The following is a 144,179-nucleotide window of genomic DNA, read 5'->3' as shown; positions in this document are numbered from 1 at the left end:
AAAAAGTAATTCAAAATAAGTATGACTCATTAGATTTACTAGAGGCTAAGGAAGTAATGGAGACAATAGAAAAATTCAAAAAAAAACATCTAGATATCATTTTGGTATAAAAGGGAAGAAAACTTCGATGTTGGAAATCAAGTTTTGATAGTTAGAAGATTTTTTGGATTTTTGGGTCTTGTCACCAAGATGCACTTTTCCAAGGTGCACTTTTTGAAGGTGAACTTTTCCAAGGATCACTTTTTGAAGGTGCACTTTTTTAGAGGTGCACCAACAATTTTGAATAAGAAGCAATGCGCCGATAGTTAACTATCAATTGTTATTTTAGATCATTCTATGCATCGAAAACACATTTTGATGGTGTTCAACTCCTACAAACACCTAGAGAAGGTTAAGCTTCCATTTTCAGAGCTCTCCGTGACTCCTAGATCATCTCATGGCTTCTATCTTCTTATATCCTTCTTATTTTATTCTTTTAAGTCATGTAGAAGCTCATACACCCATTAATTGATAAAAACAAGGGTGGAGACCTTCTTAACACCATTTAGAGAGTTAGTTTGTATGTAAATAGACTTATTTTATTAGTTCTTTTAATATGAGTCATATTAGAAGAGCTCTCACTCCTAAAAAAAAAGGAGGAGAGGATCTATTTTAAATACATTGATGTAATATGTACTCTAAGCTATTATTTTGATGCAATAATATATGTTATTGTTGCTATCATTTTGAGTCTAGTAACTCTTGTCAGAGTGTGTTATTTTTGTGAATGAATGTTCATGAATAATAGGGGAGCTAGTGGTTTGTTTATGTTTTTATGATAATGTGGTCTTTTAGTTCTAATAATTTTCTTATGTTAGCAAATTTTGTTGTTGTGACAAATTGGAGAAAGGATCAATATTGTTCTTGGATAGCATTTTATCTCATGTGAACACACTTTTTGTGGCCTCACAATTTGATGAAATGTGAAACATTTTTTGGCTATTATTGAAGTTCCTATCGACAATTGCATTAGTGGAGTTGAGGATGTGTTACTCCTAATTTTAATGGTTTCCTACCAGATCCTTTCGATAATAATTTGTAGACATGTTGTTAGTCTAGCTTATATCCATTAGGAATTTCCCTTTCAATAATTTTATTTAGTTTCTTATTACTTTATCTTCATTATTTTATTTTTAGAACATTCGGTTAAAATAGGAATTTGTATATTTGTATTGTTTAGAAATTTCATTCATAATAAAACATAAAATACAAAAATATACCTCTTTTGTGGTTTCAACAAAGTTGTGCAAATTGGTGGGCACAAGCAAAGGCCTCCTTGTGAACATTCACATTTATCTTCAATTGAGTTACCTAGAAAGTTGTAAAATAGCCATCTGGAACCTTAGAGTTGGTCATTAACCAAATTTTCAAGAGAGAGATCTAAAAGGATCTATGTCATTAAGCATTGTGCAAAATAATTTCTCAACAAAGTATTCCATGCAAATTTTTAGTTCCTACAAAGGGAAAAATAGGAATATTTTCATATATTAGAGTCATGCCCAAAATAATAGGGAAAAGATACACAATTTTTTTTTTTTAAATGTTAATAAGTCCACTATGTTGATACATGTTTGACTAAGGCTCACATGACAATTGGGGTTTGACATGATTCTAAATATTCATTTTACAAGTTAAATTATAGGTATGTTGAAATGTAGACATAGGCTTCCCTAAAAATACCTTAATACATTACCTAAGGATTTATTACTCAAGGATGCATTAATGTTTCATTAAATCAAATAAAGGAGCAAATACAATTTTCCAATCATACTATGAATTTCATCTTATTGTTAAGTTCATGATACAATTATAAAGTGAGATACATTATTTATCCCTAATATAACATTCCCACTAACTATCTTCACTAACTAACTCATTTTACTTTTGAATCAAAATAGTCAATTATTTAAAATAAAGCAACCATATACAATTTAATTAGCATTAATACTTTTAATTCATAAACTAATTAAAAAGACTATTGTAACTATTATCCACTTACTAATTTCTAAAATAACATTACTTTCTACTTCTAACCCTTTTTAAATCTTCATTAAATATATATCAAATTAAATAAAAATAGACTAAAATAATACTTTATAAATACTAATTCTAATTACAAAAGAAAGTTAAATAAAACCAAACTTAAATATTAATATATTATTATTAATTAAAACTAATTATAAATCTAAACACTTAACAATAAAAGTTTATCTAAGACTAAATAATACTAACTAACCAAAAATTAATATTAAAACATTTAAATAAAACTTACTACAACTATCTACAACTAACACCTAACTACAAACATATTAACCACTCTACTAACCATATCCTAACATATCCTAAAACCTTAACCCCTTAACTCCATTATATTTTCCACAACCCCCTTTCCATGCTACCCTAGGCTCATGTGGACACCCCATACATGGGTCATGTTGCCCAAGGAAGATTGCAGGTGGGTGGGACTTGGAGTGTGTGGAGGGAAAGTCAAGGGTGGCAGATGTACATCTCCTCCCCTCTACCAACTTTAAATATGACCTCATTTTCAGCCAAACTCCCTCCACATGTCATTAGTAGATTTTTTAGAAGGTTTCACATGGACCTAGGCATGTACTGGTAGCCCCCAAGTGCAGACCCTAACCTTAGTATGCAAGGCTTCATAAAGACTTGCTTTGAAGTCTAAAATGTGATTGGAGGGTGGAGTATAATAAGATAGTTCATTTTATTACATAATTCTCTTTTAAAATGTGTCCAAATATACTAAATGAGATCTTAGAAAGAATATTGATGCAGGAGCATCCTGGGTTGCCTTGTTATCCTATAAATTTTTTTTCATTCTACATGTTGATGTCAAGTTACTGTAGGTCTAGTGGATGTAGAGTTATTGTAGCTTTAATGGATGCTGAGTTATTCTGGCTCTAATAGATGCCAAGCTATTGTACCTTTAGTGGATGTCAAGTTATTATAGCAATCTAATGTCAATTGAGTGTTCCTTGATGTGCCGAGTTACCCCTAACTCAAGTAGTTTAAAGTAACAAGGTAGCTGCCCTGCATCAATAGTAAAAAATCATTGGAGTATCAAAAGAATGATGGAGAGGATGATACAAGGAGCAGAAACTCCAAATCAGTCACAAGCATGGTGACAGAGGGAGAAGACATCAAGAAGCCAAAGCTTATATTTTGCATGATAAAGATGCTACATCTTTAGCATTTATGTCAAAGAGGGAGAAATATGTAGAAAAATGATCAATACAAAGCAAGAGGGAGATATATATGAAAGAGGGAGCTATAAGAGATTAGTAGTAAGGATGCAGCAGCCAAGAAAAGTAGCAAACAATGTATACAATCTTGGTGGTAACTAAGTTGATCAATTGATCAGTTTGGTTTGCCATCAATGCCAAAGAGGGAGATTGTTGGAAATGATTGAAAATATCATGAGGGAGATTGATGTCAAACAATGGAATTGGTAAAGAATGTTCTCAATCATTGTTTTGTCATTGATATCAAATTTGCTACTTGTAGGAATGACAATTGCTTTAGTGATCCAAATACTATCAATTTGTTGGTTGATAAGGAGGAGGCAATCAATAAAGATGTAACTAGAACACCTATAGAAAGGTTGAAGTTATGATGTTACAATGAAGTACAAGGATCAACTAAGTCATTGATAAAAAAGTGTATTGATGACATATTCTAAGACAAAGAAAATGGGCACACTAAAACATATCAAAGATGTAAGGTTTTAGCTAAGACATTTGTAAAGCCTAACTAAGTAAAAAGGAACCTGAGCAAGCTATTAAGTGCCCAACAGATTCCTAGTTGAAGCCGAGCAAGTTCAACTTCAAGTGCCAAGTGAACTTCAGATGCCGAGCAGATACAAGTGCCGAGTAAAATCAAGTGTCAAGCAAATACAAGTGCCGAGTAAAATCAAGTGCCAAGAAGAATCAAGTGCTGAGAAAATAAAAGTGCTGAGTAACACAGAGGTTCTGAGCATCAGTAAACCAATAGTGTCGAGTTGCTACATTATTTCAAAAATTGAAGGTTTTCCAGAACTAAGCCAACAAGATTGTTATCTAGAATTCTGTGAATCAAATAGATGATAAGAATGATGAGCTGGTGGCATTTGGACCTTGGATAACTAATTCACCCCCCCCCCCCCCCCCCCCCCATCTCAGTTATTCTAAAGAATTCTAACAATTCAATCGTGACATTTATGTTATGATCTTTTGTTGGGATGTATCCAGACCATTGTTCGGTCGACCTTTCTCTTATGTAATTTTTTAGAATAATCTATATGGAATTTTTACAAGTACATATAGAGTGTTTAGACTTAGAGTTAGGGTAGTTTTTGAGGGATTTTGGAGTAGAATGTGAAATTTTGGAAAGTTTGTTGCATATTTATCTGGAGCTACAAACTTGATGTTGGATCTTTGATTTGGAATATATTTTTTATCTATCCATAACCTAGAAGGCCTTATATTTGGGCATGTATTCTGATTATTTGATGAATGAAAAAGTGTTTTCTTTTCTTCCTTCTTTGGTTGTTGTTCAGTGTATTGTGTTTCTGCTGTGTTAACTCATGAAAGGTGGTTTAGATAGCTAGATGTGCCTTTGGCCTTAGTTATTCATCGCTCCTTGTGTTAGGTGGTATCAAATCTTGAGGTTCATCCTTGTGGTGACTGGATCATGTAGAACCTTGAGTGAATTGGGTTGTAGGGTTGCAGATCTATGAATTTTACCTATAACTTGTAGAGGGTTATGATCTTGTAGGAACCTAATTTGTAAAGATTGTTTGAGGTAGAGGAAATGTTAAAAATGTAATATTAAATACATTGAGACAAATTGCAGTCATATTAGATGCTATGAAGACATCCTAAAAAATTGGGGCACATCTAGATGATGTAAGTGATGATGAATTAGTAGCACCAAACTCTAATCTAGAACCTAAAGAAGACCAAGATGAAGCAAGGTTGTTGAGAATGTTGTTTAGGGAAAATTCAAAGCTTGTTGTAGAAGTTGTTGATTTTGATTGAAAATTGGATACCAATGTTGTGTTGGATTGGATCTCAAATATGGAGAAGTTTTTTGAGTATGAAAACACTCTTAATAATAAGATGGTGAATATTGAAATTACTAGGTTTAAAGGTCATGCTTCACTATGGTGGGAGCATTTGCAAACTCATAGACAAAGGAGAGGAAAGGAGAAGATCAGAACTTGGCCAAAGATAGTGAATAAGGTAAAGAAAAAATTTCTTCCTATTGATTACCAAGTTAGCTTGCTAAGAACGATGCCAAATTTGAGACAAAGAGACATGAGTGTGAAGGAGTATACTGAGGAATTCAATAGATTGGAGAGGTAATTCTTGTTCTAGAGGTGGTTTTCATGGTGATTGTTTTAGATGTGGTAAAGAGAGACATAGATCTTTTAAATGTAGATCCTTTGAAAGTGGACAAGGTAACATAAATGTTATGATTCAAGGAGATGATGAGGGTTCACCAAGTGGACCTAAGGCTGGAGAAAATCTAATGGTAAGAAGAACCTTATGTAATAAGGGAAGTGGTGAGGAACTTGTTTTAAGGAGAATTCTTTTCAAGACAAGATGTAAGATGGATTGAAAATGCTACAAAGTGATCATTGACAGTGGAAGTTCTACAAATTTGGCATCATAAGAGTTGGTTACAAAGTTCCAATTGTAGAGGCTGAAGCATCCTAAACCCTATCATGTTTCATGGATCAAAGACGAGCACAAGATATTGGCAAGTGAGCAATGCCTTGTGAAGTTCAAGATTGAACATTACTTTGATGAAGTTTTGTGTGATATCATGCCTATGGATTTTTGTCATATTTTGTTGGGTAGAACTTGGCAATACAATAGATATGCTATGCATGATGGAAGATTGAATCAATATACTCTTTTGGTGAATAGGAAGAAACAAATATATTTGCCTTTAATTAGAAGTCCAACTGAGCTTAATTATACTACTGTAAAAATTTGTATGGTTAATGGGAAACAATTTGACAATGAAATGAAAAAGAGTCAAGTTTTTTTTGCTATAATTACAAAGAAACTAAGTTATGTCAACACTAACCAAGTGCTAAAAAATAGTGTTAACCGAGTGCCAATCAGTGATGACCAAGGGATAGCTAGTAGTATTGATTGAGTACCAGAAGAAATTATAGAATTGTTGAATGAGTTTAAAGAGATTATTCTAGAGAATATACCTAATGGTTTACCTCTAATGAGAAGTATAAGTCACTTTATGGATTTGATTCCTGGAGCTAGTTTTTCAAACAAAGCACCATATAAATTTACACCTACAAAGAATGAAGAACTTAATAGATAAGTGCATGAGTTATTGTCGAAAGGTTTGATCATAGAAAGCTTGAGTCCTTATGTTGTACCTATTGTATTAGCACCTAAAAAGAATGGAGAATGGAGAATGTGTACTAATTCTAGAGCTATTAACAAAACCATAGTAAAATATAGGTTTCCTATGCCAAGGATGGATGACATAATTGATTGTTTGAGTGGAGCAAAGTATTTTACAAAGATTTATTTGAAGAGTGGCTATTATTAGATTAGAATTAGAGAAGGTGATGAATGGAATACTACTTTCAAGACAAAAGATGGTTTGTATGAATAGTTGGTTATGCCTTTTGGTTTGACTAATGCACCTAATACTTTCATGAGGTTGATGAATTAAGTTCTAAAAAGATTCTTGGGTAAGTTTGTGATTTTTTATTTGAATGATATTTTGATATTCAATGAGACTAAGGCAGAACATCTTAAGCATATTAGACAAGTATTACAGAGGTTGAAAGAGGAAAAGTTTCTGAACAATCTAAAAAAGTGTTCTTTTATGCATGAGGAGATTATGTATTTGGGATTTGTGATTTCAGCTGATGGATTGAGGATGGATCCTTAGAATGTTAAAGTAATTTTTGAATGGCCTACAACTAATAATGTGGGTGAGGTAAGATCATTTCATGGTTTGGCTAGATTTTACAGAATGTTTATAAATAATTTTAGTGTTTTTTGTAATGCTATGACTGAGACAATGAGGGGAGATAAAAAGGAATTCAAGCGGACACATGGAGCTGATAGGAGTTTTGAGACTTTGAAATAAAAGGTTGTTGAATTACTTGTATTGACTTTGCCTAATTTCAACAAAGTATTTTAAGCTGAATGTGATGCAAGTGGTAATGCAATAGGAGCTGTATTAAGTCAAGAAGGTGAACCTTTTTTTTTCTTTAGTGAAAAGTTGAATGATGCTGAAAGGAAGTATTCTATGTATGATCAAGAAATTTATGCTATTATTAAACCATTAAAGAAGTGGAGACATTATTTGATTCCTAAGGAGTTTGTGTTGTATATTGATCATAAAGCTTTATAATACTTGGGAAATCAACATAAATTGAATCAAAGACATATGAAGTGGGTTGAGTACTTGCAAAGTTTCACATTTTTCATTAAGAATAAGACTAGAGTTACTAACAGAGTTGCTGATGTATTAAGTAGAAGACGTTCTTTGTTGACTAAAATGAAGGGTGAATTTATTGGTTTTGATGAAATGAAAGAGTTGTATGATGCTGATCCTAATTTTTCTGAGGTGTGGAGAGAGTGCAAAGCACCAAATCTGACATATCACATAAGTAAGTATGATGAGTATTTCATTCAAGAAGATATGTTGTTCAAAGGAATTCATTGGTGTATTCCTAGAAGTTCTATGAGGTCAAATCTAATTAAAGAAAAGCATAGTGGTGGATTGGCTAGACATTTTTGAATTGATAAGACATTGAAATTTCTAAAGGATAAGTATTATTGGCCAAAAATGTATAAGGATGTTTAGAAATTTGTAAAGAGTTGTGGAGATTGTCAAGTTGCAAAGGAGTAAGTCAAAATATTGGTTTGTAGACACCTATTACTATTCCTGAGAAACCTTGGAGTGATGTCAGTATGGAATTTGTTCTTGGATTACCTAAGATAGTGAAGGGGTATGATTCTATATTTGTTGTGGTGGATAGATTTTTTAAGATGGCTCATTTTATACAATGTAAGAAGATATTAGATGCTAAGCATGTTGTTAAACTTTTTTTAAAAAGATTGTGAGCTTGCATAGTGTCATGCCCAAACTACAAGGGCAAAAAAACAATTTTTTTTTTTTTTTAAAATTATAATAATTAATTAAGTGCTCTCTAAGTTGAAATGATTGTGATAACCATTTAAATACAACTTCTCTACATTACGTCTTAAGATAATAAACATGAGGATGATTACATCGTTAAGATTTTAAAACTTTTGTTATAAGACTGATATCGATAAACTTATGTTCTTACCTTTCTTATACCACACTATAGTTAAAATTATTTAAATTAAAAAGTGTAGATGAATCTAAGTTAGTTGGGTCAAAATATCTAAACAAATAGAATCTACTTTAAACTTGTTTTAATTAGCCAATAACCTTTAAATTAAACTCATTAATACTCAAAAATAAAACTAGCTAACTATCTTTAAAATTTAACCAACTTATCTACACCAATAACAAAACTAATTAAATTTAAAGAAAACTTTATTCCATAAGAAAAGCTTCTAATCTAGAAATACTTTAATACAAATAAAACAACACTAAAAAAAATTGTATTAAACACTTAAAATTCTAAACTTTCTAAAAACATACTTAGTTAAAACTAAATACTATTTAACATTTCAACTATCTTAATAAAGCAACCAAAATTGCTAACATTAATTAAAATCTAATATTTTAAAAATATATAAATCAACAATACTACTCCCACTTATTAATTATATTAAAACCTAAAACTTATTATTATTCTCTTTTAAAACTTACTAATACTATTTACTTAACAATTAAAAAAAAGTAAGTTAATCAAACTAAATTACCCAACATCTAGCTTGACCCACTCCACAACTAACATATAATAACAACTTGAGATGATGTAACTCAATAATTTAAAACATTAATTGCATGATCTTAAACTAATAATTCTTTAAGACTTCCCTCCCATTCTTAACAAATTTTTAAAAAACTACTAACAAACTGACTATTGCTAACTCATAACATTAACAACTAACATTATTTGATAAATAAATAACAAATGTTAATACTAATCTAACTCAATTAACCAACCACAACATTTAACATACCTAACTCTAACCTATACTAATCCATCCCAAACCATAACACTAACTCATAATCAAAACCATCTAATCCTACCTTATTTCCTTGATACCTATACTAGGTCTGCACTATCCACTCTCCCTTCCCTCATGGTGGTGCCCAACTACCACGTAGATAACCATCATGACCAAGTTTCACCGCTTCCCAAGTGTTTTCCAGGTTGAACACTCTACTTGAGGTGATATGGTACATTGACAAAGGTGGAGTGCAAGGATAATTTAAGAAAAATACTATGCAAGACTTGGCCAAAAACTTACTTCCCCCTGTGCTTTTCCCAAACACACTGACAAGATGAGGCACTCTGCCCAAGAGTTCCCAGCACTGACCCAAATCTAACAAGAGAAAAGGCGACCAAAGATGGAAAAAGGTGGGAGAAAGTTTTGAACAAATTCTCTCTGACAAAGCATAAACAAAAAGTCACTTCTTAAGATTGATAATTCCAGTAGGTGGATATTTGATAATTTGTCTTCTCTCTCTCTCTCTCTCTCTCTCTCTCTCTCTCTCTCTCTCTCTCTCTCTCTCTCTCTCTCTCTCTCTCCCTCTCTCTCTTTTAAAAATCATTGTATATTTCTTGGCAACTATATTTCAACAATAGGTGTATGCATTCTCTTACGAATTCCTGATTAATAATTTCCATGAACCTCAAATGCCATGCATTTCAATGAAACCCAAATTACCACGTATATTCATCTACATATTCATTTATCTATCTATTATAACCGATGGAGCTCATAATTGAATAACATAGTAACTAAACTTATCTTAGGGAAATTGAGAAAATAAGAAGATCAGAATGATAATGTTCTATTCGTTTAGAAGGAAGTATCAAACACACACAGTTCTTTCCTCTATCATGTTTCAAATTTAAGTTTGGATATCTTGACATAATTCTTTCCTACATGTTCTTGCACATTTACTTTCAACACAACCAATCATGAACTAAATCATTTCAAATTCAATGGAGATACCATACATTTACATGGATTTGAAATATCTCTCTCTATGGCCCATATGAATGGAGACAACACCACACTTTAAAAATTGAATCTTGCATAATTGTACATCATCATTTTACCTTATCCTTGATATAAATTCATATATCAGAAGAAGAAAAAATAAATATCAAAACCTCAAGAGAAGCAAAATTACTCAATCACTTATTTTATTTACAACCTGATTCAAAGGCTCAGCCAAGAAAGAACTAGGAAGAAAACTCAGCTTCGTTGCCATTACAACAAACTTATTAAATACAATTTTCCATAAGATTTTAATCTTGAATTTTCAACAATCAAATAGTTTCCTTCATTTCCCTTATCAAGCGATCTATATCATATTCTGCAACACATTTCTAAGATCATGGAGAGAACAGAATCTAATCAGGTGTCAACAAGCATGACTAAAAGACAAATCAAACATGCATATTCACACTAGGTTTTCGCAATAGGATTCACAATGAATCAAAAACTAGGGAAAGGTGGATTCTTCCAACTAGGAGAAGTCAAGCACAACACCAAACAGATGCCCAATCGGGGTTATATACCAAGAACTTCCGTTCTTTCATTTCAACATACCATAATCATACAAGGTTTGTGCTGATAGGTAGGGGCCCATAACACCCTACCCTTTCTCCCTCTTCTCATCCTAAGAAGAGACTCTACACTGGTTGGAGTCCGACTAAACAGACCTTTCCCAAAATTGGTCACTTCTGCCCTCTCCAAGGGTGAGTAATACCAAAACACCCATGCAAGAAAAATCTCAAATTTTCAAACATAAACATGAAAGGAAATCATCCAAAATAACATGGTTTTCAAATCTTCCCAACATACCCACAAAAATACAAACATTCAAACAACAACAAGGTAGAATAAGCATGAGACAAGAATGAAATCTGAACAAAGGATATAAGAATTCCAACCTTCACAAAGAGGTAATGGAAATGAACAAGTTTGAGTAGAGTTTCCTTCTCCTTGCTTCAATCTTCAAGAACTCCTCTCTAAATCTAGAGATTGGGTAACACCCTCCACTAGTCCAAGAAAGGCCTCTAAATAAGCCTCCAACTCAACCACCCAAAAGGAGTAATAACTACTTCCACCCACTAGCAATTCTAGAAACTCCTAACTCAACCCACACTAGGGTTAAACACTAAGTGGAGGTGACGTGAGGTAACTCAAGATAACTACTTGCAATTTTCGCACAAAGGTAAAATGAGACTTTTTGAGTGATCTCAAAAGTCAAAAAAAGGGGCTTAGGGGTTGGAAAATACCCCTAACCCATACCCATACCCCTTGGGTATAAAAATTTCATGTTTTAAGGCCTTATGAATAGGTTTAGAGCCAAACAAAAGTTAGGAATAATTAGGATCAACTAAAAACTCAAGAAATGTAGATTAAGCACTAATCTAGATTAGGGTGACAAAACTTGATTAACAACCAAATCAGCAAAATATACTAACTTAATCCGACTTAGGTCCAAGGGTTACATAGCTAACCCTAACTAGCATGCTAAAGAGCACAAACAATTCACGAGTGTCAAGTGACACTAAAAGAACATAGCTACAAACATTAACATTCACTAAACACAAAAATAAAATACATACATCTCACAGTTAAAATACTTGAATTACGAATAACAAGGTTTTCAAAATTAACACATAGAGATCAATTCTATTCTTTCGTCAGTTTCCTCAAGTAAAATATCTATACACTCATTGCACACATTAGTAGTCCCAAAAATCACATGTACATATGTATATATATGTATCAGAAATTCACATAAATTGCAACATACATCAATCAGGGTTTCTTTCATCCTACTTATATCCTTAATCATAAAGATTCCAAAAATCAATGTGTTAATCCTACATTTTACTTAATTCATCGACATACATATACATCAAGCATTAAATGACGGACATCAAATTTATGAAAATAACATCACACAACATGAAATAATATGATATGTTCAAGTATCTGATAATGTCTCAACATCTCGAGTTGTGAGTATCAAAATGATAAAATAACAACTAAGGCTATGAAGGGTCAGGGCGAGGCCTCACATCCTCCCCCACTAGGCATGAACTTCCTCCTGGAGTTCATCAAAAGACAAGGGTATTGAGATCGCATACATGCTGCATCCTCCCAAGAAATCGTGATCTCTTCATAACATTCCCACTAGACCTTGACTTGGTCCAGCTCTCGACCTCGAGGAGCTAGGGTCTGTCGAGCAATAATAAGGAGAGGCTCTAGAGCTAACTAGCAAACCAACTCCATCTGTAGCCCCAATATCTGTAGCCTAATGCTCAGCCTGGCGGTTGTCAACCGCGGCAAAAAATCTGTGGAACCTGCCCATGTCTCCAACTGTCGACTCTGAAAAAGCCCCTATCTGACCACTGGATGACTGTCCCTACAGACACTCTTTAGCTATATGACCCATGCCACCACTAGTATAGCATGGCTCTCAGGTATAAGATCGTGTATCCTGTGATCCAAACTGCTGTGGGCCCCCTGACCTACTAGACCCATTGTATCCACCCCTAGAAGATTGTTGAGTCTGTACTGACTGTGACTGTGGGGTATGTACTTCCTAATCCTGCTGTAACTACCACTGCTTGGATTCAAAGCCCTGGTAACCCTGCAAGATTTCTTGTTGCTACTGCTGAGACTATTGGCCCTTAAAGGACCTTGGTGTATAATTCTGATTCCCTTTCCAAGGGGGTTTCTGACAGGTAGAGTTTAAATTCTGAGACTGATCCCATGATTCTTGTCTATCTCGAGTATCCTCTACCACTAGTGCTATCTCCACTACCTATCTGAAGGTATTAGGGAAGGCCATTTGGACTGGTCCTTGAAGTGAGAAATTCAACCCCATGATAAAATGATGTACCCGTAGTTTCTTGTCCTTCATGTATTCCACATAAGGAAGGAGCTCGAGAAACTTGCTCTCATACTGTGCCACTGTAAGACCTCTCTGATAGAGAGAATGGAACTCCTCTATCTATTTTTGTCGAAAATGCTCTGACAAGTACCTCTCTCAAAATCTTTCTAGGAATGATTCCCATGTGAGGGTATCCATCCTCACTCCACCTATGATCTCCTCCTGATGCCACCAATTGGAGGCATCCCCTCTCAACTGATGAACTGCTAGGTGTGCCTTTAGATTACTCCCATAGGGTCATAATCCAAAGCACCGCTGTAGGCTCTGCAACCATGCCTCTGCTATTGTCCCCTTAGTGGAACCCGTAAATAAATGTGGCCCAAGTCGAATCAATTCCCTGATATCATCTCCTATATGTCTAGGAGCTCTATCAAGTGGGGGTCTTCTATGTTGTATTGACTCACCTTCATGCTCATCCTGCCCCTCTAACTATCTTGGTGGGGGACTCCTATTCCTCTCTCTGCCTTTGGGCCCACCTCCTCTGGGCCCCTCTACTTCCACTATTGGAATCTGCTGAACTGGCTGAACTATAGGTACTACTCTCTACTGAACTACACCGATCAAAGCCTGAAGTGCATCTATAATGTCCTGGTTTGGGTTCAGTGGTGGAGGTGGAGGTGGTCCATCCTCCTGTCTTGCTCTACCACCTCTCGCCTTACGACCTCCGCCTCATTGGTTGCTTCGAGTAACAGGAGGCATCCTACACAATTTAATGTTTAGATAAAGTTTCAGAAGCATAAGGGTTTAAGGTTCCTAGTGTTGAAACACAAGCTCTGATACCAAAATAACATGCCCAAACTACAAGGGCAAAAACACAAATCTTTTTTTTTTTTTTTAATTATAATAATTAATTAAGTGCTCTAAGTTGAAATGATTGTGATAACCATTTAAATACAAGTTCTCTACATTATGTCTTAAGATAATAAACATGAGGACGATTACATCGTTAAGATTTTGAAACTTTTGTTATAAGATTGATATTGATAAACTTATGTTCTTACCTTTCTTATACCACACTATAGTTAAAATTATTTAAATTAAAAAGTGTAGATGACTCCGAGTTAGTTGGGTCAAAATATCTAAGCAAATAGAATCTACTTTAAACTTGTTTTAATTAGCCAATAACCTTTAAATCAAACTAATTAATACTCAAAAATAAAACTAGCTAACTTTCTTTAAAATTTAACCAACTTATCTACACCAATAACAAAACTAACTAAATTTAAAGAAAACTTTATTCCATAAGTAAAGCTTCTAATCTAGAAAGCCTTTAATACAAATAAAACAACACTAAACAAAATTGTATTAAACACTTAAAATTCTAAACTATCTAAAAACATACTTAGTTAAAACTAAATACTATTTAACATTTCAACTATCTTAATAAAGCAACTAAAATTGCTAACATTAATTAAAATCTAATATTTTAAAAATATATAAATCAACAATACTACTCCCACTTATTAATTATATTAAAACCTAAAACTTATTATTATTCTCTTTTAAAACTTACTAATACTATTTACTTAACAATAAAAAAAAAGTAAGTTAATCAAACTAAATTACCCAACATCTAGCTTGACCCACTCCACAACTAACATATAATAACAACTTGAGATGATGTAACTCCATAATTTAAAACATTAATTGCATGATCTTAAAATAATAATTCTTTAAGACTTCCCTTCCATTCTTAACAAATTTTGAAAAAACTACTAACAAACTGACTATTGCTAACTTATAACATTAACAACTAACATTATTTGATAAATAAATAACACATGTTAATACTAATCTAACTCAATTAACTAACCACAACATTTAACATACCTAACTCTAACCTATACTAACCCATCCCAAACCATAACACTAACTCATAATCACAACCATCTAATCCTACCTTATTTCCTTGATACCTATACTAGGTCTGCGCTATCCACTCTCCCTTCCCTCATGGTGGCACCCAACTACCACGTAGATAACCATCATGACCAAGTTTGCAGAGCTTCCAAAGTGTTTTCCAAGTTGAACACTCTACTCGACGTGATATGGTGCGTTGACCAAGGTGGAGTGAAAGGATAATTTAAAAAAAATACTATGCAAGACTTGGCCAAAAACTTACTTCCCCCTACGCTTTTCCCAAATGCACTGACCAGATGAGGCACTCTACCCAAGAGTTCCTAGCACTGACCTGAATCTAACAAGAGAAGAGGTGACCAAAGATTGAAAAAGGTGGGAGAAAGTTTTGAACAAATTCTCTCTGACAAAGCATAAACAAAAAGTCACTTCTTAGTATTGCAAGGGCTATGAATTCTTATGGGGAAGCCAGGGTGATGTCACCCTGACATGCTAAAATCTACTAGCAAAAAAACCAAATCATATCCTTCCTAAAGAGCTCGTGCCAAGAAGGCAGTGGTAAATGGAAAAAAAATTATTTGGTGGATGATAGATATTTAAGATATTTAAGCTATAAAGGTTTTATAACTTAGGCATTTTACTAGATATCATTTACTTTTAATTTCTAAATTTAAACACAAAAAGATTTTCAAAATATTCTCTGTTTCAAATCAAGAATTATTACATTCTCTCATACAAACTCCAGCATCCTGTAGGTGGATATTTGATAATTTGTCTTCTCGCTCTCTCTCTCTCTCTCTCTCTCTCTCTCTCTCTCTCTCTCTCTCTCTCTCTCTCTCTCTCTCAAATCATTGTATATTTCTTAGCAACTATATTTCAACAATAGGTGTATGCATTCTCTTATGAATTCCTGATTAATAATTTCCATGAACCTCAAATGCCATGCATTTCAATGAAACCCAAAGTACCTCGTATATTCATCTACATATTCATTTATTTGTCTATTATAACTGATGGAGCTCATAATTGAATAACATAGTAACTAAACTTATCTTAGGGAAATTGAGAAAATAAGAAGATCAGAATGATAATGTTCTATTCATTTAGAAGGGAGTATCAAACACACAAAGTTCTTTCCTCTATCATGTTTCAAACTTAAGTTTGGATATCTTGACATAATTCTTTCCTACATGTTATTGCACATTTACTTTCAACACAACCAATCATGAACTAAATCATTTCAAATTCAATGGAGATACCATACATTTACATGGATTTGAAATATCTCTCTCTATGGCCCATATGAATGGAGACAACACCACACTTTACAAATTGAATCTTGCATAATTGAACATCATCATTTTACCTTATCCTTGATATACATTCAAATATCAGAAGAAGAAAAAAAATATATGAAAACCTCAAGAGAAGAAAAATTACTCAATCACTTATTTTATTTACAACCTAATTCAAAGGCTCAGCCAGGAAAGAACCAGGAAGGAAACTCGTCTTCGTTGCCATTACAAAAAACTTATTAAATAAAATTTTCCATAGGATTTTAATCCCAAATTTTCAACAATCAAATAATTTCCTTCATGCCCCTTATCTAGGGATCTATATCATATTCTGCATCACATTGCTAAGATCATGGAGAGAATAGAATCTAATCAGGTGTGAACAAGCATGACCAAAAGACAAATCAAAAATGCATATTCATACTAGGTTTTTGCAATAGGATTCACAATGAATAAAACACTAGGGAAAGGTGGATTCTTCCAACTAGGAGAAGTCAAGCACAACACCAAATAGATGCCCAATCGGGGCTATATACAAAGAACTTCCGTTCTTCCATTTCAACATACCATAATCATACAAGGTTTGTGCTGACAGGTAGGGGCCCATAACACCCTACCCTTTCTCCCTCTTCTCATCCTAAGAAGAGACTCTACACTGGTTGTAGTCTGACTAAATAGACCTTTCCCAAAATTGGTCACTTCTGCCCTCTCCAAGGGTGAGTAATACCAAAACACCCATGCAAAAAAAATCTCAAAATTTCAAACATAAACATGAAAGGAAATCATCCAAAATAACATGGTTTTCAAATCTTCCCAACATACCCACAAACATACAAACATTCAAACAACAACAAGGTAGCATAAGCATGAAACAAGAATGAAATCTGAAGAAAGGATATGAGAATTCCAACCTTCACAAAGAGGTAATGGCAATGAAAAAGTTTGAGTAGAGTTTCATTCTCCTTGCTTCAAGCTTCAAGAACTCCTCTCTAAATCTAGAGATTGGGTAACACCCTCCACTAGTCCAAAAAAGGCCTCTAAATAAGCCTCCAACTCAACCACCCAAAAGGAGCAATAACTACTTCCACCCACTAGCAATTCTAGAAACTCCTAACTCAACCCACACTAGGGTTAAACACTAAGTGGAGGTGAGGTGAGGTGACTCAAGATAACTACTTGCAATTTTCGCACAAAGGTAAAATGAGACTTTTTGAGTGATCTCAAAAGTCAAAAAAAGGGGCTTAGGGGTTGGAAAAGATCCCTAACCCATACCCATACCCCTTGGGTATAAAAATTTCATGTTTTAAGGCCTTAGGAATAGGTTTAGAGCCAAACAAAAGTTAGGAATAATTAGAACCAACTAACAACTCAAGAAATGCAGATTAAGCACTAATCTAGATTAGGGTGACAAAACTTGATTAAGAACCAAATTATCAAATGATACTAACTTAATCTGACTTAGGTCCAAGGGTTACACAGCTAACCCTAACTAGCACACTAAGAAGCACAAACAATTCATGAGTGTCAAGTGACACTAAAAGAACATAGTTACAAACATTAACATTCACTGAACACAGAAAGAAAATACATACATCTCATAGTTAAAATACTTGAATTACGAATATCAAGGTTTTCAAAATTAACACATAGAGATCAGTTCTGTTCCTCCATTGATTTCCTCAGCTAAAATATCTGCACACTCATTGCACACATCAGTAGTCCCAAAAATCACATGTACATATGTATATATATGTATCAAAAATTCACATAAATTGCAACATACATCAATCAGGGTTTGTTTCATCCTACTTATATCCTTAATCATAAAGATTCCAAAAATCAATGTGTTAATCCTACATTTTACTTAATTCATCAATATACATATACATAAAGCATTAAATGATGGACATCAAATTTTTAAAAATAACATCACACAACACGAAATAATATGATATGTTCAAGTATCTAATAATGTCTCGACATCTCGAGTCGTGAGTATCAAAATGATAAAATAACAACTAAAGCTACGAACGGTCAAGGCGAGGCCTCACATCCTCCCCCACTAGGCATGAACTTCCTCCTAGAAATTGTGACCTCTTTGTACATTCCCACTAGACCCTAACTTAGTCCAGCTCTCGACCTCGAGGAGCTAGGGTCTGTCGGGCAATAATAAGGATAGGCTCTACAGCTAACTAGCCAACCAACTCCATCTGTAGCCCCAATATCTATAGCCTAATGCTCAACCTGGTGGTTTTCAACCACTACGAAAACTCTGTGGAACCTGCCCATGTCTCCAACTATCGGCTCTGAAAAAGCCCCTCTCTGACCACTGGATGACTATCCCTACAGACACTCTCTAGCTATATGACCCATGCCACCACAAGTATAGCATGGCCCACAAGGATACATCACTAGATGATTAAGACTTAGTTTTGAAACTTGACTTAGTCATTTTCCTAATTTAACATTTCTTACACATCACTTTATCAATTTTTGATAAGCTTAACAATCCTCTTACTCTTTTCTTTCTACAAACCTTGTTTATGTTGTCAAAATTAACATGACATAGCCTTTTGTGACATAGATAAACAAATTCAATTCTTGTAATCAAACATGTATTCTCAATAGAACCCAAGAAAAATAAGCTACCTCTTGAATATTCACTAGTACCCATTAGATTTCTAGCATCATCATATATCTTCACTTTTTGGTTTTGAAATTCTAGTTAGTGACATGTGTTGTTCAGCTGAGCCATACTCAACATATTATTCTTTATTCCTTGTATCCAATATGCATTATCACATTTGATCTTCTCATTCAAAATAATATAACCTTTTTCCTTTCATAGGGAATGGATCATCAATTCCAAGTTTAACATATTCACCATCATAGTGTTCTAGACTCTCTGATTTACCAATATCACTAGTCATATGGTGAGTGCAACCACTATCAATAATCCATAAATCATTTTTACTTACTTGAAAAATGAGAGTCTTCCTCCATTGAAATATACAAAACTTCCTCACCATCCTCTTGATTAGAAGTTTATTATTCAATGTATTCATCTTCAACTATGTAACAAGCCTTCTTTCCTTTATCTTTGTAGTCTCTCTTTTGTCATTCCTTTCATCTTTTTTCTAGACATATATGTACATGCAATGTGACCAACCTTGTTAAATTTAAATTAAATAAAAGATAGTCTACCTTTATACTTTCCTTCACCTCTTAGTAGCCTCTTAGACAATAGTACTTCAAGTCCTTCTTGGTCATTATCATCTGACTCATAATCACTGTCATTCTTAGTATGATGAGAACTCTTATCTTTCCTTGAACTTCCAATAGTTAGAGATGTCTTAAATGCATATACAATCTTAGGAACTAAAAAATCATCAAATTTATTCATCTCAAAATTAGCTAGTTTACCAACCAAAGCATCAAGAGTAATATTATTTCCAAGTATAGATCTCAACTCTTGAATAGAAGAAACTCAAATAGCATAGATAGGTAAAAGTGTTCTAAGAACTTTTCTTACCGCAACTTCATCACTTATGACTCCACCAACTGCTTTGATAACATTAAAAACTTCCTTGATTTAGTTTTTTTTTTAAATAATGTTCTCACCTTCTTTCATTCTCATGTTGTCAAACTTACCTCTAAATTTTTTAAGCCTTTTCTCTTAGCACATTCTGATCTCCTCCATGGAAAAGTATTGATTTACCCCACATATCCTTAGTAGTATCACAATATTTGATGTCTCCAAAATCAAGATCATTCAAGGAAGAAGCAATCTCTATCATTAGAGAATTGTGCTCTTTTTTTTCTCTCATCTACATAATAGTCATAGAACACGGGGGTGCTGCTAAGTATTGATTTTCTAGGTAGTACAATACACAATTTCCAATTCTAGATAATGTATAATCTCATTCTTCTTTGCAATGATGAAAATTTATCCTTGTTATCTTCAATACCTCTCTCTTAGATATCTTTGGATCTTTAGCTTAAGTATGTAAAGCTTGTTACTCCAACCACCAATGCTATGATACCAATTGTTCAATAACTAAGAGGGGGTGGGTAGAAAGTTATCATAAGGCCCTTTAAAAAAATTTACCACTTTTATAACAACTTATACTTATCAATAGTCAACTTAGTAAACACGTTAACTTTATCAATATGTAAATTTATATTCTATCTGTAACTTCCACTGAGCATCAACATCATTAACCAACTTACATAAATGATAAAATTTTAACATATAAAAGAAAATAACATGAAAAATATCCATAAACATATGAACACCAATATTTTAAACTTGGAAACCCAATTAGGGTAAAATCCACAAGGTACTAGTCCCCAAAATATATTTACTCTTATGAAGTGAGCTTGGTTAAGATCTAACCCTGTTAAAGGTTACAAGTACATTGTTAGGGGTGACCCTATTAGGGTATTTTTACCAAATTTCATCTAGACCTTTTCACTCTTCAATAAGTGGCCTCTCTAAATGATTTTCAAACATTCAATGGAATATCACCATACAAATAGATTTAAAAATTAAGACTGTTAAGTCTAATTGGTTAATCATTTTTTTCTACAATGGTTACAAAGCAAAAATCAAATGATATATTAAAAGTAACAACTCACTTTTTTTTATAAGATCTTCATTTTTCTCAATATCTCTTCTCATTGTTTGACCATCACAATAACACTTCACTTTGTTTCAACTTCGCACTCTGATTTACTTGATAGAATATTCTTTAGCACTTCACATTGACTTATCTATTAACTAGACAAGTAATGAATTCCTTCTTGTATCTTCCTCTTATAGACATATTTTTGTTGCTTCAACCCCTTCATATATTTTTCTAGTCAACCACAATCGTTGATTAATATTTTCCAACTCATATTCATTGAATTTAGATACACTTTGACCTCAAACTTTGAACTTCTCCTTAGATCACCATGTTGGAAATATTCAAGATATGATAGGTTACTAAGAGGGGAGGGGTGAATCAGTAACATCAAAACTTTAAAACAATTCAACACTTTAACCATATATACTATTCGCCATTCATTCATCTAATCTACTGCATATATGAGAGAACAAACATTTATAACACATGTACATAGTGATTTGGTGACCCAGAAACCTTCCAAATAGAAAGTAAAACTGGGGTGGGGATGATACCCAAAAAACTTCATTACTGCAGTAAGAAGTTGGCCTATTAAGGCTTACATTGACCACTTCTGGTGATCGTCCTGGTTAGGAGCACAAAGGACTGCTAGGTCCACCTTCTTAGAGAATTTTACAAACATACACTAAAGTATGCACTCTGTTAGGAGATTTATACAAAAGACTGTTAAGTCTACCCTGTTAAAGGATTTATGAAATTGATTCACCTATTAGGATGAAACAGTGGATCTACTTACAAACTTGATTACTGATTAGATCCTTGAAAGATAGATCACCTCTTGTGACTAATGAATCTTTACTACTCCTTGTAGACCTTGCTAAATACTCTACTCTGCTGATGATTCACTTTCATTCAAATCTTTTCATATCCATTCCTTCACATACATCTCTAACTTGTAAATGATATATTACATTACATATATACCATTCCAATAATTACAATTGCAAGGTCAGCTAAAACACAAGTGACCAAAACATTACTAAGTCGGCCAAATAGTAGAAAACTTGAGTTCTTCAAGCTAACTTGGTGACCTTCTGATACTTGGCATTCACTGCATTACTCGGCATCGCCATGCACTCCATAGAAGTAGAGGCTTAGTCCGTACTAACCACATAATGTAGCTTGGAACTTGGTAACCATTGGAGACTCGGTAGATATAGTGTCACTTGGTAAAAACTAGATCCTTCATTTACCTTGATTTCACTCGATAAACACTATACTTCCGTTACTTGATAAACACTATACTTCCATCACTCAGTAAACATTGTGAAGCTCAGTGAACACTGTAAACTTGGTAGGCACTGCTAGATTTCACATTCACTCAGGAGCTTCATGAATTATGGTAAGTGACAAACCTACAAAGTAACCATGAAATGCTTGGTATACACTGTAGATGCTCGGTGTAAACTGCGAAGCTTGGTTAACACTAGAATGCTTAATGTGAACTGCGAAGCTTGGTTAACACTAGAATTCTCGGTGTCTATACTAATGTAGATAAGTGTTGTCACTAATGGAAATAATAACTTAATGCCAACAATCTCCCCCTTTGGCATTAGTGACAAAACACTTATAAGCCAAAACATATGTACATAGCTTGACTCAATGAATTTTGGCTCTTCAAAATTGATCTTTGTAGAACTATTGGATATACATTTATATATATCTTCTTGATGACTTATAATTTATATATAAATATTCTTATGTCAACATTCTAACTCTATTGAGTGCTAACTCCCCCTATCACTCATAGTGATAACTCTCCTCACTTATTAGGCTGAATCTCTCCCCCTTTTTGATAGTAATTCCAAAGGACTACATATATAAAATTTATATGACTACACCAAAGTGAGATAGAAATTCTTGATATACCTTGAGGATGGTGGAAAATGTATTATCCCAAGTCTGTTGCAAGATTTGATAGGTGGAGAGAGAAATTTGAACTTCTACTGATAATTGGATCAAGTGATCAACCACTAAGAAGTTCTGATCTTGGACCAATGTTTTGCAATGAGTAATATGTTTCTGCATTGTTTCCATGATAGGAAGGATCATGTTTTGGATGTCTATGAGTGTAGACCAGATCCTTGATTCCTCTCTCAATAGTCCTGCTTGTACATTTGCCAAATATCTAATTTTGGTGTGATGGGAGGTTTTACAAGAGGAGTCCACCTTTAGCTTCGAAGCACTTGATTGCATATCAATGTCAATCTTATTTAATTTATCCTTTATTTCTTTGGTAAAACTAGAAACATCACAAAGTTTGGCAAAAAGTGATGATGCATTATTAAATGAATTTTCAAAATTTCTCAAAAATGTTGACAATTCAACTTGTTTGATTGCTATCTTTTGATCAATATGCTCTACCACCTTATTATCAAATTTCTTTTCAGCTTTCTCAATAAGTTTCTCTTGTTTGGAAGAATCTTCATTAAATTTTTGTACAGCCTCTTCTAATTTAAATCAAAATGTGTTGAGTAGTATCTACTTCAACATTTATAGCATCTGTAATTATACTCTTGGCATTTTCAATTATTCTATCTTCCTTATCCCTTTCTGATCTTAACTATTTCTGCATAGCTTTCATCTCTATGAGGTGACTGGCTAACCTCATCTCTTCAATGGTAGCATTGTCATAGTCAATATTTGGAATCACTATCTCTGTGTCTAAGTCAGCGTCTTCTGCAATTTCCTTTCCAGTGATCAAAAGTTTTAATGGATGCTTTTGTTTGACTTTTGTGATGACTGGTTTGACCTTAGGAATAGACACAATAGTGGAGATAGAAGGGCTAGCAGTGAAAACTGGGATAAGAATTGAGGTTTAAATGCCAATAGAAGTACTAACCAGATCAAAAATTTAAACACTTCCCAAAAATGGTATCGCACTCAGTAGAGTACCCATAGTAGTATCTAAACTAAATATAGTCGAAGTGGATATAGATGATGCTAACAGAAACAAAACTTTAGAACTTACTGGAACTGACTGAGACAAAATTGTAGGACTTACTGTTACACTTACTAATGATGAAAGGGTTAAGAAGGCTGACTCAGTGGATGAAGAAGTGATAGACAGCTTGGTAGATGAAGTTCTTGGCACATCTATTTCAGATACCTAGAGCTGGGAGGAGGTTGGTGAAGATTGAGAAATTGATGTGACTATTGTATTCACAATCTCACTTGCAAAAGCTATCTCCAAAGTAGATGTAACTGTCTTTAGTGGAGAGTGAGGAAGGGATGCAATAACTTTTGCTATAATTTTTATTGGATCTTCTTCATCTATTTCTTCCTCATGTGCTTCTTCCTCCTTGTCCTCTTCCTCTTTTTCTTCCATTAGTTCATGCAACTCTCCTAGAGTAACTGTCATGGATGGAATGCTATCAAAATCATCACTGTCACTGCTATCATCATCCTTGATTTCAAAAGGGTCATCACTGGGCTTGTGTAGATGATAGATGTTCTTCCACATGTTTGTTGCATCACTTACAACATGCTCAATGCCCTTAGTTAAAATCAAACATGTGTGAAATCTAATCATCATTTTACCTTTATGATTCTTCATTGTTGCCTTTATCTCTCCAATGGTTCTTTGGAGATTTGAGGGGCAAGCTGGTCTGGGGAGTATTTCTATTTTCCCATCTTATTGAGTATCAGTTCCTTAATTGGCATTTTCTCTACATCTATCCTTGTTTCAAATTCCAATGCCTTGAAATTTGTGATGCCAGCTCCTTCTTCCAATTGTTTCAATCTTTCTTGGAAGGTCAGTTGGGGCTTGCTAAATACTACTTCACCTTTGTTCTTACCTTTTTCTCACCTAGTGAAAATAGTTGTGGAGGCTTTGGTTGGCTTGGTAATGATTACCTTACCTTTCTTTTCAAATGGCTCTACCTTTTTCTCTATTTCTTCCTCTCTATCTTCTGGTTCCTACTCCTCTTCTTCATCTTCACCTTTTCCTTCAGTAAGCATAAGAGGGTCGGTTTCAGTTTTCAACTTGGCTATCTTCCTCTTTCTTTTGCTTATAGCCTAGGGTAGCTTGATTTCAAGCTCAATTTTGGCCTTGGCTTCATCAAAGGTGCCAAAGGCAGGAAGCTTAGGATATATAGGCTCATTTACCAGTACTTCAATAATGTCCCTAGTTTTATCAATATTAACTTCATAGGGAAGAGGTTTTACCCATACAACTTGGGGTCTGACTGCCTGAATGTACACTTTATCATAGTCAAACATGAAGCATACATCATCTTTGTAATCTTCAACAAGTTTTGGTGAAATTTGAAACCTATTATTCATCCATTCCTTGAAATCTTCAAAATAATTATCCATGATGCTATCAAATTTTTCACCCATTTCTGCTACAAACTCATTTATCTGATATAGAATAGGAATGTCTTTTCTCCACACTACAGTTCCTTTTTATGGAAAGAATTTTTGAACATAGAAAAATAAACAAGTCAATAAGGAACCAAATTTGTAGGGATTAATCTTTGAATTCCTTATGCTGTCCATGTTCTTGTTCAATTATTTCAACAATAATTCTGACAGGTCAAATTCAAGGTTCATTTTCACAATTTTGAAAGCCAAATCCATAGCCTCACAAGGCACACTATTCAGACGACTGGAGTTATAAATTTGGTGGGCAATGATGTGAATGCCAAACCTTAATTCAATGTCAAAAATAGTGCTAACCTTTAAACCTCTCCCATCCCACTCAGCTAGGGTTTTCTTCTACAACTCCTCTCGACCTAGGGTTTTGATGGTTTTTGCTTTGCTAAGTATGGGGAGACCAATAATCTTATGAATCATCTTCTTGTTGATTAACACTAGCTACTCTAACTATAGTTGTCCATTGTGAACATGACTGAGTATGCACCTAATCCACTTAGTTTGAAAACTTATTGGCATATACGAGATCTGGGTTAACCCTTTGGTCTCTAGATGTTTATGCTTTTGTTTCAAATAACCATCAACACTCATTTCTCCTAGGGAATTATCCATCTCTAAGTTTCCAATCTCTTGAAAAGAACATTTGAAATGATTACAAATGTCATTTATGAGAAGTACCTTTGGTGGAGTTTGTGATTGAGCTCCATTGGGGTTGAGTGATTCTGCAATTGTTGGAACTAGTTTGAAATTTGGTGTCTTCCACTCCACACCTTTAACTAGCATTTTTGAACCTCATTTTGCCTTGGTGCTACTACTACTCCTAGATGCCATTGCTGCTCAGTAGGTGTAAGAAAATTTTGAACAAATTCTCCTCTTAAAAATTTCTTGAAATTACTTTAGAATTTTCTTTGTAATTGTTGGAAATTTCTTAGCTTTGTAATCGTGGTAAAAAATGAAATGAAATTCAGCTCTTTTGATAAATTTTTTGTCATAAATGCTTAGTAAAAAGGTAGCTGAGATGACATAGTGCTTGACAGGTTGTCATTCACTTGCTTGGTAGAAGCTTGCAACTTAGTGATTGAATAAAACTTTTGTTGCTCCCAACCTAGCTCGGCAAGGTCTTCAACCATCTTTCCTCGGTAGATGCAACTTAGCAAAAGATACACTTTCTTTGATCCTTGTGTATCCATATTCTCCTTTATGAATCTAATTTGAAATGGTGGAGTCACCCACTTCTTGAGTGACATTGCCATCATTTGAACTATCTTGCTCGATAGATTTTGGAATCAATTGTTGCCGCATCTACTTTTGAATGTTATCAGCTTTAGTTTTCTTTTCATCTTTGACTCTTCTTATGTTCATTTAGTTTTTAGCTATATGACCATGTTCAGTGCATGTATAACATCTTACAATAGTGTCCTTTTTCCTTAGGTGATGTCTTGCACAGTTTATACCAATATGTCCATATTCTCCACAATGATGACATCTACACTAGGTATCGTAGTCCCATCCAAATATTGCTTTAACAAGTTGTTCTGTTGGATTGAATGATTTGGATCTGCATTGTAATTCCTTGTGACCATGCTTCTTGCATTTGTGACAATTGCCTTCAAATTTTGGTTTCTCCTTGCATCCATTAGCTTTATGACCATGTGACTTCAATTGTAGCATTTACCATTGAATTTAGCTTTTCCATTACTCCAAAATTTGTTTGATGTATGACCTAACTTACCACAGTGATTGCAAGTAGGTCTTTGATTCCTTTGGGCACCTTGTTTGGGAGTTTCACCTTCTTCCTTATAACCAAGTCCAACTTTACCTTTTTGTTTATGAAAATTCTGCTCACTTTGTTGATTTAATTGAGTCATGTTTGCTTGAGATTTCATCATTCTCTCATTGATTTATTTCTTAGCATTTAGGTCATTTTCCAAACTTTCATTGATTTGTCTTTTAGTGATTATATCATTCCTCAGGCTTTCATTCTCAAATTTTAGATTCATAACTTCTTCATTTGCATTAGATAGTTGATCTACAAGATCTTCATGCTGAAGGAATTAATTATTTCTTACCTCTAAGTCTTCATTTGCCTTGTTTCTCTATTCCAAAACTTCACATAGCCTGATTGATTGCATTTCTTGTTCTCTTTTAAGCTTTCTTAACTCTTCCTACAGAGAGCCATTCTTTGTTAGGAGTTCCTTGATAGCCTCATTCGCTTCATTTGGGCTACTTGATGCTAAAAGATCTTCAATCTTCTCTTAAACATATTGATGGTCATTCATTTGTTTTGCAAGTTTCTTCCTTCTCTTTAGGGATTGAGAAAGATGCTCCTTAGCTTCTTTGAGTTGGGCCATGGCCATTTCCAGATCTAGCTTTTCATTTTCAACAACTTTGTCAAGTCTAAATATCTCCATTGTCCTTGATCTTTGCTCAAGTTGTCAAGCTTTGTCCTGAGAACCAAACTGCTCTAATACCAATTGTTGGAAATATTCAAGATATGATAGGTTACTAAGAGGGGAGGGATGAATTAGTAACATCAAAACTTTAAAACAATTCAGCACTTTAACCATATATACTATTCACCATTCATTCATCTAATCTACTGCATATATGAGAGAACAAACATTTATAACACATGTACACAGTGATTTGTGACCTAGAAACCTTCCAAATAGAAAGTAAAATGGGGGTGGGGATGATACCCACAAAAATTTGTTACCGCAATATGAAGTTGGCCTGTTAAGGCTTACATTGACCACTTTTGGTGATCTACTTGTTAGGAGCACAAAGGACTGCTAGGTCCACCTTGTTAGAGAATTTTACAAACATACACTAAAGTATGCACTCTGTTAAGAGATTTATACAAAAGACTGTTAAGTCTACCCTGTTAATGGATTTACAAAATTGATTCACCTATTCGGATGAAATAATGGATCTACTTACAAACTTGATTGCTGATTAGATCCTTGAAAGATAGATCACCTCTTATGACTGATGACTGATGAATCTTTACTGCTCCTTGTAGACCTTGCTGAATACTCTACTCTGTTGATGATTCACTTTCATTTAAAGCTTTTCTTATCCATTCCTTCACAGACATCTCTCACTTGTAAATGATATATTACATTACATATATACCATTCCAATAATTACAATTGCAAGGTCAGCTAAACACAAGTGAAGAAAACATTACTGAGTTAGCCAAACAATAGAAAACTCAGGTTCTTCAAGCTGACTTGGTGATCTTCTGATACTTGGCATCCACTACATTACTCGGTATCGTCATGCACTCAGTAGAAGCAGAGGCTTGATCGATACTAACCACACAACGTAGCTTGGAACTCGGTAACCATTGGAGACTCAGTAGATATAGTGTCACTCGATAAAAATTGGATCCTTTGTTTACCTTGATTTCACTCGGTAAGTTACACTATACTTCCGTTACTTGGTAAACATTGCACTTCCATCACTTGGTAAACACTATGAAGCTCGATGAACATTCTAAACTTGGTAGACACTGCTAGATTGCACATTCACTCAGTAGCTTGATGAATTCTTGATAAGTGATGAACCTACAAGCTAACCACTAAATGCTCAGTATATGCTATAGACACTCAGTGTAAATTGCGAAGCTCAATTAACACTAGAATGCTCGGTGTGAATTGTGAAGCTTGGTTAACACTAGAATGCTCAGTTGCTATACTGATGTAGATAAGTGTTGTCACTAATGGCAATAATAATTTAATTCCAACACACCAAACACACTTAAAATCTCCATTATCAAATATTGTCTTAATTATTTTGACTGTTGATCTTGCTAAAAAAAATTGTCCTTATCTTAGAAACTTCTTGAACAATCCAGATATTCATACTATATTAGTCATTAATCAATCTTTCACAAACTATACTTTATTTACCAAACAATGTTCTTGCATGTCAACCTTCTCCATACTTGATTAATATTGCATTTGGTTAATATTGCACTTGTCCAGTCAACACTTGACTTTCTTGGTCAATACTGAATTACTTCTCTTTATGACTTCTTCATTTATTGACCACTCTAACTTTCTTCTACATCACCTCAAATCTCCATGAAATCATGTACAACAATCAAACTAACATCATATTGTCATGGACTGATTTATCAATTTTCCAATTAGGTTCTTAGATGATTGCAACTTACATAAATTAGTACTGTCAAATAGCTTGACATTAATGACAATATGATGATTGATCTAACTCTTCTACATATACTTTGTAGCTTGGTTCTGACCTTCATCTTCATCAGCTTCACTTTGTCATGCCCAAAACCTACAAGGAAAAAACACCACAAAAAAAAAAAATTAAAAGTTGAAGGAACCTTTATGTTATGCAATGGGGTTGGATGGTGTGATGTTAGTTAGATGAAATTTACATTTGCATTGAGTTGGGTTAATTTTTAAAAGGTAAACTATTATACTTAATGTGTATCCATTGCATTCTAAGGTTACAAGTTATGATGGGAATTTAGACATTGGTTGACTACTCTGAATTTCAATAAGAGAGGTAGGGTATACTTCAACTTCGCTAGTTAGTTTAATGTAGTTTTTTTGTAAGTTACATCCAAATTATGAGGTATGGTTATGTTGTTCTTAACCTAATGTATATCGTGTTTCAAATACTTCTAAATTTCTTTTATAATTATTGTTACATATGTCTATTAACTAGCAATTAATCCTTGCATGGTGATGATGATTCATTAGTTTTCAATATCGAGGTTTGATACCCTATCTAATCATTAATTCATATCTTATAAAACTTACTAAATTATCATCTCATTACATCACTTCTAACCATAATTTATTGAAGAAATTCATTGCTTCCTAAGTTAACTTTTACACCAAATCAATTTCAAGTCTGTTTTACTTCTACTCCCTATTTTATTCCAATTTCCTAATTAAAACTTGGTATACTATATGTAAACATTAATTTACTTTTTGTTTAAAAAAAAATCGTTAATATAAATATAAATTAACATTTCCTTTAAAACCTAACTATTCCATTTTAAAATTTTCTAAGAATAATCAACACTAACCTACTACCCATCTAACTATCTTACTACCTTATCATGATAATTCATTTAAAATATCCTACCCATAATATACCATAGATTACATGTACTTACTATTTATTATTTTACCCTTTACATACTAATTTATATCCTATTTTACCTACCCCACATTTTCCTAAGTCTTAGCCCTCCTTTTTCCTAGCTACTTTCCCTCCCCCCCCCTACCTCCTAAGTACCTATGTCCTAAGTACTACCCATGCTTTACTTCTCTTATAAGGAGATGTAAATCATCATGGATTTAATATAAGCTAGCTCTTTAAATTAATGCCAAGGTAGGTGGGAGGTGTGGGAAGGGATGAGGGGGTACTAAGGAAGAGTAAGAATTTTAATTCTTCTTTTTTTGAAGGGTACTTGCAAATATTTAAGACCCCCTTGTCCCCTATATATATTTCCTTTTTGTTTGTTTACCTTATAATTGATTTGCTAACATTGTACCTGGTCCCTTCATTTTGATTAACTTCTTGTAAGGCAATATTATAATGATGGTTATTGGTAGTAAAATGTTTATTTTATTCTGATTGTATTATTTTATTGACTGTATTTGAGGAGAGGCTTTTGTCTGAGTTTTCATACATTTTCCAGCAAGTGAATATGCACCTATAGGCCTCTTTTTTTATAGAGTTAAACTTATTCTCTATGATTGTTTTAAAATTGAGTTGATGATATTTTAACATTGTATAATCCAATCCAATGCATATTCTATATAGTAAATCTAATGATTGTGTACATAGCAATTACCTTATTGCTATCAAACTTAATTACAAGATACTTTTATATGAAACATAACGGAAATCTTTTGCATGCAACTTCATGAAAAACAAGTATTCAAATTTCATTAATGATTTCCACTTTATGACTATAACTAAATATGAATTACATTAACTATTGAATGCCTATTCTACATCTATATATAGCTCAAGATTGATCATATAATACATCTAATTGTTTCTATGAGAATCGAGAATAATATGATACAAGAGATAATTTCCTTTCAATCTTACTAATTTATACAATGATGCTTAATCCTTTTCTCCAATACATTCATAACCAAGATAATGAAACAACAACATCAATACAATGAAATCCTCTTTCATGGTCCTCTCAAAGCTTCCATCCAACACACTTGTCAAGCATAAGCATAGGGTGGTGAAATCACCATATCAAAATATACACAATGGTAAGAACTTTTTACAATACATGGAGGATTCACAACCTCTCTATTGACAAAGGGATGAGAACAATAACAATACTCTTACAAATACAAATAAATCACATAACAAGATGGAGCTTATTTCTCCATTTTCAACACAAATACAATAGTATCCTCGCTTCCTATGCAATGGAGAATCTTCAAGAACTCCAAAAGTCCAAGGCCTTAGTAAAACCTGCAATAAGAGACAAAATGAAGAACCATGGAGGCTCACCTCCCATCCTAGGCCTCAAGGAGGCCACCCACTGAGCTTGGGGAAACAAGGCACAATTGGTTGCACACCTTCAAACTCACATATCATGCATAACCATAACAACACAACTCAACACAACACAACACAATACAACCCATCCCAAGGCTTGCACAAATATTCAACAATAGAATCAAGAAATGGGGTGAAGGTGGGCTCTCCATGAGGAGAATGCCATATCCATGAATCATATATACTCACAATTTCTTCAAGGCTTAACAATGATTTTCCTTTTCATACACCTCCTTATACCTCCTAAGAATGCAAGTAATCATGAAGTCCATACTCCATTGAAACACATCAAATCCATCTCCACACATGGGAGAGTTTCTCAACTACATGGTTGAGCCCAACTAACCCCTTCACCCAAGCATCTCTTCCCTCCCAAGGGTGAGTGATGCTTCACACCCATTTACACAAACAAGCAACAAGAACAAAGCAAGATTCAAGGAAAATATACACATAAACTTCTCGCATTCAATAATACATACAACAAGATTCTTCACAAAGCATTCAAGGAAAAGATTCTTCCATTTTCGGATTTAATAAAAAATGCATTCTTTTAGGGTCTCCTTGGTCTTCTAGGCATTCTAGTGGTCAATTTTATCCCCCTAACTTGAAGTATTATCATGGGTAAGGTTTGTTATCATCACAAATACACTTTGGAGCTACTTTTTGGCCCTCATAATGCCAATTTCAAATTTCCTATGGTGGTAACCTTTGTTTCCCTTACTAAGTCAAGGCAATATGTCTAATTCTTAATTAAGGATTTTAACTTGAGATAAGGTGGCCACATAATCCATCTCAAGAGAACATGTCATTTTCACATAACAAGTACAAGTGTCAAGTGACACACACAAAAATCACTACACAACACACATGACATGTTTTGAATCTACTCATGAAATAATACTACACACATACATCTCACATTTGCAAAATAAACACATCACAATGAGGTTTACAAATCTTCTAAAGATTCACCTTGGCAATGTCATATTAACATGTGTTTATACCTTGTTTCCCTGTTATGTTTCCATGGTTCCTTTCCTGCACACTAAACTCGAGCATTAGTAGACCAATGAAAAGTCGCATATAAAATACACATGAAAGTAATGGTACATGATAATTCCATTATTCGATAATTTACATATAACACATTTCATAATTAACTTCCTATTCTCCATCATTTGCTTATAAAGCATTTAATTATTAAACCTCAAAAATCTACATATTACTGACTTTCCCAACAAGATCAATTTAAGCATTTTGAATCACGTTATTTTTCCATTTTCTATCATAATAATGAAGTACTGACTAAATATCCATTAATTCATTGACTATGCCAATTAAGTCCTAATACATATCATAATGGAAAATCACAAGGTAACTATCATTGGATAAGTAGCAAAATTTACTATTCATCAAGACTAAATATAAATATATGTCAAGGTATCTAGTCTTAACTAACAAAATGAAAATATAGTATCTATGTCATGATGGGTCAGGGTGAGGCCTCACACACTTCTATCCAAAAATCTCCCCTTTACTTTCATCAGCATTAGTTGTGTCCAACAATTTCTTTATAGAGTATCCTTGTAAAGAGCTAATTGTTTACCATAATGGAATAAGTTACACCAAATAGATCTATTCCAATAGATGCTCCCATCCTTCTCCATTAAATTGCTACCACCAATTGCCAATGCTCTGAATCCTCCAAATGGGTATAAAAATATAAAACTAATGATTTTGATACCCACCCTTATTTAGCATGAGTAGCGACAAACTTAAAAATGTTGTTCCTAATAGGAATCATCTAGGGCTCATCCCCTTGGCTTGCCATTGACAATCTATTTTGTAGCTAAGACAACCCTTTGAGTCCTCAAGTCCTTTAATCCTAGACTCGCTAATTCTCTACTTCTAGTGCAACAATCCCAACTAACAGCATGCCTCTTTGTATTGCCCTTTCCATCAAAATACAAGAAATATTGGGTATTTTGTTGCAAGAAATTGAACTATCCATGGTTAAACAACCAGGATTAGAAGAAATAAATGGAGTAGGAGGGTAGTACCTTCTGATAAATCTAAATTCTAGTAGAAAGAGACATAAATCTATTGTTCCACTTATTGAGTTTCTTCTCAACTTTAATTCTTATCCAGTCCCACACATTCTTCAAATTGGGATTAACTACAAATGGGATGCCTAGATATTTGACCACGCGATTAGGAACCCCCCACTAAATAGATAACTTACCAAACCAAGATAGAAAATTCTCATCCCATATAAGGAGAATGGATTTAGATAGGAAACTTTACTACATGATGCTAAACAACATAGATCCAACTTTTTCATGAGGATTTTCTTGTTTTCTTCATTTAGACCAAACATAATAGTTGTGTCATCTGTAAATTGTATATTCAAGGTCTCACTATTGTCTAGAAATACTATTTCATCCACCTTGGGAGATATGGATTCATCTCTTAGAATATAAGTTTTTGTAATTACAAATAGGGAAGGTGTCAGAGGACATCCTTGTCTAATAGATATGGAAAGAGAAAGTTATCCTGATCTAACATCATTGATCTTGATAGCGGTTACTATTTCATTCATAAGAGTAGAGACCATTTTATATAAGGTTGGAGGAAACACAATTCCTTCTAACATTGTAATAATAAAACTCCATTTAATCCTATCATAGGCCATTTCATAGTCTATCGACAACATATTACCACATTTTGACCTAGAGACTTGCCCTAATCCATAGATTCCCAAGAAGTAATGGGATTTTCCAAGATGCATCTATCTTTAAGAAAAACAATTTGAGAATGATTGATGATATTTGGGAGAGATTCTTCCATTTTGATCACAAACACTTTTTCCAAAATCTTATATCATACATTGAGAAGGGTGGTTAGCCTTTAGTTCTTGATCAAAGTCTTGTCTTTGCCTCTTGGTAACAACTTAATTAGTCTAGGGTTAATGTCTAAACCCAAGGACTTATTGTTAATTTCTTCAGGTCATAAATCTATAGTAGCTCATCTCTAATCCATTCCAAATTCTTCTTGAAGAACTCCACATGAAGACCATCTAGTCTACATGCTTTATCATTACACATCTTGCATATAGCATTCCTAATCTCCTTAGCTAATATGTCTAGGCCCAACATTCCAACATCTTCCTCCAATACCTTGGTTGGGATGAGCTCCTTGATATTACACTTAGCCTCATCTATACATCGACCCTCATCTTCTAACTTAAACAATCTAATATAGAAAGAAGCAAAGGAAAATATGGTATCCTCCTAAGATCAAGAGTTGTCTCATCATCTATAATGAAATATATCATATCCTTGGTTTCCTTAGTTATAAGAGTTTTAAAGAAGAACTATGAATCCATATTCTAAGGGTTGAGATAATGGGTCATGTTCTTAACCTTAGTTCTTTGGATCCTCTTTACTAAGCAATCTCCTTTGTGCTTCTCTGATATGCGACAAGAGATCTATTGATTACATATCAAAAGGGTTGGACTACACTCCTAGTTGAACCTCTTGAAGGGAGGGGAAAAGGCACACCTCATCTTTCCTTGCATCCTTGGCCAATTTCTTACCTACCACTTGGAATACTAATCTCTAAGAAACCACATTCTGCTTCCATCTCTCAATGGCACTCTCATGATTGGGAATCTTTTGATTGAAAAATTTAATAACATATACTATAGCCAAAACATCATCCTCACATAGGAGAGAGGTATTAAGGGTGAATCCGTGCTTACTCCTTCCTTCCATCACATTCAAGTATTTCTAAAATAAAATGAGTTGACAATAGGGTGGTGATCAAATAAAGAATATGAGATCACCTCTACACACCCACCCTTAGAGATATTAGGACAATAAAAAAGTCCTTGTTCATATAGAATCTATCCAACCTATTTGTAATGCCCCGCCAAGGGATCCAAAGAATTAACCTTGAATTTCACTAAGTTTGGTAAAAAAAAAATTTCTTTTATAGAAATCATATGGGAGTGAATACCACATACAACTTATTCACAATAACGGAAGCAATGTCCATCTAAAGAATAATCATAACATACACAACAGGTTACATTCTTTAAGATCCCTTAATGTTGAATTACATACATGAATCTATCTAGTACAACAACCACATGAAATAATAATGATAAGTCCAATGTTCATACATAACATTTCCAAATGCTCAATCATCCACTGTACATGTCACAGGGTATGAAGGCTTAAAAGAATATACATATGTGAAACAAGGTACATCATCCTATTCTAATCCATGATACATCAAAGTAAAGATAATCACATGATACACATGATACATCATCATAAAAGTCATATACATCCATCATAAAGATCAAACAAAATAAACTAAGTGCACGGTTCCTCCCAACCGTTAATAGCATCATTAGACCATCATGGGCCCTAGCCATCCCTCCATGCGTAACATCCCAAATCACCAAAGAGATCATCGGCATTAACATAGTAGGAATGTCACTCCTAATAAATACAACATCATATGTAGAAAGTAATCTAACATGCAAATATAAGCATAGGATAACATCATCTAACATATGTTAATCTTCAATGAAAGGATACATATCCACCATCACAAAGGACGCTTCAGCCACGATATTTCAATGAATCTTAAATGATAAGAGTGGAAAATACACTACCACCCGACTGCATGGTACCTAAGTGGTCCACTCCCACCGTGCTGAGGAGATAATCTCAAGTCCCAAATAGGCTATTCAAATCACATAGCACAAGTCTCTAAAGTCCAGGAATCCTAAAAGTATACTAACTCAAAGGTTCCAATCACAAAACAGACATCTACTTCCCAGAGGCACACAATGACATGTAGGAACCTACTATGCAAGCCAGAAAGTGTTATTGCATTTATCTCGTACAAGTTACCCTGGCAGTTAGCTAAACTCCATGGGTCCATACAGATCTCATGCGGCCACTAGTATCCTTTCATACTGACAAGGCATACTATGGAATGCAAGGTCGCAACCATGCATTCTCACTACTCCCATCCTAGCCTATACAAGCACTTAAGGCATGGGCAAGAACCAAAACTCTTATCTTTTTAGGTTCATTCAGTTAGTATTAAGTGTGAATGTTATCACTTATTAATCCAACTTACAATGACTTACCTTGGCAGCCTCTTAGGGCCCCGACCGCCATTGCAAGCCACTTCCCAACACTACATGCAGATATCCTACCCTAATGCTCATGGTATCATAATCATAAAGAAATTCCATAGAATCATTAAATATCCAAAATAAGAATCATCAAATATCCATGATAAAATCATCAAATATGCATAAAAGCATCAAATCTCCATGAGCAACATCCATAGAAAATCATGACCACAACAGCTCTCGATTGACAACTGAAGTATCATTGATAATCAAAGTATCCATTGGTTCTTAATAACCAAAATATATCCCAAAATAGATCACCATATCCATTGGTTCTTAATAGGCAACCAAGAATATCTCAAAATCATACTGATCAAAGACTCCAAAATGGTTGAGTCCAACATGTCACAACATGACATCATTAAGAGTAAATCCACATATCAGTCCCATCATGGCGACTAGAATATAACCAAGGATAACTGATCAATGACCAAAAATAATGGTCAAGTCAAGGGTCTCAAACATAAGAATCTCAACTTTAACAATCAGTAATCACAACCAATACATAGAGCATTCCATCACATAATCATGGTTGGGTTTATAAAGATCGAGAATAAAACATCATCATGACATCACAATCACATAACCCCCAAGCCTCTAGTAGACATCCTATATTGGTCAACACTAGTCAACCCAAAACCCAAAACATTAGCATAAGGAATACACAATGTAAACACATGTTTTGGTTTTGCTAAGTTTTCAAATTTGAAAAAAATCTCAGTTTATGTTTCCAAGTTTAGAGAAAGAATTAGAGGAACATTTTCCTACGTTTTTCCATGTATTGTTTTTGGATGGATAAAAGTTTTCCTCTAAACTCCAATTTCCAATTATAATATTTTATTAAAATCGTTCCCCACCAATTTTCAATTAAATTTCATATACTTTATATAATTTATAATTTAAAACTATTAATTAAATCTTAATAGTTAAATTATAAAATTACCAAACTATTCATCATTATAAAAGATGAGTTCCTAAATCTTTTATCAAATAATTTTAAATCTTTTAATAACATATTTACATATCATATATGCATATATATATATATACATACATATATATAAATATATATATATATTTACATTTAAATATATATACATACATATATATAATATATAACTATTTATTATTTCATAAAACCGAATTAACAATTTCATTTTACACCATACAACATAACAATGCGAATCATTTTTCATAAATTTTTTATGCATCATAAATGTTTTTTTAAAAATGCATTTCATATAATATAAAATGGGTTTTGAAAAAAAACACACAACTCCATTAATACATTGCTGCCGCGGCACGCAGAGCTCTGCGCTCGCAGGCTTGCGGCAGTAGCGGGTATGTAGTACCTGCTGACGTCGCATTACCTGCAACGGTAGCTACTCCACGCCCAAAAAAGTGTGTGGGGTACAGGTACTGTCCCTCCCACTGCACATAAACAAATATATATATATTTTTCCCCAATGCATTTTTTAAATAACTTTTTTTTATATAAACTTGCTCATGCAATGTTAACATGAATCTCTACTACGATTTGATAATTGATTCTTCAATTAAATATATATATACATATGTATATATATATGTATATATATATATGTATATATACAAATTTTATATCACAGTATATGTGTAAATAATGCATATATATATATGCAGATTTAAAAATATAAACACATATACACAATATATTATAATTCTCAGAATATTCTTATAAACTTTTAAATCTCAAATTTATCCAATAATCTAATGGATTTTTGGTCATGAGTTTAAACCCTAACCCCGTTAACTTTTCAGATCTATGCATATATAATTCTCAAATAAATTAACTACTCAAATTGAGAATGCATATAATAGAAACATGAGATTCCTTAGGAGACTTATGGAAGACACGAAGAAGATAGGGAAACAAGATGTGGAAATATCACAAGAGTCTACCCAGATTCTGATGCTAACTCACTCTTCCTCAGAATACCCGCAGAGAAATCTCCCTTCTTCAGAATTCTCGAGTCCTCCAATGCTCCAATTGTTCTCCACACTATCCACGCTATCTACGCTATGTCTAAGCTTCTAGGAATGCTTGAATATAAAGAGCTCTCAGGAAACCTCTAGAATGCTTCTAGAAACAACTGGAAGGTGTCACCAACTAAGCATGGGTCTTTTCCAACCTTTTTGATGAGCCATAGGGTTGTAGACACCATGTGCTCAATTGATGCACTAACCCCCGTGTTGTTGACACATAAGAAATAGAGAAATACGTTAATTCCCATGCAAGCTTATAACTCCAATTACTTTTTAAATAATTTCCATTTAAATATTTATAACTCCCATTTTAATTTTTATAAATTTTATTATTATTATTTGTTTATTAATTTATTAGTATTTTATAATTATTTTTTAATTTTAATTTCTAATTTTCTTTTTTTTTAATTTAATTCTTTTCTCTCAATTAATTCTCCTTTAATTAATTATAATCAAAATATCAAAGATCAAGATATTTAATTTTCTCAAATAATTAATTTATTAATTAAATCTATTTGTTGAGACTTAATTAATAGAAAATTCACCATAGACCTCCAAGATAAAATATGAAAACCCATAATAGGACAATTCATACAAAATCAGTCTAAAGGATTAAAAATCATGAAATATGTCATTCGACACATTCAGTGGGTACTCAACTCCGATACTTGTCCTAACTCACTAGGACAAATGGTTTTAGGGTTTGGGATTTGGACTTGAGAATTTATCTCCCTTCTCTTATCATTGAGATAGTATAATAGGGTACGCTCATCCTAGCAATTCAGGGAAGTCGATACCCGGTACCTGCAACTTACAAAAAAACCATGCATGTACATACAATATATATGGTGCTAAGCTAAACAGGCAATGGCAGGAAGTGGTGCATCATGTAGATCCCAACTAAGCAGGTGAATACGACTCCCTTCCTTAACCACATCAAAAATGCCATACAATAAGAAAACACACACACCATACACATGCAAGTATGGGGTAAGTATCCATAATAAAACACATGAGATAATAAACCATCTAACTAATCATCAACAATAATTGAAAATAGTATAATGATCATCATACATACATGAAATGTAAAGTCTAAATGATCTCATCATATAACAATTGAATCCATAACATAATGTCTAATAGTGTCAAAACAATACCACTAATCCATTAACATAAAGCTAGTCTATCATAGTCTGATAATAACAACAATAATATGTCCAGAAAATATGTGAACGAGGGTAGGCACTACACTATTATACATTCTCTTGGAACCCTTCTGAAAATGGTGAACCAAATATGTTTAGTCTTAAAAAAATTTAATACTTTTGGTGATGAAAGGTTAGAATAATTGATTAATTAACACATATACTATTTTTAAATAATTAAAATTTTCATCTAATAGTGCATCATGTTTGTAGTGGCTCATGATACAACTAACTCAATTGGAGTTGAATAATGAGTTTTATAGTGTAGAAATTGTCAACTTCTATTATGTGACATATAACCTATGATATCATGGACCATCACCATAGTTGGATAGTTTCTTTCGATGTATTTAGCAATAGGATTGAAATTTGAATTTTTTCCCCTAATTTTATACAACATATTATAACTTCAAAATTGGTTAGATTATCTAAATTTATATGTTATAAAACTATATATATAATCTTTTCAATTAACAATAAACCTATAAAGGATCTTCTAAATAAAAATAACATGTTATTAAATAAAATAATTTATTCTCACTTGTAATGTGTATATAAGCCATTTTTTGACATTCTTATAAAAGTATAAATATTATCAAAATATTGATTTTTAAAAATTTTTAAAATAATTTTTAATATGAAATATAATTTGAATTCATGCATTTAGCAATTTCTAATTTTCTTTTGTCGTGATGCTACATGTTACTTTATTTTAGCAATTTTGATCTTGGTTTAAATATAAATTTTCTGCAGTTTGATTGTTTCATAGTATGGTAACTTTCTTATTTTGTCTGCACTACTGCTGTTGATGTTGAACATGGATGGTAACTTTCTTATTACTAAAGTTTGCATTTTTTTTAGGTTTGATTATTACTAAAGTTTTAATAAATATTTCTTTAATTTAAAATTTGATAAAATTTATTTAATTCCCTTCTTATTGACTCAATCAATTTTCTCTTATAGAACCCCTTTTTTGGAGGAGTTATCCATATTTATAATTTTTGGCAAGGTTTTAGGATTTGTTAAATTTTATTTCTCCTTGAAAATCTCTAAATTAATTTTATTTTGCACTAATGCTTTATCATTGTTTGAATTTGTGGCTATAACTTAACCTTTTATTAAACTACAACTAGGAGTGTTTTCATGATTTTTAAGTCTTGAATGGTATTAAACAACTAATTTAATTTTTAAATTGAACTATCTTTTGTAATTAATTTTCTCTATTCTTATGATGATAAATTATTAGTATTTAGTAGTTTTTTATTATTAGTATTTAGTAGTTTTTTAATTTAACAATTCATATATTGATAATGGAAATATTGCTCATTGTACTTTTCTTGGTTAAATTTATACTACAAACAAAAGAAAATCTAAATTTTGAAACATTGATTATCATAACTTAACTATTACAATTTGACAAAAATCATACTTCAAACAATGTTTAAATTTTAAAATTAAAATAGATAATTATTATGTGAATTTTTTTGTTATGTATATATTATTAAATTTTAATGATATTGATAATGTGTATATTTCAAAATAGTATATCACTTTGATTAATTATTTTGATTTTCTTCTTAACATTGTGTGTTTTCTTAACTATATGTTATTTATTTATTTCAAAATTTAAAAGAAAATCACTTTCTATTCTTATTACAATTTACTATAAGGTAAGTACACGCCACTAGTGGCACTTGTTAACATGGTAATGAGTTTAAAACATGATTGTGCAATATTTTGTATTATTTCACATTTCTTGTCGATGCCTCTAGAATGTCTCACATACTTGTTGTGAGACTACAATCTCATCAAATGTATTATATTATAGTATGAGAAAATCCTAATAAAACTAAAAATTTCTCACTCATTACAAATATATAATATTTTGAAAAATAAATATTTATTATTTTTAACATTTTTTATTTTAGTCAGTTTGCTTTTAATAATTTTATTTCTACACATCAGTCGACATTTCAACTTCAAATATTGTAGACTTTATAATGAAGACAAACATGAAACGATTTCGTTTGATGATGACAATCATTTTCTTTCTCCTACTAATTTAGTATAGGTTACAGTTCACCGTTGTACTATGAAATGAGCTTTCCATGTCTTGTAATTAATCAGTGCACAAATATATAATTAACATTTAGCATTTTACCACTTCCTCGAAAGAGAGCAATCTACGTAAAATGAAAAATAAAACCGCAATTCAAAATTTCATTCAACTGTGAAAATTTCATCAAAATAAGAAAGTTGCAATTATATTTCTTGGTAAGTCAAATTTTGCAGCAGCAGTGCAGACGGAAAATGCCATCTACGTTCAACACAGACGGAAACTTGTCATGAACAAAATAAGAAAGTTACCATACTATGAAACAATCAAACTGTAGAAAATTTATATTTAAACCAAGATCAAACCTTTCTTGCAGCAACCCATCGCACAACCCAAAAAAATGGAAAAAGAGCAAGAAATTTCAAAGAGTAGAATGGCAATTGGTGAGATAATAATGAGAAGAATCATGGATCCAACCAAGCATTTTATTAAAGAATATGTTGTAAAATGCTTCAACTTCGTCTCGAGGAAGCGCACATTTGAACAAGCAGTGGAGGAAGATGTGCAAGATGCAGAGCCACAATGGAGAAAAAAGGCAAGGACTGAAAAAAATGTCAGTTTTGCACTGCAGCATGCAGAGCTAGAACAAAAGAAAATGAGGAGGGAAGGAAAACATGTTCGTTTTTCTTTAGAGCATGTAGAGCCAGAAAGCAAAGATAAAAATGCTAGGTTTAAGAATAGAAAAACAAGTCAGTTTTGTCCTACAATTGCATGGAATACAATTGCAGAAAAAGAACAGGGGAAGCAAGGGTGAGAAATTGATGTTTCTACATCTGATCCTATCAAAATTGCTAAAGATTACATGGTTGAGCTATCTCATGAGTATTTTGCGAAGAAGCCATTTCAAAGGTATCAAATTGCTGGAAACAGGCCTCAGTTTCTCAAGCATAGCAGGAATTTGTTTACAATTGTAGAGGACACCAATATAAATACCTCAGAATTGGGGAGGGCACCATTGCAATCTCCAATTCCAGGTGAAAGACAGGTGAGAATCTAAATTTTACAACATTTTTCTCAAGTTTTTTCATTTTCTTTGATTTTGGTTTTACAGATTAATTGTTCATGATTCTCTTTGATTTCAAATTTTGTTTCTAGATTTGATTGTACTTGTTTTCTACAATCAATCTTTTGGATCACACTCTGTGATCCATCATCAAAATAAGAGAATTAACTCAGGATGATAGATGAGCTACTGGTTATGATTTTCTTTGCAGGCATTGAAAAGGAGGAGCAGCTTAGAATTTGAAGACCCTTTAAGGAGGACTCGACGAAGGATGGGCTCTTACACTTCATGGGGTAATTTTAATTCATATAATTCAAAATCTGTAACTCTGTTTAGTTAAGTTTTGTTCAAATGATTTCTTTATCATTACATAGGAATAAATCTTAATCTTCATAAAATGCAAACTGATTGCAGTTAACAAGAAACTAATAGACACAGAGAACCAAACTATTTTTCCAGCAATTGGATGGGGAGTGCCACAACAATCGAAAGAAAATGCTCAAAAAAATTTAGAGCATAGGAACAAGCTCAGTCATGTTTTAAGGAAAAGTCTCGAAGATTGTACACTGATGATCTTCCAATTTTATCACAATATTCAAAACCTTTGGATTTAACATTTAAAGGTAGGCAAATTTTCTTCATATATACAATTATTGACATATTGTTTAAAGGTAGATGCATTTGAAGTTTATATGTACAATTATAGAGGATACTAATATGAATACACCCATAAACACCCTAGAATCTGAGAAGGTACCTCAACACTCTGCAATTATAGGTGAAAGACAGGTGAGAATCCATGTTTAACAACATTTTTCCCAAAAATTTCTTTGATTCTCCTTAATTTTGGTTTTAGAGATTAACTATTTGTTTATGATCTATGGATATTAAAAAGAGGAGTGGATTAGAATTCAGAGATCTCTTAAGGGAGACCCAACAAAGAATGAGCTCGTTCACCTCATTGGGTAATTTTAGTTCATTTTTTTTTCAATTAGGCCAATATATCACATATTCTTTATCACTTCAATCAAATGAATTATTTTTATCATTATATGTGAAAAATTCTTAATCTAAATGAAATGCAAATTGATTGTAGTTAACAAGAGACCAATGGAAAAGGAGAAGCAAAATGTTCCATGGGCATTTGATTTCCAAGTGCCACCACATTTGAAAGAAATATTTCAAAAAACTTTAGAGAACGTGGAGAGTGTTCAATCACTTTCTAAGGAAAAGCCTACGAATGATTATTTTATTTGACATATCTGTTGTTCAATAAAAAATTCTAGATTTCTTCTTTATTTGGAATGCTGAAAATGAGAAGTTTTTCATGATAGTAATAGCTCAAAAAATTAGTATCTTGAATTTCAAACATTGTTGCTATGCAGGTGCAAAACACAAGAGATAATATTGAAGGAAGATCCATTGCTGATAGACAAAGTGAAGAATGGGGAATGACAACTGATGACACTATTTATGATTCTGATGGATGGCCAATTCATAAAGATGTGAAAGATTAACAGAAAAATTAATATAGATTTGTATTGTTATTTATTAGCATTGAGGATTGTTATTCTTTTGGAAGCTTTGTGATCAAATTCAAGTCATACCGATTTGAGATATCTTCAGCAAAAGCTCAGAGACATTGGCAGAAGTCACAATAGGTCAATTTGGTCTTGTGAGATGAGAAAATGAGCCCAATTAGAAAATTAGCTTTCCTATAAATTAGATCTTCTGAATCAACCATGAAAACATATTCTGTGGAATTAATTTAATTTGGTCTCCTTATATAATCATCTCCAATTGATTAGTAATAAACTAATAAAATCCATACTACATTTGGCCAAGAAGTTAATCTAAAAAAATTACTATGTAGAACTAATTATAAATTGGCTTTCATTTTTATAGAAGAGAACTAACCTTTCATTTCCAAATCATGCCTTCATTCTCAGACCCGATAGCATTACCATTTTTTTAAAAACTTTTAAAAGGGAGATCCTTTTAATATCAAACATTAAAACTACATTGTAAAATAATATTTAACTCATTTAGTAATAGATTCATGGAACCAATTTATATTCCCATCCATTCAAATTTGATTTTAGTAAGCCAACTGATAATATCATAATATCGATTTCAAAAAAAGCAATTCCATACTCAATCAGATGAAATTATTGATAAACACTAGAATTGGCTCTAACCCATAACTGCCAGAAATAGTGTTACTATGTCCTTCGATATGGGTCGATACTATCTAGAAATAATATGAAATAAAATCACAACTCTGAAACAATTCTGGATCAAATCTTGAATAGGCTAATTATAGAAATCTTAAAGTCAATACCATTCAATTCCCAAATTATATTTTTGGGATCTTTGAGGGTAAAAGAGAGTGATCGAATTCTTATTAAAATGGAATTGAAGTTGTGTGTTCTGTAACCAATTTTGGATTGGTCTCCATTCTAAAGTCCACAAAATTTTCAAGTCTCATCAAATCACACATTAATTTTTAGAATTTGGATTGATCCAAACCAAGTTTAGCTATTTATCCTTGGATTTTGATTTATCTAAACTGTTTAATAATCTCAGAAAGGAGAAACATATTGGAACCGACTTTTTTGATTATGTTTTAAATAGAAAATTGATGATAAATTTGTGCATTTAGAGATGGGCATATACACAGTGTTCATATGCAATTTGTAATCTAGGCTTGGTATTTAAATTGGTCAAATGATGAAAATGGGAACACAAGTTTGCAATTCGAAGTTACATTTTAAAACTTCCATAATTGTGCTCTAGTGCTTTGTCATGTCAATAAATATTATACTCAAAATTTATGAAAATATATTTTAGGGTTTTTGGTTCCAACTGGTTGAAGAAATTATCCATGTGCTTCAAATTTAGGGTTGTAGGCACGAGTTTTTTTCACTGCTCATGGTAGTCCTCAAAAAAATTCTGGATAAACTGTGTTAGTTTCGAAATCTGCTGTCAAGAATTTGTGTGGGGTTTCGTATGATTTTAAAAACCTATGATCTCTAGTTAGGGTTTCAAAATTTTGTTATTTATTTTCTTGATTTATTTATTGGTTTAGATGTAATATTAGATTTTGGGTTCATTATAATCTAAGAAATTTAGTTTGTCTCTTTTCTTTACTTACTGATTCAGAGTTCTGAAATGTGCTTTCAAATTTGTTTTGGCTAGTGGCCACTTATTTTGTTTTTGACTTGATGGTTTTAATATATGTTTTATAATGTTGATGGTTTTAATATATGTTTTATAATGTTTGGGAAAAATAATTGAGTGTTCCACTTTTGTATGACCGATTAATTTTGTGGTTGTATAGCTTGTGTATACAGGAATTCTTTCTAGATGGACTCATCTTTCTGGGTTCTGCATACGAGAAGAAGGTCTAATTATAATATTTGTCATAGACCACTTTTCATTCTGACAATCTGTTAAGAGAGATCAATGAATACCCAAAAGAAATCTTACTTTAAGCCATTCACTCATACATAGAGATACAAAAATAAATTGACAAAATCCTTACAATTTAAGATTTCTAGATATATCTTCCCTTATATTGTTAATTTATACCACTTCAATTTCACAATGATAATTCCCTTCTTAATTAATTCATCCTTTTTATTTCTTGTACATTACTGATGGAGAACAATTTTTTAAAAATAAAATACTAAACTCTTGCTTACTGATTGAAGTCTTCAATTTGGAAAAGAACTTTTTTCTATTTTTAAATTAAGCCTCAAATTAATAATAATTATGATAGTACAGTGTGAGTACAATAACATACCTCGAATCCCAGGCTCATTTATAGCATAGAAAATGAAATCACTTATTTTTCAAATATCCAATATCCATAAAACTTCCAGTATCCATCTCATTATTCTTCTTGAAATCAATACCACTCTATCTCAAAAGTTCAATAGAATCATTGGCATACAGATCTACGTCAATGGTAAATTCTCTGAAATTGTATTACTAGAGATGATACTTATCAGTTATCCATGTGGGAAGGTTTCCATCTTCATTCGAAAAGGGTAGGTCCAATTGAGTAAGCTTGAGCATATCAACACTTGTCTTTAAAGCTTGGTAATGATATTCTAAAGTAGGCTTAAAATTTCCTGTAGGTCTTACCAATATGCCTAGAAATTCTATATCCATGACCACATAAGGATAATTGTCTACTATCTCCTAAATCAGAGCAATCTCCTTTTCTAAATTATCGACCCACGCCTCCCTGATTCTGGTTTCATCAGTTAAGTCAATTTTGAAGGGATATCATTTGATTGTGAACTCTAAAATAAAAAAAGTTATATTAATTATATCAATGGAATGTTTTAATATTTGGAAAAGATTGAGAAAGTAAAATGTAGACGAAGTGAATGAGATAAAAAAAAGGGAAATTGTGAGCAGGGAAAATAGTTTCTAAAAACTTAGGAAGAAAGAGAAAGGGAGCAAAATCTATAACTGTATTGCACATTGGTGTCTCGATTTCCAAAATCTAACCTACATGAAACAAGACCATGGTTTCCAATTTGTGATTATGTTGCTGAGCTGGAATGCCCACAAGATTGACTTCTCAGAAACTCTAACTGTATTTCATATTGGCATCTTCTTTTGGTTGTTATGTGTTTTAAGACTTTTTATATGTTTTGGTGATAGATGTTGATTTTCTTCTTTAAATTGTGGATAAGGAACGTCTGGTGGATTAATTAAGTATTTTTAAAAATTTTGTTTATATTATTCTTCCATAATTATGCTGCAAAATAGAAAGCATACCCTCTTCTTTTGGTTGTTATATGTTTTAAGACTTTCTATATGTTTTGGTTATAGATGCTGATTTTTTTCTTTAAATTGTGGATAAGGAATGTCTGGTGGATTAATTAAGTATTTTAAAAAAAAGATATGTTAAAAGATAAGGAACGTCTCATGGATTAATTAAACATTTTTAAATTTTTGTTTTTATAATTCTAAGTTATATTTCAATGAAGTAATAGATATATTAATAGATAAGGAACCTGTGGTGGATTAATTAACCATTTTTAAATTTTTTGTTTTTATTATTCCAAGTTATATTTCAATGAAGTAATAGATATGTTAAAAGATAAGGAACGTCTGGTGGATTAATTAATCATTTTTAAGTTTTTGTTTCTATTATTGTAAGTTATATTTCAATGAAGTAATAGATATGTTAAAATCTTAATTCTTGGGAGGACATATAATATTATTCAAATTTTAGTTATGTTTTTAGATTTATGATTGCGTGAAAGTTTTTTTTTGTCAAAGGACAAGAGCAAAAGGGTTATTTTTTATATCAAGAAGCACAACACAAATATTTACTAGTTATATCTTAATATTTTGTGATTTTGTATATTTCAATTTCTATTATTACTAATATAATGTTATCTTTGTAGTCCATCAAAAAATTGTAAAATCAGATTTTAGATTCAACTCTACTCAAACTTAATAAATAATAATTAATCTCAATCAATAATACCCATCAAAATAAATTTAATAGTTTTAGACATATTAATTAAATATTTGAATTTTTTTGAATTGAAAACAAATAAATTCTCACAATTCAGAAGATTGCTTCCAATATTATTTTTGAATTTCATCGTGTAACTATTTTTGCAAAAAATAGTTTATTTAAATAAAATTCAAATATATATATATATATATGATAGAAAATATATATTAAAAGAAAAATTTGTAAAAAATTGGTTTGTAAAAAGAATTGGAAATTTATAATTACTATAGAGTGACAAAAAAAAAAAAGTCATCTAAGTTAAGAAAAAATAGTTATCTTAATTTTTTTCTATCATATGGAAATGCAACGACTTGTATCTATTGAAAATATGTTTTGATAGGATAGGTGATGGTGTTATATTCATAATTAAGCTCTTGTTGGATCTAGAGGTTTGTTTTTTCCATTTATATTGTATTTGTTTAAATTTGTATGTTTTCAATTTTATTTTTAAAATGATCTTTATATGTTCTAATTATACATTGTGAAAGTTTGATTTTACAATTTTTATTAAATTATTTATGATTTTCATGAATCATCTAAAAACATGTGATATTGATAATTAAATGGAAAAGGGAATGGTACAAATGTAAGTATGTTTCATTCATGAATATTTAGTTTATTTAAAGTAAAAAATTTGACCATAACTATGAGTTAGAATGAGGGATTTTCAAAAAATCCTAATATAAAAAACAAAAGAGAAAATACAAAAGTTAAAGGATAGTTAAAAAACATTCACATAAGATCAACAAGGAAAAAATAAATAGATATATAGATATATATACATATACATATGTATATATGTGTATGTGTATGTATGCATATATTTTTAATTATTTTTATTATGTTCTAAACAATAATGAGTTGTCCAAAATAGATATCACTTAATCTTTAATTTTTGTTATCTCAATATTTGAGTGGAAAAATAAAAAGTCTCACCTACTCTAGCACCGTCCAAATGTTGATCATTTCTCTATATCTCTTGATAAATAGAATAAAATTAATCAAAAACCATACCCGTTTAACATAATATATATATGATATTCATAGAGAGAAATTATAATTAGAAATAAATTATTCACTACAATTCATATATCAACGGAGCCCCAAAAAATATTGTTTATCTTAGGAAAACCTATAAGATTAATGTTGGGTAAAGACTGGTCGGTCATTTAATACCTTTGGACATCCTTTTACAGTGATTCCATGGTCAGACAACATCATGTGTTTTACTTAAAATAGTAGACTGACTTCATTTAATTTGTCAACCTAGGAGCATAAACTTGAGAGGATGACTGCAAAGTGTATGCTCTAATTATCCTTTAAGTCATTACAACTAAAGCAAAGGCAATGCTGAAGGAAATTTATGCTAGCAACTAAAAGAACAACTTAACTCGAAGCTTAAAAGTAATGTTGCAATAGTAAACCTATCTATGCACCTATGCTCTAGGAACAACTCACCGATTCTGTCATCAATGGTTGCAGGAGAAACATACTTCTACTTTGCAAGGAAACAAACAAGGAAATGAAATCTACTCTAATGGAATAATTCACTCACCAAGTGGGCCCCCTTGGATGAGTAAACAAAAAAGATAATCAAGATAAAAGAAATAAAATTGAACTACTCATTCTATTCATTCATGGTGAAAAGATTACACTTAAAAACAATATCACAATCTGCCACTATGAAAATCAACTTCTTATTGTTCTTCAAAAATTGTGCTTAAAGCTACAACATATATTATTTAAAGTAAACTACAACTACTCCCTAACTCTACAATCACTCCATTAATGAGGATCAATTACAAACTCATAAGGTTTGAAACAGAATCAATATTAATCAAGATTAAATCCTCCAGGAATGTAGTAAGTTGTGGGAGCTACATTTTTGTGTTATTCCAACAAAAAGCATAAAATGACTTGCTCCACTCATGATGGTTTAACAATATTCTTGGCTCTAACTTTAATGATGAGGTGTTGAGCCTTGAATATCTATGACAAGTACTTGAAAACCATTCAATGTGCACACAAATTCCACGCACGTGTACACACGCACACACACACACACACACACATTTCATCATCAATATTAGAAAAGGTATAAGGTTCAAATTACCACAGACATACCATAAATGGAGAAACATTTATTAGCATGTAATATTACTTCACGATACCATTTTTGTGCATAGATTCAAGAAAATGTAGCATATTTGAAATATTCATACTTCTACTTCATGTCTTACCACACACACACACACACACACACACACACATAAGTTCATCTTCTTAAAACCAAAATGTCATGATTGTTTCTGCAAGATAACTTCTTAAAAATAAGATAAAAAGATCTTAAAACAATGGTTTTTTAGAGGCCCATCATTCCCCTCAACTGAGTTGTTGTTGGTCCTTAGCAACCATGAAGTTTTTGATTTTGGCCCGAACTCTCCAATCACTAGTTTTCCTCTCCCCTAGCTCATTCTTAACATAGTCAAAGTACCCATAATCTACCTTGAACCTTCTTCATCACCAAACTTTGGTTGTCATGTCATGATCCTCTGCATTGTCATTTACTACTAGTAGTGGTTGTAGGATAATAGGGGGTTGATACCTTAATGGAAGCCAATATTTGCATTGATTCCTTCCCAAATCAATATACCATGGAATTCTAATAGTAGCAAGGGTTAAATTTTGATGAGAGTGGGGTTCTCTTATCTTTAGGTCATGTGGCATCCATGTCCACTATTTTCTTGAAGCAACAATAGTTGTCTCAACATCTTGACAAGAGTGCTACTCCCAGTCTACAAAGGCTTGTTCTTTGACTGAGCATACTTTACTAACTCCAACAAGGTTTCCTAGGATAGAAATCCAAACCATAAATTTCTTTCTAGTGTCTTGAAATTTTGGTCTCATGAGAAAAGGGACTGTCATTTCTTTATTCCTATAAGGCTCAGCTTGATGTTCCCTACTTATTTCATTATGCATCTAAGATATCACTGCTCTCAACTGCACATCCCCTATATACAAGAGTGAGTTCCACTCTGTATCATTAGGTACTGCCAAATTATGGAGATACAACTCAGATAGTAAGTTCTTTAAAGGCATTGGAATAGATTGGAATGTGTCATAAAACTCATGTGGAGTTCAAATGGAGGGATTAAATCCTTCCACAATTCTAGTTAATTTGAAGTTCAATAGCTGCTCTTTGAGGAACAATGCACACACCGGCGATGGTGATCTACATTCCATTAATTCAAGAATCAATCCTATAACTTGATCAATCCTCCTTTTTAAAAATTCATTCTGGTCTATTCTCTATTTCAACTGATAGCTCTATTCATTAATAACATGTTTCAATTTTTATTTTTCTAGCTTCTATTGAGCTCTTTCCCATAACAACTATTGAAACAAATTGATTCATGCAGACAAAGGTGTAGAAAAATTGGGTGGTGGAAATGGTTCTTGGTTAAAACTGTCTATACATTCAAAGGTCAAATGAGGAATTTTTTTTACACTTTTTGGTGTGGAGCATTCTCCTTTGCTTATGAAAATTATTGTCACCACATTCTCTTCCTTACTAGATTCAACCACTACTATGGCTAGCGTATCTAGTCCATTCCTCGAAAGGAAGGTCTTCTGGATTCTCATCAATTTCCTACATAATAGGGCTTTCTTCAAATTCCTCAGATGTTTTAGGTTCATCAGACTCCTTATCCTTATCAACAAGCACATAGTTAACACTAAGGTCAACTTCAGGTTGTGAAATTTGATTATTGCACTCATTATCAGTGGCTACATTCTTTTGTAATTTTTCCTCCAAAGAGGATTCCTTCTCTACCCTAGAAGACTCTAGGTCAACCATTAGAACATGGGTTTTAGTAACCCTACTTCCTTTATAAAACCTTGCACTTCATCTTGTAGGAGGTGTCAGTAGGCACAAAGAATTCTTTCACTTCCTCTTTCTTGCAAATATTTCTATAGTAGGTGCTTTAGGAGGTTTTTGTAAACCTCCCTCTTCTTATGAGTGTAGGGTTTCATTAACATTACTTTCATCATCAGCTTGTCATACTAATTTCTCTTCTTCAGGTCCCACAACTTTACCTTTGCTTTCTGTAATAGTAGACCTAGTCTTAATAGACAATGGGGTCTTGGGGGCACTAACAACTTCTCTATTTTCTTTTTTCTTTTTTCTAGAAACAAAGTTATTATCTTTATAAATCCTTTTCTTATCTAGTCTAGGACTAGAGGAAGAGGCTTCAAGAACATTTTTAGTCTAGGGGATAACCTTACAAAAACTAGTAAATGTCAAATCCCTTGGCCTCTAGGGCCCACCAACCTAGGTGTCACATCTTTTAACTACAAAAACTTTTCCCATGTCCCAATTGATTGTTTGTTCAATTCTCTTTCCACAACTAATTTTATCAAGCAATGATGGGAGATAGATTGATCCTTTTCTGATTACACTAAAGAAGCTTGCTTCATAACAATGTTAAATAGGAATTTCGGAAGATTTACCTATCAATAATCATGTCATAGATGAGCCAAAATCTTGAAATGTAGGGCATGTAGATATTTGTAACAACCTTCACAAGTGAAGTATTGAATGATGAATGTTGTTGGCTAGATAAACTCCAAAGACAATGATAATCTATAGGTACCCTTCTTTCTTGTCAATGTCCAATAGATGTCCCTAAGATAATAGATAATAGATCCCTTGTACAACAAGGACAAGATCTATGAAAGACCCATTATGAATGCAAAAATTGGGCATGACGGGAACAATGATATTAAACATTGGGGTCGACATGTGGTTAAATTGACAAGTGAATGGATTAGGAAACCTTTTTGGATGGATCCAATTCCTCAAGACCTACCTCTTCAAGCTACAACCTGACCAAAGAAAGGAAAAGGAAGAAAGGTCACCATATCAACTTACCCTACCAAATCACTAGTGAAGCCAAAGATGGTACACTAGCATGAAAAGGAGGTTGATTATTTTGAGACACAAAAGGGTAAGGGTAAGAAGACAATGGCAGCCCCTAGAAGGAGAGAGAAAGAGGAAGTGGCTCAAGAAGAAATGTCTATTCAAGAAGAACAAGCTCAACAAGAGAAAGAACAGGTGCAATAGGGACCAAAAAAAAATTTACCACCTTGAGCCTAAGAAAAAGAAGACTCCCCATCAGTGCCCAAAAGAGCATGAATAGAGATGATGGTTGTGTATATACTAATATGTTAGCAAAGGAATACTAATCTATCAAAAGAACAAAGTATTAACTAACAAATATTAACTAACATATAAGAGAGACTAAAAGAGGAAACAACTCAAATGAGAATATGAGCCATGCAAGAGGCTCTCTCAATGAGATTGTTCTCTTGATTTGGGGATGATTCTATTTGCTTATATTTGGTATGTATGCTCAAGGTTCTCAAAATAGCTTCAATGGAGATGGATGGGTAAGGGCAAATTGGTATCTTTGTGAGCTCTCAATTTGGCATTATAAGGGTATGATTAAAAGGCTTTGTTTCTCAAACTAGCATTATAACTTTAGTTCAAAGGTTGTGATAAAATGTCTTGGGAGGGGATTCAATTTATAGGCTAAGGGCTTGAGGGATGGAGGGCTAAGATGCAAGGAGAGATGAAAGCTTAAAGAGGGCTAGGATGCACTCAAAGGGGAGCGCATGGATTGTGCTTGTTTAGCACCAACTAGGGAGTGACACATGTCACAAGGTGAGTGGATGGAGGAAAGGGCAAGGATGAGTCAACAAAGGAGGCTCAAGGGATAATATATTCATAAAGACCCTTCATAAATGGATTGTAAGAGAAATGAATAGGCTTGTAAGAGTCTTTATGGCTTATGGTTGGGATATTTTGGAGGGAGTTGAGATTGTTGACTTTGCTTGGCTTAGGAAAGTCTTAAGCTTACTTAGAGAATGTGACAAGGTTAGGGGGGGGATTAGAGATGGTTTAGGATTAGACTAAGCTTGTTAGAGATATGCAAGTGGATGGCATTCATGAGGGTGGGTGAGTTAGTGACTAAGCTTAGTTAGTATGGGTGGATGGGGTGGATTAGGCTAAATAGAGGATTAGGGATAGGTTAGGGGTTATTGAGGGCTTTACTTATCAAATAGATTTATTTAATAAATGGGGATTTTGGAATTAGATAGAAGAATAGGATTTAATTGATAAATGATAAGTTATTTGATTTATCAATTAGGACTATAGATGATTAATTAAATTAATCAGCTAGGGGATGGCGAAGGATTAAATAAATAGGAATTTAATTAATGATGCCTTTAGAGATAGCTAAATAGGATTACCAAAGCATTGTAATCAAATTTAGGTGTCTATAGGTTTTAGATGTGAAGAGGAGACTAAAGAAGAAGAGTAACCACTTGTCAGAAATTCCAAAAAAAATCCCTAAGGTGGAAGATGAGGAGGAAGGGAAAAAAATTAAGTTTGTACCTTTGAGTAAGAGAGCTCACTCACCTACTATGGCTGAAGAAGGGAGGAGAAGAAGCTCAAATTAGACACATTCTTCTATCCATAGGGAGCCCATCTAGGTTTAGACCTTTGAAGATGAGAAACATAAATAGATTATAGAAATGGAGGGAAAGGGGGTAGACATTTTTTACCTCTGAAACTTTGATTTCACATTTGTAGGCATCAAGATGATAGGATAGAAAATATGGGACACCTTAGGAAGGATCCATTGGGGGAAGATTGGAGTCAACTACCTCCACTACTACAAGGACCTCTTAGCATTCCTCCCCCACTAGCAGTGGCTCCACCTCCTCTGATGATTGAATCTGAAAGTCAAAATCTAGAAGAAGGAGAATATGTTGCATGGCGATGAACTATCCAAGGATAGATAGTAGAAGAAATGCAACAAGATCCTCTACATACAGAGGCTAGGTCTCCAACCCAACATGATATAGAAACTCACTCTAGAGTTTTTCCTCAACATAAAAAGAGTCTAGAGAAGAGCGATGAGGGAAAGGAACCTAAACATAACCAACCTCTTTAGCACAATATATGTCATCAATTGGCATGACGCCATCATGGTTGAAGAAGGATGTTATGTTCAAACAAAAGAGATGGATGGAATTAACTGAACAAGATGAAATTTTGGAATTAATAAAGGTAATCTGGAAACCTGAACCACTTAAGGGTGATGTTAGAACAACTGCATTCATAATGAATAATTAAGATCAAGACCTCTTGGCACACATTTTCATTCCACCTCCCCATCCAAACACTAAATAGTTGACTCTGAAGAACTATCAGATGAAGGAGATCATAATGGGTAAGTATATGGTGGATATTGTAAAGCTTTTGACTAACTAAATGAGGTAGTGGAACCAATAGACTTTGTGTATCATGAGATTTCTCTTGCAAATGCATTCGAAAGGAGGCAGACAAGGCCACAAATGGATTCCTTTTTGGATGCTCTTCAGAAATGACATCACGATTTTGAGGAAAGGGTAGTGCAAATAATACAAGGTAATTTGAACCTTTTGCACAACATCTAGACTAATACTGATAAATTGGTTTTCATTATTAACCATAATTTTGGGCTGATGGATGAGGTATGTACCTAGGCCAATGAATTGAAAGCACTCAAATCTATTATAGTGAAAAGGTACTAGATGTTTATGGAAATATACTTGGTGGAGAAACTCAATAATTTAGATGATTGGATAGAGAAGATATCTTTTGGGAATAAAGTCATGGAAGGACCACATGAAGATATTTAGCAAATAATGAATAAGACTTGAGAGAAATTTTTGGAAGCAAATAAATAATATAACATCGCTAGCCTTGAGATATTTGAAGATGATTCAAAGACTAAACTATCCTTAGTACAAATAGTCGTTCAAAAATTTAGGGATACATTTGAGACAACTTCATCAGAAGATGATATTAGACAAGCTTTCAAAATAGAAGCATTATTAGAAATTGATTCTTAGCTTGAGGATTTTGTGGATATGAGGATAGAAGTGAGAAACTACTGAAAAGTAATTCGAAATAAGTATGATTCATTAGATTTACTAGAGGCTAAGGAAGTAATGGAGATAATAGAAAAATTCAAAAAAAAGCATCTAGATATCATTTTGGTATAAAAGGGTAGAAAACTTCGATGTTGGAAATCAAGTTTTGATAGTTAGAAGAATTTTTGGATTTTTGGGTCCTGTCACCAAGATGCACTTTTCCAACGTGCACATTTTGAAGGTACACTTTTTGAAGGTAAAATTTTCCAAGGATCACTTTTTGAAGGTGCACATTTTCAGAGGTGTACCAACAATTTTGAATAAGAAGCAATGCGATGATAGTTAACTATCAATTACTATTTTAGATCATTCTATGCATTGAAAACACATTTTGATGGTATTTCAACTCCTAGAAACACCTAGAGAAGGTTAAGCTTCCATTTTTAGAGTACTCAGTGACTCCTAGATCATCTCATGTCTTCTATCTTCTTATATCCTTCTTATTTTATTCTTTTAAGTCATGTAGAAGCTCATAGACCCATTAATTGATAAAAACAAGGGTGGAGACCTGCTTAACACCATTTAGAGAGTTAGTTTTTATGCAAATAGACTTATTTTATTAGTTCTTTTAATATGAGTCATATTAGAAGAGCTCTCACTCCTAAAACAAAAGGAGGAGAGGATCTATTTTATATACATTGATGTAATATGTACTCTAAGCTATTATTTTGATGCAATAATATATGTTATTGTTGCTTTCATTTTGAGTGTAGTAGCTCTTGTCAGAGTGTGTTATTTTTGTGAATGAATGTTCATGAATAATAGTGGAGCTAGTGGTTTTTTTATGTTTTTATGGTCATGTGGTCTTTTAGTTCTAATATTTTTCTTATGTTAACAAATTTTGTTGTTGTGACAAATTGGAGAAAGGATCAATATTGTTCTTGCATAGCATTTTATCTCATGTCAACACACTTTTTTTGGCCTCACAATTTGATGAAATGTGAAATATTTTTTGGCTATTATTGAAGTTCCTATCAAAAATTGCATTAGTGGAGTTGAGGATGTGTTACTCCTAATTTTAATGCTTATATTTTGCATGATAAAGATGCTACATCTTTTCGCATTTATGTCAAAGAGGGAGAAATATGTAGAAAACTGATCAATACAAAGCAAGAGGGATACATATATGAAAGAGGGAGCTATAAGGGATCAATAGTAAGGATGCAGCAGCCAAGAAAAGTAGCATACAATGTATACAATCTTGGTGGTAACTAATTTGATCAATTGACCAGTTTGGTTTGCCATCAATGCCAAAGAGGGAGATTGTTGGAAATGATTGAAAAGATCATGAGGGAGATTGATGTCAAACAATGGAACTGGTAAAGAATGTTCTCAATCATTGTTTTATCATTCATATCAAACTTTCTACTTGTAGGAATGACAATTGCTTTAGTGATCCAAATAATATCAATTGGTTGATTGACAAGGAGGAGGAAATGAATAAAGATGTAACTAGAACACCTACAAAAAGGTTGAAGTTATGATGATGCAATGAAGTACAAGGATCAACTAAGTCATTGATGAAAAAGTGTATTGATGACATACTCTAAGACATAGAAAATGGGCACACTGAAACATATCAAAGATGTAAGGTTTTAGGTAAGACATTTGTAAAGCCTAACTAAGTAAAGAGGAAGTCAAGCAAGCTATTAAGTGCCAAAAAAATTCCTAGTTGAAGCCGAGCAAGTTCAACTTCAAGTGTCGAGTGAACTTCAGATGCCGAGCAGATACAAGTGCCGAGTAAAATCAAGTGCTGAGCAAATACAAGTGTTGAGTAAAATCAAGTGCCAAGTACAATCAAGTGTTGAGTAACACAGAGGTGTCGAGCATCAGTAAACCAATAGTGCTGAGTTGCTGCATTATTTCAGAAATTGAAGATTTGCCAGAACTAAGCTGACAAGATTGTTATCTAGAATTTTTTGAATCAAATAGATGATAAGAATGATGAGCTAGTGGCACAGAACACCATGCAGAACATTTTTGGAAAATACAACTGGACTCTAGATGAAGTTTTCTTGATAAGAGCAAGATATGGGCTAGATACATTGTATTCTACCTAATCCATTTGAAACCCTAAAGTTGGAAAGGGAGAATCGAGCGGCATAGAAAAATCAAATTTCTATTTAAGGAGTCATAAGGTCCTAAAGAAAAGTGAGAGAGGAGGTCAAGCATGAAAGCATAATTACTAAAGGAGGTGCTAAAGAGAAAGAAAGTACATTTACTCTGCCTCAACAAATGACCATAAATATGGATGCATTGGTATGATGAGTAAGAAGACTCAAGGAGATGAAGCTTGAGATGTCAAGCTGTAAGAATTGAAGTGATTAAAAGCCAAGCAAAAAGACTAAACTGAAGAGTGATCTAAAATCTGCAAAGTATGTTGTAAGTTGTATCAGATCAACAATCCATTATGGTTACTCTCTAGCAATTGTAATAGATAGTTTAAATCCTATGGACTTAGGTTGGTTTAATAGCCATGTTTAAATCCTTTAACAGGGTGACATTCCAAGTGAATGTTCTAAAGTCCTTTGATAAGGCCCATTCCTAAACATAAGGTAAAATCCTCTAACAAGGTCACATTTATAGTGTGTTGTAAGCTTTTAATAGGGCAGACTTTTAAGAGGGCATCACTTTAGAAGAGTGAAAATCAAGTAGCATGTTATTGGTGGTTTTTCCCAAATTGGGTTTCCACATAAATCACTGTGTCATGTGTTGATCTTGCATGTTTTATTCCTGCATATTGATTTACTATAATTTGCTAAGATGATTATTTTAAGCTTGTATGGATGAAAAGTTTATGGATTTATTATATGAAGTGAAAAAGTATTTTTAGGGCATTTGGACCTTGGATAACTGATTCACCCCCTCCCCCTCTCAGTCATTGTAAAAAATTCTAACAATTGGTATCAGAGCCAATTTGCTAACTTAGTTTAAAAGGGACTATAAGCAGAAAAGATCAAAATGCCTAAGAGAGAAGTCCCCAAGCTCAACAAAGACAACTTTGTTGCATGGCAAAGTTTGATGAAGCTACATCTTGGATCCATAGGAGATTATGCCCGAAATTCAATTGTTACTAAACATGTTGATCCAACTGGTACTCTTACTGCAGAAGATTTGAAAAACAAATAGGAACACAATCAGACAATGCTAAAAATTGCCTCTGCACTCAACTATGCTGAATTTGATGATATCAAAGGATGTGAAACTGCTTTCAAAATGTGGAAAGCCCTATAAAACATCTATGGAGGAGATTAGAATGTCCAAAGAGCAAAAAGAGAAAGCCTTAGAGGAAAGTTTGATGATATGAAAATGGAGGAAAATGAGAATGCTACTCAGTATGGTGCAAGAATAAAGAAAGTGGTAAGTGCAATAAGATATTTGAGTGGTCAATTGGATAAAGATACTATTAATAGTAAGTTCTTAAGAACCTTGCTCCCTATCTATGCTATTAGAGTATCAACAATACAAGAACTAAGATGTGTACCAGGAAACAATCTAAGTTTTGAAGATATAGTGGGTAGGCTCACTACATTTGAGTTATCTAACTTTGACAACTACAGACCTTAGAATGTTGAATCTGCTTTCAAAGCCAAGCTATCACTTAAAGACACTGAATAGGTGAAATCAAAGAAGGGAAGAAAGATAAAATATTTATCCGGTGACAATAGCACTGATGAAGAAGATGTGGAACAATTGGAAGCATTGCTAGCTAGAAGATTTCACAGAGGCAAAGGAAAATTCAAAGGTAAGATGCCTATTATTTGTACACAAAAAAAGGATTGTAAGGGAGGCAACAAGTACAAGTACATAAGAGAAGATGATAAGAGAGATTACAAAGACAAAGGCAAGAACTGTTATATTATTGAAGAGAATTCTGATGATAATGATGATGAAGTTGTTTATGTAGCCATGAAGGACCAATTTGATGAAGAATAACCTACAACATTGGTAACATGTAGGAAAAAAAATGACAGGTGGATCATAGACAGTGGATGCTCACATCACATGATAGGAGACAAAAGTAAGTTTGTTAACTTTACACAATATGATGGAAATAGTGTTAGATTTGGTAATGATGCTCCATGTCAAATAAAAGAAAAAGGTTCCATTAAGCTTACAGAAAAAATCTCATGTGATAATGCATACTATGTTGAAGAATTAAACTACAATTTGTTGAGTGTCTCACAGTTAGGCAATATAGGATACAAAGTAGAATCTGGAAACAAAACTACAAAAATCTATGATATGGATGGTAAACTGATAGGAAAAGGAGATCAAACAAGGAGTAATCTATTTTACCTTGATATGGAAAATGTTTCTTGTTTTGTTGCAAAATTTGATGATGAATTGTTGTGGCATAGAAGGCTATGTCATGTCAACTTTGACAATTTGGTCAATATTAGTAAAATGAAGAAAGTCAGAGATTTACCAAAATTAAAGAAGCCCTATAATACCATGTGCAAACAATGTCAGCTAGGAAAGATGACAAAGTCAAGTTTCAAAAGCAAAAACTATACATCTAAAGAAGTATTTGAGTTAGTTCATATTGACTTATGTGGTCCAATGGAAGTAGAAAGCTATAGAGGAGATAAATAAATAATGTTGTTTGTTGATGACTATTCCAAGATGATGATTGTTATGTTCTTAAAACAAAAATCTGATCCTTTTCAAATGTTTAAGTGGTATGTGGCTAGAGTTGAAAAGGAAATAGGAAAGAGCTTGAAATGCCTAAGATCAGACAGAGGTGGTGAATTCACATCAAATGAATTCAAGATATTTTGTAATGACAAAGGAATCAAAAGACAAATGTCAGATCCTAGAACTCCCCCACAGAATGGAATTGTTAAAAGAAGAAATAGATATATGATTGACTATGTTAGAACATTCTTGATAGAATAGATTGTTGCTCTAAAATACTAGAGAGAAGCTATAAGTGTAGCTGTTCATACACTAAAGTGAGTACAAGTCAAGAAATGTACAAATACAACACCTTTTGAATTATGGCATACAAGTGTTTGAATACTAACACTAACAAAATTGTGAAAAGTGCAAATGTAAACTTTGATGAACATACAGAAGTCCAAGCTGAAGAACCAAAGAAAATGGATGAATATAGAACCTTTGTGTATTCTTATGAAGGAATGTCTATTGACGAGGATGATATCAATCAAATTGAAACTCAACAAAAAATTTTAGTTTCAGCTAAGTCACAACCAGTGAATGCCAAGTTACATTCAGAAGCCGAGTTATAGAATGAAAAAATACACAATCTGATCCTAAAGTCAGTACACATGAAATAGATGAAGAACAACCTGACAACAAAGTGCATAGTGACCCTAAATCTGAAAGATAAAACATGGAAACAAGGAAAAAACCAAGATTATCCAAATATGTAAAAAAACATCACCCTGTTGAACAGATAATTGGTGACAAAGATGAAAGACCAATGACAAGGAGCAGACTAAGACATGAATCATGTCTAATTAGCAAATCTAAACCTAAGACAGTATATGGTGCATTACAAGATGATAACTAGTATAAAGTTATGGAAGAAGAGTTTGATCAAATAAAGAAGAACAAAACTTGGAGTTTGGTTCCCAGACCAGTTGACAAGAATGTGATTGGCACCAAGTGGGTATTCAGAAATAAGCTAGATGAAAATGGTGAGATTACTAGAAACAAAGCTAGACTAGTATGCAAGGGTTATGCTCAAGAAGAAGGACTAGACTATGGGAAAACATTTGCCCTTGTTACTAGAATGGAAGGAGTAAGAACTTTACTTGCATATGCTGCATATAAAGATTTCAAAGTCTATCAGATGAATGTAAAGTCTACTTTTTTAAATGGTATATTGGAAGAAGAAGTCTACATTGAACAACCAGAAAGATTTGTTGATGAGAACAACAAGGATATAGTTTTTAAATTACATAAAGCACTCTATGGTTTGAAACAAGCACCCAAAGCATGGTATGAGAGACTTCACAAGTATCTAGTGCAAATAGGATTTGAAAGAACTAATGATAATAGCAACATGTACATTAAATAAGAAGAAGGTAAGGATATTATTGTATTTAAAACCTGTGTGGATGACATAGTGTTTGGAGGAAAGGAAGTGCTTTGCAAAGACTTTGCTGACAAAATGAAACATGAGTTTGAAATGTCTATGTTTGGAGAGATCAAATTTTTTGTTGGATTGCAAGTACATCAACTAAAACATGGCATATTTGTGATGCAATCAAAGTACATCAAAGAGATACTTAAAACATTTGGATTGGAGGAGTCCAAACTAGTTAGCACAAAAATGGCAATAGTAAATAAGCTATCCAAAAATGATGAATCAGCTGAAGTCAATCAAACAATGTACAGATCCATGATTGGAAAACTACAATATGTTGTACATAGCATACCAGACATAACATTAGTGGTTGGAATAGTGGCTAGATTCTCTGCTAATCCCAAAGAAAACCATCTCATAGCAGTAAAAAGAATAATGAGGTATCTCATAGGAACTGATAACTTTGGTCTATATAACAAAAAAAATGAGAAGTTTGAACTCAATGCATATAAAAATGCAATTTGGGGAGGCAACATTGATGACAAAAAAAGCACAAGTGGAGGTGCATTATTTTTAGTTAAAAGGCTAGTTACTTGGACTAGCAAGAAACAAACATGCACATCCCAATCCACTGCAGAATCAGAATATGTGGCAACACTAGTCAATTGTACAAACATTGTGTGGCTCACACATCTATTGAAAGGAATGAAAGAAGAGGTAACAAAACCTATGATATTGTATTGTGATAATACAAGTGCTATAAATATATCCAAAAATTTAGTAATGCATGCAAAAAGAAAGCATATTGCAATCAAGTATCACTATGTCAAAGAATTGGTAGAAGACAAACAAGTGAAGTTGGAGTACATTCACATAAAGAAATAAACTGCAGATATCTTCACCAAACCATTGCCAAAGTATGCTTATGAATATCTTAGAGGAAAGATGGGGGTAATACCCCTAACTCAAGTAGTTTAAAGTAACAAGGTAGCTTCCATGCATCAATAGGAACAAATCGTTGAAATATCAGAAGAATGATGTAGAGGATGACAGCAAGAGCAAAAACTCCAAATCAATCACAAGAATGGTGATAGAGGGAGAAGACATCAAGAAGCCAAAGCTTATATTTTGCATGATAAAGATGCTACATTTTTGGCATTTATGTCAAAGAGGGAGAAATATGCAGAAAACTGATCAATACAAAGCAAGAGGGAGATATATATGAAAGATGGAGATATAAGAGATTAGTAGTAAGGATGTAGTAGCCAAGAAAAGTAGTAAAAAATGTATACAATCTTGGTCGTAACTAAGTTGATCAATTGATCAGTTTGGTTTGCCATCAATACCAAAGAGGGTGATTGTTGGAAATGTTTAAAAAGATCATGAGGGAGATTGATGTCAAATAATGGAACTAGTAAAGAATGTTCTCAATCATTGTTTTGTCATTGATGTCAAACTTGCTACTTGCAAAAATGACAATTGCTTTAGTGATCCAAATACTATCAATTTATTGATTGACAAGGAGGAGGCAATCAATAAAGATGTAACTAGAACACCTATAGAAAGTTTGAAGTTATGATGTTGCAATGAAGTACAAGGATCAGCTAATTTATTGATGAAAAAGTGTATTGATAACATACTCTAAGACACAGAAAATGGGCACACTAAAACATATCAAAGATGTAAGGTTTTAGCTAAGAAATTTGTAAAGCCTAACTAAGTAAAAAGGAAGTTGAGCAAGCTATTAAGTGCTGAACAAATTATTAGTTGAAGCCAAGAAAGTTCAACTTCAAGTGCCGAGTGAACTTTAGATGCCAAGCAGATACAAGTGTCGAGTAAAATCAAGTGTTGAGCAAATACAAGTGCCGACTAAAATCAAGTGCTAAGAAGAATCAAGTGCTGAGCAAATACAAGTGCCGAGTAACACAGAGGTTCTAAGCATCAGTAAATCAATAGTGTCAAGTTTCTGCATTATTTCAAAAATTAAAAATTTGCCAGAACTAAGCTGACAAGATTGTTATCTAGAATTCTATGAATCAAATAGATGATAAGAATGATGAGCTGGTGGCATAGAACACCATGTAGAACATTTTTGGAGAATACAACTAGACTCTAGATGAAGTTTTCTAGATAAGAGCAAGATATGGGGTAGATATATTATATTCTACCTAATTTATTTGAAACCCTAAAGTTGGAAAGGGAGAATCGAGCGACAAAGGAAAATTAGATTTCTATTTAAGGAGTCATAAGGCCACGAAGCAAAGTGAGAGAGGAGGTCAAGCATGAAAGCATAATTGCTGAAGGAGGTGCTAAAGAGAAAGAAAGCACATTTAGTCTGCTTCAACAGATGACCACAAATATGGATGCATTGGTATGATGAGTAAGAAGACTCAAGGAGACAAAGCTTGAGATGTCAAGCTATAAGAATTGAAGTGATTAAAAGCCAAGCAAAAGGACTGAACAGAAGAGTGATATGAAATCTGCAAAGTATGTTGTAAGTTGTATCAGATCAACAATCCATTATTGTCACTCTCTAGCAATTGTAATAGATAGTTTAAATCCTATGGACTTAGGTTGGTTTAATATCCATGTTGTAAATCCTTTAATAGGGTGACATTCCAAGTGAATGTTCTAAAGTCCTTTGATCAGGCTCATTCCTAATAGTATGGTGAAATCCTCTAACAAGGTCGCATTTAATAGTGTGTTGTAAGCCTTTAACAGGGTAGGCTTTTAATAGGGCATCACTTTAGAAGAGTGAAAATCAAGTAGCATGTTACTAGTGGTTTTGTCCAAATTGGGTTTCCACGTAAATCACTGTGTCATGTGTTGATCTTGCATGTTTTATTCCTGCATATTGATTTACTGTAATTTGCTAAGATGATTATTTTAAGCTTGTATGCATGAAAAGTTTATGGATTCATTAGAAGAAGTGAAAAAGTATTATTAGGGCATTTGGACCTTGGATAACTGATTCACCCCCCACCCAGTTATTCTAAAGAATTCTAACAATTCAATCATGACATTTATGTTATGATCTTTTGATGGGATGTATCCAGACCATTGTTCGGTCGACCTTTCTGTTATGTAATGTTTTAGAATAATCTATAAGGAATTTAGACAAGTACATATAGAGTGTTTAGACTTAGAGTTAGGGTAGTTTTTGAGGGATTTTGGAGTAGAATGTGAAATTTTGGAAAGTTTGTTGCATATTTATCTGGAGCTACAAGCTTGATGTTGGATCTTTGATCTGGAATATATTTTTTATCTATCCATAACCCAGAAGGCCTTATATTTGGGCATGTATGCTGATTATTTGATGAATGAACAAGTGTTTTCTTTTCTTCCTTCTTTGGTTGTTTTTCAGTGTATTGTGTTTCTGCTATGTTAACTCATGAAAGGTGATTCAGATAGCTAGATGTACCTTTGGCCTTAGTTATTCATCCCTCCTTGTGTTAGGTGGTATCCAAGCTTGAGGTTCATCCTTGTGGTGATTGGATCATGTAGAACCTTGAGTGAATTGGGTTGTAGGGTTGCAGATCTATGAATTTGATCTATAACTTGCAGAGGGTTATGATCTTGTAGGAACCTGATTTGTAAAGATTGTTTGAGGTAGATAAAATATTAAAAATGTAATATTAAATACATTGAGACAAATTGCAGCCATATTAGATTCTATGAAGACATCCTAGAGGATAGGAGCACATCTAGATAATGTAAGTGATAATGAATTAGTAGCACCAAACCATAATCTAGAACCTAAAGAAGACCAAGATGAAGCAAGGTTGTTGAGAATGTTGTTTAGAGAAAATTCAAAGCTTGTTGTAGAAGTTGTTCACTTTATGGATTTGATTCCTGGAGCTAGTTTTTCAAACAAAGCACCATATAAATTTACACCTACAAAGAATGAAGAACTTATAGATAAGTGCATGAGTTATTGTAGAAAGGTTTGATCAGAGAAAGCTTGAGTAATTGTGTTTTACATTTTGTATTAGCACCTAAAAAAGAATGGAGAATGGAGAATGTGTACTAATTCTAGAGCTATTAACAAAACCATAGTAAAATATAGATTTCCTATGCCAAGGATGGATGACATAATTGATTGTTTGAGTGGAGCAAAGTATTTTACAAAGATTCATTTAAAGAGTGGCTATTATTATATTAGAATTAGAGAAGGTGATGAATGGAAGACTTCTTTCATGAAAAAAGATGGTTTGTATGAATGGTTGGTTATGCCTTTTAGTTTGACTAATGCACCTAATACTTTCATGAGGTTGATGAATTAAGTTCTAAAAAGATTCTTGGGTAAGTTTGTGATTTTTTATTTGAATGATATTTTGATATTCAATAAGACTAAGGAAGAACATCTTAAGCATATTAGACAAGTATTACAGAGGTTGAAAGAGAAAAAGTTTCTGATCAGTCTAAAAAAGTGTTCTTTTATGCATGAGGAGATTATGTATTTGGGATTTGTGATTTCAGCTGATGGATTGAAGATGGATCCTTAGAAGGTTAAAGTAATTTTTGAATGGCCTATAGCTAAAAATGTGGGTGAGGTAAGATCATTTCATGGTTTGGTTAGATTTTACAGAAAGTTTATGAAGAATTATAGTATTTTTTGTAATGCTCTGACTGAGACAATGAGGGGAGATAAAAAGGAATTCAAGCAGACACATGGAGCTGATAAGAGTTTTGAGACTTTGAAATAAAAGGTTGTTGAATTACTTGTATTGGCTTTGCCTAATTTCAAAAAAGTATTTTAAGCTGAATGTGATGGAAGTGGTAATGCAATAGGAGCTGTATTAAGTCAAGAAGGTAAACCTTTTGCTTTCTTTAGTGAAAAGTTGAATGATGCTGAAAGGAAGTATTCTATGTATGATCAAGAAATTTATGCTATTATTCAACCATTGAAGAAGTGGAGGCATTATTTGATTCCTAAGGAGTTTGTGTTGTATACTGATCATAAAGCTTTATAATACTTGGGAAATCAACATAAATTGAATCAAAGACATATGAAGTGGGTTGAGTACTTCCAAAGTTTCACATTTTTCATTAAGCATAAGAGTGGAGTTACTAACAGAGTTGCTGATGTATTAAGTAGAAGATGTTATTTGTTGACTAAAATGAAGGGTGAAGTTATTGGTTTTGATGAAATGAAAGAGTTGTATGATGCTGATCCTAATTTTTTTGAGGTGTGGAGAGAGTGCAGAGCACCAAATCTGACATATCACATAAGTAAGTATGATGAGTATTTCATTCAAGAAGATATGTTGTTCAAAGGCATTCATTTGTGTATTCCTAAAAGTTCTATGAGGTCAAATCTAATTAAAGAAAAGCATAGTGGTGGATTGGCTAGACATTTTTGAATTGATAAGACATTGAAATTTCTAAAGGATAAGTATTATTGACCACAAATGTATAAGGATTTTCAGAAATTTGTAAAGAGTTGCGGAGATTGTCAAGTTGCAAAGGAGTAAGTCAAAATATTGGTTTGTATACACCTATTACTATTCCTGAGAAACCTTGGAGTGATGTCAGTATGGAATTTGTTCTTGGATTACCTAAGACAGTGAAGGGGTATGATCCTATATTTGTTGTGGTGGATAGATTTTTTAAGATGGCTTATTTCATACCATGTAAGAAGATATTAGATGCTAAGCATGCTATTGAACTTTTTTTTTAAAGATTGTGAGATTTCATAGATTACCAAGAAGTATTATTTTTGATAGAGATAGTAAGTTTGTTGGTTATTTTTAGAAGACTTTGTGGAAGAAGATGGGTACTGAGTTGAATTTTAGTTCTACATTCCATCCATAAAAAGATGGATAGATAGAGGTTGTGAATAGAAGCTTGGGTAATTTGCTAAGATGTTTAGTTGGAGATAAGACAAGTAATTGGGAAGTAGTGTTGGAAAAATATAAGTTTGCATATTATAATTATGTGAATAGGACTACAAGAAAAACACCTTTTGAGATTGTTACTAGAATGTAGCTTAGAGGTATATCAAATTTGAGAGATGTTGTTGGTGAAGAAAAGAGAAGCACTGTAGGAGAAGAATTTGCTGATTTTATAGAGTCTTTGAATAAGGAAGTGAAGCTGAGGTTGGAACAAACTAATCAAAATTATAAGGAGAATTCTAATAAGTCTAGAAGACATCATGATTTTATAGTTGGTGATGAGATGATGGTTTTTTAAAGAAAGAAAGATTTCTTATTGGAACATACAATAAGTTGAACATGAAAAAATTTGAACCTTGTAAGATCTTGAAGAAGTTTGACAATGGTAATGGTTATGATTTTGAGTTACCTGATGACATGGATATATCTCCTATATTCAATATTGCTGATTTGTATAAGTATCATGAGTTAGATGATGATTTTTTTATATTAGAAGATTATCCTAAGAAGTAGATTGAAGAAGTTGAACATATATCAGATCAGAGAGTTGGCAAGAGCACAAGAGCAAAAGATTACATTGAATATTTGATGAAGTTGAAGAGTAGACATATTGAAGATGCTTCATGGTTTTTCAGTCTGAATTAGATTCAACTGAGACTGTCACATCTCAATGATTTAGGAGAATCATTTTTTTCAACCTTGATTGTCTGATGCAAGAGCATCCTAGGTTGCCTTGTTATCCTACTCATTTTTGTTCATTTTTCATGTTGATGCCAAGTTACTATAGCTCTAGCAAATTTTGAGTTGATGTAGCTCTAATGGATGCCAAGTTATTGTAGCTCTAATAGATGTCGAGTTACTATAGCTCTAATGGATGTCGAGTTATTGTAGCTCTAGTGGATGCCAAGCTACTGTAGCAATCTAGTGTTGACCAAGTGTTAGTTCATATGTTAATTTACCTAATATATGTCAAGTGACTCTTCATTTGCCAAGTGACCTAGTGTATGCTAAGTGACCCTTCATGAACCAATTTTTCCTATTTATGCCAAGTGTAAGCATTTGGATGTGATTTCTATGAGCCAACTTGTGGGCTTTATTTTGGTCATGAAATTTATGTTAAGATATTTTCTTGCGATATTTATAGACCATTGTTGGGTTAGCCTTCCTATTATGTATTATTCTAGAATGATCTATAAGCCATTTTGGCAAGTATATATAGAGTGTTTAGGCTTAGAGTTAGGGAAATTTTTGAGGGATTCTAGAGTAGAGCGCAAAAGTTTGGAAAGTTTGTTGCATATGTATCTGGAGCTACAAATTTGATGTTGGGTCTTTGATTCAAAATATATTTTGTAGTTGGTTGTAACCCAAAAGGCCTTACAACTGGGCATGTATGCTGATTATTTGATGAATCAACAAGTGTTTTCTCTTCTTCCTCATTTGGTTGTTGTTCAATGTGTTGTGTTTCCATTGTGTTAACTCTTGCAAGGTAGTTTGGATAGCTCGATGTGCCTTTGGCCTTAGTTATTCATCCCTCCTTACGTCAAATATTCTCTATTCTAAGAGGAAAAATTTTCCCCATACAGAGGGCATAGTGAAATTTTTCTCTAGAATAATAAGTTTTCTTAAGACTTTTTTTTACAAATGTTAAATTTTCAATTCTATTTACATGGCAAAAGGGAATATTTTTGTTTTCATTTTCTAGGATTAATTAGAAATAGTGTTTGAAGTTATATTTATCCATTAAAGTAGGAATTTATTTTTCTTTTCAATAGTTACTAAAATAAAATGAAATACCAACTAAAGAAATCAAATTTTCTTAACATAGTTTGAAATTTAAATTCCATAACTCTATATAACATTAGTGCATCTATTTATTGATAAACATATGCATACAAATTTGAATCATAAAGAATATCATATGAAAGGAAATTTCTCATTTTCTTTCAACATATATGGGCTAGCCGCTTCTCATTCATTTTATTCAAACCCCTAATTTAAGGACTCCCTCAAGAAAGAACCAAGGAAGAAAACTTGAGATCATAGCCATTTCAAAAATAAGGTTAACAATAAGTTTTTACAACAAGATTATTATCTCGAGGAGAAGTCTACCAAACATTTGAATGGAAACAACATCATTGAATTCCTGTTGGGCCCCATATCAAGATAGCTACTATAAAATCTGCAAATTACATCAAGGTAACCATGGAGAACTGAAAACTAACTGAGAGACAATTAGATTCAACATAAGGATAAATACAACCCAATACCCCCATTTCAAATTTTCACAATAGGTTCATTATCAAACTAGACTATGGAGAAAGTAGATTTTCTAGGGTAGGAGAAGTCAATCACAACACTATAACAGATCCCCCTTTCAAGGCTATAATCACAAGAACTTTTGTTCTTTTACTTCTCAATTTCCAAAACACAGAATGGTTTGTATTGATGATTAGGAGCTCATAGCACACTACTCTCTCCCTCTCCTCATCATGAGGAGAGACTCTACATTGTGCAGAGTCCAAATAAAGCCCTCTTCCCATACATGGTCACTTTTTTCCTATCCGAGGGTGAGTAATAACAACACAACCCTTACAGTTTCTCTTATAAAACAAAATGTTCCTCCCTTACTAGCTCTTTGATCAAACTTCTCCTCATCATGAGGTTCTCCTCTTCTTCTAAATTTAGTGGTACTTCAGCATGCTTGTCTATTATATTTGACTCATCTTGAACTAGATTTGTCCTCTTTTCACCTCCTTGTGATGAACCACTTTTCTCTGGACATCTATAAACTGGGTGCCCCATTTGATTACAATGGTAACACTTCATATTAGCAAAGTAGTTTCCTCTTCGTCCTTGTCCACCACTTCTTCCTTTATAATTAGACTTTATTTCCCTATCACCTCTACTTGAGCTTCCTTCTTGTTGTTCATTGAATTTTACCTCACCTTGAGTCCTTGAATCTGAAACTTTTCTACCATAACCACCTCTTTGACCTCTATTGTTCTTTCTCTTAGCCTTAACTTTAGAGGTTTCTTTCTCCCTCTTACTTTTCTCTTCTATATTTAAGGCCATTTGATAGCATAGCCTAATGGTTTTGAAGTTCACTTGGGTCATCTCATCTTGAATGGACCATTTAAGGCCATTCAAGTACCTTGCAATCTTAATGCTTTCCTCTTCAACTACCTCAGACCTCAAACATAATTTTTGAAATTCCTTGATTTATATTTGGACATCTAAATATTTTTGTCTAAGATTTTGTCTTCCCCTATGAAGCTGAATTTCATAGTCATGAAAAAGATAGTTTGTGATGCAGGAGCATCCAGAGGTATAAGGGCAATCCTGTGTCAGCCAAAAAACTATACTTAGACTTAGTTTCTATTTCATGTCTTTACATTTTTGGATACCCATTTGGGTCAAATAAAGGTTCCAACTCTCACAGTTCCACTATCAGTGTATTTAAAAATCTTGAAAAAATAGGGGCATGCAATTTGGCCATGATTTTGGTGACCTAGAAGGTGTGAATTGGCCAGATGAATATAATTGTGATTTATAGCATTCCAAAAAAAGAATCAGGTCAAAAGGCCCCATGGTTTGAAAGTTATTGCAGTTTTTTGAGTTTTGGAGACCTTGTAAGAATGCTTTGAAGTCAGGTTAGGGGCATAAAATGACCTCAAAAAGGGCTGAAAAATGGGGGAAGAGTGAAGCTCATCCATAGGGCTATAGAGCGCTTTGAGAGCTTTTTGAAAATGTAAATGGTTTGTCAATCGGAGCTATGGTTCAAAAGTTATGCCTCCCGAAAGTTCGATTACCGTTTCTAGATTCTTCTAGAATTGCATCAACTTCTAACGCAGCTTTCAGAACCTTCTATTTGGTCGGTGGATGCCTACTAGAACTTTCTAGAATGTGATCCTAGCCCTTAACCCTCTGGGGTCTATTTAAGGATATTTTTGGAATTGTAAAAGGCAGTTCAGAGTGGAGTTTGAGAGGAGGTGCTAAAAGGAGAAATATTATCCAGATTTATGCTATTGTAAGCCCTTAGGGCATGTTCTAAAGTTTATTTTCTCTGTACTATTTGTACTAGCTTATTTTCTTAGTTAATATAATTTCCCTTTTCTATTTTTTCCATTTTGTTCTTGGGTTGTGTCCCCATCAAGTGGTATCAGAGCTGGTTTTCCTGAGTGTGTAGACAGAGCGTCGACTGTGAGGCAGTTTGCGCCAGGATTGTGTGGTTGTGGGTTCGAGTTAGAAGATGCCTCCATGAAGAGAGCATGGCAAAAGGGCTAGAGCTATTAATCTTGAGGAGGTTAGAGCCCTCCAAAGGCAGGTACAAGCATTGCAAGAGGAGCTTCGTAGAGGAGAAAATATTGCCGCAGGTGACAACAGTGAGGATGACAATGAAGAAGAAGTAATGGGACCAGAAGAGGAAGTTGACGGGGAAGTTTTGAATCCTGTAGAGGAAAGGCTTTTTAGGGCCATTACTAAGTTTGGGAAAAGACCTACAATTGAAGTGGGTATATTTTTCAGGAAATTTGAAACCAGATGAGTTGATCGATTAGATCAATGAACTGGAAGAATACTTTGAGTATGAGGATATAAGGGACCCAAATAGGGTTAAGTTTGCAAAGGCCAAACTGAAAGACCATGCCAAAATCTGGTGGCAAGAGGTTCAACTGGAAAGATTTAGAAGAGGAAAGGAGAAGATCACAAGATGGGATCGCATGGTGGACAAATTGAAGAAGCAGTTCATTCCTATGGACTATGAGCTTGATCTGTTTAAGAAGATGCATGGGTTAAAACAAGCAGGAAGATCAGTCCAAGAATATACAGAGGAGTTTTACCAACTCTTGATTAGAGTGGCGCATGCAGAAGCAAATAAGGAGAAGGTTGCTCATTATATTAGTGGGTTGCGACCTAGCATCCAGGAGGAATTAAGTCTGGTAAGAATGACCAGCGTTGAAGAAGCATACTAGTTTGCCCTATGAGTTGAAGAGAAGTTGAGTAAAAGGTTTGAAGGAAGAAAAAGAGGGTGCGGTCAAGGAGGAAGGGGAAGCAGTAGATCATCTAGAGGCCACAATGAAACCCAAAAGAAAAATGAAGATGTGGGTACTAGCAGAAACCAGAGGAATGAGGGTTTCAACCGCTCCCATGATCAAGACTTTGGAAATCAAAGAGGAAGAGGTAGAGGACATGGACAAGGAAGAGGAGACTTTCGTGGTACCTGTTTCCATTGCAATGAAGAAGGTCATGGTGCCTTTGAATGCCCTCAATGACAAGGAAGGACAGATAGGAGAGCTGAGGGCCAAGCTAGGGTTGCTCATGTGGATGAGGATGCACAATCATCACATTCAGAGGATGTAGAAAGAGGAGAGACCTTGATAAATGAAAGAGTCCTACTAAGTGGTGAGAATGAACTAGGACAACAGAGGAGTTTGTTCTATACCAGATGCAAGTGTGAGGATAAATGTTGTGACATGATCATTGATGGTGGTAGCACTGATAACTTGGTATCAGAAGAGATGGTCTCTAAGCTGAAGCTCAAGAGGGAGAAACATCCACAGCCCTATCAGATTGCTTGGGTAAAAGATGATCATAAGGTCCTGGTAAGTGAACAATGTTTAGTGAAATTCAAAATTGGGAGTTACCATGATGAAGTTCTCTGTGATATTATTTCGATGGATGTTTGCCATCTATTGTTGGGTAGACCATGGTAATTTGATAGACATGCAGTACATGATGGACATGCAAACACATACTCTCTGACAAAGGATGGAGTTTGCCACAAATTGAAGCCCATGAAAAAGGAAGATGAAAAGGTATGTAGCAGTGCTAGGATTTGTCTTGTTGATGGAAGGAAGTTTTTAGATGGAATGAAACATCAGCATATGTGCTATGCTTTGATTCCTAGGAAAGATAAAGAAAGTAGTAGTGAAATGCCACTTGAAGTTTCAGATTTACTAGGGGAGTTTGGAGATATTATCTCTGATAATGTTCCAAATGGATTGCCACCAGTAAGGCAAATCAGTCATCGGATAGATCTGATTCCAGGAGCTAGTTTTCCAAACAAGGCTGCTCATAGGATGACTCCTACTGAAACAGAGGAGCTAAATAGACAAGTTTAGGAGTTTTTGAGGAAGAGCTTGATTCGAGAGAGCCTGAGTCCATGTGCAGTACCTGTAGTAGTCACACCAAAGAAGGATGGAGAATGGAGGATGTGTATAGATTCTTGAGCTATAAATAGGATCACCATCAAGTACTGGTTTCCTTTGCCAAGGATGGATGATATTATGGACTGCTTGAGTGGAGCTCAGTACTTCACAAAGATAGATCTAAAGAGTGGTTATCATCAGATACGGATTCGAGAAGGATATGAGTGGAAAACAGCCTTCAAGACCAAGGAAGGTCTTTATGAGTGGTTAGTCATGCCCTTTGGATTGACGAATGCCCCAAGCACCTTCATGAGGCTCATGAATGAGGTACTTAAGAAGTTCTTGGGAAAATTTGTTATTGTCTATTAGGATGATATTTTAATTTTCAGCAAGACTTCGGAAGAACATTTACTGCATATTCGTAGTGTCCTTGAAAGGCTAAGGGAAGAGAAACTGTTAATTAATCTGAAGAAGTGTAACTTTGCAAAAAGGGAGTTAGTCTATTTGGGGTTTGTTATATCACCTGAGGGTCTCAAAATGGATCTAGAGAAGGTAAAAGCCATCTTGGAATGGCCTACTCCAAGGTCTGCTACTGAGGTAAGATCATTTCATGGTCTGGTTAGTTTTTACAGGAAGTTTATTAAGAATTTTAGTGGCATATGTGTACCCCTAACTGATACAATAAGAGGGGATAGAAAGGAGTTCAAATGGACTGCAACAGCTATGAGAAGTTTTGAATTGCTGAAGAAGAAGGTGACAGAATAGCATGTGTTGGCACTTCCAAATTTTAAAAAAGTGTTCCAGGTGGATTGTGATGCTAGTGGCAATGCTATTGGGGCTTTATTAAGCCAAGAAGGTAAGCCTATTGCATATTTTAGTGAAAAATTAAATGATGCAAAGAAGAAGTATTTTGTTTATGATCAAGAATTCTATGCAATAGTTCAGGCCTTAAAGAAATGGAGGCATTATTTATTGCCAAAGGAATTTTTTTTGTATACTGATCATCAGGCATTACAGTACCTAAATAGCCAAGGTAAATTGAATCAGAGGCATATGAAGTGGGTAGAATTCTTGCAGAGTTATACATTTGTGTTGAAGCATAGAAGTGGAAAATCTAACAGGGTTGCAGATGCACTAAGTAGGAGACAGTCACTGCTTACAGTAATGCAGATTGAAGTAGTTGGGTTTGATGAACTCAACAATTTGTACCCTAAGGATGCTGATTTTGCTGAAGCATGGAAAGCTTGTAAAGAGGCTATTGTTGTAGATAGAACAAAGTGGTTAGATTATTTGATTTAGGATGGCATGTTGTTCAAAGGTAGTCAATTGTGCATTCCAAGGAGTTCCATGAGGGAAAATCTGATTAAGGATAAACACAGTGGAGGGATGGCAGGACATTTTGGTCGAGATAAGACCATTTCCCTTCTTAGAGAACATTATTTTTGGCCTCAAATTTCACAGGATGTGAAGAAGTTCGTACAAAGTTGCCAGGTTTGTCAAGTTGCCAAGGGGTTTAGTCACAATACGGGTCTTTATCAGTCATTGCCTATTCTCTCAAGGACATGGGAGGACATAAGTATGGATTTTGTTCTTGGATTGCCAAGGACACAAAGGGGTAATGACTCAGTATTCATGGTGGTGGATAGGTTCTCCAAAATGGCACATTTTATTCCATGCCACAAAACTCATGATGATGTCCATATTGCAGACTTGTTTTTCAAAGAGGTGGTAAGACTACATGGTCTTCCATGGAGTATAGTTTCTGACAGAGATACTAAATTTGTGGGGTATTTCTGGAGGACATTGTGGAAGAAGTTGAGAGCAAACCTAAAATTCAGTTCCACGCATCACCCACAGACTGATAGTCAAAAAAAAGTGGTAAATAGAAGCTTGGGCAATTTCCTGAGATGTTTAGTTGGGGATAAGCCCAAGGGATGGGATTTGATTCTACCACAGGCAGAGTTTTCTTATAATAACTCTGTAAATAGTAGTACTAGAAAATCACCATTCCAAATTGTATATGGGAATAGCCCAAGGACTACACTAGAATTGAGGAAGATAGAACAAGGGGAGAGGACAAGTGTTGAAGCTGAGGAATTTGTTGAACACATCAAGCATCTACATGAGGAGGTTCAAGCACACATTATCAAGATGAATCAAGAGTATAAAGCTAGGGCTGATCAAAGGAGAAGACATAAGGAATTCCAAGTAGGGGATCTAGTCATGGTGCACTTATGAAAAGAAAGATTTCCAGCCGGTACTTACAACAAGCTGAAAATGAAGAAATTTGGCCCCTACAAAATTTTGAAGAAACATGACTCGGGAAATGCATATGAAGTGGAGCTGCCAGATGGTATTCACATTTCTCCCATTTTCAACATTACAGATTTAACAGAGTATCATGATGATGGTGCAGATGAGGACCTAGTTTTAGAGCCATGTCCAATTCCTGCTTCTAAGAAGGAGGAGATAGAAGACATTCTAGATCATCGTGTGGGTAGGAGTACTAGAAATAGGCAGTATGAAGAGTATTTGGTCAAATGGAAAGGACAGCTGACCGAGGACTCAACTTGGATTTCAGCAGCTGAGGTTTCCCATTTGGGATTTCCTCTACCATCCATAAAGTGACAGGGTCACTTTTCAATCTACCCTGGGTGTTTGATGCAGGAGCATCCAGAGGTATAAGTGAAATCCTGTGTCACCCAAAAAAATGTACTTAGACTTAGTTTTTGTTTCATGTCTTTACATTTTTGGATACCCATTTGGGTCAAATAAAGGTTCCAACTCTCATAGTTCCACTATCAATGTGTTTGAAAATCCTAAAAAAATAGGAGCATGCAATTTGGCCATCATTTTGGTGACCTAGAAGGTGTGAATTGGCCAGATGAATATAATTGTGATTTAGGGCATTCCAGAAAAAGAATCAGGTCAAAAGGCCCCACGGTTTGAAAGTTATTGCAGTCTTTTGGGTTTTGGAGACCCCCTAAGAATGCTTCAAAGTTAGGTTAGGGGCATTAAATGACCTCAAAAAGGGCCAAAAAATGGGGGATGAGCAAAATTGGTCCATAGGGCTATAGAGCGCTTCGAGAGCTTTCTAAAAATGTAAACGGTTCATCAATCGGAGCTACGGTTCAAATGTTATGCCTCCCGAAAGTTTGATTACCGTTTCTGGATTCTTCTAGAATTGCACCGACTTCTAACGCAGCTTCTGGAACCTTCTATTTGGTTGGTGGATGCCTACTAGCACTTTCTAGAATGTACTCCTAGTCCTTAACCCTCTGGGGTCTATTTAAGGAGATTTCTGGCATTGTAAAAGGCAATTCGGAGTGGAGTTTGAGAGGAGGTGCTAAAAGGAGAAATATTCTCCAGATTTATGCTATTGTAAGCCCTTAGGGCATGTTCTAAAGTTTATTTTCTCTGTACTATTTGTACTAGCTTATTTTCTCAGTTAATATAATTTCCCTTTTCTGTTGTTTCCATTCTATTCTTGGGTTGTGTCCCCATCAGTTTGCTTCACTTTGTTTACCATACCTGTCCATATAAGAATAGGACCTTTTCCATCCTTTTCTCTCTTAGTTTTAACAAACTTCCACCAAGTAAGAGATGAACCTCTTAATATAGATGTGACCACCACAACTTTTTGTGCTTCAAAGATACTATCACATTCAAAATGGTTCTCAATGATGTCAATCTAGTCCAAAATTGAATCTCGATCCATTTGTTAACTAAATAGTGGTAATCCTTCTAGAGCTTTTCCACTCAATGCTTTTGATGTCTTTGACAATGGTTCTTTAGGAAGAATAGGGTTAGGGGTTGGTGCTTCTTCTTCCAGCTCTAGTTCCTTCTCCCTTGCTTCTCTTTCTTCCTTTAGGTCAATTTTCTCTTTGACCCTATCATCTTTGTCTTGGACTTCACCCAAGGGTTGCTCTATTTGAGCTATTCTTTCCCTTAGTGACTTGTTATCTTCTTCTTATTCTTCAACCTTCTTGGCTAACTCAATGTTAGTCACCACAGTTATGTCTTCTGCTATTCCATTTAGTGTATTATCTCCCACTAATTATGTAGGCTGAAACATTAACCACAAGCCTAATCTAAATAGGCTCTAATAGCAATAGGGTGTGAGTGTTCCAAGGGTTGCTTGCATTGCTCCTCAAGAGACCTAGTTTTCTCTTCTTGGAACCTAGTACACCTAGGTTCTTTATTAGTTTAGATGATTAATTAACACCAATCCAAACTAGTCTTCAAGAGTTTGATCCTTTGTTCTTACCCTCAAAAGACTAACAAACTAATTTTAGTACTCTTCTACACCCACACTAAGAGGGTTCTAAGTGCAACTTGCTCTCTAACTTCATCCTTCTTTGTAGGATCATCCAATATCATGAGATCACTTCACTTTCTCAAAATTTTTGCCATTTGGAAATATCTTTAGACCTCTTCCTTAACAATTTCAAGTTTTTGACTCAAGAAACCTAATTAGGGCTAGTTCCAATTAGCCATAGTAATCCACTAATTCCTCTTTCTTGCAAAAAGTCTCCAAAAAGATAGAAAAATAAAATCTAGATTCGAAGACATTTTTGGATTCCCTAAAATATTTTTTAGGTCTTAAAACCTAAGTTATCCATACAGGTGATTCCTATTATATATGTCAAATAGGACTAAAAGGCCTATTTCCTAGGGCTAGACCACAAACTTGTTTGGAAACTTACCTAAATGGATTGGTAAGACTTCAATCTCTGAGATATGTCAAGGTATAACTATTCCCTTCCTAGAATTGTACTTTTTTTGTACCTCCCATTCATTCCCTACACCTAAATATTGGTTTCAACACTTTTCAAACCTCTAACTGAGCCTTCCTTGCTTGCGTAGGGCTTGAGTTTAAAAATATCTTCCCAATATTTCACAACTCCAACTCCTATACATATGTACATTGATGACTCCCCTAATCTTTCATTCTACCCTCAGGTGTTTCCTATGGTTAGATTTCATGGGGGAGCCATTTCTTCACAAACTAGTTAACATGACTCCAACGAACAGTCTGTGTACAAAACAATTTACTAAAGCAACTAAACTAACTCTACATTCAAAGTAAAAAAAATAAAAAAGACTTAAAACTAATCCTATTACATGAATTCAATTCAAGTTTTACTCCTTCAGTCCATATAGCATCACATAAGAAGAAAATGCTCAGTTTGTACTATTAATCACACTCACAATCACTATATTTCTTTTCAAAACTTCTTACAATGCCTCTACCCCTTGAGATTGAGCCTTTCATTAGTAATAGATGCCTTTTCCCTAGTTTTTAGGCCATCTTAATGGATTTTCCACTCTTCATTTTTATGGGATCCAAGGTAACCGACCTTTATTTACCTCTCTTCATTTTCCACTCTTCATTTTTAGGGGATACTCTCTTCAGATATCTTTATTATTTCATTGATTTATTTTTCATATCTCAACTTATTTTTCAATTGACTATTTTATGATCTTTGGATTGAAATCTCTTCCACCCTTCTACAAATTTCATGATTAGTTCTTAATAATTAATTGATTATGTCAATTTTATTGTATGTCAAGCTTTGTATTTTGATACCCCTTTCATCATGTCTTGTAGCCATTTTCCTTGTATCTTCATCAACCATTGTCTTATCATCTTCAACTTATCTCTTTTTTTCCATTCTTTCACATAGTCTTACTGAACACATTTCATATTCTCTCTTTAGTTCTCTTACTTCTTCACTCAAATTATTGTTCTTGTCCAATAGATCTACTATTTTTGCATCATATTCACTAGATCTGCCTTCATCACATATGTCTTCAGTTCTTTCTTCCTAGTATTGTCTATCATTTTTTTGGATTTCCATCTCCTTCCTTCTCTTCAATGATTTCCTTAGTTCCTTCTTTCCAACCATTACTTGTTCTAATTCAATCTACAAATTAGGCTTCTAATTTCTAATCACTTTTCCTAGTTTGTAGGCATCCATCTCCAACACTTTGACTATCAAGTGGTTAGACTTCTTTCTTAGAGATCTAAGCTGTGATACCAATTGTTAGAATCCTAATGCGAAAGTGATATGATGGGGGGGGGAATCACAATATCCTAAGGACTTTTACCACTTCACACATTAACCATAGTAAACATAATTAACCATACACCTCATTAAAATTAATCTTGTATGTAATCAAACATTACTTGACAAAATATTTGGTAATGGAGAACCCCTCCAACATGAAGGTAAAATGGTAGTGGGGATGATGCCCACAAAACCTTCAAGACCCTATGAGGGGTCCACTTTTTTGAAATCATACAAGACTATTAAGTTTACCTTTATGAAAGGAGTTAAACTTCACAACTAAGTGAGTACTCTCTTAAAGGATTTACAATAGGTCTATTAGGAGCACTCTATTAAGAGATTCACCTGATATGCTAGTTTGAATGTAATGGTACTATGATCATTTTGTGTACATTGATTTATTGATAAAAAATATTATCTCTCCAATATCTAATCACCTTAATTTGCCTACTTTGCAATATCTCCTCACTGTACTATTTTCTCACCTTTAGTACTTCAACAGTTAATAATGACTAATTCCCCTTCATCTTTACATACATAATTCCTTGAACTCACAACCACATATTCAACTTTGAATACTTTCTTATAGATTCATCTTAAGAATCTTCCATATTATAATCAATGATTTTCATTCATCCTTTTTATCACTTAAGATCTTCTATTTTTTTATTATATTTTTACACTACATAGGGATTAATGATATAGGATTATAGGTACAATCACCTCATTGATCTTCACCTTGATCATAGAAATAAATTACATATTTGAAAAAATGCTTTACATAATACTTTGTTCCATTCCAAACTCATATACATTAACTACATAACTTAGCACATATAGCCTTTAATGTTTGATCATGCTTGATTCTTCTTACTATGTTTGGCTTAAACTATATTTCCTCTTTGAATCACTTAGCTCATGTGACACTTGGATTACATCATGTGTTACCTTCTGAATAGCTGAACAATTATTAAATGTTTGATGACTATTATGTTCTTGACACATATTGAAGTTGTACACATTTTCTCTTTGTAGCTTGACCTATGTTGTAGCTCAGTGGTAGTGTTGACTGACCAACTCTACATTGTAAATGACTAAGTATTCTCACTAACAGACAATACCAAGATTTCCTTTAGGTTTAAAATATATAACCACCTACATCTCCCTTTCTCTCAACCAATCACTCATAATATCTTTCCTCATTGTAAAAACTATTTCTCAAGTTCTACACTAGATTTCAGAGATTTGAGACCTATTTTGGGACCCCAAAGGAGTCTTGAGGGTTTTATGCCCTATTTGATTGGGATGTATGATTACCTTTTTGGTTTAATTAGGGACTCAATGCATCATTACTTGGGCCCTATTTTGGTTTCATTACCTAAGTCTTGTGTTTGGATTATTTTGAGGTATTAACTTCTAGGAAGGTTGCTATAGGAGTAAGCTATTTTGAGACCTTTATAAACCCATACAATTTCTCCATTTCTTATCTATAATATCACTTATCCAATTTATCAAGAGCTCAAGCTTAAGCTTCTAAGTTATCAAGCATTCTTCAATCATTTAAGGAATTCAAGAAATTTCTTCATTAAAGATCAAGGATTCATGCATTAAAGCTATTGAAGAAGTTTATGCTAGATCTTTCATTTCATTTTGAACATTTGAGATCTTCCTTCATACATTCAAGATCCTTTGTTGCATATTTTCTACTCACCTCTCAAGATTTGTATTCATCTATAGTCATTCCTAAGGAGGATTTCAAGCATATTGATTAATGAAGGTCTTGGTTTCACTTTGATTTCCTTTTCTAGGGTTTTGAATTGATTCAAAGTTATTTCTTCTACATACTTGATTACCTTCCAAATTCAAGAGCACATTCATAGATTTGCATTACTTCATGTTAGATCTATCACTACTACTTGCTATCATTCTATATTTATTTCAATTCAAGGTTTATTCAAAAATTGGTTTTGACTAAGAAAAACCCTCCCCTCGTCTCCCAAAAAAAAAACAAAAGCAAAACCCTTTATTTGCAAGTTTCAGATCCTGGATCGGTGAACATGTTGTAGATTCAAATGCCCTTTTTTAGCTTTCTTCAAAATTGTGAAATCAAAACCAATGCCTAATATAGTTTTTCAAGGATATAGGGGTCACCCTTACAAACAAGGCCATGGAGGTCACCCTTGTTAGATTGCCAAACAATTTATATATTTTATAGATATTTTTGTTTTCAGCCTAGATTAATGGAATTAGCAAATTTGGAGCTCATTTGGTAGCCCATTTTCAAGTTTATATTTCATAAGGTATATCATCTTCCCCTTTTCCATTTTTATACATTAGAAATAAATTTTTGAGTTATTTAATCATTTCACATTAGGTTACACATTGACAGTTCCTTTTGCATCAATCGAACCTAATTAAAGGGGTGGATCTTGATATAATTATTAAATGTCACTAATACATATTTTTCTATCAAGTAAATGTAACTTAATGATAAAGTCAAGTTGACTTAATAATTTATTTATTTATTTATTCTAATAGTAAATCCCTAGACCAGGTGGCACTTAACTATGTCTATATAAAATCCTAGCAAGGATAAGCTCCTACTAGGGCATACTTTAGAAGAGTGCACAATTTGTGAGTAGTAATTCCTACCATGAGTTTCATCCAAGTTGGGTTTCCATGAGATAAAAATATATGTGTCAAGTGTTGCATTATTATTTAGATGTGTTTACATATTTAATGATTTCATCTTCCTTTATTAAGCTTATGTTGTGATAAGGGTTCAGTGGTTGAAATATTGTATAATCAATTGATTACTAATTCTCCCCCCATCTTCTCAACAATCTGGCCCCTTAGGAGTAACATTCTTAGCTTCAAACTTTTATAATGTCAAGTAATTCCTAGGAAAGATATACACTTAAGAAAACTAAAATTTTGCAACTTGATAAAAAAGGTGAAACATAAGTAACAATTTATAAAACTACACATACATACATACATACATACATACATACATACATACATACATACATACATACATACATACATACATATATATATATATATATATATATATGTATATAAAAGTTTGGAGATGTCACATTAAAATATAAATAACCACAATAACAAAATAAAGAGTCTTGTCCTGAGCTTCATGAAGGTTTAATATTACTTATTGAAAACTTTTGTAAAAATAGGGTTATAAAGTCCTCTTCAATTCTAGAGAAGAGGAAAGGGACTGGTTATGATTCCCACTCTAAGAGAATAAAGGTTGAAGAAGGGACTAGTAATAGCAAGAAGGTTTTCAAATGGGAGAGGAGTAAGAAAAATGTTGAGGAAATTAAAGAATCTAAGAATTCTGATAATGATGAGAAAACAAAAATGGGGGAACTTAGTTCTAACTTGGATAGTTACTCTTGGAGAAAAGGGGTGTCATCTAGTAAAGATAATGAAGAGGGAAGTAAAGATAGAAATATTGATTCAAATGCTGGGTGGGAAGTTCTCGGGGAGGATGAAGAAAAACTCACCCTTCTCATATGAAGAGTAATGCCAGTGAGGAGAAAATGGAGGAAGATATTGGTAAGAAATTGAAGATAAAGGCCTTATCAGTAAGGACAATAGTAGAGAAAAGAAGAAAAGGAGGAGGGGATGGAGAGTATGGATATTAATATTGATACCCAGATTAAAACTATGACTATTGTGGTTGGTTTTGAGCCTAGGGTTTTGGTTAATGGGAGGGATGACTCTTAGGATGCAAAACTTTCCTTTCTCCACACTGCTAAGGTTAAAGTGAAGATTTCCCTTTAGGGTGATTCTTGGTTGTATAAAGAAATAATGGTTCTCAAGAAGAAATTGGGGGTTATGCAGAAAGAATTGGTTGTTGAACACACTAGGAGAGCTCAAATAGAAGTGCAAATTGGTAACATCCTTGAAAAGCTTAAAGAATATGAGTAGGAGCTTTGTTACATAATTAAGGAAAGTGGTCAAAAAATGGAATAGGTCACTTCTAGTCTATGTTTTGTGGTGGCTAGTCTGGATAACAAGAGTAATGAGGAGATATTGTCTCTTGGTAATGTAGAGATGGGGAGTACAGGAGGACCTAGTGAGAGAACTAGGTAGAGCATAAGGAAAAAGGTTTTTGAGGCTCTTGAGGCTCCTTTTCTTACTTTGGCTAACATTATCTAGAGTACTGCAAAAGTAGGTAAAGAGGTGGTGAACATTATCAAAGAGCTATTGTAGGTGTTGGTTGTGGAGCAGGTGTGTTAGTTGCTAGTCTAGGTGGGATTTTTGGTTTTTACCTTTTGCTTTCCAGCTTGTTTAAACTCTACGTTCTAGTCCTTGTAAAACCTAGTCTCTTTTTTTCATTTTAAACTTTCGGTTTCAGGTCCCTGGAAAACCTAGTTTTGATGTTTTAAACTTTAGGTTTTAGGTCCTTGTAAAACTTGGTGATGTTTTAATGTTTGTCTTTAGTTTTTTGTAAAGGATTTTTGGACCCTTCAAAGCTTTCTTTTACCATAATCTAAAACATAAATGGCGATCCTAATATTTTCCCTTTTTAGTAATTAACTTGATATTTTAAATGTCTTTAAGTGTGAGGGTGGCAACAAGATACATCACTGACCATACTTTTTAATTCATTAAAATTTAATAGTAACAATTCTTTTATTTTTAATGCTTTTTCTTTTAATTATCATTTAGACAAAACAAGATCATATATAAGTATCATTGTTTTAGCTCACTAAGAGGAGTTCATATATTACAAATTGAACCTTAAATCAAAATACAAAAATTCCATATTTTATTATATTTAATCACATGGAAATATATTTAGTTAAAGGGACCATTCCATTCATCTTCATAATCATCCTCTACTAGATAGTCTTCAAGATTGATGCCAATATGGAACCCCCTTCTCTCAAGCCTGAAGAGTTATCTATATGATCATCAATACTTACCATTTGTTGAACTTTGAAGAAATTCTATGGTCAAGAGCCTTTGACTTCTCTACTCCAATATCTATGGTCCCAAGTAGTCCTTTGTCCTCTTTTTTTCTTCCATTTTCCATTATCTTTGAGCTTCTTGAAAATTTCTTTAATGTAAGTTCAAACTCAAGTTTTTTGATTATTGTAGTGAGCCCATATGCTAGTTCTTTAATGATATATTCATTCTTTCCCTCTCTCAAAAACTTGAGAAATTTTTTATTCTAAGAACTTGAATATTTCTATTACTTGTAGAGAAATAATAGAGTACACAAGTCTTTAAAGAGACTCAGTTAGGTACCTAGCCTTCCCATTAAAAATATCATCATTCCTAGCTTTCTAAATGAGCTAAAGCACATGACCAGTGAAAATTGACCAAAACATATTAAAAAAAATTCTATTATCAATAATATAAGTTGATAGAATGTCATGGGATAAAGTAAAATTATAGTTCAGATAAAGACCAAACATACCCTAGATCTCTATGGAAAATATACAATCAAAGAACACGTGGTTGGTGGATTCAGAGATTTTCACATAGAACATATATTAGGCTCAACTCTCAATCTCTTAAAAGACAATTTATGCGTGAAAAGGTGCCATAAGAAGCATGAAACTTTAGGCTCAATGGGTTGGTGCCACATATTTTCTATATATTTCCCTCATGTAACTTTTGAGTGAGGAGGGAATAGAAGTATTTTGATTTAATGCAATGCAAGATAGAATCATCTAGCCACCTCAAGATTACATCATACACTCCCAACACACAACATGGTTTAGGGAGAGAAAGTTTACAACAAGTCTCCTTTAACATAAAGTGCATTCTTCATTGAGTGTTAGAGATGTAAAACTTTGACATAATCACCTCCCAGTTCACTTGTTCATTGTGGGACATGACATCTTTAAAACATTGAATACTCTATGCTACCCATTTCTATTAGATAACTAACTAATACTTATCATTGATCAACTTGGTAAATACATTGACTTCATCAAACTATAAACTAATAAACTAACTTCCAGTTCCTAGCGAGTATCAACATGAGATCTATTAGATTTCCATAATCCATGTTAATGCTTTCAAATTTTCGGATTTGATTGTGTATAGTTTTTTTTACATCACTGTTTTGGATCATACTACATGATCCATCATCAAGATGCTAGATTATGAACATCATTAACTGACTTACAAAAATGATAACAATTTTAACATATAAAAGAAAATAACATGAAAAACATCCATATACACATGAACACCAATATTTTTATCATGGAAAAAAAATTAGGGCAAAAACCATCGAGAACTCATCCTCAAAGTATTTTCAGTCTTCTAAAGTGAGCCTAGTTAAGAGCCACCCATGTTAAATATTACAAGTACACTACTAGCTAGTGTGAGTTTGTTAGGAGATTTTCACCAAAGATCAACTATACCTTGTGACTCTTCAATAATTGGCCTCTCTAAAGGACTTACACATAGTTAGTGGAGTGTTACCATACAAATGGATTTAAAAATTAAGACTATTAAGTCCACTTGGTTAAGATATTTTTTGTTATAATGGTTAGAAAGTAATAGTCAAATAATTTGTTAAAATTAGAAACTCACTTTGCTTCATAAGATCTTGATTCTACTCAATACTCTACTTGTCAACTACCCATCACATAAACACTTCACTTCACCTTAACTTCACACTCTGATATGCTTGGTAGAATCTTCTTCAACACTTCACATCAACTAGACCAACAATGAACTCATTCTTTTCTCTTCCTTATATAGATAGATTTTTCTACTTCACCTTCTTCACAAATTTTCCCACCTACCCACAATTCTTAATTAAATCTTTTCCATCTTAGATTCATTGAACCTAGATATGCTTTTACCTCAAACTTTGAACTTCTCCTTGAATCACCAAACATGCTTAAAATCTCCATCATCAGATCTTATCTTAATTATTATGGTCATTGCACTTGCTAAAAAACTTCATCCTTATCTTAGAAATTTCTTCAAAAATATAGATCTTTTCACTATGTCAATATTTAATAAATATTTCACAAAGTATTCTTTATTTACTGAATAGTGGTCTTCATTTACTAACATCCCCCATACTTGGTTAATACTACACTTGGTTAACATTATTCTTGCTTGATTAACTCTTGACTTTCTTAATGAATACTAACTTACTTAATCAATACTTAACATTACTTCTTCATCTTATCTTCATAATTTTCTTTCTATGTCTCTCTACAACATCACATCCTTTAGATGATTGCAACTTACATTAATTAATAGTTTTAAATAGCTTGAAATAAATCACAATATAACAACTAATCTAATTCTTCTACATATACTTTTCATCTCAATTCTAATCTTCATCTTCATTAGCTTCACTTCTATTCAACAATCTCCCCTTTACTTTCATCAATATTAGTTGTGTCCAACAATCTCCCCCTTTGGCATTGATGGAAACACATTATGAAACATATCATCCAATACCATACATCATCATCTTCTACAACAATTCATCAATTCTACCCAACTCGATCTTTCTTCTTTAACTCTATTATGTTCTTTATTAGGTTCTCATCTAATTTGTTCTTCTACAACTTATATCTCCATTAAAACAATTCTCTCTCTTTTCTCATATACTCCCCCTTAGGGTATATATCATTCAATTTTCAACATCTTCTTCTCTGGCAATAATCTTCTTCACTAATTAGCCCCCCTTTGAAAATAATTCTCCTTTATACTTTCTCCCCCCTTTACTCATTCTCTCCCCCTTTTACAACAATGCTAAAGGTAACAATAAGCTTCTATTGGAAACTTATATACCTTTTATTTATACATTGTATCTTGCATGTATTGATCACTTCTACTTCATTACATCCTCTTCACAAATTTAGGGCAGCCTTAAGAGTAAATTCTTGCATCAACTTTAAAATATATATTTTGATAAATCATAAATTGATGAAATGCATCTTTAATTAGTGAACATTGGATAGGGGAAGGACCCTAGTTTACCTCTTAGGCATTAAAAAGTATCCTTAGGTAATAAATATATTAGCTATTTGCTCCTTTGTTTTCACATACTCTAGGTTGACTTGTTTTTCTTAGACTTTCTCTCTTAAATAATGATACTTGATAGATATAACCTTTGTCTTTGCATGAATTGCTAGATTCTTTCAAATGTTTATTACACTTGTGTCATCATGGTAGATTTTTATAGGATGGTTCACTTCCTCTTGCATACCTTCCAATAATTGTTTGATCCATACAATATTGGAGAAATTAATAGAAGTAGCTACATATTTTTCTTCAATAGTGGACTCTAAGATACACCTTTGTTTCTTACTTATCCATGTTACAAGAATTTCTTCTAAAAAGAAAGCTCCACTCCTAGTACTCTTTTGGTCATCAACATTTCTAGCCCAATCAACACCAATATAAAATCTTAGCTCCAAATCTTCATCTTTATTTTCCCATAAACCATAATCTTATATCCCTTTTAGATATCTAAAGATTCTATTCACAAAAATCATGTGTGTTTCCATAGAAATAGAAGAAAATCTAGCCACTATTCCTACAACATGAGTAATATCTAGTCTTCTATGGACAACATATTGTAGCTTTCCAATAATACATCTATAAAGTGTCTGATTTACCTCAGTAGTATCATCCTCCTTTGGTAGTTTATACCCTATGAATAGTGGTGTACCAAATGGTCTTGTGACTTTTATGCCAAATATCTTCAAGATATCCTTGACATACTTGGACTATGTGATGTATATGTCATCCTTTACTTGTTCGACTTGCAATCCAATCAAGAATTCAATCTCTCCAAACATTGAAATTTCATATTCTTTTCTCATTTCATCAAAAAATATCTCACAAATCAATTCACGTCCTCCAAATATGATATCATCAATAAATATTTCAACAATCAAGATCTTATGATCATATTCACTTTTTAAGTATAGATTATTGTTCTACAATTCTGAAAAAACTAATTCTCATCAAATATGAATGTAATCTTTCATACCATGCTTAGGGTATGTGGTTCAATCCATATAGTGCCTTGTGTATCTTTCATACCATGTTCCTCTGATTTGGATCAACAAAAAAATATGTTTGTTCAATGTAGACTTCCTCTTCTAGTATTGCATTCAAAAATCTAGACTTGATATCCATCTAAAAAATTTTTAATCCCTTTAAAGGAACCTATACAAGTAGTTTCATCACTCCTTCTGGTCTAGAATGTTTCCCTACAATAAATTCCTTCTTCTTGTGCATATCCATTACAAACTAGTCTAGCATTATTTCTTGTTCTCCATTTTCATTCAACATATTTCTAAAAGTCCATTTAGTACCAATCACATTCTTGTTCTTGGGTATTGGTACCAATGTCAATATATTGTTCTTATCTATTTTCTCAGTCTCCTCATTCATAGCCTTAATCTAGTCTTCATTCTCAAATGCATCCTTAATTGTTCTAGACTCAAACTCACAAATTAAGCATGTATTGTCTCTCGACTTACTTCTTTTCATCACTCCAACATCTTTATCTATAATAATCTAGCTAGGTGAACGGTTCTTTCTTTCATACTTTTCTAAAACTAGTTTGGTTCTATGTTCTCTAGTATTTTCTTCACTTGGTGTGTACTCAATAGGTTGCTTAGTAGTAGGTTTTTGTTTTTGAAGTATTTTGTTCTATCACTTGGTGACTTCTTTCTATTTCTTAGGTAGTTTACTCGGTTCTCCTTCTTGAGCATAGACAAATATTTTTTAATCTTCATGTTATTTCTTTCCTTCTTCATTATTCCTTTTTGTAAACTCATCAATCCTCACATTTTCACTCTCAATCATTTTGTTAGTAGCCTTGTTCAAACATTTATATGCTTTAGTCATGGTGGAATAGCCTAGGAATATACCTTCATCACCTTTAGAAAAAAATTTCCTATTTCTAGCATCTTTCAAAATATAACACCTAATTCCAAATATTTTAAAATAACTTTCATTTACTGTATGCCCATACTAGAGTTTATAAGGTATCTTGTTTGTACCTTTCTTCAATTGTACTTTGTTTAGTGTGTAAAATACAATGCTAATTACCTCTCTCCACTAGATTTTTGCAACCTCCTTCTCAATTAATAGTGTTCTAGAACAATTAAGAATGGATCTATTTCTTCTTTGAACAATTTCATTCAATTGTGGTATCCTGGGGGATGATAATTATTCCATAATTCCATTCTCATTACAAAAGTTAGTAAATTCATCAGACATGAATTCACCTCCTCTATTAGATCTCAAACATTTAATCTGTTTACCATTTTCTTTCTCAACTCTTTCCATATACCATTTGATTGTTTGAAATGTATCACTTTTTTCTTTCAAAAAATTAACACACATCATTCTTGAGAAATCATCAACAAATAAGAAAATATCGATCACCATAGTAGCTTTAAACTTTCATAGGATCACATAGATCAGCATGAACAAATTTCAATACATCACTAGATGAGTAAGACTTAGTTTTGAAACTTGACTTAGTCAATTTCCTAATTTAACATTTCTTACACATCACTTTATCAATTTTTCATAAGCTTAACAATCCTCTTACTCTTTTCTTTCTACAAACCTTGTTTATGTTGTCAAAATTAACATGACATAGCCTTTTGTGAAATAGATAAAAAAATTCAATTCTTGTAATCAAACATGTATTCTCAATAGAACCCAAGAAAAATAGGCTACCTCTTGAATATTCACTAGTACCCATCAGATTTCTAGCATAATCATATATCTTCACTTTTTGGTTTTGAAATTCTAGTTAGTGACATGTGTTGTTCGGCTGAGCCATACTCAACATATTATTCTTTATTCCTTGTATCCAATATGCATTATCACATTTGATCTTCTCATTCAAAATAATATAACCTTTTTCCTTTCATAGGAAATGGATCATCAATTCCAAGTTTAACATATTCACCATCATAGTGTTCTAGACTCTCAGATTTACCAATATCACTAGTCATATGGTGAGTGCAACCACTATCAATACTCCACAAATTATTTTTACTTACTTGAAAAATGAGAGTCTTCCTCCATTGCAATATAAAAAACTTCCTCACCATCCTCTTGATTAGAAGTTTATTATTCAATGTCTTCATCTTCAACTATGTAACAAGCCTTCTTTCCTTTATCTTTGTAGTCTCTCTTTTGTCATTCCTATCATCTTTTTTCTAGACATATATGTACATGCAATGTGACCAACCTTGTTAAATTTAAATAAAATAAAAGATAGTCTACCTTTATGCTTTCCTTCACCTCTCAGTAGCCTCTTAGACAATAGTACTTCAAGTTCTTCTTGGTCATTATCATCTGACTCATAATCACTATCATTCTTAGTAAGATGAGCACTCTTATCTTTGCTTGAACTTCCAATAGTTAGAGATGTCTTAAATTCATAGAAGAAACTCTAATAGCATAGATAGGTAAAAGTGTTCTAAGAACTTTTCTTACCACAACTTCATCACTTATGACTCCACCAACTCCTTTGATAGCATTAACAACTTCCTTGATTTAGTTATTTTTTTTAATAATGTTCTCACCTTCTTTCATTCTCATGTTGTCAAACTTACCTCTAAATTTTTTAAGCCTTTTCTCTTAGCACATTCTGATCTCCTCCATGGAAAAGTATTGATTTTCCCCACATATCCTTAGTAGTATCACAATATTTGATGTCACCAAAATCAAGATCATTCAAGGGAGAAGCAAGCTCTATCATTAGAGAATTTTTCTCTTGTTTTTCTCTCATCTGCATAATAGTCATAGGACGAGGGGGTGCTGCTAAGTATTGATTTTCTAGGTAGTACAATACACACTTTCCAATTCTAGATAATGTATAGTCTCATTCTTCTTTGCAATGATGGAAATTTCTCCTTGTCATCTTCAATACCTCTCTCTTAGATATCTTTGGATCTTTAGCTTAAGTATGTAAAGCTTGTTACTCCAACCACCAATGCTATGATACCAATTGTTGGATAACTAAGAGGGGGTGGGTAGAAATTTATCCTAAGGCCCTTTAAAAAAATTCACCACTTTTATAACAACTTATACTTATCAATAATCAACTTAGTAAACAGGTTAACTTTGTCAATATGTAAATTGATATTCTATCTATAACTTCCACTGAGTATCAACATCATTAACCAACATACATAAAAGATAAAATTTTAACATATAAAAGAAAATAACATGAAAAATATCCATAAACATATGAACACCAATATTTTAAACTTGGAAACCCAATTAGGGTAAAATCCATAAGGTACTAGTCCCCAAAATATATTTACTCTTATGAAGTGAGCTTGGTTAAGATCCAACCCTGTTAAAGGTTACAAGTACAGTGTTAGGGGTGACCCTATTAGGGTATTTTTACCAAATTTAATCTAGACCTTTTCACTCTTCAATAAGTGGCCTCTCTAAATGATTTTCAAACATTCAATGGAATATCACCATACAAATAGATTTAAAAATTAAGACTTTTAAGTCTAATTGGTTAATCATTTTTTGCTACAATGGTTACAAAGCAAAAATCAAATGATCTATTAAAAATAACAACTCACTTTTTTTGATAAGATCTTCACTTTTCTCAATATCTCTTCTCATTGTTTGAGCATCACAATAACACTTCACTTTGTTTCAACTTCGCACTCTGATTTACTTGATAGAATATTCTTTAGCACTTCACTTTGACTTATCTATTAACTGGACAAGTAATGAATTCTTTCTTGTATCTTCCTCTTATAGACATATTTTTGTTGCTTCAACCCCTTCATATATTTTTCCAGTCAACCACAATCGTCGATTAATATTTTCCAACTCATATTCATTGAATTTAGATACACTTTGACCTCAAACTTTGAACTTCTCCTTAGATCACCATGTTGGAAATATTCAAGATATGATAGGTTACTGAGACAGGAGGGGTGAATCAGTAACATCAAAACTTTAAAAAAATTCAACACTTTAACCATATATACTATTCACCATTCATTCATCTAATCTACTACATATATGAGAGAACAAACATTTATAACACATGTACACAGTGATTTGGTGACCCAGAAACCTTCCAAATAGAAAGTAAAACTGGGGTGGGGATGATACCCACAAAACTTCATTACTGCAGTAAGAAGTTGGCCTATTAAGGCTTACATTGACCACTTCTGGTGATATTCCTAGTTAGGAGCACAAAGGACTACTAGGTCCAGCTTGTTAGAGGATTTTACAAACATACACTAAAGTATGCACTCTGTTAGGAGATTTATACAAAAGACTGTTAAGTCTACCCTATTAAAGGATTTACAAAATTGATTCACCTATTAGGATGAAATAGTGTATCTACATACAAACTTTATTTCTGATTAGATCCTTGAAGATAGATCACCTCTTGTGACTAATGAATCTTTACTACTCCTTGTAGACCTTGCTGCATACTCTGCTCTATTGATGATTCGCTTTCATTAATATCTTTTCATATCCATTCCTTCACATACATCTCTGACTTGTAAATGATATATTACATTACATATATACCATTCCAATAATTACAATTGCAAGGTCGGCTAAAACACAAGTGAACAAAACATTACTAAGTCGGCCAAACAGTAGAAAACTCGGGTTCTTCAAGCTAACTTGGTGACCTTCTGATACTTGGCATCCACTGCATTACTCGGCATCGCCATGCACTCCATAGAAGTAGAGGCTTGGTCCATACTAGCCACACAATGTAGCTTGGAACTCAGTAACCATTGGAGACTCGGTAGATATAGTGTCACTTGGTAAAAACTAGATCCTTCATTTACCTTGATTTTACTTGGTAAACACTATACTTCCGTTACGTGGTAAACACTGCACTTCCATCACTCGGTAAACATTGTGAAGCTCGATGAGCATTGTAAACTTGGTAGACACTGCTAGATTTCACATTCACTTGGGAGCTTCATGAATTCTCAGTAAGTGAGGAACCTACAAGGTAACCACTAAATGCTCGGTATACACTGTAGACGCTCAGTGTAAACTGCGAAGCTCGGTTAACACTAGAATGCTCGATGTGAATTGCGAAGCTTGGTTAACACTAGAATTCTCGGTGGTTATACTGATGTAGATAAGTGTTGTCACTAATGGAAATAATAACTTAATGCCAACAATCTCCCCCTTTGGCATTAGTGACAAAACACTTATAAGCCAAAACATATGTACATAACTTGACTCAATGAATTTTGGCTCTTCAAAATTGATCTTTGTAGAACTATTGCATATACATTTCTATATATCTTCTTGATGACTTATAATGTATATATAAAGATTCTTATGTACACATGCTAACTCTATTGAGTGCTAACTCCCCCTATCACTCATACTGATAACTCTCCTCACTTATTAGGATGAATCTCTCCCCCTTTTTGACAGTAATGCCAAAGGACTACATAGATACAATTTATATGACTACACAAAAGTGAGATAGAAAATCTTGATATACCTTGAGGATGGTGGAAAATGTATTATCCCAAGTTTGCTACAAGATTTGACAAGTGGAGAGAGAAATTTGAACTTCTACTGATAATTGGATCAAGTGATCAACCACTAAGAAGTTCTGATCTTGGACCAATGTTTTGCAATGAGTAATATGTTTCTGCATTGTGTCCGTAATAGGAAGGATCATGTTTTGGATGTCTATGAGTGTAGACCAGATCCTTGATTCTTCTCTCAATAGTCCTGCTTGTACATCTGCCAAATATTTGATTTTGGTGTGATGGGAGGTTGTAGAAGAGGATTCCACCTTTAGCTTGGAAGCACTTGATTGCATATCAATGTCAATCTTATTTAACTTATCCTTTATTTCTTTGGTAAAACTAGAAACATCAAAAAGTTTGGCAAAAAGTGATGCTGCATTATTAAACGAATTTTCAAAATTTCTCAAAAATGTTGACAATTCAACTTGCTCGATTGCTATCTTTTGAGCAATATGCTCTACCACCTTATTATCAAATTTCTTTTCAGCTTTCTCAATAAGTTTCTCTTGTTTGGAAGAATCTTCATTAAATTTTTGTACAACCTCTTCTAACTAAATCAAAATGTGTTGAGTAGAATCTACTTCAACATTTATAGCGTCTGTAATTATATTCTTGGCATTTTCAATTATTCTATCTTCCTTATCCCTTTCTGATCTTAACTATTTCTGCATAGCTTTCATCTCTATGAGGTGATTGGCTAACCTCATCTCTTCAATGGTAGTATTTTCATAGTCAATATTTGGAATCACTATCTCTGTGTCTAAGTCAACGTCTTCTGCAATTTCCTTTCCAGTGATCAGAAGTTTTAAGGGATTATTTTGTTTGACTTTTGTGATGACTGGTTTGACCTTAGGAATAGACACAATAATGGAGATAGAAGGGCTAGCACTGAAAACTAGGATAATACTTGAGGATTGAATGCCAATAGAAGTACTAATCGGATCAAAAATTGAAACACTTCCCAAAAATGGTATCGCACTCGATAGAGTACCCATAGTAGTATCTGAAGTGAATGGAGTCGAAGTGGATACAGATGATGCTGACAGAAACAAAATTGTAGAACTTACTGGAATTGATGGAGACAAAATTGTAGGACTTACTGTTACACTTACTGATGATGAAAGGGTTAAGGAGGCTAACTTGGTGGCTGAAGAAGTGACAGACAGCTCGGTAGATGAAGTGCTTGGCACATCTATTTTAGATACCTAGAGCTAGGAGGACGTTGGTGACAATTGAGCAATTGATGTGACTATTGTGCTCACAATCTCACTTGCAGAAGCTATCTCCAAAGTAGATGTAACTGTCTTTGGTGGAGAGTGAGGAAGGGATGCAATAACTTCTGCTATAATTTTCACCGGATCTTCTTCATCTATTTCTTCCTCATGTGCTTTTTCCTCCTTGTCTTCTTTCTCTTTTTCTTCCATTAGTGCATGCAACTCTCCTAGAGTAACTGTGATGGATGGAGTGCTATCAAAATCATCACTGTCACTACTATCATCATCCTTGATTTCAACAGGGTCATCATTGGGCTTGTGCAGATGATAGATGTCCTTCCACATGTTTGTTGCATCACTTACAACATGCTCAATGTCCTTAGTTAAAATCGAACATGTGTAAAATCTAATCATCATTTTACCTTTATGGTTCTTCATTGTTGCCTTTATGTCTGGTTCAGTAAGACTCGGTAGAAGATTCTTTAAGGATTTCTCATATATATCTTTGGTTGTTTGGGTGGCTGACTCCCACCTAGGTTGCAATCTCTCCAACAGTTCTTTGGAGATTTGAGGGGCAAGCTAGTCTAGGGAGTATTTCCATTTTCCCATCTTATTGAGTACCAGTTCCTCAATTGGCATTTTCTCTGCATCTGTCCTTGTTTCAAATTCCAATGCCTTCAAATTTGTGATGCCAGCTCCTTCTTTCAATTGTTTCAATCTTTCTTGGAAGGTTAGTTGGGGCTTGCTAAATACTACTTCACCTTTGTTCTTACCTTTTTCTCAGCTGGTGAAAATAGTTGTGGAGGCTTTGGTTGGCTTGGTAATGATGACCTTTCCTTTCTTTTTGAATGGATCTACCTCCCCCATTTCTTCCTCTCTATCTTCTGGTTCTTGCTCTTCTTCTTCATCTTCACCTTTTCCTTCAATAAGCATAAGAGGGTCAGTTTCAGTTTTCAACTTGGCTATCTTCCTCTTTCTTTTCCTTATAGCCTAGGGTAGCTTAATTTCAAGCTCAATTTTGGTTTTGGCTTCATTAAAGGTGCCAAAGGCAGGAAGCTTAAGATCTATAGGCGCATTTACTAGTTCTTCAATAATGTCCCTAGTTTCATCAATATTAACTTCATAGGGAAGAGGTTTTACCCATGCAACTTGGGGTCTGACTGCCTGAATGTACACTTTATCATAGTCAACCATGAAGCATACATCATCTTTGTAATCTTCAAAAAGTTTTGGTGGAATTTGAAACCTATTATTCATCCATTCCTTGAAATCTTCAAAATAATTATCCATGATGCTATCAAAGTTTTCACCAATTTCTGCTACAAACTCATTTATCTGATATAGAATAGGAATGTCTTTTCTCCACACTACAGTTCCTTTTGATGGAAAGAATTTTTGAACATAGAAAAATAAACAATTCAATAAGGAACCAAATTTGTAGGGATTAATCTTTGAATTCCTTATGTTGTCCATGTTCTTGTTCAATTATTTCAATAATAATTCTAACAAGTCAAATTCAAGGTTCTTTTTCACAATTTTGAAAGCCAAATCCATAGCCTCACAGGGCACATTATTCAGACGACTAGAGCTATAAATTTTATGGGAAATGAAGTGAATGCCAAACCTTAATTCAACATGAAAAATAGTGCTAACCTTTAAACCTCTCCCATCCCACTCAGCTAGGGTTTTCTTCTACAACTCCTCCTGACCTAGGGTTTTAATGGTTTTTGCTTTGTTGAGTATGGGGAGACCAATAATCTTATGAATCATCTTCTTGGTGATTAACATTGGCTTCTCTAACCATAGTTGCCCATTGTGAACATGACTGAGTATGTATCTAATCCACTTAGTTTGAAAACTTCTTGGCATATGCAAAATGTGGGTTAACCCTTTGGTCTCCAGATGTTTATGCTCAAGTTTCAAAGAACCATCAACACTCATTTCTCCTAGGGAATTATCCATCTCTAAGTTTCCAATCTCTTGAATAGAACATTTGAAATAATTACGAATGTCATTTATGAGAAGTACCTTTGGTGGAGTTTGTGATTGAGCTCTATTGGGGTTGAGTGATTCTGCAATTGTTGGAACTAGTTTGAAATTCGACATCTTCCACTCCACACCTTTAACTAGCATTTCTAAACCTCATTTTGCCTTGGTGCTACTACTACTCCCAGATGCAATTGCTACTCAGTAGGTGTAAGAAAATTTTGAACAAATTCTCCTCTTAAAAATTTCTTGAAATTACTTTAGAATTTTCTTTGGAATTGCTTGAAATTTCTTAGTTCTGTAATCGTGGTGAAAAATGAAATGAAATTCTTCCCTTTTGATGAAAATTTTGTCATAAATGCTTAGTACAAAGGTAGCTGAGATGGCATAGTGCTTGACAGGTTGTCATTCACTTGCTCGGTAGAAGCTTGCAACTCGGTGATTGAATAAAACTTTTGTTGCTCCCGACCTAGCTTGGCAAGGTCTTCAACTGACTTTCCTCAGTAGATGCAACTCAGCAAAAGATACACTTTCTTTGATCCTTGTGTATCTAGAATATTGATTTGATCATTTTTCTTTCTTTTATTTTGGAACTACTTGAGATATCACTAGAAGATGCAGTTCCATATTCTCCTTTATGAATCTAATTGGAAATGGTGGAGTCACCCACTTCTTGAGCGACATTTCCATCATTTGAACTATCTTGCTCGGTAGATTCTGGAATCCATTGTTGCCTCATCTGCTTCTGAATGTTATTAGCTTTAGTTTTCTTTTCATCTTCAACTCTTCCTATGTTCATTTAGTTTTTAGCTATATGATCAAGTTCAATGCATGTATAACATCTTACAATAGTGTCCTTTTTCCTTAGGTGATGTCTTGCACAGTTTATACCAATATGTCCATATTCTCCACAATGATGACATCTACACTAGGTATTGTAGTCCCATGCAAATATTGCTTTAACAAGTTGTTCTACTAGATTGAATTATCTGGATCTGCATTGTAATGCCTTGTGACCATGCTTCTTGCATTTGGGACAATTGCCTTCAAATTTTGGTTTCTCCTTGCATCCATTAGCTTTATGACCATGTGACTACAATTGTAGCATTTACCATTGAATTTAGCTTTTCCATTACTCTAACATTTTTTTGATGTATGACCTAACTTACCATAGTGATTGAAAGTAGGTCTTTGATTCCTTTGGGCACCTTGTTTGGAGGTTTCACATTCTTCCTTATAACCAAGTCCAGCTTTACCTTTTTGTTTATGAAAATTCTGCTGACTTTGTTGATTTAATTGAGTCATGTTTGGTTGAGATTTCATCATTCTCTCATTGATTTGTTTTTCAGCATTTAGGTCATTTTCCAAACTTTCATTGATTTTTCTTTCAGTGATTAAATCATTCCTCAGGCTTTCATTCTCAAATTTTAGATTCATAACTTCTTCATTTGCATTAGATAGTTGATCCACAAGACCTTCATGTTGAAGGAATTGATTATTTCTTACCTCTAAGTCTTCATTTGCCTTGTTTCTCTATTCCAAAACTTCACATAGCCTGATTGATTGCATTTCTTGTTCTGTTTTAAGCTTTCTTAACTCTTCCTGCAGAGAGCCATTCTTTGTTAGGAGTTCCTTGATAGCCTCATTTGCTTCATTTGACCTACTTGATGCTAAAAGGTTTTCAATCTTCTCTTCAACATACTGATGGTCATTCATTTGTCTTGCAAGTTCCTTCCTTCTCTTTAGGGATTGAGAAAGATGCTCCTTAGCTTCTTTGAGTTGAGCCATGGCCATTTTCAGATATAGCTTTTCATTTTCAACAACTTTGTCAAGTCTAAATATCTCCATTGTCCTTGATCTTTGCTTAAGTTGTCAAGTTTTGTCCTGAGAACCAAACTGTTCTACTACCAATTGTTGGAAATATTCAAGATATGATAGGTTACTAAGAGGGGAGGGATGAATCAGTAACGTCAAAACTTTAAAACAATTCAGCACTTTAACCATATATACTATTCACCATTCATTCATCTAATCTACTGCATATATGAGAGAACAAGCATTTATAACACATGTACATAGTGATTTGGTGACCTAGAAACCTTCCAAATAGAAAGTAAAATGGGGGTGGGGATGATACCCACAAAAATTCGTTACTGCAATATGAAGTTGGCCTGTTAAGGCTTACATTGACCACTTGTGGTGAACTCCCTTGTTAGGAGCACAAAGGACTGCTAGGTCCACCTTGTTAGAGGATTTTACAAACATACACTAAAGTATGCACTCTGTTAGGAGAGTTATACAAAAGACTGTTAAGTCTACCCTATTAAAGGATTTACAAAATTGATTCACCTATTAGGATGAACTAATGGATCTACTTACAAACTTAATTTCTGATTAGATCCTTGAAAGATAGATCACCTCTTATGAATGATGAATCTTTACTGCTCCTTGTAGACCTTGCTGAATACTTTGCTCAGCTGATGATTCACTTTCATTCAAAGCTTTTCATATCCATTCCTTCACAGACATCTCTCACTTGTAAATGATATATTACATTACATATATACCATTACAATAATTACAATTGCAAGGTCAGCTAAAAAAAAAGTGAACAAAAAATTACTAAGTTAGCCAAACAATAGAAAACTCGAGTTCTTCAAGCTGACTTGGTGACCTTCTAATACTCGGCATCCACTACACTACTCGGTATCATCATGCACTCAGTAGAAGTAGAGGCTCGGTCCATACTAACCACACAACGTAGCTTGGAACTCGGTAACCATTGAAGACTTGATAGATATAGTGTCACTCGATAAAAACTGGATCCTTTGTTTACCTTGATTTCACTCGGTAAACACTATACTTCCGTTACTTGGTAAACACTGCACTTCCATCACTTGGTAAACACTATGAAGCTCGATGAACATTGTAAACTTGGTAGACACTGCTAGATTGCACATTCACTCGGTAGCTTCAAAAATTCTCGATAAGTGATGAACCTACAAGGTAACAACTAAATGCTCAGTATACAATGTAGACGCTCAGTGTAAATTGTGAAGCTTGATTAACACTAGAATGCTCGGTGTGAACTGCAAAGCTTGGTTAACACTAGAATGCTCGGTTGCTATACTGATGTAGATAAGTGTTGTCACTAATGGCAATAATAAGTTAATGCCAACACACCAAACACACTTAAAATCTCCATTATCAAATATTGTCTTAATTATTTTGACTGTTGATCTTGCTAAAAAAAATTGTCCTTATCTTAGAAACTTCTTGAACAATCCAGATATTCATACTATATTAGTCATTAATCAATCTTTCACAAACTATACTTTATTTACCAAACAATGTTCTTGCATCTCAACCTTCTCCATACTTGATTAATATTGCATTTGGTTAATATTACACTTGTCCAGTCAACACTTGACTTTCTTGGTCAATACTGAATGACTTCTCTTTATGACTTCTTCATTTATTGAGCACTCTAACTTGCTTCTACATCATCTCAACTCTCCATGAAATCATGTACAGCAATCAAACTGACATCATGTTGTCATAGACTGATTTATCAAATTTCCAATTAGGTTCTTAGATGATTGCAACTTACATAAATTAGTACTGTCAAATAGCTTGGCATTAATGACAATATGATGATTGATCTAACTCTTCTACATATACTTTGTAGCTTGGTTCTGACCTTCATCTTCATCAGCTTCACTTTGTCATGCCCAAAACCTACAAGGCAAAAACACCACAAAAAAAAATTTAAAAATTGAAGGAACCTTTATGTTATGCAATGAGGTCAGATGGTGTGATGTTAGTTAGATGAAGTTTACATTTGCATTGAGTTGGGTTAATTTTTAAAAGGTAAACTATTATACTTAATGTGTATCAATTGCATTCTAAGGTTACGAGTTATGATGGGAATTTAGACATTGGTTGACTACTCTGAATTTCAATAAGAGAGGTAGGGTATACTTCAACTTTGTTAGTTAGTTTAATGTAGTTTATTTGTAAGTTACATCCAAATTATGAGGTATGGTTATGTTTTTCTTAACCTAATGTATATCGTGTTTCAAATACTTCTAAATTGCTTTTATAATTATTGTTACATATGTCTACTAACTAGCAATTAGTCCTTGCATGGTGATGATGATTCATTAGTTTTCAATATCGAGGTTTGATGCCCTATCTAATCATTAATTCATATCTTATAAAACTTACTAAATTATCATCTCATTACATCACTTCTAACCACAATTTATTGAAGAAATTCATTGCTTCTTAAGTTAACTTTTACACCAACCAAATCAATTTCAAATCTATTTTACTTCTACTCCCTAATTTATTCTAATTTCCTAATTAAACCTTGGTATACTATACTTAAACATTATTTTACTTTTTGTTTAAAAAAATTCTTAATATAAATATAAATTAACATTTCCTTTAAAACCTAACTATCCCATTTTAAAATTTCCTAAGAATAATCAACACTAACCTACTACACATCTACCTATCTTACTACCTTATCATGATAATTCATTTAAAATATCCTACCCATTATATACCATAGATTACATGTACTTACTATTTATTATTTGACCCCTTACATACTAATTTATATCCTATTTTACCTACCCCACATTTTCCTAAGTCTTAGCCCTCCTTTTTCCTAGCTACTTTCCCCCCCCCTACCTCCTAAGTACCTATGTCCTAAGTACTACCCATGCTTTACTTCTCTTATAAGGAGACATAAATTAGCATGGATTTAATATAAGCTAGCTCTTTAAATTAATGCCAAGGTAGGTGGGAGGTGTGGGAAGGGATGAGGGGGTACTAAGGAAGAGTAAAATTGTTAATTCTTCTTTTTTTGAAGGGTACTTACAAATATTTAAGACCCCCTTGTCGCCTATATATATATATATATATATATATATATATATATATATATATATATATATATATATATATATATATATATATATATATATATATATATATATATATATATATATATATATATATATATATATATATATATATATATATATATATATATCCTTTTTGTTTGTTCACCTTATAATTGATTTACTAACATTGTACCTAGTCCCTTCATTTTGATTAACTTCTTGTAAGGCAATATTATTATGATGGGTATTGGTAGGAAAATGTTTATTTTATTTTGATTGTATTATTTTATTGACTGTATTTGAGGAGAGGCTTTTGTTTGAGTTGTCATACATTTTCCAGCAAGTGAATATGCACCTACAGGCCTCTCTTTCTTTAGAGTTAAACTTATTCTCTGTGATTGTTTTAAAATTGAGTTGATAATATTTTAACATTGTACAATCCAATCCAATGCATATTCTATATAGTAAATCTAATGATTGTGTACATAGCAATTACCTTATTGCTATCAAACTTAATTACAAGATACTTTTATATGAAACATAACTGAAATCTTTTGCACGCAACTTCATGAAAAACAAGTATTCAAATTCCATTAATGATTTCCACTTTATGACTATAACTAAATATGAATTACATTAACTATTGAATTCCTATTCTACATCTCTATATAACTCAAGATTGATCATATAATACATCCAATTGTTTCTATGAGAATGGAGGATAATATGATACAACAGATAATTTCCTTTCAATCTTACTAATTTATACAATGATGCTTAATCCTTTTCTCCAATACATTCGTAAGCAAGATAATGAAACAACAACATCAATACAATGAAATCCTCTTTCATGATCCTCTGAAAGCTTCCATCCAACACACTTGTCAAGCATGAGCATAGGGTGGTGAAATCATTATATCAAAATATACACAATGGAAAGAACTTTTTACAATAAATGGAGGATTCACAACCTCTCTATTGAAAAAGGGATGAGAACAATAACAATACTCCTAAAAATAAAAATAAATCGCATAACAAGATGGAGCTTATTTCTCCATTTTCAACACAAATACAATAGTATCCTCCCTTCCTATGTAATGGAGAATCTTCAGAAACTCCAAAAGTCCAAGGCCTTAGTAAAACCTGCAATAAGAGACAAAATGTAGAACAATGGAGGCTCAACTCCCATCCTAGGCCTCAAGGAGGCCACCCACTGAGCTTGGGGAAACAAGGCACAACTAGTTGCACACCTTCAAACTCGCATATCATGCATAACCATAAGAACACAACTCAACACAACACAACACGATACAACCCATCCCAAGGTTTGCACAAAGATTCAGCAATAGAATCAAGAAATGGGGTGAAGGTGGGCTCTCCATGAGGAGAATGCCATATCCATGAATCATATATACTCACAATTTCTTCAAGGCTTAACAATGATTTTCCTTTTCATACACCTCCTTATACCTCTTAAGAATGCAAGTAATCATGAAGTCCATACTCCATTGAAACACATCAAATTCATCTCCACACATGGGAGAGTTTCTCAACTACATGGTTGAGCCCAACTAACCCCTTCACCCAAGCATCTCTTCCCTCCCAAGGGTGATTGATGCTTCACACCCATTTACACAAACAAGCAACAAGAACAAAGCAAGATTCAAGGAAAATATACACATAAACTTCTCAAATTCAACAATACATACAACAAGATTCTTCACAAAGCCATAACAACACCATATCAAAACCTACAATACAATGAAGAGAACACCCTTGATCATGGATACCAACCTTACTCCAAGCAATGGCAATGGAAGTTTTTGTAGAGCTCCTTATCCTCCTTCCTTCAAACCCTAAGTGTCTCTAAAATTAAAGAGTAGGTAAGTGGGTTCCTAATTTGGCCAATCCTCTATATAAGACTTCCATTTTCGGATTTAATAAAAAAATGCATTCTTTTTGGGGTCTCCTTGGTCTTCTAGGCACTCTAGTGGTCAATTTTAGCCCCCTAACTTGAAGTATTATCATGGGTAAGGTCTATTTTCATCACAAATACACTTTGGAGCTACTTTTTGGCCCTCATACTGCCAATTTCAAATTTCCTATGGTGGTAACCTTTGTTTCCCTTACTAAGTCAAGGCAATATGTCTAATTCTTAATTAAGGATTTTAAGTTGAGATAAGGTGGCCACATAATCCATCTTAGGAGAACACGTCATTTTCACATAACAAGTACAAGTGTCAAGTGACACACACAAAAATCACTACACAACACACATGACATGATTTGAATCTACTCATGAAATACATACTACACACATACATCTCACATTTGCAAAATAAACACATCACAATGAGGTTTACAAGTCTTCTAAAGATTCACCTTGGCAATGTCATATTAACATGTGTTTATACCTTGTTTCCATGTTATGTTTCCATGGTTCCTTTCCTGCACACTAAACTCGAGCATTAGTAGTCCAATGAAAAGTCACATATAAAATACATATGAAAGTAATGGTACATGCTAATTACATTATTCCATAATTTACATATAACAGATTTCATAATTAACTTCCTATTCTTCATCATTTTCTTATAAAGCATTTAATCATTAAACCTCAAAAATCTACATATTACTGACTTTCCTGACAAGATCAATTTAAGCATTTTGAATCATGTTATTTTTCCATTTTCTGTCATAATAATTAAGTACTGACTAAGTATCCATTAATTCATTGACTATGCCAATTAAGTCCTAATACATATCATAATGGAAAATCACAAGGTAACTATCATCAGATAAGTAGAAAAATTTACTGTTCATCAAGTCTAAAAATAAATATATGTCAAGACATCTAGTCCTAAGTAACAAAATGAAAATATAGTATCTATGTTATGATGGGTCAGGGTGAGGCCTCACACACTTCTATCCAACAATCTCCCCTTTACTTTCATTAGCATTAGTTGTGTCCAACAATTTCTTTATAGAGTATCCTTGTAAAGAGCTAATGGTTTACCATAATGGAATAAGTTACACCAAATAGATATATTCCAATCGATGCTCCCATCCTTCTCCATTAAATTGCTACCATCAATTGCTAGCGCTTTGAATCCTCCAAATGGGTATAAAAATATCAAAACTAATGATTTTGATACCCACCCTTATTTAGCATGAGTAGCGACAAACCTAAAAATGTTGTTCCTAATAGGAATCGTCTAGGGCTCATCCCCTTGGCTTGCTATTGACAATCTATTTTGTAGCTAAGACAACCCTTTGAGTCCTCAAGTCCTTTAATCCTAGACTTGTTAGTTCTCTACTTCTAGTGCAACAATCCCAACTAATAGCATGCCTCTTTGTATTGCCCTTTCCATCAAAATACAAGAAATATTGGGTATTTTTTTGCAAGAAATTGAACTATCCATTGTTAAACAACCGGGATTAGAAGAAATAAAGGGAGTAGGAGGATAGTACCTTCTGATAAATCTAAATTCTAGTAGAAAGAGACATAAATCTATTGTTCCACTTATTGAGTTTCTTCTCAACTTTAATTCTTATCCAGTCCCACACATTCTTCAAATTGGGATTAACTACAAATGGGATGCCTAGATATTTGACCACGCGATTAGGAACCCCCCACTAAATAGAGAACTTACCATACCAAGATAGAAAATTCTCATCCCATATAAGGAGAATGGATTTAGATAGGAAACTTTAATACATGATGCTAAACAACATAGATCCAAATTTTTCATGAGATTTTTCATGTTTTCTTCATTTAGACCAAACATAATAGTTGTGTCATCTGTAAATTGTATATTCAAGGTCTCACTATTGTCTAGAAAGACTATTTCATCCACCTTGGGAGATATGGATTCATCTCTTAGAATATAAGTTTTTGTAATTACAAATAGGGAAGGTGTCAGAGGACATCCTTGTCTAATAGATCTGGAAAGAGAAAGTTATCCTGATCTAACATCATTGATCTTGATAGCGGCTACTATTTCATTCATAAGAGTAGAGACCATTTTATATAAGGTTGGAGGAAACACAATTCCTTCTAACATTGCACTAATAAAACTCCATTTAACGACATAAGAATTCACCATTATATTATAAATATAAACTAATTTATATTATTTAAAAAATAAAGAATATGCATTTCCATAACTTAATATTTCCAATTATACATTGATTAACAATTTAATTAAGATTATAGTCATATAAACAATTTAATTATTATTTTAGATATTTTATACTAATAAATCTAATTAAAAAATAAAACTTACAATTAAACAAATAATTTATAACTAAATAAAATTATATTTCACTATAAATATTTAAATTAAAAAATACTAACATATAATTTTTAATTTTACTTTGTCAAATATCTTTGAAAGAATATTAGATATATATATGAAGCGTCATACGGAGATGATATACTACTCTTGATTGTTTTCAAAAAAATATGAAGCGTCATAGGCATAATGAATAGCGCATGATGAACAGAAGAGTAGCCGTCATAAGCCATGCCTATGATATGAAGCGTCATACGGAGATGATATGAAGCGTCATAGGCAGATGATATGAAGCGCATTTATGTAAATTTGCTGAAAGACGCAGAGCATGATGAACAGAAGAGTAGCGATGATGAACAGAAAGACACACGGTGGGAATCAATATGAAATATAATTTGAATTCATGCATTTAGAATGTTAATTTAGCAATTTCTAATTTGCTTTTGCCGTGATAGCGGAGTTGATATTGACTTTTCTTTTTGTGTTCGCAGGGGTTGGATCTGCCATGGCAACGGGTTAGAAACCACAGATATTTTTTATGTATTTTTAAAGGATTGATAAAGAGGCAGTGATGTTGTGTTCGATTTATGGAATCTAGGGTCTAGAGTAAGGATGAGTGCTCAACATGTCCGATTTTAGAAAAAGCTAAAATGTTCATGACAAGTTTCTAAAATGTGTTGAACGTAGATGGCTTTTTCCGTCTGCACTGCTGCTGCGACATTCGACTTACCAAATCTTCATGACAAGTTTCTAGATTGTGTTGAACATAGAGATATAATTGCAACATTCTTATTTTGATGGCTTTTTCCGTCTGCACTGGAATTTTCACGTGAAGTTGAAGTTTTGGCAACAATTTCAACTTTTTGGCCAAAGCGAACGGCGGAATGCTCCACTGGCGACGGACACAAAAATCTGCCACACATCGAATGTATAATGGTAGTAAGCCTTTCACAACCATAGAAGTTTATATCAATACATGTTCTTGCATTTTCATAGTTGCATACACAGGTTTCATTTGACACTTAAGGGGGATAGTAATACTTGATGCAAATCCACTCCAGTTTCATCACTCCTAGTTTATGTCCCGTACCAACACTGCTGTATTGTTTATCAAAACATCTAATCCCCCAAACATGTTTTTCAATCACTGGACAAGATCTGAGACACTTTGAGAGCTCTGCACATATAATATATGAAAATGAATATTCTCACTTCTTCCTTGGTTCAATCCTTTTCATGAATGACTTTTACAGTTGTTCATTACACTTTCAAAGTTTTTCAAGTATATCCTTAACCATTCCGAGGAAGGAAATAGCCGATTTGAATTGCTACTGGAACTGCAAGATATGCTGCATGCATACAAGCCTCCATTGATAGCTGTTGAAAATCTCGAAGCTGACATAGGCATTTTCTATCATTTTTGCTTAGGCCAGGATGTTCCTTAAGGTATATGTCAATTGCTTTTTCAAGTCATCATGAATAGGGCGAGCAAAATCTGGTATAGTTTCTGCAAGAGAGATGAATCTAGAAATTGTCATATTTTCGTCTCAAGCAATCTCTGCCACACGTGCATCTTTCAGTCTAGCAAACTTAATAGGATTTGAGCTACAGGTCAAAGAAGATGATCTCCTGCTCTCTGCAAAATTAAGATTTTCAGCTGACCGTGATCTCCTTTTTTATATCTATGTCTGTTGTGGACTAGGCTTGTTGGATGGCTCTGAGACTGTATTAAGAAGTGTTCTGATATTGTAAGTACCAGATCAATATTACTTCCCACCATAACTCCATCTCGAGATATGAACCGATTTTGTCACATATTTCACCGATTTGCTAATGTGATGATCCTCATCTTCGTCATGATAGTAAAGATAACATATGTACTGTAAACGTACAGAGTCTGCTTCATATTGGTAGTGCGAATGTATACATCATTAAGCTGTGATTCCCTTAGCATTTCCACCAATGACAATTTATCATCATAAATGGAGGCATAATCCTCCTACCTTGCATTGTTTCACTTCTAGTAAAAAGAAATTGCTCCAACTTTGATGAAATTTTGCAACTTTCTTGTTTTACGTAGATTGCTCCAAAATAAGAAAGTTTTCTGCCTACGGTACATATTTCACCGATTTCAGTACATATTTCACCGATTTGCTAATGTGATGATCCTCATCTTCGTCATGATAGTAAAGATAGCATATGTACTGTAAACGTACAGAGTCTGCTTCATATTGGTAGTCCAAAAAGAATGCAAAATCCGCGATAGGAAGTATGCTTTGAGTTTGGGCTACTCTGCATCTTTTGCCTCTGCTTTATTCCATCCTCTACCAGAGCCCAGGATAGATTTAGTTATAAAAGTATACTTTAAACTCATCTTTTCCTGCGCGTCGGTTGAACGTAGAGATATAATTGCAACATTCTTATTTTGATGGCTTTTTCCGTCTGCACTGTTGCTGCGACATTCGACTTACCAAGAAATATAATTGCAACTTTCTTATTTTGATGAAAATATCTACAACGGTTGAAAGATTTTTTGATTTGCGGTTTTATTTGCAAGTTTTCCGCCTACGGTCTCATTCGCCTATAGTTTGTTTTGTTACCATCCACGTTCAAAATCAGCAGCAGCAGTGCAGACGGAAAATGCCATGAACAAAATAAGAAAGTTACCATCCACGTTCAACATAGAGGGAAACTTGTCAGGAACAAAATAAGAAAGTTACCATACTATGAAACAATCAAACTGCAGAAAATTTATACTTAAACCAAGATCAAACCTTTCTTGCAGCAACCCATTGCACAATCCAAAAAAAGGGAAAAAGAGCAAGAAATTTCAAAGAGTAGAATGGCAATTGGTGAGATAATAATGAGAAGAATCGTGGATCCAGCCAAGCGTTTTATTAAAGAATATGCTGTAAAATGCTTCAACTTTGTCTCGAGGAAGTGCACATTTGAACAAGCAGTGGAGGAAGATGTGCAAGATGCAGAGCCACAACAGAGAAAAAAGGCAAGGACTGTCAGTTTTGCGCTGCAGCATGCAGAGCCAGAACAAAAGAAAATGAGGAGGGAAGGAAAACATGTTGGTTTTGCTTTAGAGCATGTCGAGCCAGACAGGAAAGATAAAAATGCCAGTTTTAAGAACAGAAAAACAAGTCAGTTTTGTCCTGCAATTGCATGGAATGCAATTGCAGAACAAGAACAGGGGAAGCAGGGGCAAGAAATCGATGTTTCTACATCTGATCCTGTCAAAATTGCTAAAGATTACATGGCTGAGCTATCTCATGAGCATTTTGTGAAGAAGCCATTTCAAAGGAATCAAATTGCTGGAAACAGGCCTCAATTTCTCAAGCATAGCAGCAATTTGTTTACAATTGCAGAGGACACCAATATAAATACCTCGAAATTGGGGAGGGCACCATTGCAATCTCTAATTGCAGGTGAAAGACGAGTGAGAATCCGAATTTCACAACATTTTTCTCAAATTTTTTCATTCTCTTTGATTTTGGTTTTACAGATTAATTGTTCACGATTCTCTCTGATTTCAATTTTTGTTTCTAGATTTGATTGTACTTGTTTTCTACAATCAATCTTTTGAATCACACTCTGTGATCCATCATCAAAATAAGAGAATTAACTCAGGATGATAGATGAGCTGCTGGTTATGATTTGCTCTGCAGGCATTGAAAAGGAGGAGCAGTTTAGAATCTGAAGACCCTTTAAGGAAGACTCGACGAAGGATGGGCTCTTACACTTCATGGGGTAATTTTAATTCATATAATTCAAAATCTGTAACTCTGTTAAGTTAAGTTTCAATCAAATGATTTCTTTATCATTACATAGGAATAAATCTTAATCTTTATAAAATGCAAACTGATTGCAGTTAACAAGAAACTAATGGACACAGAGAAGCAGACTATTTTGCTAGCAATTGGATGGGGAGTGCCACAACAGTCGAAAGAAAATGCACGAAAATTTTTAGAGCATGTGGAACAAGCTCAGTCACGTTTTAAGGAAAAGTCTCGAAGGTTGTACATTGATGATCTTCCAATTTTATCACAATCTTCGGAACCTTTGGATTTAACATTTAAAGGTAGGTGCATCTTCTTCATCTATACAATTATTGACATATTGTTTAAAGGTAGGTGCATTTGAAGTTTATATGTGCAATTACAGAGGATACTAATATTAATACACCCATAAACACCCTAGAATCTGAGAAGGTACCTCAACACTCTGCAATTACAGGCGGAAGACAGGTGAGAATCCATGTTTGACAACATTTTGCCCAAAAATTTCTTTGATTCTCCTTAATTTTGGTTTTAGAGATTAACTATTTGTTTATGATCTATGGATATTAAAAAGAGGAGTGGATTAGAATTCAGAGATCTCTTAAGGGAGACCCAACAAAGAATGAGCTCGTTCACCTCATTGGGTAATTTTAGTTCATTTTTTTTTTCAGTTAGGCAAACAACTACGTTCAACAGTATATCACATATTCTTTATCACTTCAATCAAATGAATTATTTTTATCATTATATGTGAACAATTCTTAATCTAAATGAAATGCAAATTGATTGCAGTTAACAAGAGACCAATGGAAAAGGAAAAGCAAAATGTTCCATGGGAATTTGATTTCGAAGTGCCACCACATTTGAAAGAAACATTTCAAAAAACTTTAGAGAACGTGGAGAGTGTTCAATCACATTCTAAGGAAAATCCTACGACTGAGTTGAACTTGAAAGATCATCTTCAAATTTTAGAACCTTTGACTTTCATATATAAAGGTAGATGCATCTCTTTCAGATATTCAATTATCAATATATGCTAAAATAAAGCTGCATATCACAGTCAAGAAGTGGAAAAAACAAATGTTTTGATTTTTTTTTTGGCATTTGACCAAATTATGCTTTATTTCTTTTCTAATAATGTCTTCTTATTTAAACATGTTAGTTTTCCACAATCTATAATTTATTTTGTATTGTTTCTAAATTTGATTTATTTACAATCATAGTCAATGATCATATTCAATTTTGCTTCTTGTTTGTTTGGCAGAAAACTTGAGTCTTGATTCAACTTCAAAGGATATCTCTACATCAACTTTTACAGCACCTGCAGCTACAACTTTGGAGGAGGAGGTAGCAAGACATTTGAGTAGAGTACAACTTGAGTTAGGTCATCAGATTTTGGGAAAAATGTTTGAGAACTCGACCCCAATATCAAGTTCAAGTGAAAAGGCTACAAGACATTTGACTGAATTAAAATGTGAGCTAGGTCGTAACATTTTAGAAAATCTAGATGCAATTACATATTCTCTCAAAGAAAATTCTAAAGAAGTCATTGGATCTGGGAAAATTATAGAAGAAAATGTCAGACTTCCCTTGACAAATTCTTAGGAAGCAACTACATCTCATACAATTGAGGATATAGCTGTCCAACATTCTGATGTAAGTTTTTTTAAGGTAGATACAACATTACATGTTCTAGATAGTGTTCTCTTGTTCTAGAAAAGATGAAAAATGTGTTGTTCTAGTATTTTATTTGACATATGTGTTGTTCAATAAAAAATCTAGATTTCTTCTTTATTTGGAATGCTGAAAATGAGAATTTTTTCATGATAGTAATAGCTCAAAAAATTAGTATCTTGAATTGCAAACATTGTTGCTATGCAGGTGCAAAACACAAGAGATAATATTGAAGGAAGATCCATTGCTGACAGACAAAGTAAAGAATGGGGAATGACAACTGATGACACTGTTTATGATTTTGATGGATGGCCAGTTCATAAAGATGTGAAAGATTAATAGAAAAATTAATATAGATTTGTATTGTTATTTATTAGCATTGAGGATTGTTGTTCTTTTGGAAGCTTTGTGATCAAATTCAAGTCATACCCATTTGAGATATCTTCAGCAAAAGCTTAGAGGCATTGGCAGAAGTCACAATAGGTCAATTTGGTCTTGTGAGATAATATACATTCACTCCAAAGGAGGACTGAATATGCAAATGTTGAAGATTAGTTACTTCAAATTTTGTTGTTTCTATATCTCTGTGAGAAAATAGCATTGTTAAGAGTACTTAGAATTCCAAGTCTCGTTGCTTTGGAATTTTTGTGGGAAAGTTAAAGAGTTGTTGTAAGTATTTCAGAAGCCTAGTCTATGACAATAACAATGATAGAAATAATTGTTGTTTTTTATAGATTCTGCATAGTTTTAAATATGGAGACTAGGAAGCAATGCCAAATTAAAGAATAAGCATCAGCATATTATTAGCTGTAAAGCTGAAGGACCCATTTGATTTAATGAAGTGCTGTCACTCAAATCATACACTACAACAGCAAGTTCATATCTTAATTGATATTGCAAGCATTTTGTTGCGAAATAAAACAAAACTTCAAATTAAAATTTATAAGAGGGACATCTGTATGTCATCAGATCCAATGCATATATCCAAAGTTTATAATAACCAGATTATATTCAAACCCCATGGGCGTACAAACAAGCTTGTTTTTGGATTCACTAATTAAGCCAAAACTATTCAATCTTAATGTTAATGATAGAGACAAACATGACCTCTCTAGAGACTATTCCTCATTTAATAAATTAATTTTTGGTGTTCTACAAATTAGAGTAAACAGACATAAGTTAATTGTTTTTATTTCTTGGAAGAAAATTCTATTCCACATCATATCAAAGCTTCCTTAGATGCCCCACCAGGCCATCAACACGAATGTGCATAACATAATTATATTCGAGTTAAAAGGAAGAATTAGGAAATTTTATTCTTTACATTTATGTGGTTATAACTTACATACTCTTGGTCATGGTTAATTAGAAAAACTAAAGCGAGAAAATGCAAGACCTATGAATTCTATATAAGAGTTCAAACAATAAAAATATTTTCTCATACCTTTGAGTATCACCTAAATTATGTGTATTATATATCTTCCTATAGTATTTGCATTAGCAAAAGTACTTGTAGATGGATTTTCTGTGAATACATTTCCTTTTCTAATAATGTTAGTGGTGAAGATCTCTGCCAAAAGCTTAATAGACAGATGGGCATCATACTGCATGAAAGGAAAAAACCTTATTCACTAGCTATTGTTATTGATCTTCCCCTAGTAATGAGAGGCCCAAGGCTCGGTAATCCCGTAGATGCATGTGTCTGTAAAATTGGGAATCGCTAACTATCATAATTTGATAATCGAAAGGCTTCAATTTTTGCACCCTTCTTTATGTACGAGCCTTCTCTTGCATAGAAATCTTCAGAGCCTTCAATTGGACCAATGGAAACTATCCAACATTCATAGTGCCAAGAATTCTGTTAAAACTCAAACAACTCCTCCTAACAAACATAGAAAATAAATATAACATTCATAAAAGAGAACAATAGTATTGGATGTAATCAATAATATTAACTTAACTGTGTTTGTAATCAATAATAATATTATTAACTTAACTATGTTTGTAATCAATAATAGTTTAATTACCTTATATTAACTTAACTGTGTTTGTTATCAATATTAAAATAATGTGATTAGAGAAGGAACCACCTTCTCCATGATATTCACAGAAGCGTAGAACCTTGAGTGTGTGTGTGTGTGTGCACGCGCGCGTGCATGTGTACACACACATATACATATGTATAGATATATAGATATATATACATATACATATGTATATATGTGTATGTGTATGTATGTATATATTTTTAATCATTTTTATTATGTTCTAAACAATAATGAGTTGTCCAAAATAGATATCACTTAATCTTTAATTTTTGTTATCTCAATATTTGAGTGGAAAAATAAAATGTCTCCCCTAGTCTAGGACCGTCCAAATGTTGATCATTTCTCTATATCTCTTGATAAATAGAATAAAATTAATCAAAAACCATACCCCTTTAACATAATATATATATGATATTCATAGAGAGAAATTATAATTAGAAATAAATTATTCACTACCATTCATATATCAATGGAGCCCCAAAAAATATTGTTTATCTTAGGAAAATCTATAAGATTAATGTTGGGTAAAGAATGCTCGGTCACTTAATACCTTTGGACATCCTTTCATAGTGATTCCATGGTTAGACAACATCATGTGTTTTACTTAAAATAGTAGATTGACTTCATTTAATTTGTCAACCCAGGAGCATAAACTTGAGAGGATGACTGCAAAGTGTATGCTCTAATTCTCCTTTAATTCATTACAACTAAAACAATGGCAATGCTGAAAGAAATTTATGCTAGCAAATAAAATAAAAACTTAACTCGAAGCTTAAAAGTAATGCTGCAATAGTAAACCTATCTATGCACCTATGCTATAGGAAAAACTCATTGATTCTATTATCAATGGCTGCAAGAGCAACCTACTTCTACTTTGCAAGGAAACAAACAAGGAAATGAAATCTACTCTAATGGAATAATTCACTCACCAAGTGGGCCCCCTTGGATGAGTAAACAAAAAAGATAATCAAGATAAAAGAAATAAACTTAAACTACTCATTCTATTCATTCATGGTGAAAAGGTTACACTTAAAAACAATATCACAATTTGTTACTATGAAAATCAACTTCTTATTCTTCTTCAAAAATTGTGCTTAAAGCTACAATAGATGTTATTTAAAGGAAACTACAACTACTCCCTAACTCTACAATCACTCCATTAACGAGGATCAATTAAAAACTCATAAAGTTTGAAACATAATCAACATTAATCAAAATTAAATCCTCCAGGAATGTAGCAAGTTGTGGGAGCCACATTTGTGTGTTGTTCCAACAAAAAGCATAAAATGACTTGCTCCATTCATGATGGTTTAACAATCTGGTTGGCTCTAACTTTAACACTGAGGCGTTGACCCTTGAATATCTATGACAAGTACCTAAAAAATGTTCAATGTGTACACAAATTCCACACACACACACACAGACATAGACACACAGACACATTTATTTATTTCATCATCAATATTAGAAAAGGTGTAAGGTTCAAATTACCACTCTTGCAAATCCTATGGTTATAGGAGGAAAAATACCCAAGACATATCATAAATGGAGAAACAATTATCAACATGTAATATTACTTTATTATACCATTTTTGTGCTTAGATTCAAGAAAATGTAGCATTTTTGAACTATCCATACTTCTACTTCATGTCTTAACACACACACACACACACACACACACACACACACACACACACACACACACACACACACACACACACACACATACACAACATATGCATAAACATAAGTTCATCTTCTTAAAACCAAAATTTCATGACTATTTCTGCAAGATAACTTCTTAAAAGTAAGATAAAAAGATCTTAAAACAATGGCCTTTTAGAGGCCTATCATTCCCCCCAACTGAGTTGTTGTTGGTCCCTGGCAACCATGAAGTTTCTGATTTTGGCCTGAACTCTCCAATCACTAGTTGTCCTCTCCCCTGGCTCATTCTTAACATAGTCAGAGTACCCATAATCTGCCTTGAGCCTTCTTCATCACCGAACTTTGTTTGTCATGTCATGCTCCTCTGCACTGTTATTTACTTCAAGTAGTGGTTGTAGGATAATAGGGGGTTGACACCTTAATGGAAGCTAATATTTGCACCGATTCCTTCCCAAATCAATATACCATGGAATTCTAATCGTAGCAAGGGTTAAATTTTAATGAGAGTGGGGTTCTCTTATCTTTAGGTCATGTGGCATCCATGTCCACTATTTTCTTGAAGCAACAATAGTTGTCTCAACATCTTGATAGGAGTGCTACTCCCAGTCTACAAAGGCTTGTTCTCTGACTGAGCATACTTTACTAACTCCAGTAGGGTTTCCTAGGATAGAAATCCAAACCATAAATGTCTTTCTAGTGTCTTGAACTTTTGGTCTCATGAGAAAAGGGACTATCATTTCATTATTCCTATAAGGCTTAGCTTGATGTTCCCTACTTATTTCATTATGCATCTAAGATATCACTTCTCTCAACTGCACATCCCCTATATACAAGAGTGAGTTCCACTCTGTATCATTAGGTACTGCCAAATTATGGAGATACAACTCACACAGTAAGTTCTTTAAAGGCATTTGAATATATTGGAATGTGTTATAAAACTCACATGGAGTTCAAATGGAGGGATTAAATCCTTCCACAATTCTAGTTAATTTGAAGTTCAATAGCTGCTCTTTGAGGAACAATGCATACACAGGTGATGGTGATCTGCATTCCATTAATTTAGGAATCAATCCTATAACTTGTTCAATCCTCCTTTTTAAAACTTCATTCTGGTCTAATCTCTATTTCAACTGATAGCTCTATTCATTAATAACATGTTTAAATTTTTATTTTTCTAGCTTCTATTGAGCTCTTTCCCATAACAACTATTGAAACAAATTGATTCCTACAAACAAAGGTCTAGAAAAATTGGGTGGTGGAAATGGTTCCTGGTTAAAACTATCTATCCATTCAAAGGTCAAATGAGGAATTTTTTGACACTTTTTGGTGTGGAGCATTCTCCTTTGCTTATGACAATTATTGTCACCACATTCTCTTCCTTACTGGGTTTAGCCACTATTATGGCTAGTGTATCTAGTCCATCCTAATTGAGTTTTTCTATTACTTCCTCAACAATTTCTTGCCTAAATTTTTGATAGTCCTTGAAAGGAAGGTCTTTTGGATTGTCATCAATTTCCTACATAATAGGGCTTTCTTCAAATTCTTTAGACGTTTCAGGTTTATCAGACTTCTTATCACTATCAACAAGCACATAGTTAACACTAAGGTCAAGTTTAAGTTGTGAACCTTGATTATTGCACTCATTATCAATGGCTACATCCTTTTGCAATTTTTCCTCCAAAGAATTTTCCTTCTCTACCCTAGAAGATTCTAGGTCAACCATTAGAATAGGGGTTTCAGTAACCCTGCTTCCTTCAGAAAGCCTCACACTTCATATTGTAGGAGGTGTCAACAGGCACAAAGAATTCTTTCATTTCCTCTTTCTTGCAAATATTTCTATAGTAGGTGCTTCAGGAGGTTTTCGTAAACCTCCCTCTTCTTATAAGTGCAGGGTTTCATTAACATTACTTTCATCATCAGGTTGTCATACTAATTTCTCTTCTTCAGATCCCACAACTTTACCTTTGCTTTCCCTAATAGTAGACCTAGTCTTAACAGACGATGGGGTCTTGGGGGCACTAACAACTTCCCTATTTCTTTTTTCTTTTTTCTAGAAACAAAGGTATTAGCTTTATAAATCCTCTTCTTAGCTAGTCTAGGACTGTCCAGAGGAAGAGGCTTCAAGAACATTTTCAGTCTAGGGGATAACCTTACAAAAACTAGTAAATGTCAAATCCCTTTGTCCAACCCCTTGGCCTCTAGGGCCGACCAACCTAGGCCCTCTACCTCTTTTAACTAAAAAAACTCTTCCCATGTCCCAATTGATTGTTTGTTCAGTTCTCTTTTCAAAACTAATTTTATCAAACAATGATGGGAGATAGATTGATCCTTTTCTAATTGCACTAAAGAAGCTTGCTTCTTAACAATGTTAAATAGGAATTTGGGAATATTTACCTATCGATAATCATGTCATGGATGAGCCAAAATCTTGAAATGTAGGGCATGCAGATATTTGTAACAACCTTCACAAGTGAAGTATTGAATGATGAATGTTGTTGGCTAGATAAACTCCAAAGGCAATGATAATCCAGAGGTACCCTTCTTTCTTGTCAATGTCCAATGGAGGGTTAGAATGCACACTGAACCATCTTCTTCTCTAGAACATCTCGCAACTGGTCACATCACCCAACAAAACTCGATAATCAACTTGTTCATATATCTAGAGACTTCCACCCATTGTTACTCATAGTAGAATTTTGATAGAATTATAGCATTTTTTAGAGTTCAATAAAGGCGAGTTAACAAAATTTGCAATATTATAGCACCAAATACAAAAATTGACATACTGTCACTTTGTGCTTCATAAAGATTTTTAATGCATGCAATCTCATGATATTCTTCCTTACATCTAGTCTCATAATTTTTTACTCATGTACAAGTCTGTCACCCCAAACACATTTCCAATTATCATTAAAAGTTAAGCTCAACATTAATGTCCTTGACTCCCTTAATGACTCAATCAAAGAAGGATAGGTCATCAATATGTGATGATAGTCATATCATAAGACAATAGCTTGCTTAAGTTTACATGCGATTTGAAATTTTGAAAAATGAATATTACCCCCCCTCCCCCCCCCCCTCCAACTAAGTATAGGCATGGGTCCCACTAGGATAGGATATATGCAAGAGTAATAAAGTTAAACAACACAGATTTTTAATAAAGAGTGATTAAAATAAAATATATGCAAGAGTATGTGGCACATACCTTGTAGGTGCTGCAAGAAAGTGTGCCAAAAAAAATCATTATAAATGATGGAGTGATGGGATAGAGTGGAATGATAGAAAAGAGAGAGGGTGAGATGAAATATAAGGCTGGGAAAGTACTTTAAGAAAGAAAATGTTTATTATAAAAGTATTGAATGGAATCAAGAGCTAGTAGTAGTCAATACAAGACCCAAATTGCTCGGCTGTAGGAATGAGTATATCTACGTTGTGCTGAAACTACTACAAGAACTCCTCACAAATGACTGGCTTTTTGTAGAGCTTGAGGTGATGCCCATTGACAAGTAACTTGAATTGAACATGATCAATAGAAGAAAATTGGACCACTCCATTTGGAAATACAACAATTTCATACAATCCTAACTAGTGAGTTTGAAACTATCCTGGATTGTGTTGATACTTGGAATCATAAAGGAGGGCCCAATCTAATATAGCAAACATTTTATCCTTGATAAAATTATCATGCCATTGTTTTCATTGATGTTGGATGAGTTTGGTGTTGTTCAATGCAGATTTGCGCCATTCATCAAGACCATTTAAACTCAGGATGTGGTCTTGTTGTGCAATAGTGAGTTCCATACCAAGCTCCAGAGTAGTCCTCAATGTTTTATATTCAAATTCTATAGGCATTACATCTGAACTACCATAAAAAAGCTTAAAAGGAGTAAAACCTATTGTAGATTTCTAGGTGGTTCTATAAGCCCAAAGAACTTTAGGAAGGCATGTGGTCCAATCCTTTCTATGGAGTGCTACTATTTTGGTGAGAATGGATTCCAACTCCCTATTGGTAACTTCTACTTGGCCATTATCTTGCAGGTGGTAAGGTGATAATTTACCATGCTAAATAATATATTCTTTCATGAGAACAGCTATCAGGTTACATGTAAACTGAGCTCCTTGATCAGATGTCAACTCCATAGGAACTCTAAATTGTGTAAAGATGGATTCATACAAGAATTTTTCAATATTTTTATCCCTTGGGTGTTTCATGGGTTTGGCCTCTGCCCACATAGTTACATAATCAATGCAAACTACGATATAGGATTTACCTTGTGAAGAGGGTTCAATAGGAGTGACAAAATCAATCCCCCATTTATCAAAGGGTGCAACAACTGCTTGAGGCTACAGGGGCATTTCATTTGATTTAGTGGGTCTTCCCATATGTTGACACTTATCACATTTCTTAGTGTATCTAGTTGCATCCTTGTGTAAACTTAGCCAATAGTACCCAGTTGTCAATATTATAAAGGCTATCCTTTTGGCTGAAAAATGACCTCCACAAGGCTCATCATGACATTCGCTCAAGATATCATATGTTTCATCTTCCCTTATGCACTGACACATTACTTGATCAGGTTTAGTATAAAACATAAATCCAACAATCCAAGAATAGTTAAAACACTTTTCGGAGAGTAACTTCCTTTCTTTGGCAGAGAAGTGAGCTATCATCTTTCTTGTGGTTAGGTAATTTTCAATATCTACATACCATGGATTTTGGGCCGATAATAGGAAAAGGTGTTCATCTAAAAAATTTTCATCAATGGTTGCAGGATCATCAGGGACATGCAACTGAGAAAGAAATTTAGCTACCATATTGGCCTAGTTAGGTTTATCTATTATGGTGATATCAAATTCTTGCATAAGTAACAACTAGTGAGTCAATCTTCCTAATATTGCAGGATTATTCATCAGATACTTTATAGCAGAGTGATTAGTATGAAAAAATATTGCATATCTTGTAATATAGTGCCTAAATTTATTCAGTGCATAAATAATTACATTATGACCTAGTCCTCCAAATTTTCATTCTCTAAATTTTCAATCCTGGCATTATCATTATCAATTGGTACATTTTCATTCCCCAACTACACATATTCATTACTTGACTCTATGATTTCACCTTTGACCAATTCATCATCAACTTGACTCACATTTAACATACCTTGTCTTTTCCTTCGATGATTTACCTGGTCCCTTTCCCTATATGTTGCAATGTCTTCATTGGATACCTTCCTTTTTCTTTTAGCCTTTCGATGACTACCGCTTCCCATTCAGATGACAATATCAAACACCTAATGATATATTATCAAACCTTTTTCGATTGTTTGGGCCCCAAAATATGAGTTTTCCTAAAACTCGTGAAAATGGCCCACAACAAGTGATGTTGTTGGTTCTACAATGATAGGGAATATTTTTGGGAAAATCATGCCAGTTTAATTATAATAAATTAGATATCCAATTTCAAATCAGATATCAAATATTGATGCCAAAATTTTGGAGGGAATTAAGGGGAATGTATGATGAGTAACATTATTTAGGATTATTGTTATGTATTATATATTATTATGACCTATTATTATTATTAAATATAATAACATAATATATTATATATGTTATTATTATTATTAAATATAACAACATATATTATTATTGTTATTATTATTATTATTATGACCTATGATCCATTTAATTGGTTCTAAAATGCATCAAGAGGAGTCATAGGTTAACCTATGACCCTTATCGATGCATTTCCCGACAGCTTATGTCCTTAGGGGCCCTAGGACCCCTAGGGATGCATGTGGTTGGTTCTAATGCATCAGGAGGGGTCATAGGTTAATCTATGACCCCTCTTGACACATTTCACAAAATGTATGTCCCTAGGGGCCCTAGGACCCCTAGGGACACATTTGGTTGGTTCCAATGCGTCGAGAGCAGTTATAGGTCAACCTATGACCCCTTTCGATGCATTTCATGACAACCTATCTCCCTAGGGACCCTAGGAACCCTAGGGATGCATTTGGTTGGTTCTAATGCATCGAGATTTTGATGCATTTCATGACAACGTATGTCCTTAGGGGCCCTAGGACCTCTAGGGATGCATTTGGTTGGTTGTAATGTGTCAAGAGTGGTCAAAGGTTAATCTATTACCACTTTCAATGCATTTCATGACAACCTATGTCCCTAGGGGCCCTAGGACCCCAAGGGACTCATGTGGTTTTTCTAATGCATCAAGGAGGCTCATAGGCTCTTGACAAATTGCATGACAACCTATGTCCCTAGGGGCCCTAGGACCCCTAAGGATGCATGTGATTCATTCTAATGCATTGAGAAGGGTCGTAGGTTAACCTATGACCCCTCTCGATGCATTTCATGACAATGTATGTCCCTAGGGGCCCTAGGACCCCTAGGGACGCACGTGGTTGGTTCTAATACATCGAGAGGGGTTATAGATTAACCTATGATCCCTCTCGATGCATTTCACAACAATGTATGTTCCTAGGGGCCATAGGAGCCCTAGGGATGCATGTGGTTGGTTCTAATGCATCAAGAGGGGTCATAGAGTAACTTATGACCCCTCTTGATGCATTTTACGACAACATGTGTCTCTAGGGGCCCTATGACCCCTAAGGTTGGTTGGTTCCAATGCATCAAGAGGGGTCATAGATTAACCTATGACCCTTCTCAATACATTTCATGACAACCTATGTCCCTAGGGGCCCTAAGACCCCTAGGGATGCATGTGGTTGGTTCTAATGAGTCAAGAGGTGTCATAGGTTAACCTATGGCCCCGCTCGACATATTTCATAGCAACGTATGTCCCTAGGGGCCTTAGGACCCCTAGGAATACATGTGGTTGGTTCTAATACATTGAGAGGGGTCATAGGTTAACCTGTAACCCCTCTCAATGCATTTCATGACAACGTATGTCCCTAGGGGCCCTAGAACCCCTAGGGATGCATTTGGTTGGTTCAAATGCATTAAGAGGGGTCATAGGTAAGAGGGGTCATAGGTTCTCAACACATTTCATGACAATGTATGTCCCTAGGGGCCCTAGGACCCCTAGGGACACATGTGGTTCATTCTAATGTGTCGAGAGGGGTGATAGGTTAACCTATGACCCCTCTCGATGTATTTTATGACAACGTATGTCCCTAGGGGCCCTAGGACCCCTAGGGACAAATGTGGTTGGTTCTAATGTGTCAAGAGGGGTGATAGGTTAACCTATGATCCCTTTGGATGCATTTCATGACAACATATGTCCCTAGGGGCCCTAGGACCCCTAGGGATGCATGTGGTTGGTTCTAATGTGTCAAGAGGGGTAATAGGCTAACCTATGACACCTCTCAAGGCATTTCATGACAATGTATGTCCCTAGGGGCTGTAGGACCCCTAAGGATGCATTTGGTTAGTTCCAATGTGTTGAGAGGGATCATATGTTAACCTATGACCCCTCTCGATGCATTAGAACCAACTACATTCATCCGTAGGGGTGACAACCTATGTCCCTAGGGGCCCTAAGACCCTTAGGGATGCATTTAGTTGGTTCTAATGTGTTGAGAGGGGTCATAGGTTAATGCATTTCATGACAATGTATGTCCCTATGGGCCTTAGGACCCCTAGTGACCCATTGGGAATGCATCAAAAGGGCTATGACCCCTTTCGATGCATTTCATGACAAGATTATATTTAATAATAATATAATACTGTATATTTTAATATAATAATAATATTTATCATATATATTACTATATTATATTTAGTTATAATAATAATTATATTTATAACTATATTAAATTTAATAATATTTATTATACATATTACTATATATAATAATAATTATAATCATATATAATAGTAATAGTTAATAATAATCATAATCATAATCATAATCATATGCAATAATAATATTAATGTCCACATTTCCCCCAAATAAATTTCCCTCTAAAACCCTCTAAAGTTTCCCTCTCAAATTTCTCTCCAAAATTGCAATTGGAAAATTTCTTTTCTCTCAAATTTCCCTCCCTCCAAAATTGCAATTGGAAAATCTTTCCTCTCAAATTTGCCTTCAAAATTGCAATTTGAAAACTCATTGTGATTGGATACTAGATTTCATATCAAGTATCCAATTACAAATTGGATACCCAATTTTATTTTGGGTATCCGATTAGGCTAGATATTTACCAAGCCTATTTGGTCAACCCAAAAAACATGTTTGAGAAGGGTTTCACTAACACTCAGACTTTGGGTAGCCATGTAAAAATGTTATTTTCATCGAAATTGAATGAAACGAAAAGGTTTTTTTTATAACACTCTTGAGATTCCATCGATATAATTGCTGTCAAATTTTGAGTTCGATAAGTATTTATTAGTTAATTTTCAATGAAGATGATTGTAAAGTGTTGATTGACATACTGATTGAAAAATAGCTATAACTTTCAAATGGTATAACATTTTTTAAATCCAAAAGTTGTGTCACATTCTATGCTTTGCCTAGTATAAGGAAAAATAAATAAATTAATTTGGTAAAGTTTTCAATTAGTTAAGGTGGTCAGACACGAGAGTTTTTTTTCCAAAAATGTTTTAGTAGAAAATTCATATTTAGTTATTTATTTGGAATAAAAATACCCAAAAATATGCATCACACTCGGGCATGAGTCTACTTTTTATATCTATAATTATATTTAAAAATATTATCATTTAGTTTTGATTAAGGTGGTCAGACATACATCTACTTTTTATTTTTGCCCTAAAATTTTTGTAGTACTGCATTAAAATCCAAACTTTTGACCAACCAAATATTTTATTCTCCAAATAAGGCCTAGTATTTTAGAAACTACATTCAATTTCTTATAGATTATTTTCTTACAAATTTTTGATATAAAGTCCAAAACCACTTTAAAATTATGTGTCAAGTTGGCATAACCCTGATTTGTTGGTTTTTCACTGCCACTTAAGGCCATAGTTTGGTTGACCATTATCCTGCACATACCCTCACATAACATATGTAATGTAATGAAGGGCCTCCTTGTGAAACTTACTTACCAATGGTTTCAATTAAGGAATTCTAAGTTTAATAAAACACATTTACCAGATGTTGAATGTAGGAAAGGTGTGTTCATTGTTGTTACTTAGCTATGTATAGATAACAATAATACCTATAACATTGTTTAGTTTCAAGACCTCTACTTACCAAGTCCTTGCATTGCATATACTATGCAACTTCTATTGGCATGCATATTTTGAAACATTTCAAGTCTAAATCAATTTATGCTCCTACATGTTTACATAAAATAAATAGTATAGATCTAAGATAATATACATGACATGTAACATCCAGTAATCACCCAATTAAAATATTATGTCTTTAAGAAGTATATGTGTGTAACATACATATGGGTACATATATGAGACTACCACACACACACACACACGCACGCACACACATACACACACACACACACACACACACACACACACACACACACACACACACACACACACACACACACACACACATATACATATCGCAAAACATGAGGTGACTAATTGTACTTTATTTTTGTATCAATTATTACAAAATACATTGACTTAATAATAGGGTATATATACACTTACATACCTTATATATATATATATATATATATATATATATATATATATATATATATATATATATATATATGAAGGCATATAAGTGAATATATACCCTATTATAAGTGTGTGTGTGTGTGTATATATATACACCCACTTATAATAGGGTATATATACACTTATATCTCTTCTAAATCATTAAACATCCTAAAGCCTAAAGTTATTGCATTCCCTTATCTATGGATATTAGTGACCTTGGAAGCATGAAATTCATCTTACCAAAACTCTACAAGACTAAATGTAGTTAAAGATAATCTAGGCAAAGTAAGGATTTTTGAAGGCTTGGATTTCGAAGATCCCTATGATTTAGTTTCAGAGGAAGATTTTGTTTTAACCAAATACTCCTTGTATGTTTATCTAGATATATTTCTAATATTTTTATATGTATGTGGCTTTAAGAATCTCTATAATTAACAAATTTTAGTACTCTCTACTCTATGAATTGTTTAACTTTACCATTAATATTTTATGATGTTTTTTATTAGATAAATAGGTTTTATAGGGACCCTAAAACCCAAGAGTTAAAACAATAACAAGGCTGATAATAAGCATGAAAAGCCTAGCCAAAAGAGTTCAAGTTCAAAGGCTGATAATAAGCCCAAGGCCTAGCCTAAAAAAAAGATCATAGAAAAGACCAGGAATAGAAACTACTTAGAAATGATAAAGGAAAAAGCCCAGACAAAAAGCCAAAAAATAGATTGAGACAAAAGAACATGCAATGGATTAGTCCTCATTCTTTCTCTCCAGGTCTTGCATGGCCTGAATAGCCTCATAGGCCATCTGGTTCTCCTCAGCCTCTTGCTAGTGTGCCCTTTGATCCTCCTGGTCCTGACCATTTTTGATGTTGTCCTTTGTAGTGTTGACCACCAGTCTGGATTTTTCCCTGGCTTTTCCTTCCTCTTCTTCCTTCATAACTCTGTCTTTGATCCAACCAATTAAAGAAATAATGTTGTTGTTAATGGAGCTTAGCAACGAAATCATCTAGTTCGAGAGATTATGATTGTAGATTTCAAGGTTTTTAATCCTTCTCTCTGCCAGACTAAGCCTCTCACCATTGTCATCTCTATTATCAGAATCCACTCCATTCTTGTTATCCTCCATATGACCCACCTGCTCTTTGACCTCCTCTAGCTCATGGAAAAGCCACTTGATTGATCTGAAGTTATCAATCATATTGTTGTGGGCATCGTTCAAGAGGTTCAGCCCAAATTCCCTTGCATTATCTGAAATAGCCACAATCATTGGTTTTATAAGTTCTTCAAGCTGTGCCTCTTCTTGGTTTTCCACAAGGACCTGTGGGTTCATGGCCTCTCTAAAAATACCCATTTTCAAGGTCCTAACATTAAATTTTTTCCAAGCTTTCCTCCTGTCTTTAACCTACACCTCCCCACCCTTAGTCTCAGAATCCATTTTTTGCTCCTTAAGTGGGGCTTGAGTATGGATATGAGAAAGAGGCAGTGAAGACATATCCTATTCTTGCTGCAATCTCTCATCCTCCAGACCCTCCCTCTTGTGTTTCTTCCCTCCCCAATCTTCCTTATTTTCCTCCTGCATCTCCTTTTCCTCCTCTTTCATCTCCACATCCTCCTCATCATTGTCATCAACCTTCACATCCTTCATAGGTTGCTTCTGCCCATGAGCCCTAGGAATTTTCCTACTTGGGGTAATGGAAGAAGGTGAATGCTTGACCTAAAGGGTGATAATTTTATCAATGGAAGAAATCCTGCCATCCTTAGAGCTAAAGCTCTGAATATCATTCGAGTCTGAAGAGAAGCTGGAGCTTCTAGAGGTCACATTCTTAGTCTAAGGGGATGCATTGCTTATATTCTGAGCCTTAAAGTGCTCATAAATGAGTAGAAAGAGCCCCTCATGTAGAGTGAGGTTATTAGTGGGCTTCTTTTTGAAGCTAACCACCACCTTGCTCATGAAAGTTAACAAGTAAAAAGGAAAAGAAATTTACAGTTGTGCCGAAAATGATTCAAAAGAACAAAGTGTTGGGTACGAGCTCGTTCAAACCTAGAGTCTAGAGTAATGTATTCGATTATAGCTCTTAGAACATACCTCCATAGTTTCTTCATGGTATCAAGAACATAGTACATGTCAATATTCTTCAGGGCTTTTAGTTCCTCTATATCCTTCACAAAATCCTGCACAGCATTAGTCGAGAGCTTTTTGTCCCTGAAAAACTTAAAACCCTCAATCGAGATTTCAAAAATGGTCAATATCACCTCCTGAGTGATCATGAAATAAACCCCGTTCACCTTAACTTTGTTGTCCTTCCATGAACCAACCATACTATTGTTCACCTCCTAATCAAAACCATACAATTTCACAATGTATCTAGTAATCCCGCCCTGATCCAGGTACTCCCAAACTTTTTCCCTACTCCTCCATTTCTCTATTTCACCAACCGGCTCCTTTCTGCACCTTTTGCCTACCATATCTACACTCTGCGCACCCTTAATTGTCATATGCACTTTGAACTATGACTGATAGGAACCTCTTTATTTGAGCAGAATACAAAAAGAAATCACCTTTCTATTCCTCCTATTGTAGATGCAAAAAATGACCTGGAAAGCATGTCAGAAAGTCTATAATAAATTACAGCAATTACAATTTCCCATGCTACCTTTTTGGGAAGTACCCTTTCCCCTTGATCCATTCATACTCATAATTGCACATTGATCTTCTCCATACTTCCTTGGATCTTGTCTAGTTCAACCATGCTTTTGACATCCACAAGAAAAATATTTTCGAGATGCCAAGTCATAATTTGGTTTGTGCCAACCCTTATATCAGCAAACTTATCAGTAACCAAGTTAGCTTCCCAAAAAATATGAGTGACGTGGGCTCTACTGAATTTGGCAAGAGTCTCACAAGTCTCATCAATAAGATTTCCAATCAACCATGATGGCTAAGAGTTTCCATTAATACAATTTATAATGTTGTTTGAATCCCCTTCAAGCCAAAGGTTAGTAACTCTGATTTCAAACGCCAGTTTGAGAACATTACATGCAACATTTGCTTCCACAAAGTGGTTGGTTTGAAATCCAAACGATAGGGAAAAAGCCACAATACCATCACCATTTTCATTCCTTATTATGCCTCCACTTCTTGAGGAGCCAGGATTTCCCTTGGACGCTCCATCGAAGTTGGCTTTATGCCATCCTTCCAGGGGGAGAAACCATTTGGCTTCTTGTCTTTTCATCATTTTGTCTTTTGCCTTCTCCTTTTTTCTACCACCTAATTCTATATCTCCCCCTTTCCTTACTGAATAGTTTTCCTTAATGTTTGCAAATATTTTCTTTCCTATCACTATAGCCAGCTCCTCTTTATCTCTGAAGATTTTTTTATTTCTCTCCTTTCAGATGCTCCAACAAAAATGAGGAAGGATCTAGGAACTTAATTCCTACAAATCAGACCTATTGAACATGCATTTCCATTGACAAAAGAAATCTAGAAGGTTAAAAGGCACACACCAGCTGAAGCCCAAGTCTTGGGTTAGGAAAACCCAAACCTCCTTTGAGAAAGAGAAATGAATGAACAAATGATTGCCAGTCTCCATCTGATCTTTACATAACACACATCTGTTAAGCATAATATGACCTCTTTTAATGAGGTTATCTTGGGTGAGGATTTTGTCTTGTAGAGCCAGCCAATAAAACATATTAATTTTTGGAATGAGGCTAGGAAGCCAAGCCCTCGACCAAGGAGGAATCTCATTTAATCTCCACAGGGCTGAATACCTAGAGGCAACAATATATAGCCCATTGGTATTATCTCCCCAAACCAATTCATCCCTATTGTTATTTAGGGTCATAGAGTTTAGCATTATCATAATAGGATTAAGATCTTTAGAGATTTCAGATAGGTCTATCAATTTCTGGTCATTCCTATAGTTACTAACTTTCTGCCCAAAATGGTTGATGCAATCATTCACCCAGACCTCATAGCTGCGGTTGTTCATAAGAGGGCCCTAAATAAGCTAGCTATCAGACCAAAACTAGATATCCTCCCCATTTCCTAATTTTCAAGAGATTCTAGAATTTGCCAAGTCCCTGGCTTTTAAAAAACCATTCCAAACAATGGAACCTCTTGGGATATCTTCACTGAAGAGGGTAAACTATTTAGAGGGCCTCTTTATATACTCATAGTGTCTCTCCATTCCCCTATGCTACTGAAGATATGCCATATTTTCTTAGCCAAAAGAGCCTTGTTGAGATGAGTAAGCTTCTTGATGCCTAGACCTCCATATTTCTTGGGGAGGCAGACTTTTTCCCAAGCAATGAGAGGATACCTTTTATTCTTTTCATCCCCCATCCATAAGAAGTCTCTCTAAATTTTTCCCATCCTCTCAAAAAATTTCCTAGGGATCACAAAAAGGCTCAAAGCATAAATAGGCAAGTTGTGAAGGGTTGATTTAACTAGTTGGCATTTTCCAGCTTGGCTAAGAGAGGCCCCTTTCCAACCAACTAGCTTCTTATTGAATATTTCCATAATGTCATTCTAGAAAGAATTAGGAGGATTTTTTTCCCAAAGGAAGCCCAAGATAGGTAGAGGGAAGCTTCCCCACACTACATCCCATAATTCTACAGATTTTCTTCTGTCTGTCCTCAGAAGTGTTGATATAGAAAACATAAATATTTTCCCTATTCATGGACTATCCTAACCCTCTGGAGTAGATATCTAACATTTCCTTCATTACTTTTACCTCCTTAATAGAAGGCTCCCCTCCCATTATAGTATCATCAACAGATTGTTGATACATAAAAGGGGCATTTTTAGAAGAAGGTTTAAAACCTTTGAATCTCCCTTCCTTCTTATTCTTCTTTATATGTCTGCCTATGCATTCTACCAAGATTATAAATAGAATAGGTGAGAGAGGATCCCCCTGATGAAGACCATGAGAAGGTTTGAAAAAATTAGAGGGGGACACATTGACTAAGACAGCAAGTGAGGATGTAGTAACGAGATGAGAGATTAGCTTACAAGTTTTATCATCAAACCCAAAAGCCTTAAGCACCATATCTAGGAAAGACCAGTCAACCTTGTCATAGGCTTTTGAGAGGTCCAGTTTAAGTAAAATCCCTTCCCTTTTTCTAGCTTCCATAGAGTGAATCACTTCATGCACCATCATTATGGAGTCTAAAATTTGTCTGCACGAGATAAAACCAATTTGATTTTGAGAAATAATCAAAGGGAGGAGTTTAAGCAACCTAGAAGTAAGAACCTTCAAAATTATCTTGTAAAAAGAATTGCAAAGACTAATTCGTCTAAACTTGTCCAAGGAATTGGCTCCAAGAACTTTAGGAATGAGAACTAAAAAAGTAGAGTTCATCTCCTTGAGAATGCTTCTAGCCCCAAAGAATTCCTGAATAGCCTTCACCACATCCTTCATCAAAACATGCCAAAAAAATTAGGAAAAGAAAGAAGGGAAACCATCAGGGCTAGGAGATTTATCTGCCAGCAGAGAGAAGAGAGCTTCTTCAACTTTCAAATCAGAGGGAATGGCTCGAAGTAGTTTATTATGGTGAGGAAGGATGATCTAAGGGATCTAGGAAAAAATATCATCCTGATCCACTTTGGATAGCATAGGATCCCAAGACAATAGGGAGGAAAAGAAAGAAATAGCCTCAGTTGAGATTTCCTCATCCTTGGTCAGCGTTCCCTGACCTTTCTTTAAAATTGTGATTCTATTATTAGCACGATGTTTTAGAGTAGTAAAATAAAAAAACTTCGTATTCTGGTCTCCCTCTTTGAGCCAGTTAACCCTTGATCTTTGTCTCTAGAACTTCTCCTCTTTACTGATAATATTGTGTAAATTTGAAAGGATAGATAGCTCAGCCTCCCTGTTTAACTTGTCATACCCATCCTCCTGAATTGAGGCTTGGATAGAAGAAAGATTGTCAGATAGGACTTCCTTCCCAAAAAATATGTGGCCAAACTCAGACTTGTTCCAAGCTTTAGCCATCCTTTTAACATTCCTTAGTTTTCTAGCTACCTTGTACATAGTTGTGTCTTCCACATCAATACTCCACCAGAGCTTAATCTTGTCTAAAAGATCAGGGTGGGAGGTCCACTCACATCTATTGATCAGGGTGGTAGGTCCACTCACATCTATTGATCAGGGTGGGAGGTGCCTTAATTTTATTATGTTACTTTTGGTAATGGATAAATTTTGAATAATTTGTAGTTCCAAGTCACATCTATTAGCTAAGGTCATAACTCTTATCTAAAATTGTAATGAATTTATCAATTATCTTTGTTAATAAGATGTTTTATGTTCCCTTCCTTCTTTTATCTATTACATAATTAGACTCAACACTCTCAACCTATTCATTACTTAGATCTATGTTTCCCTTCATGGGCTCTTCCTCTACTCCTAACTTTAGAAACTATATATGTATTAACATGAAATATTAAGATAAATATAATATATTCAATCTATTAAGTAGTATGAAGTTTTTCTCATTAGTTATTATCTCTCAACTTAGATTAATAAAAGGTAGTTTAAGATCTCATACATGTATATGATGAACTATTTGAAAATGTAACTCAAATCCTCCATAGGATGTAAACTATAACTTCAGACTATATGAAGAAAGTATATCTTCTTTTTAGAATATTTATAATATTACTTAGGTTTCCTAATCAAAAGTGACCTAATTGTCAAGGCAAATATAGATTAGTCTATTTGTAACTATGGCCAAGTAATATTTGTAAAATTTAGTTTAAATCTTAATTTATTTCATCAAGTACTACATATTTATAAATGCATTATTCTCTAACAAAGATTTGAGCCAGAATTTAGTGTGCAAGAAAAAGATGTATCCCTTTGCCAAAGGAAATGCAACAACTAGCAAGCACAAAGTACTAATTTAAAGAAAATATTCTCTAATAGAAATAATTATAATCTATGTATATTAATCCCAAAATTTGGGAAAATACATTCTAAGCATGTATAAGAGAAGGCTTATATTATCCAAATAATCTCCAAAATTAGGATAAATGTACTCTAAACATGTTTTTATAATTATATGTAAAGGAAGGTATGCCTTCCTAAAGACCCCTTTCCTAATAAGTGGCATAAGTATTTTTTAGTAGAGAGGACACTATCATCCCAGGTGAGACATGGGGTTTTCTTCCCCATTCTTTTCCCTTGATGCTTGCACTTTAAACACTCAGCTGAAAATAATTATGTAAAATATTTAAATTTATTTAAACTATGGCAATTGCTTTTTATTGATAAAAAAAATACAACTTGAAAAATGCTTTATTATAAAATTAGAGCTTAATATTTTAAAATAAAGTTGAGTTAAATGACTTAACTAAATGAATTAATCATTAAACTATTATTTTTTTCTTTGTTTGCATAATTGAGTCTCTTATTTTAGAAAACATGTTGAGTCTTCTATAAATGAGGGTTTTGGGTTATTATTTTGGATTATGTATATCATTTTGAAGAAGAATTTTCGGTGCAAATATTGGAGACTTATTCTGAAAGCTTGGATTTGGAGTTGTGTTTTTTGCTTTGTTTATTATTTCTATTCAATTGTGATTACAGGCAGGGTTTGGAAAACTCATGTTGATATTTTATTTGAAAAGATTGTCTACCTTGGATTTGAATTGGTTGATTTCCATAAATCATGTTATTGGTTGATTTGGCTTTCCATGTTTACAAAAAAATATTAGAATACAAAAACCTTACTAGAAACCCTAAAGGAAAAAGAAAATTTTATCTCGTAGGGTTTTAAATAATTAAAAAATGAGAAAAGCATGTTGGTATATATTTAGGAAATTTAATATTTTCCTTTGAATTTATTTTTTAAATTATTCTTTAATTATTTTTAATTTTTTAATTTTTTCTCACAAATTTATAAAGTTATTAATTATTTATTTTAAGAGTTTAAATAAATAAATAAATAAAATGTATGTTTTAAGATTTATAAAAAGTATAAATTCAGTTTTAAAGTAAGTTTTAGTTAATTAATGAAAATTAAATTTTGATATTTATTAATGTAAATAAACTTAGACCTTTATATTAAGTCTTGAATTTTAAATAAATGTTCAAATTAGTTTAATATTTATTTAAATAGAATATAAATGAAGTTGCAAACAAAAGAAAGGATATTTAAATGAATAAATTATTCATTAGAGAGTTAATACTTTCTATTAATGAACTTTATTCTACAAGGAGAATTAATTGAGACTTTACGTTGTTAAATAGTTAAATGGTTATGAAATATTAAAATGATATATTTTATAGTGAAGCAAAACCTTTGAAAATAAGTGAACTTTTATTCATTAAAAATATTTTATGTGAAATGCATGTGTTTACGTTGTCTTTGTAGTTGTTGGGTATTGTGGGATTTATGTTGGCTATAGTGGTTGTACATTGAGGCTTAGGGAGGGTCTATTATACTTCATTGTGGTTATGTTAAGTACTTTTTGTTAATGTTTCAGTCATGATTACTTTTTCCCAACCAATTTTCTAAGACCTATAATTTTATACTTATGAGAGTGTTTTATGTAATTGTTTGAGGGTCAGTCTTAGATTTGTTATATTGTAGTTTAAGGACCCATATGTACTTATGAGAATTATGATTTGAGGACTAGATTTAGATTTTTCCAAATATAGATTTGAGGACCCATGTGTATTAATGACAATTATGGTTTTAGGACTAGTGTGTGTGTTCCAGTTACCTTTGTAGTGCTACCATTTGACTTATGTAAGTCATTATGATGGATGCAACCTTGTTGATCTTTTGTTGTGGTGGATCATGATTGTGACCATGAGTGGTCTACATCATTGAGGTGTTTGGATTTATGTTTCTGTATTAGTTGTTTTGATTATGCTTTGACTGATTTAGGAGATTGTGATATGATTTATGGTTCATTGAGGTTTGTGCTAGTGCTTACCAGGATCAATGTGGTATCATGAGGTTGTTCCATGATTACTTTGAGATGTGCGCAAAGATTGTACTATGTTCTATTACCATGCTACACTGGACTAGGTTCCTATAGCAGTGGTTAGTCATGTTTATGACTGTGTTCACTTATGTATTTTAAGTACCTTTTCATGTTGTGTTAACAATCATTATTAAATGCTTAAATTATTGAAATGAATTGTTGATGTTGGATTATTTGGTTATGTGCTACAGAGATTTACCTTGTTATATTTTGATCTGAGAGATATCTATTTCTTATGTGATGTTTTATATTTGAGAGAACTTGAGGGTCAAATGTTATACTTTGATTTCAATATCATAGATTTTAGACTACTATGTTGTTCAGTTGATCATATTGCATGATGATGCCTTTTTGAGATGACAGTGTGTTTTATGATGATATCTGGTTATCCGGCATTTGGACATATCACTGATTATGTTATGTGTTGGATTTAATGCTATGGTTATTTACTCCATTCCTGCATTGTTATGCTTTATGCGAACATGAGTGATGTAAATATATTATTTTAATATAATTAAATAAATGGTTAAATTAGGTAATTTAATGCATTTATTACTTTAGCTATGTTATTATATGCAATTGCACTTGATCATGTTGTTTAGTGTGTAGGATCTATATCCCTGGTAGTGGCACATGGAGTTAGTGATTCAACCATTCATATTTTACCAATGTCGTCCTTGTATGGTCAACATATCCTTATTTTAATTTTTTTATTAAACTTTTTGGTGATTATTAAATCCGAACTCATTTGCATTATGTGATTAGACCAGTAAGCATGTCTATGCATTTAGAGGTTTGCATTATCGCGAAAGTTGTTAAGGCAATTTATGTGTTTTTGGGTTTTCAGACTTTTTAATTGATTTATTTTAATTTCTAGTAGCTTTTCCATTGATGAATTCCTATTTATAGGAATAGCCTATTTTCATTTGGGTTGATTCGGGATTTAACTAGGTTGGTTATTTATTTTCCTTAATCGATTATTCACTTGAAAAGTGAATAAATATCCAAAAAGAAATTTAATTCCTCACTTCTCAATTTTGAATTAGAAAGTTGGAGAGTAAAACCCAAAATCCTCTTCATGAGGATTTACTGTTTTATTCATTGTGGGAGCTACGGGCGTAGGATCATCATGAGGTTGAGCTTATTGAATCTAGCTCGGGAAAACCTTGGATTGCCACAATTTTTAGCTACTTCTGCAAGCTATTTATTTTATGGTTCAGATTCCTATTTTTCCCTTTTGGTTGTGAGGTAGGGCTTTCCTATTTTATTGTTTCTGCTCTATTTCTACTTTTGTTTTTGGTAGCCATTTTTTTGGAGGCTAAAAACTTGTGTTCCCCTCCATTTTTGTATGCTAATTCTACTTGGTTGGGTGGGTATGAACATTTCCCTATTTTTTGGGATGAGGGTTTGGGGTTTTACGTCGTTATGCTAGCTATTTTTGCATACGGTGCCTGAACTTGATTATTTTTGGATTTTTGGGGTTTTTATGTCCAAAGGCCAAATGGGTTTTAATTTTGAAGTTTTCCAAATTTTTGAGTTTTTACCTAATTTTGGGTGTCACCCTATTTTCTCAAGTTTTCTTGGCACAATGTGGGTCATGGACCTTGATGATCCTTTTGGATATCAGTCAGACCACTATTGCACTTTTATGTTGCATTGGGGTGCATGTCACATCCATACTCCTGACACTATGGTTGATTGAGTGATTTTATACCTGGTTTTATGATTTCTTTTGGACCTTTGTTTTTGTTTCGTGGACACTAGGATTCATGTAGAATCCATACTCTCGGATTGAGGCTAGTTGAGCGAGTTCATGATGTTTGGTTTTGTTGCATCATTGGGATTTGTGTAGAATTCATACTCCTAGATTGAGGCCAGTTGAGTGATTTCATGATGCATAGTTTTATTAGCTTTGGGATTCATGTAGAATCCATGCTTCCTGTGTTGCTTTCATTTGGGTGTTATCTTTTACATTGTATTCTCATCCTATCCTTGTGTTTTGATCTTTGTGACGGTGGTGCACTACACATAATTATGTGTGCATACATTTGTCAGGTAACTTGTGAGGCTCGATCTTCCATGGTACTTCTAGAAGTTATGATTATTGGGGTTGAGATGGGAGTATGCATGCCCACAAGCACTTGTTGTAGGATGAGCATGGGTAGGGTAGGGTAGCATATGGAGGGGGCTTCTATCTCATAGCTTGGTGTCATGATGCCATAGGGTTGGCAGAGGAAGTTTTAAGTAAGTGATGACTAAATAAAATGTGTGAGTGTTAATAAAACTAAAGATAATAAAATAGTGCTTTAGTGTATGAGCCTTCTGTTGAGGGAGTTGAATCTACACAGTGTATGAGCCTTCCATTGAGGGAGATGAATTTGCACAAATCTGAGCTTGGCCTTGTCAATACCAAATGACTCTCCATGATGTCAGCCCCTACTTAGTACCCTATTGCATGTTTGACTAGGACCTATACTCCTTGCATTGTCTTAAGTTCTTGGTTACAACCATCATACTATCTGGCGTGAGTGTTAGCCATGGATGTTGTTTTTGTGTGTTTGTGGTTGGATCATTATCTCCATTAGCACAGTGGGTGTGGACCTACGGGTGCCATGTGGTTGGGAGGCATAGCTACCTTCAACACTGCTAGGGACTAGTGTACAAAGACGATCTCTTATCCTAGTGTGATAATTGTTGAATGTTTTCACTTGATGCTTTAGGTTCCAGAGTATGCTTTCTTGTGATTTATGCTTTCATTGGAATGCTTGAATATCATGTTTAGCTGATGTTAGTTCATTTGATGCAATCTCATATTATGATGTTTAGCATATGACTAGATGATGTGAACTGTTGCATTGGATTATGGTATGCTTTACTACTAGCATGTTAGATTTCCTTATGCTTATATTGTAGCATGTTTTAGTAGTGATATCCCTATTACAATAGTACCAATGATCTAATCGATGGCTTGGGATATTATGCACAAGGGATGGCTAGGGCCCACAATGGTCTTATGATGCCATTGACTGTTGGGAGGAGCCATGTACTTACTTAGTTATTTTATCATTTCTATTCACTTCGATGTTTCTTTTAGTACGTTCTTTACTGCTTTGATTTAGATGGATAGATGTTCCTCTTTCTTGTTCCTTGGCATATTGTTGATTATGCTCTCGAGTGTTTGCTCCTCGATCTATGTGGATCCAGTACTCCCCGGTGTGGAGGTTCTAAACTCAGTTTTTCTCTATTTTTTCCCTATTGTGTTTTCCTTAAGTCTTTTTTTGTTTCTATGGGCGACATTTTATCAGCATGGTCCAACACAAAAAAGTATCGCATGCCCATTGAAACTTTTTCGTGCATCCCCTAATTCTATCGCACACTTTTTGGAGAGATATCACGTGATACTAGAAAGTATCGCACCTCCTTATGAGAAATGTTGTATGACACCCTAAAAGAGTCGCACGCCTTTGGGAGAAGTATCGACCAGTCCCTGAAAGTGTCACCCTCCTTCTTTAGAAATGTTGCGCAATACGTTTCTATGTTGTATTAAATTATCGCCTAATTTTTGTAAAACACTTTAACTTTGAAGTGAAAAGAAATAATAGAAATACTTTCACTTTGAATTGAAAATACAAAATGGAGCGACTATTCTTAGTACTTACAAAAAAAATGCAAAGAAATTTTGAAGATTTTTCAATTTCACCTAAAATTCTAAGAGCTTTATCGTAGAGATATTTTTCTTTTATGTGTGTCTATCTGTGTGTGTGTGTGTGTGTGTGTGTTTGTGTGTGTGTGTGTGTCTATGTGTGTGTGTGTGTGTGTGTGTGTGTGTGTGTGTGTGAGAGAGAGAGAGAGAGAGAGAGAGAGAGAGAGAGAGAGAGAGAGAGAGAGAGAGAGAGAGAGAGAGAGAGAGAGAAAGAGAGAGAGAGAGAGAGAAAGTTATATAGAGAGAAAATTAGAGAGGGGGAGTTAGAGTGTCAAAGAAATAATTAAATGGATACAAAGGGATATATGAAAGAAAATATAGATTAATAAAAATTATTCTAATATTAGTACATAGTGTGCTCATGAAGAAGCCTTCTTACGTCTTATATTTTATTGTTTTATTATGATATGTGATGTGGAATGAGATGCAGTTATAAAGGGGTGGATAGATTCAAAGAAATAATTGGATAAAGACAAAAATGATTATGTAGACATGCAAGAGATTTTAGAGACGACATTGGAGATACATAGAAAATTTGTTGGTAGTGTGTTTTTGTAAATGTCCAAAATGAAGAGAAAGCAATAGTAAAAGATAACATTAATCATTGATTAATTTTATTTTATATTCTAATGGGACTATTTTTTGCAAGCTAGTATTATTCTTAATGATCATTTGTTGAAGTTTAACTCTTTGTCTCACTTTCCTCTCTAACTTTAATTTCTCAAATATATGGAGTAAAGAAAAAAAATTCTTTCCATTTTGTGTGTAATGAATGAAATCAATTCCTTATGTTGTAGATTTCTAAGTTAAAGAAATCTTTAGATCAAATACTTCTACTTAAATAAAGTTGCACCAGATTATAAATAGTGGTAGGATAGAAAACACTATGGAAATGAAATGCTAGATAAGTCAAGCCTTACAATAATTAGGCATCCATGTCCTTATAAAGTTTCATGGTTGCAAAAAGGTCAACAATTGTTGGTAAGTAAATAGGGTCATATTGATTTTCAGATTTTTAGAGATAACAATAGTGTTTAGAGTTTGACAAAGGTTTTTCATACTCTATGAAAAGTCAAATAGAAAAGCTAAAGATTTCAATTCCTCAATCATTCTATGAAAATAGAATCCTATTCCACCATTTCAGATTTTTTCATATTCCCCTTGTAGTAAAACCCTACAAAATATTTATTCATATATTTTAATTTTATTTTGATAGATTTTGAATAAGATTAAGAAATAAGATTTATGAGTAATGATTAATTAAAATTATGGTTTTTTTATTTTTACTAATAGTGTAAGTTAGGGTATGTGTCAATTAAATTCAAATAAGTCAACCTTTAATATGGTTAGGGAATTAAATGAAGAAAGAAGAGAGATAAAGAGGTGAAATTTTGGAAATGATAAGACATAGGGAGGGAAAAATAGTGAAAGACTGTGTGAAGGCAAAGATATAGAAACTAGAAGTGGGAGAGATAGGAATAGAAAGAGGAGAGTGGGGAGATGAAGATATAGAATAAAGATATTTGAGGTGATAGATAGTATAACATAGATAAATATATAAGATCAAAGAGAAATTGAGAAAATATAATATAGATAGTGAGAGCTAAATGGTAAAGAGAGGGGTAAGACAAGATAGAGATAGCAATAAAGGAAATGATACAGAGGTAGATAGTGAGAATTTACAAAATAGAGAGATATAAAAATATAGAGTAAGATAGAGAGGAAGAGATTGATGAGAGTTAGAGGGATAGATAATTATAATGATAGGGTGAGCGAGGCAAGGGAGAGTGACCAAGATGAATAAAATATAAGTAGTTGAAGTGTGTTATGGTCTCACAATTCACACCTCATTTTGAGTCACAAAATGGGGAACCCCTAATTTCAAAATAATCTTAGATCACCTAGTTAGGTGTCTCAGTTATCTAGGACCCTCCTCTAGGTTTGCAATTAGGTAGTATCGTGCATGTGAAAAGGGGTAAAATCCAATTTTGGGGTTTTTGAAGTGTTGAATTTTGCACTTGCACACATGTGCTTAGTGTGCACCTACACACTCACCTCCTTTAAAGGATGTGCACATGCACACTTTCTCATGTGTGCACCCTCAAATGTGCACACGTCCACAAGTGTGCAACCTTGGAGGTGTACATTAGAACCCTAGGTCTATAAATATCCCCCCCATGCTCTCTCTCTCTCTCCTCACTTTTATTCTCTTCTCTTTCTTGTCAATGCACCTTTGCACCCTCTTATGCCTTGCACGTCCACATCTCCAAACCTTCACATCACCAAACCTTTTACCTTTTCTAAGGTATAAACACCACCTATTGAAGTACGCACGTACACATGTGCATACCCTTAATAGGTGCACATGTATACATCCTCAATAGGTGTGCATGTGTATACGTAAAAACTAATAAAACCCTTTAAAGAGATAGACAAACACATTTGCATGTGCATAGGTGCACAATGTGCACAACTGTGCACATTGTTTTAAAATTGCAAATTTACAAGAACACTTGTGCACCTTGTGCACCTATGCAATTGTGTATTCCAGGAACTTAATGGGATTTTTGGTCTATTTTAGCCTATTTTGGGTTAGTTAGTTGTCAATCTGGGTCCCATCTAAGTGTCGTCATGGTTTTAATAACATCAAGATATTGATATTCCTTCCTTTTTGCAGATATAATGGTGGCCTCCTTATCCTCCATGGAAGCAAAGATGGAACCGAATTTGGTGGCTTTCAAGTATCAAGGAGCATCGAAGAAATCCCAATTCCAAAATAAATACATGGATATTTGAGACACTAAATTGGGGCACACTTATTGGAACATATTTTTCATGTTGTGCAACAACCATAAGGAGAAGTTAGGTATGGTTTCATCTCTAATCTGAAATGGGTTGATGGACATGGCTTCTCACCCAACATCAGTTCAATCATTTGAATTAATCATGACCTTAGCACATCACCATGTGCCTAAGGAGAAGGTCATCAAGAGTGTAATAGGAGAGATAGTCCTAAATCTCATGTCGTAAAACATTGAGATGGTCTTCCACCTTCCACAAATAGATCAATACCTTCAAATTTCCTATAAGGGTGTAGACAAGTGGTATAGGGAAGATGAAAGAGAGGCCAAGGATTTGGTACAATCAAAGTACCTAATTTATAGGACACCCTCAGACTAAAGAGTGGGGAAAGTTGATAAGACACGTGGATATATGATTGATGATATTGGATACTCAATAGTTCTCTTGAGTACAACTATGGACCTTGCCGCATCAAGTCACTTTGAAACATGGATAGTACACTTTATAGAAACCATTAGGATGAGAAAGATGCCTATTGATTAGGCCATAGTTCTCAATGAAAATTTGCATGAGTAATTGATCTTAATGAAGAATGACCCCCATTTTTATATGATCTCATACATGGTGTATCTCTTGGCAGCGAGGACTATGGGTTATTCGGGATTGTATAGAAACGGAAGCATATAGGATGCAAATACTTTGCCTTATGTAGTATATCCATAGCTGGTAAAAAAGAAGATCCCACTACAAAGTGTGGAATATAGGGTGGTTAATGATGGTTTCATATTTGTCAATATCAATTTCATTGAGAGGGAATATGCAAATATGATGTGAGTAGAAGTTGTAACATGGATAACAGAGGTTGGTGCTTACTACATCTAGTTTAAGACCTTCACATATCTCTAGGTAGTTGGTACTCTCTTGTTCCCAAAGAAGCTCATGTTATATCCATCTAAAAGGATGATATTACTTGAAATAGTTTGACAAGTTACCTCTACATACGACAGGTAAGAAAAAACACAAGAAGACATGGGTGTGGTTGATCACCATCAAAGCCTTTGAGGTGAAGCAAAAGCAAGATATTGCTACATTTGATTCAAAATGGGATCAATATCCTCTTGAGGATTATCAAGCACCTCATCCATGGATTGACAACATCGAGATGGTACAACATTAGGTGGAGAAGAAATTTGTATATGAAGAGGCCTTGGAAGTCCATTGGCTGAATGCAATAGATGAATATGATATTTTCATTAGGGACTATTGTAAAATGAACCTCCAACTAGCAGAAAAGTTGCTAAACATGCAGACAGCCCTCAAAGCATGGGACAAGGATGTCCCTAAGATAATAGATCCCTTGTACAACAAGGACAAGATCTATGAAAGACCCATTACAAATGTAGAAATTAGGTGTGAGGGGAATGATGATATTAATCATCAGGGTCAACATGTGGTTCAATTGACAAGTGAATGGATTAGGAAACCTTTTTGGATGGATACAATTCTTCAAGCCCTAACTCTTTAGGCTACAACCTAACCAAAGAAATGAAACGGACCAAAGGTCACCATACTAACTTACCCTACCAAATCACTAGTGAAGCCAAAGATGGTACACTAGCATGAGAGGGAGG

The sequence above is a fragment of the Cupressus sempervirens genome, chromosome 6 (genome assembly GCF_028749045.1).
Source record: "Cupressus sempervirens isolate cs-2001-9-10 chromosome 6, ASM2874904v1, whole genome shotgun sequence".
NCBI lineage: Eukaryota > Viridiplantae > Streptophyta > Pinopsida > Cupressales > Cupressaceae > Cupressus > Cupressus sempervirens.
The sequence above is the reverse complement of the archived record's forward strand: the minus strand, read 5'-3'. Positions refer to the sequence as shown.